This window comes from Eubalaena glacialis, chromosome 2, assembly GCF_028564815.1.
Source record: "Eubalaena glacialis isolate mEubGla1 chromosome 2, mEubGla1.1.hap2.+ XY, whole genome shotgun sequence".
In the NCBI taxonomy this organism is placed as follows: domain Eukaryota; kingdom Metazoa; phylum Chordata; class Mammalia; order Artiodactyla; family Balaenidae; genus Eubalaena; species Eubalaena glacialis.
The window spans coordinates 137,900,943-138,045,121 of NC_083717.1; positions in this window are offsets into that span (position 1 = coordinate 137,900,943).

The window sequence follows — 144,179 nt, forward strand, 5'->3', positions numbered from 1 at the left end:
TTCAAAAATGACTTTGTTTTGTTGAATCAGTCTCCTAATACTTCTTATTAACTGGCACATAGAAATTAAATGTTTTAAATAAATATCTTTATTTCTTATTCTAGATTGTTTATATGCCTTCAGGTTGTCCCCAGAATTGTGCAGGCATTTCTACGCTGTTGTCAAATCTTTGGTGGTGGGTGTTATTGCCAAATGTGATATCAATTTCATTCTTAATCATAATATTACTGTAAAGAAACTTCATTCTTTTAAAATATCTACCTTGGAACCTTTATTTTATTCCCATTAGATTCTTGTAATGTATCCCAATCAAGGATTTCTTGACAACCACTTGGAACTTTTCACTTAAAACTCAGGAATGAAAAAGGGCACTGAGCACATGCAATTTCATATCCTGTTGGATGGGAAGAGGGGGTGGTGACCATAGAGTAAAATGTCACTTATGGGTCTCTTGTGTCAAGAATTTCCTTGGCATGAAAGAAGCAGCTTACTATGTGGCAACGCTAGCCTTAACTTGATTCAAGCCTCCTCATGGAACCAGGAGAAATATATTATCCTATGCCTAGCATGTCTTTCTTTCAATACCATTCTACTAATGCATTTTTTCCAAATATTCCAAATCATCATAAACCAATAATAAGCATTTGTTTCAATGAACAACCTACAGTGCTCCATTCTTACTGTCTTTTGATGTTAGCATAAGAACATAGCAAAGGAGCAAGAATAAGTGTGGTATCAGAAGGACTTGGGCTTGAGTCCTGGCTTACCACTTACTAGCAAAGAAACTTTGGGTAAATTATAAACTAAGCCTATAAAAAAAGGTTTCAAAATTGTATTCATTTTGGAATTGCCTAGTTTAAAAATATATACTAATAATTAGTATGCATTCCAGGTCAAATAAATCTTAACCTCTGGAGTTGGAGTCTGGCCTCACAGAGCTCCCTTTATTTTCCTAACGTTCAGCAGGGGTTGAGAACTGTTGCCTCTAAGCCTCATTTTCTCCTTCTTTAAAATGGGTGTAACAATAGCACCAGTACTGTGGGTTATTTTAAGAATTAAGTGAAGAAAATGCATGTAAAGAACATAGCACTATGCCTGGAACATTATAAATAATTCATACCTCCCACTTCCTGGCTGAACTATAAACAGAATTAAAGAAAAGATTGTATCCTTCTTGTTCACTGTTTCATGTGTGGCACATAGAAAGGACTTTTTGTGATTTCAGTGAATCACCTGCACTGTCTTTGAAAAGGGGAGAGAGACATTGACATTGTAGTATTGACTTTTGCTCAGCCGCAAAGACTCTTATAAAAGAAACAACAACAACAAAAATTTTTTTGACTAGGCTCTTCTGTAGAATCATTTTTTCCGAAACAGTTAGTCCTAGTTATTCTCTCTTTCAGGCTGATACACTACCTCATCCTAACATATACTTGTGTCTGTCATCCATTGCACCTTTAGAGCTTTCTTTTTAATATTTTCCCCTCCTTTCCTTTCTCCCTCCCTCCCTCTTGCCCTTCTCATCTTCCCTTCCTTCTTTTCTTTTTCCCCTCCCCCCTTATTTCCTCTCCTCTCTCTCCCTTTCCACTCTCATTCCCTCACCCCACATCTCTATTTCTATCCCTATCATGGAAAATCTCTCTTAAAACGTTTAGCTCCAGGATAAATGGCTCATCTCTTGACCTTGCCTGGCAGCATTCTGTCTCCTCTGCTCACCTACCACAGGCAGTGATTGTGAATTTGTCTTCTGAGTAACGATACCCCCCTTCTGCGTACTTCATAACAATAATTGACTACTCAGCCTTGCAAATGACAAAAAAAATACAGACTGTAGCTCCAGCATCCGCATTGTTTTTCTCCCATAGAACCAATTTTAATACATTCATTAAATAATTTTTATGCATTCATTCCATAAATATATTTTGCTCATTATCATGTGTCAGGACTTTTATTGAATACTAAACAGAACAGACTATACCTGGCCTCAGAGAAGGGCACAAGCTTATGGAAAGTTCAACAAATAAGCAGATTATTATTGTATAGCATGATACGTGCTGCAGGGGAAATATTAAGTGCCCTTCTCATACACTAAGGCATGCACATGGCAAGGGTCTTCACTCAGTCCTGGCTACATGGGAGGCAGGGCCAGGGGTCATGCCATCTGAGTTGTGTTTTAAAGAAGGATGGTAGGTGTCAGCTTTGTGAGGAGTAAAGGGTAAGGGGGCCGAGATATGGCTAGGTATTCTAGAGTGTGAGGATACTGGTGAGAAATGAGGCTACAGAAGTTAGGGTAAGTCAGGTGTTAGGGAGCTTGGGCTTTATCCTTTCACAAGGTAACCCTTCAAAATTGCTTCAGTAATTTAGATAATGCATTAAGGAATATCCTTGAAAAATCAGAGCTCCCTGTCAGTGTGAGAGAAAGTAAGAAGGGCAGCTGAAAACATGCAAGGAAAAGGCAGAGAAATAGGTACAATATGATATTTTTTTTAAGCCAACCAAATAATCACACTTTAATATTAATTATAATTGTGAAAATTACTGAGTACCTACTACATGTCAGGTATTTTTCTAAGAGCTGTACACATAGTAACCACCATATACGGTAGATTCTATTACAGTTAACTGCTCAGATGTGGAGGCCATGCCACCTGAGGTCAAAGCTCCACTCCACCACTTACTTACTGTGTGACTTTGGACAAATCACTTGATACACATAAATACACTCATATATTTGATAGTTTTATGCGGCAGTTCAGGGTTTCTTCAACCCATACCTCCCTCTTTTTTTCAGTGGATTTTAATAAGATAGTGAAAAGAGGTAGTAACTAATAGCAAGAGAAATGGATGATCAAATCTGAGTGAAGTCAAACCCAATAGCTCCATCAAAGAAACAAATATCCAACAAAAAAATAGATGAAATGAATTGCCTGCAAACGGGAACTTTGGAATCTGTAACAGGTTAAGCAGTGGAATGGCATAGGATGGAGGGGATCTGAATAGGCAGATTCCCTGATGCCCTTTGGGGGAAGGGGGACTTCATTTGGATTGTAAAGCAACTTCATAGAAAATGCATGTGTCTCTTTGGAATCCCATTTTTATTGCTTTTCAACTGCTTGACCTTGGGCAGATGACTAAACCTCTCTTTGCCTCAGTTTCCTAGGTAAATAACAGGATTAAATTCACAAGATGCTGCGAAGATTAAATGAGTTAATAAATGTAAAATACTTAAGTAGTGCTGGCACACGATACACCGTATGCGTTTATTATTATTATTATTATAACGTCCTCTGGATTTCATATGTTGGCATGTTTGTTTAATAGTAGGTTGCATATAATTCTTATCTTAAGCTTTTAAAACTGGAGGGCCATAGGCAAGAGTTACTGTCTTGGCTTGCTGGCCTGTGCCTATTGTCTGCCTTGCTAGAATTAAAGTATACTTTTAATGAAGGTCAGGGAGAGCTTCTAAACTCTTTGTGAATAGTACTCAGGAGAGGGAGTCCACCAGAACAAGTAGCAATTGCAGTGGACATCCCTTCTCTGTGTAAGATGGTGGTCATTTCCAGCAGACCCACTTGCTGAGAATAACATCAAAAATGGATGTTTCCTGCACAGCACAGGAACTTAGGTTCATAGTGTTAGAAATGAGTCCCATGCCAAAATATTGGAGAAACACTGCTGATGGAAGATGATTCATGTATCCCTCTTATCTAATATGAAATGAATGGTTGTGGTTTTTGTTTTTTCCTGGGGAAGGAAAGATCTCTGAGTGATTATTAGTATGACATGGCAGAAAGTTCAGACTTTTTTCAGATGGTTGAGAGGTGTGCTTGGGAAGGAGAAATCTGGGCTGCACACTGAACACCCCTGGGGAAAGATGAAAGAATAAAACACCTTAGAGATTGAGATACACAGCTGGGTAATGCAGAGATAGATCCTTTAAGTTGGAACATAGGGTGAGAGCTGGGAAGGCTTTTGCACCTGCGCTTGACGGGTTGCTGAATTTAGAACAAGTTTTCTGCAGGATAGAAATTTCTGTGGAGGCATAAGTTTTTCAGCACCCAGCAGAGAAAGGATAAAAGAACTTGCGGTTTTAGGAGATTAGATTTTTTTCCCCAGTATTGTGGCCTGTACTGGAAATAAGTGACGTTAAAACCAAAGATCAAGCACATGCTTACCTGAGCAGCTTAGGGCCAGGGAAATGGTAGTCAACTTCAACTAACAAAAAGGCCTGATTTTATTCAAATTTCAGTGTAGGAGAAGAAAGTTAAGGAAAATCAACATAAAATACAACAAAATAAAAAATGAGATTGGGTGGCTGGGATGAGGTCTCTGACCCACGTTCTCATCTTCATGCATAGGGGAGAGTTAGACATTAAGTGTTGATTTGACACAATTGCAGCCCAGGTAAAGACAGTGGGGATTAGAAAATTACGAGTTTCAAACTGAGATAGAATTGGGTGAAGCTCTGTAAGACTCAGAATGTTACCACTGGTTTTGACTACTTTCTTCTGATATAGACAAAATGAGTGTGTACTCTGAGTCCATCCAACCAAGAAATCCCTTCTTATTGTTGAAAAAAAAAATGTGAACATCCACAGAGTGATGATGCTGGGAAATTAGCAAAAGCTCCAGACCAAAGCCACTGGAACGCTAGGGAATGTGGCTAAAACTGAGTTTGACCTGTGTCATAGAAGTTTCAGGCACTTTTAAGAGGCTGGTGAAGGCTCAGTAAAAATGTATGAGCAGAAATTATGGGATATTAATTCAAATTGGAACTGGACAATAAATAGACAGTTTCTATCACTTTTAGCCACAGGAGTGACATTTGATCTATGTCCCTGTACAAAGATTTACAAAGCTGCAGTTTTTTTATACTGACTACAAGCAGATTCCAATAATCTGGGGAATAGTGTGCTAAAACTTGATTTTGGCAGAAGGGACTGTGGAGGCGACCCAATAATCCCACTTCTGCAAATGTGTGTCAGAATTGAAAGGCATGATTGAGTTAACATTCTATTTGAGATCAACTAAAATTTGTTTTTCGTGCTGCATATAATCGTTGCCAATAGGATGGGTAATAATGTTTTTCCATATTTGCTAAAAGAGCCCTGTGAAAAACTCCAAGAAGCGCTCAAGTTTTCTGAGACATTTAAGGCATATTCGATTTTGATAATTCCAGAGCCCCTAAGTGTTTTAAAAAGGGTTGTTATAATATAGGAGCATTTTTCTGTCTTTATAAGTGAGACATGATCTGCTTAAAAAGGAAATTATGCTTAATAGTGTAAAAATAACCCAGAACTTTTGAGAGTGCTGTAGAATGATTGCTTTCCTTGAGATCAATTTTTCTAAAGAGAACATAATAAGGAACTTTTAATTAATGCCATTAGCTTGTAGCCTGGCAGGTATTATTGGTCACTGAATGTAGGAATACATAATAAATCTTGTAATATTGGAATGTATGTGGATAAAAGAACACTGAGAAAACAGATGAAGAGTGATCCATACAGTTTGAGATTTAAAGAGGAGGTATAACCAGATAGCCAGCATAGGAAAAGAGGCTCTCTTCAGGACCCCATACACATGTATAGAACTGAATGCAGAGTAAGCTTCTCAAAATTAAAATGCACAAAACTGAATTCTTGATATTACCTCCCAATATGGCTTCTCTCACATCTTCTTCATATCTGTAAATGGCAACTCTGTCCTATTTGCTCAGGACAAAACTTTAGATTGATTCTTCTTAGTTTTCTTTATCATCCCATTTCATTAGCAAAACTTATTGAATCTCTCTTCACAATTTACCCAGACTTAGACTTCCTGCCATCTATAATGCTCCCTGGTCCATGCCAGGACCATCTTATGCCTGACTTTTTTCAGTAACTTTCTGTATGGTCTCCCTTGTTCCATCCTTGTTCACAGTGGTATTCATTAGGATCTTTTGCTAATGTCACCTCTCTCACATTGGCCATTTAGTAGAAATTTACTTTTCTCCCCACTTAAACTCACATTTTGGTCATGTGACTTACTTGCCAGTGAAATGTATAAATATTGATATGTATCCTTTCTGGGCAATAGCCTTAAGAACCAGTGTGACTGATAGAGCTGCCATAATTCACTCACTAGGGTTCATACGACAAGCTCCACTCCACTTCAAATTCTGGGTAGATATGTAGGTAAGAGAAAGATAAATTTTGTTGCTTTAAGCCACTCAGACTTTCAGGTTGGCAACCAGATTAATGTTGCCTATCCTGACTGATAAAGAAAATTTTCCAGAAGGTACCAGAAACACAAGAACAAAACCCAAAAATATTTGGCATTAGTTATGGCCATGGGTAGAGGTGTCAAGGAAATATTATTAGACAGATGCTGATTTGTGCTATGTAGTGGTAAAATTCTAACCTGTGGTAACATGGAAAGTGAATATTGAACCCAGTGGGTTTGTAGCTTCTCACAAAAGAATAAGCAAACGACATTAGTAACTTGAGTTTCTTACTTTTGACTTCATTTTGACATGTTACAACAGGAAAGAGATAAAAGAATTGGTTGACTTACAAGAAGGAATGAAAGGGATTAAAGACAGTTCAGAAATATGGAGACTTGCAGAATAAAGACCCAACTGGTTTCCATTTCCATGCAGTAAAATAAAACTGTGAAGGCCTTTAAGAAAACAAATACTAATTAAAATCCAACATAGCAGTAGTAAAGGCCAAAACAAAAATGTGACCATCAGACACATTTTTAAATCTCTGAATGAGCTTATTCACCCAGTAAATCTTTTCAGTTGAACCAGAAGACCTAGAGAAAAATACTAGGAATGTGCTTCTCCCAGGGTATCTGTTAAGATTATACACACAATTAAGTCCAGAGAGAAGGGCACATCTGCAAAAGAATTGTGAGTGAGATGACTGGCACACAGAGCTGACTGACTGAAAATAAATAGGAATGAAATGACTATCTTTGAGAGAATTGCACTGTCAGAGAACTACCAGCCTGTGAAACTGTGACTATTAAAGACTTAGAATAGTTCCTGGGTCTCAAACCTTCTAAGGGTAGAGAAAACTTAGAAAGCTGCTCAGGTCTCAATGAAGGCACATTTTCTTATAACTTCTTCAGAAGTATCCAGTGAGGATAGTGTATAAAGGTCAGAGCCAAGGGCCCCTGAGAACTATAGGCTGGAGAACTACTCTCAGGGAGAAAGCCCTCACAATGGCTGTTCAATGGAAGTGTGGCATTTCCACGGTTCAGTGGCTTCTAGGTGCCCCTCTCCTCCCCTCCCTCCATCCTTCCCCTTCCTAAATAGGAATGTTTATTCCAGTCATTCCATTCCTCTTCTGTGAATCCAACAGGTATAGGGCAGCGAGGGTATATCACATTACTTTTTGTGTCTTTTTTTTTTTTGTATTTCTTAGGTCTGTAGACGAGAAGTGGCACATCTAGGTTTATATAGATATGCACATTAGATTTTGTGCTTTTTAATCTGATAATCATATTGGACAGGACTTTTGAGTTTTCCCTCTTAGGAAGAGAATGAGGGTATTTTGCATGTGGGGAAGGGAGTGAATAAAATATTTGTGACCAAAAGGGAAGAATGTTGGTGAGCCAAAGTATTCCAAGAAATCCGTTCTCTTGCTTTGAGCAAATTTTAGTGTTGGAATTCTTTGCTCAGTTGAATGTAGTCAGGGTTACGTGATTTGCATGGTTCAGTGAAATGTGAGCAGAAGTGATAGTGTCACTCAGGGGCAGAAGGTTAAAGAGCCAATGCACGTTTGTCATATCTCGTCTTTAAACTCTGGTTATGGAAGCAAGTCCATTGGTTTGGTTTTCTGAGTAACTGTAATGGTCTTTATCCCCTTTTTGACGAACAGTATATATTTAGAACAAATAATAGCTTTCTGGTTGTAAATCACTGAGGTTTACAGATGTTCATCACTGCAGCATGACTCAGCCTATCCTATTTACTATAAACCCAAATTCTACCCTCAAGGCAGAATTCAGAAAAATCATTTTAAAACATATCATACCATTCGAGTTCCAACTCTTTTGAGTTCCATGCTAGAATGTAGTCATGATCCACATTCTGCCCCCTTCACTTCCCACATCAAGTTCCATATGATACAGGGAAGGACCTCTTGGGTATTTATATGGATACTTTCACTTGAACACCCAAACTCTGTATTCAAACCCTATAAACCTCTTGGGTCTTAAAGGGACCCCTTGGCTATACCTTGGGCTTAGGGATACACATACATCCTTGGCATGAAAGATTCAGGGGAGAGGCCAGAACAGGTCCCTAGAAACAAGGTTTGGGTCATTTGTGCAAATAATTCTGAGACCTTCGGTATGCATGGTCTAGAAATGGGGAATGCATTCTTGGGGTGGATACATCCCTTGACCTTGCAACTCTTTTTCCTGTGGAGGTTGGGGGTGCAGAGTTGGTCAGAGGAAGTCCAAAATAAGACTTTCGATACAGAAAGGCCCAGACAGTGGCCTCTGTTGCTCAAGTCTAAGGGCAATATCATACTAGTAAGGTTGATATCTAGAGGCTCCTTCACAGGATGTATCAACAAGAGCTGGTGTTTTATAACCCCAAATCCCTACTGATCAGAGAGCTCAACGGGAGTATTCAGGGCTGTAGACAGTAGTGGAAAACAAAAATTGAAACTTCCAGAGGGTGGCACAAGCTTTAACTAAAGACAAGTAATTCTTTTTTAGGAGAAGTAGAACATTTAACTCATTAATGGAGTATTTTATGAAGTAATTTGGAGCCTCATAAATGTGCAGTTAAAGCAATTGGTGCACATTTAGAGAATATTCCATGCATAATGACTATGGATATTTGAATTTGAAATTGAAGCTGTCATTAACTAGGGTGTGGTTTTTCTGGTCCATGATGGCAGTACATGGCCAGAAAAGAGTGTTAGTTGTACAGGAACTATTCAGTGCAAAACAGTGCATACCATGGTTTTCTATCTACATACGATATAGATGTGCCTGTAAAACTCTGGAATTAATATGTTTCAATTTTTCTTCATTAAACCAGATATTCTGATGCTGGATAATTTACTGGTGTTAGAAAAAATCAAATCATTTCATTCTCTGTATGCCTGACATCCTCCAGAGTAGCTTGGCTGTTATGGGAAAATTGTTCTTTTTTAAAGATATAGTCTGACCCAGGAGGAGATGTTGATTACTGATTGCTACAGGAAACATTTAAAGATGCTTTAGACTATTCCCAGTCATACTCAAGGGATCCCCCAATGCAAACTATCCCAAAACTTTGTTAACCATACAAGGAATTCTTTTCTCAAAAAAAAAAAAAAAAAAAGAAAAAAGAAAAAGACAGTGAAATTATTGGTTTTCTTAGTCTAATTATTCTCAAATTTCGGACCTCAGGACCCCATTATACCCTTGAAAATTATTGAGGACTCCAAAGGGATTTGGTTGTGTGACTTATAACTTATATTTATTTATATTTACCATATGAAAAATTAAAATTGATAATTTAAAATATATATTTTAATATTTATTTAAATAACTAACACATATGCTAACAGATTCTTTTATAAAATATAACTATATTTTTTAAAAGTAGAAACTGGCATTGTTTTGCATTTTTTCTATTGGTTTTAATGTTTGGCTTAAGAAAAAATAGTTGGGTTTTCAGATTTGTTGTTGCATTCATTCTGCTGCATACTACATTATGTAGCCCCTGAAAAATGCCACTGTGAAAGCATGGAAGTGAAATAGCAAATAACCTCTTAGTATTTTTATAAAACATAGTTGTGATTTTGTGGCCCCATGAAGGGTTCTCCAAGAGTCTCAGAGCTCCCCAGACCACATTCAGAGAATCACTGTTCTAGTTTTTATGCATTTAATGCCTCTAAGACCCGCACTGTCCAATAAGGTGACTAAGAGCCATGTGTGGCTCTTTAAATGCAAATTGATTAAAATTAAATTGTTAAAAGTTCAGTTCTTTTTTCTGATTAGTCACCTTTCAAGTGTCCAGTAGCCACATGTGGTTAGTAACTACTCTGCTGGGCAGCACAAAGTTTGAACATTTCCACCATCACTGAAAGTTAAGTTGGATAGTACTGCTCAACTCTATTTTTCCTGTTTTTTCTTTTGTTTCTCTTTTTTTGTTCCCCACTTAGGAGGGAGTCTTAGCTGTTGATTGTCCTCACACTGGAATAAACAAGAATGCAGATGTAAAATTCTCATTGTTCCCTGCCCTGAGGAACAACATCTAAACAGATTATGGGCAGGCAATACTTGCTGCATAGTAGGAAATGCAATGTTCAGAAATGGTGTTAAGAGCTACCCAGTGTTGGGGACTGCTCCCCACCCTTGGATTGACCTAAACTAGGAGGCACCCATGTTTAGTGCTGTTCAAGTTACTGTACTTAGGTTTCTTGGCAGTTACACTAAAGAGTTGATACTGATTATAGACTTTCATAAGTGGAAAGTCAGGAAAATGATTGTCCATAAGATTGCCATTTTTTCCCCACATTGAAGTAAAAAACAGGCATTGGTTGTTTTCTCAGGAAAGGCTTAAAACATGAGCTCTTGCTAATATATTTGACACCGCTTCCCTTCTTTGGATGCCTTGCTTCTGAAACTCTGATAATTTAGTTGTACAAACGCATATTACTCTGCAAATGCTTCCAAAAATAATTTATGTTGGAAATATTTTCTTGTAATCTTATTTCTTTCATTATGTTGTACTGTCAGAAGGTACTGTGGTTGATTTTGTCTCTGGGTTCTCTGTATCTCTGTTAGACTGTAAAACCTGAGAGGGTAGGAACCTAGCACAGAGCTTGGCGCATAGCAGCCCCTCTGCCTGTTGCTTGACTGATAGACCTAGGCCTCTTAAGGCAATAGCTAAAGGCTGGCCCCACTGTTTCTGACTTGTGGGCTCATCATGCATTTTGGTTTTCTTGGCCCTCCTTTCTACATACGTAAATACTCAGTTCAGGACCTCTTGCTCACCCCTTCCCCACATGAATCTTAGATACTTTGAAAATTATTGAGGACCTGATAAGTAGTGATTTGGGATGTTTCAGAACATAAAGCTCTAACTTTTAGCTACATCCACTTGGGCAATTCACTTGCATTATCTGCACCTAATTCCTTCTCTTTACTTGGATCTAAATCCAGCTGGAAAATGTTATCATCTCTTAATCTCTTTTGCATTATTATATTTTTCATACCCCATAATAATTTCCAAGTTTATCACATTTGCTATTTTCACAGGAAAAAATCTTCAGACCTAAATAACTGTTTCTGATTAATTAGCATGCATTTATATTTATAATTTATTTTCATGATATGTATGGTGCTATTACATCTATTAATGAAGATGTGCCACATCACAACAATGTGTTTTGTTTTCAAAGACTCAATACCAGAAGTAGAAGTTATCTGGAAAGCAAGAAAATAGGTATCATCAATTTAGAAAGAGGTAGAAGAATGTTTAAAAATCACATTATTTTAAAAAGATCTTTGGGCTTCCCTGGAGGTGCAGTGGTTGAGAATCTGCCTGCCAATGCAGGGGACACAGGTTCGAGCCCTGGTCTGGGAAGATCCCACATGCCGCGGAGCAACTAGGCCCGTGAGCCACAACTACTGAGCCTGCGCGTCTGGAGCCTGTGCTCCGCAACAAGAGAGGCTGCAATAATGAGAGGCCCGCGCACCGCGATGAAGAGTGGCCCCCGCTTGCCACAACTAGAGAAAGCCCTCATACAGAAATGAAGACCCAACACAGCCAAAAAAAAAAAAAAAAAAAAAAAAGTCTTGCCTTTAGTTCAGAGGTTTGCAAACATTTATTAAAAAAAAAAAAAAAAGATCTTTGTCTAGAAGAGAAGAGGGCAAGTTTCCTACAGCTTGGCCAGGCAAAACAGAAAGGTGTGAAAGTCATGACAGGATCTGCATGACACACCTGTGTGAGGTAGACAGCATATGGAATATCCTGGCTGTTGAAGAGGTTGTAACTTAGGTCTTTCAGCAGCTGTGGCAGCCAGAATGGTCTTTCTGAAGCTCAGGCTAAGCTATTTCCTGGTGTGTGTCTTTTGGCTGGAAAATACCTTGGAATAACCCATTTTAATACCTTCCCATGGTTGACAGGAATGCTTTAAAGGATTCTATCAGACTTTCCACTCAGGGATGAAACATTTGAAGTGCACTGTCTTGTTTAGGTAATACATTGGCAGCAACTATTTTATTTAAAAGAAAAATCCACCAATTAACAAGTGAACATGACAGATAGAGTGACAGAATTTCTCTGTGTTCAAAAGAGGTAGCTAAAGAAAAGGAAACACTGGGTATCTGAAGAGGAAAAATCACCCCTGGGGAAGAACAAAAGAGCCCCCTGAGAATGCAAAAGGCTCACAAATAGGTCTGTCAGATTCTTTTAGACTTTGATGAAAGACACAGGGCTTGATATTAGGATGACTCTGGGCCAAAGCAATTCTTCACCTTAGATGAATTTTAAGCCCAACTAAAGAGAGAGATTACTACAAAAGGAAAAATGAGCCAAGATTTGGAGAAGATCAGTGCAATGAAGAGTAATTTTGCTTGCTCCATAATTTGCTTAGGGTAAGACTTGCCCATCTCCAAACCAGTTTGAAAACAACAAAAACCAGGCATTGAGACATTTTTGTATTGTACGTCTGTATAGGCATGCTATTGAATGCCAATACATCTTAGCAAGACCACCATGGATGTTCATGTATTTGTTTTCAGAAGATTTGTCCCAAAATTTTAATGCAATTTAACAAACATTTACTGTGTGCCTTCTGTGTACAGCAATATGGAGGTGCTATGGGCTAGGCAGTAATAAAAGACAAAGAACTTGCCTTCATAGTTGTAGTTAAGTAGGGCAGCTATGATATAGAGGCAATGTGCATGTATTTAAGTGGGCAACATTTTTATACCTAGAGCTGTACATTTTTATAATCAGTAGACTCCTAAACATACAATTCATGAAATATAAGTACTGTAAATTAATGATTTAGTCTCTCTTACCACCTTAATATTTCAGAAAACATACCATATTATTAAGCATTTTCTTGATGATTACCTACTTTTAATTAAAACAGTGGTGAAAAGAGTTATTGTTTTGGGTTTTAGGGATTTTTTTACACTTTTTCTGTGATGAATAGAGAAATTTTATAATAACATTGATTTCTTGAACACCCAACCTGTGGTAGGAACTTCCAAAATACCTCATTGATTCTTTTCTGCTAGTATTCACAACATTGTGTATTCTCTACCAACTTTTAATAGTACTCGCCTGAGTGAGTAATGGAATATGGCAAAAGTGAAAGAGTGTGACTTCTGAGGCATGGTCAAAATAGCCATTGTAGCTTTTGCCCTGCTCTCTCTTGGACCACTGGCTCTAGAGAAAGCCAGTTGCTATTTTGTGAAAATCCTCAGACAGTCCGCCAGAAAGGTCCACCTGGTAGTAACTAATGCCTCTTGAGGACAGCTGGCATCAACTTACCAGCCATTTTAGTGTGCTATCTTGGAAATGGATCCTCCAGCCCCAATCAAGCCTTCACATTAGTGGTCCAGGCTAATATCTTGACTATAACCTGTTAAAAACAAGACAACAGGCCCCAAATGGAGTCACTTATGCTTAAGCCCCATGTCATGAAACTGAGACTTAATTACAGTTTTGGGTGTCCCAGAAATAGAATCTTAAACCAGCCAATCAGGAATCACCTGATCAGCATTAGTTAGATCATCTGTCTGAAAGACCCCTGCAGTCCCCTAAAGGAAAGCAACCTTGCTCTAACCAACCTGATTTTTTGCAGGTATAACTTCCTGTGCCTGCTCCCTTCTGCCTATAAAAGTCTTTCATAGCTCCTTGGAGCTCCTTTCCATCTGCTAGATTGGATGCTGCCCAATTCAAAATGATTTTTTGCTCAAATAAAATCTTAAAATTTTCAATATGCCTCAGTTTATCTTTTGACAGTTCTGGGGTCAGAGGAGAGAACCACAGGCCTCCGATGACCCCCAGGAGCAGGGAGTAACCAGGTATAAGTACCTCGTGAACCCCTTGAGCTCATTGTTGTTTTTTTTACTGCCTCTGGAGGTTGTGAGTTAAATCCCTCTAGCATCCTAGTTTTTGCATTATGAGATTTCAGGCTTTATTTGAGCATTTCTTTATCTGGATGGGGTCTGGAAGTCAGCTAGAGTCAGACTGGGTCCAACATAGAAACTGGACTGTGTTTGGGGTTGGACTGGGTCCAACTTGGAAACCAGATTGGGACGGGAAAAGGACTAAGTCTAAAGTCAGACTGGGTTCGACTTAGAAACCAAACTGGGTCTGGGGTTGAACTGAATCCAATTTAGAAACTGGACAGGGTCCAGGGTTGGTCTGGGTCTGACTTAAACTGGACTGTATCTAGTGTGAAGCCTCAGGTGAAGAAAATTTTATAAAGGCTAAACAAGCAGGTTAACCATATCAAAGATAAACTTGAATTACAATGGCCACAATGAACAACTTTTAACCTAGATAAGCTTATGCATTTACAAGGTGCCCTAGAGAAAAAGGGGTCTAAGCCAGGCACATAGGGGGGAAATTATCGTTTCTTTCCTACAGTTTCTGGTGATCAGAATGAGACCTACTGGGACGCCCCATTCTCTCTGGAGCCTGCAAATGGGATCCTGGGAAAACTGGCAAAAGTGGGCAAAGGGTGAGAATTCTTACAAAAGTCAGTTTTCCAGACTTTGGTTTTCCAGACTTGGGTTTTCCAGATCTGTGGTTCCTGGCCTGAGAGGAAGGTAAAATTTTATGTTATCCTTTCTTTTCTGAAGTCAGAGTGGTTGGCAAAGAAACAAACAAAAACAAACAAAAAAACATTTATAAGGATTAGATCTTTGAATTGTGACTTGTGAATTTGCTTTTGGTGCCCACTGGTTGTCAATCCTTTCTCTCCCAGGGACAACAATTGCCTTCTTATTTGTGTTATTTTGTGTCCTGAGAACTTGGCTTGGCAACTGGCAGTTTGGGGGCCCCCAATATATAGGCAGACAGAAATGTAGATTGCACTCCATGTGCAGCTGAAGTCCTACTGGAGACTCAGCTCTCAGGAGAACTGTCCCAAGTCATTCTTTATTTTGATTATCTTTGGGATTGACTCTGGATCTTGGGAGGGTAGTATCCTATATATCCTTTTCAGGGACGACTCTTGCATCTAAATGTTGTTTAATACTGCCCGGAATATTTACTGTTTGTCCCAGCTGAAAACCTGACAAGATATTTGTAAGGTGTTTTTTGTTTTGTTTTGTTTTTCTTTTTCTTTTTCTTTTTAGTAGCTGTAGGGTCAGAAGTTGTCTAAATTGGAAGCTAGTATTTAGAACCTGACAGGAACATTTTTTAGGCCTTCTCCCCCAAGCTAAAATGAAACTATGTACCCAGAGGGAAAGAGAAACATTCTGAAGCCTTTGTGGAAGGATTTACTGAAACATTCCAATGATCCACAGCTCTAAATCTATAACATAGGAATCTTTTGATTTCTGTATTAGTTGAAGATCTTCTCCCTGATATGAAGATTCAAACTGAGGATAATGTAGCTGGATGAGTGTGTCAGCCTCTTGACATCATTCAGGTTGCCACCTAATTTTTTGTGGAATTAGAAACAACTGTACCTCTCTTACAAATGGAGTCTTTACAGGAACAGAAATGTGGCCCTAGAAACAATTCATAGCCCACCTATCCTTTTTTACTGATCCTCAAACATCCCCTATTCATCTCAAAAAGCTCCTTTCTATCTGGTAGATTGAATGCTCCCCAATTTGAATCAGTTTTTGCTCAAATGAACTCTAAAAATTGTTCATATTTTATCTTTTAACAAAACTTGTAAGAGAAACTGTGCCAGAACCGTGTAGCTAAGCAATTCCAGAATTCCCGTCCCAGAGAAACTGTATAATGAGAAAGGTTTATTGTTGTTTTAAGTGCCTAATTCGGGGGTAATTTTTATGCAGCAGTAGATAACTTTAACCATTCTTTTACATCCCAAAACCAAAGTAAGCTTTGATTTCTACCTCAAGTGAAACCCTGGTTGCTTTAGAATATCTGCTTTTTTCTCTATGCATTCAAATCAGTCGCCTCTAAACAGGCAGAAGTATGGTGCTACAAATATTCAGTCTTTTCCTTTGGCTCAGCAGTGGCAAATGGACCTTCTTGACAGCTATTTCAACCTTTTTAGTTGGCTAGCAAAAGTGTTACTGTCAACTGTAATATTTTTTCCCAAATACTACTTTCAAAGGGCTGATGGTTAAACTAACATTAATTCATTATAAAACTCATACACTTATCTCTTACATAGTTAAGCTTCTTAGACTCAATGAAATACATTTTCTTTTTATCCAGTCTTTGCTCAAAACATATGCATGATAAAATAATACATATCCTTGATTATTAAAAAATGAAAGTTTTGAAAGGGTATATCTGACCATAATAAAAACATCAAAAACAATTTAACGTTGACTTTAAACAAATAGGCTGCCAGGTATTCCTCCAGAAAAGATGGGTTTATTTGGGATCTGCAGAGAATTATAAGTTGAGGTCTGCAACCATGGTGAGCCACATGAGAGTTCCCCCATGGCAAGAGGAAAGAATACTTTTAATTTTTTTATTTTATTTTATTTTTGGCTGTGTTGAGTCTTCGTTTCTGTGCGAGGGCTTTCTCTAGTTGCGGCAAGTGGGGGCCACTCTTCATCGCGGTGCGCGGGCCTCTCACTATCGCAGCCTCTCTTGTTGTGGAGCACAGGCTCCAGACGCGCAGGCTCAGTAGTTGTGGCTCATGGGCCTGGTTGCTCCGCGGCATGTGGGATCTTCCCAGACCAGGGCTCGAACCCGTATCCCCTGCATTGGCAGGCAGACTCTCAACCACTGCGCCACCAAGGAAGCCCAAGAATACTTTCATAAAGAGGAAAAGGAAGTTGGGAGAGCTGTAGGAAACAAAGAGCCCATGGCTTTTCATTGGCTGTGTCCTTGTCAGGAAAGAAGAGGAGTCTTTCTTTTTCCTGTTGGTTTATGTGATAGTCACACCACGTGAGAGCTCTCCCTTCTGGTCTCCCAACTCTATTTAATTGAGGTTTCTGTTTATTAATTTTTTACATTAGCCACACATAAATGTACTTTTAATATGGCAGAATATATTGTGTTTGAAGAAAATATGTGAACATATTTTATTTTCAAAGGGTCTGTGCTGCCTTCTGTAGAGAATGTTTTCTGTATTCCAAATGTCATAATACAATTGAGATGAACCACAGCATTTTTATATTCTTATAAGTTTATCCTAATACAACCTTCCAAAGCTTGACTACTTCCAATCAAATCTCCTACTTTATGCAACATGTCTGTAAGCCAAAATAAAAATTTATATTCAACCTATAAATATATTAGTTCTTTCAAATTCAAATATTGGTCACTTACTATGTCTCATGTATAAAATATCTAATTAATTATTACTTTATAATCGTTGAAAACATTTTTTTGTATGTAGTTTTATCTTACTCATCTCTGTCGTGTGTTCCCAAAGGCTGAGGAGATTTTGAAATTTTACTCTCTACTCTGAGCTGATTTAAGTGCTTGGAAATGGCAAGGTATTTTTAATTTACATTATGCCTAATTAATTTTTAATATTTTCTTCCCCTCAAAATATTTTAGTAAATTCAGTACATTTTAATTGGTATAAACATCAGTTAACGATTTCAACAATAATAAAAGTACATTATATGAAGCAGTAGTAAAGATTTGACAAACAAAATTAAATAACTGCACAAATATATTTTACTAGTTTGTGGCTGCAAGTGCTAAGTCAAATAAAAAACTAAGGCAGTTACCTGCAGATTTTGCCAAGAAGCCCCCTTAGAATATTCATGTGTTGGAGATAGCATTACTTTTATATTCAAATTTTCCAGATGTTTGCCTAATACCTTCACTTTAGTTTGCATGTGTAGATATGGACTTATCCTTAATGTTGGATGGTAAAAACATAATTAACTTTCACTGAAGCTAATGAACTGAGAGTGTAATGCTCTATTATTCTCAAAAAAGTCCAGTTATGCACATTGTGCTCCAGACCAAAATATATATCTTGCAGTTCAAATTGCCATATGCTCAGAATTTTACCACAAGTGAGCACAGTAACACCAGCTGCTGTTGCCCTAAATAATGATATCATGTAACAAGAGAAGATTTCTTTTGAAAATAAATATATATCACTCTTTCAGATTAGAAACAAGGACATTTGAAAAAAAAATGACTACAGGAAGAAGTAAACTGTAAACATTTTATTAACACTGTTTCAATATGTATTCAATACTTATCTAAGTTTAGAAAAGCAGTGGCTCTCTGGCTTTTGTTTATTGGTTGGTTGCTGTAGCTTTCAAAAATTACTTTTACTTTCTTTAAATTTATTTTTAAAAAAATCTTTACTGGAGTATAATTGCTTCACAATGCTGTGTTAGTTTCTGCTTTATAACAAAGTGAATCAGCTATACATACACATACATCCCCATATCTCCTCCCTCTTTTGTCTCCCTCCCACCCTCCCTATCCCACCCCTCTAGGTGGTCACAAAGCACCGAGCTCATCTCCCTGTGCTATGCAGCTGCTTCCCACTAGCTATCTATTTTATATTTGGTAGTATATATAAGTCCACGCCACTCTCTCACTTCGTCCCAGCTTACCCTTCCCCCTCCCCGTGTCTTCAAGTACATTTTCTACATCTGTGTCTTTATTCCTGTCCTGCCCCTAGGTTCTTCAGAACCTTTTTTTTTTTTTTTTAGATTCCATATATATGTGTTAGCATACAGTATTTGTTCTTCTCTTTCTGACTTACTTCACTCTGTATGTCAGACTATAGGTCCATCCACCTCACTACAAATAACTCAGTTTTGTTTCTTTTTATGGCTGAGTAATATTCCATTGCATATATGTGCCACATCTTCTTTATCCATTCATCTATCGATGGACACTTAGGTTGCTTCCATGTCCTGGCGATTGTAAATAGAGCTGCAGTGAACATTTTGGTACATGACTCTTTTTGAATTATGGTTTTCTCAGGGTATATGCCCAGAGGTGGGATTGCTGGGTCATACAGTAGTTGTATTTTTCGTTTTTAAGGAACCTCCATACTGTTCTCCATAGTGGCTGTATCAATATACATTCCCACCAACAGTGCAAGAGTGTTCCCTTTTCTCCACACCCTCTCCAGCATATATTGTTTGTAGATTTTTTGATGATGGTCATTCTGACTGGTGTGAGGTGATACCTCGTGTAGTTTTGATTTGCATTTTTCTAATGATTAGTGATGTTGAACATTCCTTCATGTGTTTGTTGGCAATCTGTATATCTTCTTTGGAGAAATGTCTATTTAGGTCTTCTGCCCATTTTTGGATTGAGGTGTTTGTTTTTTTGATATTGAGCTGCATGAGCTGCTTGTAAATTTTGGAGATTAATCCTTTGTCAGTTGCTTCATTGGCAAATATTTTCTCCCATTCTGAGGGTTGTCTTTTCATCTTGTGTATGGTTTGCTTTGCTGTGCAAGAGCTTTTAAGATTCATTAGGTCCCATTGTTTACTTTTGTTTTTATTTCCATTTCTCTAGGAGGTGGGTCAAAAGGATCTTGCTGTGATTTATGTCATAGAGTGTTCTGCCTATGTTTTCCTCTAAGAGTTTTATAGTGTCTGGAATGACATTTAGGTCTTTGATCCATTTTGAGTTTATTTTAGTGTATGGTGTTAGGGAGTGCTCTAATTTGATTCTTTTACATGTAGCTGTCCAGTTTTTCCAGCACCACTCATTGAAGAGGCTGTCTTTTCTCCATTGTATATTATTGCCTCCTTTATCAAAAATAAGGTGACAATATGTGTGTTGGTATATCTCTGGGCTTTCTATCCGGTTCCACTGATCTATATTTCTGTTTTTGTGCCAGTACCATACTGTCTTGATTACTATAGCTTTGTACTATAGTCTGAAGTCTGGGAGCCTGATTCCTCCAGCTCCGTTTTTCGTTCTCAAGATTGCTCTGGCTATTCTGAGTCTTTTGTGTTTCCATACAAACTGTGACATTTTTTGTTCTAGTTCTGTGAAAAATGCCAGTGGTAGTTTGATAGGGATTGCATTGAATCTGTAGATTGATTTGGGTAGTATAGTCATTATCATAATGTTGATTCTTCCAATCCAAGAACATGGTATATCTCTCCATCTGTTTGTATCATGTTTAATTTGTTTCATCAGTGTCTTGTAGTTCTCTGCATACAGGTCTTTTGTCTCCTTAGGTAGGTTTATTCCTAGGTATTTTATTCTTTTTGTTGCAGTGGTAAATGGGAGTGTTTCCTTAACTGCTCTTTCAGATTTTTCATCATTAGTGTATAGGAATACCAGAGATTTCTGTGCATTAATTTTGTATCCTGCTACTTTACCAAATTCATTGATTAGCTCTAGTAGTTTTCTCATATCATCTTTAGGATTCTCTATGTATAGTATCATGTCATCTGTAAACACTGACAGCTTTACTTCTTCTTTTCCAATTTGGATTCCTTTTATTTCTTTTTCTTCTCTGATTGCTGTGGCTAAAACTTGCAAAACTATGTTGAATAATAGTGGTGAGAGTAGACAACCTTGTCTTGTTCCTGATCTTAGAGGAAATGGTTTCAGTTTTTCACCATTGAGAACAATGTTGGCTGGGAGTTTGTCATATATGGCCTTTATTATGTTCAGGTAAGTTCCCTCTATGCCTACTTTCTGCAGGGCTTTTATCATAAATGGGTATTGAATTTTGTCAAAAGCTTTTTCTGCATCTATTGAGATGATCATATGGTTTTTCTCCTTCAATTTGTTAATATGGTGTATCAAATTGATTGATTTGCATATATTGAAGAATCCTTGCATTCCTGAGATAAACCCCACTTGATCATGGTGTATGATCCTTTTAATGTGCTGTGGGATTCTGTTTGCTGGTATTTTATTGAGGATTTTTGCATCTAGGTTCATCAGTGATATTGGCCTGTAGTTTTCTTTCTTTGTGACATCTTTGTCTGGTTTTGGTATCAGGGTGATGGTGGCCTCATAGAATGAGTTGGGGAGTGTTCCTCCCTCTGCTATATTTTGGAAGAGTTTGAGAAGTATAGGTGTTAGCTCTTCTCTAAATGTTTGATAGAATTCGCCTGTGAAGCCATCTGGTCCTGGGCTTTTGTTTGTTTGAAGATTTTTAATTACAGTTTCAATTTCAGTGCTTTGGATTGGTCTGTTCTTATTTTGTATTTCTTCCTGGTTCTGTCTTAGAAGGTTGTGCTTTTCTAAGAATTTGTCCATTTGTTCCAGGTTGTCCATTTTATTGGCATATAGTTGCTTGTATTAATCTCTCATGACCTGTATTTCTGCAGTATCATTTGTTACTTCTCCTTTTCATTTCTAATTCTATTGATTTGAGTCTTCTCTCTTTTTTTCTTAATGAGTCTGGCTAATGGTTTATCAATTTTGTTTATTTTCTCTACGAACGAGCTTTTAGTTTTATTGATCTTTGCTATTGTTTTCTTCATTACTTTTTCATTTATTTCTGATCTTTATGATTTCTTTCCTTCTGCTAACTCTGGGTTTTTTTTGTTCTTCTTTGTGTAATTGCTTTAGGTGTAAGGTTAAGTTGTTTATTTGAGATGTTTGTTGTTTCTTGAGGTAGGATTGTATTGCTATAAACTTCCCTCTTAGAACTGCTTTTGCTGTATCCCATAGGTTTTGGGTCATCGTGTTTTCATTGTCATTTGTTTCTAGGTATTTTTTTATTTCCTCTTTGATTTCTTCAGTGATCTCTTGTTATTTAAGAGCATATTGTTTAGCCTCCATGTGTTTGTATTGTTACACTTCTTTTTCTGTAATTGATATCTAGTATCATAGCATTGTGGTTGGAAAAGGTACTTGATACAAATTCAGTTTTATTAAATTAACCAAGGATTGATTTGTGCCCCAAGATATGATCTATCCTGGAGAATGTTCCATGAGCACTTGAGAAGAAAGTGTATTCTGTTGTTTTTAGATGGAATGTCCTATGAATATCAGTTAAGTCCATCTTGTTTAATGTATCATTTAAAGCTTGTGTTTCCTTATTTATTTTCATTTTGGATGATCTGTCCATTGGTGAAAGTGAGGTGTTAAAGTCCCCTAGTGTTATTGTGTTACTGTCAATTTCCCCTTTTATGGCTGTTAGCACTTGTTTTATGTATAGGGGTGCTCCTATGTTGGGTGCATAAATATTTACAATTGTTATAACTTTTCTTGGATTGATCACTTGATCATTATGTAGTGTCCTTCTTTGTCTCTTTTAACAGTCTTTATTTTAAAGTCTATTTTGTCTGATATGAGAATTGCTACTCCAGTTTTCTTTTAATTTCCATGGAATATCTTCTTCCATCTCCACTTTCAGTCTGTATGTGTCCCTAGGTCTAAAGTGGTTCTCTTATAGACTGCATATATACAGGTCTTGTTTTTGTGTCCATTCAGTCAGTTTATATCTTTTGTTTGGAGCGCTTAATCCATTTACATTTAAGGTAATTATTGTTATGTACGTTCCTGTTACCATTTTCTTAATTGTTGTGGGTTTGTTACTGTAGGTCTTTTCCTTTTCTTGTGTTTCCTGCCTAGAGAAGTTCCTTTAGCATTTGTTGTAAAGCTGGTTTGGTGGTGCTGAATTCACTTAGCTTTTTCTTGTGTCTAAAGGTTTTAATTTCCCCGTTGAATCTGAATGAGATCCTTGGTGGGTAATCTTGGTTGTAGGTTTTTCCCTGTCATCACTTTAAATATGTCCTGCCACACCCTTCTGGCTTGCAGGGTTTTTGCTGAAAGATCAGCTGTTAACCTTATGGGGATTCCCTTGTATGTTATTTGTTGTTTTTCCCTTGCTGCTTTTAATATTTTTTATTTGTATTTAATTTTTGATAGTTTGATTAATATGTGTCTTGGAGTGTTTCTCCTTGGATTTATCCTATATGGGAATCTCTGTGCTTCCTGGACTTGACTAACTATTTCCTTTCCCATATTAGGGAAGTTTTTAACTTTAACTGCATTCCAACTGAGTTTAATGTTGTCCCAAAAGTCTCTGAGACTGTCCTCAACTCTTTTCATTCTTTTTTTCTTTATTCTGCTCTGCAGTAGTTATTTCTACTATTTTATCTTCCAGGTGACTTACCCGTTCTTCTGACTCAGTTATTCTGCTATTGATTTCTTCTAGAGAATTTTTAATTTCATTTATTGTGTTGTTCATTATTGTTTGTTTGCTCTTTAGTTCTTCTAGGTCCTTGTTAAATGTTTCTTGTATTTTCTCCATTTTATTTCCAAGATTTTGTATCATCTTTACTGTCATTACTCTGAATTCTTTTTCAGGTAGACTGCCTATTTCGTCTTCATTTTTTTGGTCTGTTGGGTTTTTACCTTGCTCCTTCATCTACTGTGTGTTTCTCTGTCTTCTCATTTTGCTGACCTTACTGTGTTTGGGGTCTCCTTTTCGCAGGCTGGAGGTTCGTAGTTTCTGTTGTTTTTGTTGTCTTCCCCCAATGGCTAAGGTTGGGCCAGTGGGTTTTTTAGGCTTCCTGGTGGAGGGGACTGGTGCCTGTGTTCTGGTGGATGAGGCTGGATCTTATGTTCCTGGTATGCAGGACCATGTCCGTTGGTGTGTTCTGTGGTGTCTGTGACCTTATTATTATTTTTAGACAGACTCTCTTCTACTGGGGGGTGTTGTGTTCCTGTCTTGCTAGTTGTTCCACATGTAAATGTATTTCTGATGTATTTGTGGGGAGGAAGGTGATCTCCACATCTTATTCGCCTGCCATCTTGCTACTTTTATTTTTAGTGAAATATATATTACATAATATATGTGTGTGTATGTGTGTATATAATACATATATGATTTAAAAATAATAGTAACACTGCTGACTGAAGTTACAGGTATATCCGTGGACTAGAAAAGAAATTGTTTCCAGTATATATGGAGATTTAGTATATGATAAAGTTAGCCACTCAAATCACAGGGAGAAAGATGGGCTTTGTAGTAAATGGTATGGGGCAACTGGATAACCATTTTGAATAAAAGGTAAATAAATTTCATGCTTCATGCTATGCACAAGAATAAATTCCAAACTTATTAGGGATCTAAATGTTAAAAAAATTAATCTGTACAGCTACTAGAAAACATGGATGAATGCTTTTTTATGTATGACTCAAATCTAAAGATTTTGATAATAAGTGATAAATTTAATGACATAAAAAATGCAGGGCAAAGCAACTATAACAACAAAACCATTATAAACAAAAGCAAAAGGTACCTGATAAACTGAGAGAAAATATTTACAACATATGGCACAGAAAGAAGACTAATATCACTAACATATAATATATAAAGAACTCTAAAAACTATGGAAAAAAGGATCAAAATTCACAGAGGAAAATGAGCAAAACACATGAAAATTCAATTCAATGAAATATATAAAAGTAACTGATGACATGACAAAATTTCCAAACTTGTTAACAGTTAGAGAAATACATATCAAACAATACTGAAATAACTTTTCTTGCCAAAAAAATAGTTGGAAATTTTAAAACTATGACCATACATTTTTGGAGGGAAATAGACTGTTTTATAAATTGCTTATTAGAATATGAAACAGCACAATCCTTCTGAAGGGAAATTTGACAATTGCTGAGAAAACTTACCTCTGACAGAACAATTCTGCTTGTAAGAATCCACCATGATAATACATCTCCGATAATCTGAAAAAAAAAAATTGCTCAATGAAACGTTATTTATTTCAACATTTTGAAGTATCTCAAATAATTGGAACAACCTAAATGCTCATATATTGGATAGTGTTTTAATAAACTATGACATATCTACAGAATGGATTACTATGCAACTGTAAAAAAGAATGAGGAAGATTTTTATTTATTGAAATGGAGTGATTTCCAGGATATGATGCTAAGTTGAAAAAAGTAAGGGTTTATATAGAATGTAACTTTTCTTATATTAAAAAAGGGATATAAATATTGAGCAGAAAGCTCATTTATTACAAATATAATAATGTAATACAAATATATATTATACACACTGAAGGAATTGGTGAAGAAAAGAATAAAGCTAAGAAATATTGAAAAGTAGTATTTTGATTGTAAACTGTAAGGCTAAAGACAAAAATAACTATAAAAATATTATGGTCTAGTTATTAAATTTATTTTTCATAGAGGTATGGGCTAGCAGTTCTAAAACTACTTTCTTTGTATATTAGGATTTAAGAAATATGTAAGCATAGATAATGAGAACCATGCTTCTACTGTTACAGAAAAAGTAACAAATAAGAAAATGGGGAGTCTGGAATGAACCCTGTGTGTTGGATTGTAATTGGAGATATTCATAGAAATGCAAGCTCAGTCAGTCTGTCTATCTATCTATCTATCTATCTATCTATCTATCTATCTATCTATCTATCTATAGGTGGATTGAGAGATAAATGTAGATGTGTATATGTGCATGTGTTAATATAATGTTCTGTCCACTGAGGGGGCCTAAAAGGTATGAAAACTCATTAGCAATAAACATGCATAGTGCCCAATGTTGTTCTCAAATAAAAGAAGCAGGAATCTGTAGAGAAAATACTTGACTCTAGAGCAGAGTCAGGAAATATAAGATGAGATTAAAATGTTTTATAGTGCCAGGAAGTAACTATGTTCCAAAAATGAAGGCATGTTTAAAGGACACAGGAGCCAATGTGAAGGAGCTACAAATGACCAAATCTAGGACAATTTTAGAAACAAAATAAATGATAGAGTTGAAATGGAACCCATATAATAAAGTAATTATAAGTCACATTGATATTAACAAGTTGAGTCAATCAACCAATAAATTGTGGAGTAGGGACAACTTTTCCCTACAATAAAATTCCAATTAATAAATGTAGAAATAATTAAAAATAGAAAACAATAATTAGGCAAACATCACAGTAATAACTGTAGCACACAAAATCCATTGTTGCATGATAAAACTAGTTGGCAAAAATATGATGAGAAACAAAACATTTATATAGTGTCATTGAAACTTCTCATGACTTAATTATTAAATGCAAAGAAAACAATAACTTTATAGGTAAATCTTGCAGACAGTACCTTAACCAAGTAATCAAATTTGACATTAGCAATAATAGAACATATCAGTATCGTGTATTTATGCACTGAGAAGGGTGCATTACCTCTAGAGTTCTTGCCAAAATGAACAGTCCCTATCTAATCACAAGAAAACATTATTCAAATCAAAACTGAGAGATATTTTACTAAATAACTGACCAGTCAAGGCCATGAAAGAAAAGGGAAGATTAAAAAACTTTTCTAAGGGAGGTACTACATATCTATCTACTCTCTAAATCTTAATGTTTTATTGCTATTTTATATCCTTGTTGGTTAATGCCTCATTTTTAACACATGATTACCACTTTTGTAGTTTCAAGAGAAAGTTGGGGCTCATAATTTAACGCTTTATCAAGGACATCTTAAAGTGAATCTAGTATTTAACATTTACTGCTGTATATAAAGGTGAAGAATACAATGGCTTCTAGAACAATTTGGTGTCAATGCCTTGATTTTTGCCAAGACATCCTCATCATTGCTTTTGCACTATCAATATAATACAATAAGAAAGGTACAAAAATGTGAGAAAATAGTAAGAGAGTTCTTTAAAATGGTCTCAAGTATCCCAGTATCCTCAGAAATTACTTTAAGAAAATCTGTTCTAAAGGATATATTTTCAGACAAAAATATTAAAATAACTTTTAGAGGATGTACTCAAAGAAAAATTAAGAAAGAAGATCTGACATGCAAGAATGAAAGCTGAGCAAATAATAATGATAGCAGTGTAAGTGAATAAAAATAAAGTTTAAGGTATTAAACAAATGAGAATACAATTCTGTTTTCCCTTAAAAAGGACTCCATTGTAATCTCTTTTCTACCCTCATAGCCATAGCCCTGACCTAGAATTTTATCCCATTTCACCTGGAGTATTATTGTGAGAGCCTCTTTCTTTGTTTTTCTTCCTTCTTTATTCAGTGATTCACCTCCTGATTATATGTTGCAATAATTTTTTTTTTATTTTCTACCCTCCATTTCATTTGCTATTACATTTGGAAACTCTTGTTAGAATTTCTACTGGAATTTTAGGCTCTGAGTTCCATGTTCTTTCCTTCTCTTTCATGCATCTATGTCTTTTCCTGATTGCTCTAACGTCTAGAAGTGTTCTTTGGCTTCCCTTTCCTACTCAAAAATTTGAACTAAACGTCAATAAAAACATCATCATTAAAGTTCATGGAATGATGCTAAAGCAATACTAAGAAGAAAATGTATAGCATTAAACACATATTAAGCAAGAAAAAAATAAGTTAAATTATTTAAACTTCTTCCTTTAGAATTAGACAAAGAAGACTAAAAGTAAACTCAAAATAAACCAAATGGAGGAAATAAAATGAAGGGAGCAAAAGTCAGGGAGAGAAGAAATGGACAAACAGAAAATTAGTAAAAGTAAAAGCTTTCTTTTAAAAGATTATTAAAATTAGTAAAATTCTAGCTAGACTAATCAAGAAAAAAGAAAAGATCAAAGTTATTATTAGGAATGAAAGGAGGATTTCATCATACATTCTTCATATAGTGAAAGAATAAGAGAATTCTTTGAACATAATAATGTTAATGAATTTCAGTATTAAGAGAATAATGAAAAAATTATATAAAATTTCCATATATATGTAGAAAATCACTTAATAAAATCAACATTCTTTTATGACTAAAATCTCTCAGTAAATTAAAAACAGAAGCTGATTAAGGACTTCTTCAAAAACCTGTAACTAAACAAATACTTAGTGGTAAAAAATTGAGTAATTTCTCTGTAAGATAGGAAATTAAGCAAGTATGATTTTTCTTTCCATTTCTATTCAACCTTCCTTGCAGTTAATGTCCTAATAATTTTAATAAGGCAAGAAAATAAAATAAAATGAATACATATTGAAAATGTATACATATTAAAACTTTGAGGACATGATCTTTAGCATAGAAAATCCTAATGAATCTACAAAACTACTTAGAACTAGTAAGTGAATTTAGCAATTTTGCATGATAAATATCAATACACAAAAAATCAAGTGCATTTCTATATATTATTGCACTGTGATAAATTCCTACTTATATATATATAATTGTACTAATGAGCAATTGAATTATGAAACTTAAAAATATTATTTACAATAGCATGAAATAGGAAAAAAATTTAGCACAATATGTACAAGACCTTTTGCAGAAAAATACAAAACATTGCTAAAGGAAATAAAGAATGTATCAATATATTGAGAGAAATACATTGATCATGGATTGGAAGACTAAATGTTACTAAGATGTTGGTTCTCCTTAAATTGATCCATAAATCAATTTTTTAATGGAAATTGACAAGGTGATCGTAAAGCATAGGTGGCAATGCAAGTAATGTCAAATAGCCAAAAAATTTTGGAAAAAGAACAAAGCTAGAGGTTTAAACCACATGATTTCAAGACTTACTATAAGGCTAAAATAATTAACACATTTGGCAGTACTATAAGTATAGACATATAGAATAATGGAACAGAAAAAAGAGTTCAGAAGCAGGTCTCCACATATATTCTCAATTGATTTTTGACAAAGTTACCAAAGGAATTAAATATGGAAAGGGTAGTCTCCTTAGAAATTGTGCCGGAATATCTGGATACCGATATGTGAAAAACAAGCCTCAGCTCATATTTCACACCATACATGAAAGTTAACTTAAAGTGGAATATACATTTAAACTTAAAGCCAACATCTAAATCTCATAAGAGATAATATATGCGACTTTATGAGAAGCAAAGATTTTATAAACAGGGCACCAAAAACACTAATTATAAAAAGAAAGTTACATTGTACTTTATCAAGCTGAAAAATGTTTTCTGTTTGAAAGATACCCTTAGTATGAAAAATGCATATGTATTTCACATTTCATATTTTCATACACTATACTTATATGATTAATATTCATTATACATTTAATATTCATTATATATTTAATATTCATTATATATTTAATACTATTTTTATATTTATATTCATTTTCTATTTAATATTTATTGTACACATCATATATATCAAAACATTTCTATTCAAATATAATAAGAATTCTTATAACTCAATAAGAAGACATATGATTCAATTAAAAATGGATAAAAGTTTGTACATACAATTCATAAAAAAGATATAAAAATGGACATTAAACACATAAAAGGTGAATAACCTCATTATTCTTTGGAGAAATGTAAATTAAAACTAAAATACGATACTTCTATACACTCATTAGATTCCCTAAAATTAAAAAGAACTGGTGATAGCAAGTGTTGGTAAGGCTATAGAGCAACTGGGACTCATACATATTTTCTAAAAATATTTTGGTAGTTACTTATATAATTTAATGTGAACTTACCATGACTCAACAATTCCACTCCTAAGAGAAATAAATATCTAAGACATATTAAAGTATTCATCAAGAAAATGTCTTGCAAAATAGGTTCTCTTCTTTCCTTGCTAGTGGCATTGGTTTTGTTTCCCATGCTGTGATTAATTGTTTTCATTTTTACATTTTGGAAGGAACATTCAACGTGTTCAATTAGTCATCTTGAACTAGAATTACTACTTGGTAACCATACTTTCATTAACTATATAACCTAAATGTTTTTACTTCAATTTATATTCTCCTCTGCATTATTTAAATGGCTATATGTCATCACATTTTATCAATGTACCTGCCATAATGACTTCACTAATACCTTTCCATCTTTCCTGTCATCAAATCCCTGATATAGAATGCACATTAAGCATTTTTAACATTAAATCCTGCAACTCTAGGAAATTCTGAGAAACCATTTTTTAACCATACATATGCATTTGCTTCATGTTATCTATCTGAACTTCATTCAGAGTCCTGAAATTTAGACAAATTGGTTCTAGATTATATACAGAATTCACTTTCTATTGCCGGAAATACTTGATATACTATGCTTGAAACAGGCATTAGTCTAAGCTATAATAAAAATTATTAAAACAAACATGGTCAATAAAGGAAATATCTGAATTCAATGCTTCAATGCATCTGCTTTGAAGTTCCACTTCATATGATGCTGGCTAATTTTCACCGCAACACTTTCTCATACTGACTTCCAAGAATATTAGAGTAACAATTGGAAAAACATATTTAAAGGATGATAAAGTCTTTTAAAAATCAACTTTAAGAGTAAGATGAACAAAAACTATAATGCAAGTAAAAAGTAAAATGAAGTTTTCTTGATTCATGAAACAGAGTTGAGACCATGACAGTCTTCCATATAAAAATCCTCAAAAGCTTATCACTTATGACTTTCATGACAAATTTTGATTATTTTTTCTGGGTTTTCATGAATCATAATAGACAAAATCTGGAACTTTAACTCTTTTCTTGCCAGTCAGTTTTTTAAAATTTGCTTTATTTCCAGTTGTTGTAAGCCAAATACAACAGTACAAAAATTAGTTGAAAATTTCAAGATAATGATGTTCCAATAACAGTCCTCTAAAGTAATACAAGACCTTGGATTCAGAAATGATAACCTTTGAAAGGTAAGTTATTTGAGAAAATTTAGAAATAACTTCACATGAAAACACCTCAGGTGTGTAAATTAGAATTAAAATGCTTTGTGTAGCCAAGGACTGATTGATGTCCAAATTAATCAACATTAGTATGACCTAAAAAACTTCAAAGCCTTCATCCAAACAGAGGCTGAAAAAGTTAAGTAGGTGTTTTGTCCTTAGGCCTTGTCTTTTTTCTCATTACTCTACCCATATGTGATTTTATCTAGTCTCATGACTTTAACTGTCACTCCTTTACAGATGACTTTCATCTCAGTCCCTAGGTAGAATCATTGGACCTATATTTCCAATTGCACAATTTGACAGCAACATTCTTTGTTCAAATAGTACTTCAGATCCAACAAACTTGTTCTTTCCCAAGTGTCTCTACATCAATCAACTGTTCTATTTTAATCATCCAGATTATGAAAAACAATTTAAGTTATCTTTCACTTCTCCAACTTCTTCACATTCACTCTATAAAAAATATTCTGTTTTCCTACATGATAGTTGCTGTACTCACACTTTTTCATCACTGTGGTCTTTGCCCCAACCCACTTCTACTTGGAATATATGTAATATCCTCTTAATTTGCCTGCCTTCTTTCTTCCCTCCCTCCTCCCTATTTCTGTATTTTGCCACTGATCTCTTTGTCACAACTAACCAGAGATTTTAGTCTTAAAACATAAGTGTTAAGATCTTTCTATCCTCAAAAACCTTTAATGTCTTCTCTATTAACGACCATGGTCATTTATCAGAAATGTTTACAAAACAGTATTTCTCACTACTCATGTGACCTTGGCTGTTTCCCATCAGAACCAGTCTCTTTCTTTAGCCACTTGAATCTAGTATGTATTACAGCCTTGACCCATCGGATAAGGTAGACTTGATGCTGCACTACTTCCTGGAAAGGCCCTTAACTGGCCTGTAATTTTATACTTTTTGAGTCTTGAAAGCAAGTTGCTTTGTAAAAAGTGTAAATTGCCATGCTTTGTGAAGCCCAAGGCATGTGAGGAGACCTTGGATGAAGGATACCATGAGAGAGAGAAAGACCATCAAGGCTCCAGACATCTGAGTGAAGAAGATACACTGGAACTGCAACCTGCAGCCTAAGCTGCTCCATCTGACCCCATGTTGATCAGATATGAACAAACAAGCCAATTCCTTCCCAAATTCCTGCCTCCTTAAATTGTGAACAGAACAAAATGGTTGTGTTGAATTTTGTTGTAGTTTATTTCACAGCAATAGCTAACCAAAACATAAGATTAAACCATAGCAAAGAATTTAAATATTTTAATATTTTTGCTATGATCTGGACCAATCATGATTTCCAGCCATGCTTCTCTACTGTACTGAACTTATCCCAATTGTGCACACAAATATTAGTGTACTTGTTATTTCTTCCTTCTACTATGAACTCACATACTATATATCCTTTAGAAAGGCTGTTACCTTGAACTAAAACTCTTTGTAGTGACAAGAACTCCAAAGCTTAATCATTCTTTAAGTTACAGCTAAAATTTATCACCAAGTTTGTGTAATGTTACTGGGTCCCTGTAGGTTATTTTCTTATATGGTTTTCTCTCCCTCCCCCATATTTGTTAGGTAGGCTAGGTTATGCAGAGGTAACAATAACATGCTAAATGTTAGTGGTTCAGAAAATAACTCACTCATACCGCAGCCCAGGGGACTGTTAGTGAGTGGATTTGCACCCCGGTGGTGGTGATTTAAGCTATCAGTTCTTTAATGTCCATCTAGCAGGCTCATTGTATCTAGTAGTTTTTAAATCTTTCACTGGATCTTCTGCATCTGTCCTGTAAATGAACAAAGAGAAAGCAACCAGAGGATTTCATGAGCAGTTTAGAAGCCATGTCAGTAGGTGTTGTACAGCACTTTTACCTACATCCCTGTGGTTATTTAGAATAAGTCACATAGTTTCATTTCAATGCAAGGTGAGCTGCAACTATGTAATAAGCAATTTATACATGTCCTCTTAAGGTGCTATGTAGGAATTTCTTGAGGAAAAATATGCCTTGGTAAAGAGTTGATGGGCCATAGCATATGCTTGTATTTAATTGGATCACGTAGGTCCAGATTGCTCTTCAGAATGGCTGCCCAGGGTCCATGAGCAGCAAATCATAATAATTCCTGTAGTTTTTCATCCTGCCAATATTAGACATTTCCCAGTGTTTTACTTTAACAAATCAAATAGGTATAAAATGATATGCCATTGTTAATTATTTAACAGTAATTAACTTGATAATAATTTTGAATTTATTTTCATATACTATTAGCTTTTTTAAAAAAGGAATCCGCTTCTGTACTTGCCTTTTTATAATGTCCTTTTTTTGCACAGTGAATGCTGTATTTCCCCTTTGATTGGCAATGTGTACAGTAATTTCTCCTATAATTGTCTCTCTATAATTTTGATAGTGGTGTTTTAATGGAACAGAAATAATTATGATCTGATGAAATTTGACTATTTTTAATGATGTGTATATTTGAGTTTGCTAAAAAATTTTGATCCAGTACTTTCTTGCATTTTTCTATAAACATTATAATTTTAAATGTGTCTATTTTTAATGATTTGTATATTTGAAAATTTATTTAAAAATTATCCAGATTCTAGATATTTCTTGCATTTTTCTATAAGCACTATAATTTTATCTTTCACATTAGGTCTTTGGTCAATCCACAGTTCACTCTGGAATGTGGTGTTAGATAGGGGTTTCATTTTATCTCCATGTAATGAGTCAGCTTTCCAAATGCAGTGCCTTGAGCAGTCTATACATTCATCATTGGATTGTTGGCTCATTTTAATCATATATTAAGGTTCATTCTTTCAGGTCTCTATTTGTCTAATTAGATAACTTTCTGTTTGTGCACCAATACTATACAATATTTATTATTATGGCTTTGTAGTATGTTTTAATGTGTGATAAAACAATTCCTCCTGTTACTCTTCTTTTTAAATTTTCTTAAGGTTAAGTTAGCTCTTTGTGGATCTTTATTTTTTAAAATAAATTTTATAATAAGTTTTTTTAAAATCCTTAAAAATATCAAACTGCAATATTGAATGGCATTGCATTCAGTGTAAGGCATATCTTGGGTACTTGGGCCTCTTTGTATTTTTTTCATGATCTTTCATGTCCTTTTAGAGTTTTAAGGTCTTTTAAGATCCCTATAACTGATATTATAAAAACCATTTTCTACTTGTTATTTATGGTATAAAGAGATACTATAAAATTATATTAGTTGATTTTATTTCTAACAACCCTGCAGAATTATTTTGTTGGTAATAAAAAAATTGTTGAACATAGATTTCTATAAAGATTTTCAAGTCATTTGTGAATTTAATGAGTCATTTTATTTTCCAATATTTAGATATTTATATATTTTCATCTGTAATATTGGTGCTCAGGGATAATGGTACTATGCTAAACAGTAGTGATGATTCTGGGCATCTTATATTTGCTATGCTTTTGTTTAGTAAATACTCTTAAGTTAACATTCCTTTCTATTTTTAATTTTTAAGACTTTTCATCATAAATATGTGTTGGAGCATATAAAATACTTTTTCCACTACTATTGAGGTAGTCATATGATTTTCACTTTTAACTTATTAATGTGGTAAATTATCATTAGATTTATTCTGAGGTTAAGATGTCCTTGCATTTTAAATGTAAAGGTACTTGATTCTAAAGTAATATTTTTTTAGAACACTGTTGGTTTTAGTCAGCTAATATTTAAATTTTTAATGTAATATTTTATTTATTTAATCAATAATTAAATAATATTAATTTAAATTTATTTATGATTTTTGAATTACAGTTCAAAGGTAAAATGGGTCTATAATGTTCTTTTCTTTGCATTGTACTTACCTGGTATTAGTATTACGATTATTCTAGCCTCATAAAATGAGCTTGGTTTCTTTAACTCTTTCTTCTATTTTCTCTATAATTTTAATTCTTATCAGAGTCCTTCAAAACAGGCATTATCATTCTCAATTTATAGTTGATAAAGTTGAGGATCAAAAGTATTATAATTTTCCCAAAGACCTGTGGTAGAGCCAAAATTACAAAGGTCTGTATGATCTGAAAGTCTAATGAGCTTTCCTGTAATTTCCTATAACTTGTAGATATTCAGTAAATATTTGTGGAAATATATTCAAAGTCAGAAAGAAGTTTTTGAAAGAAGACAGAAAAGAATTTTCAGATATCTAAGAAGGTAGGTCCAGAGAGTACCCAAGATAAGAAGGGGATTTATTGGGACTCCAGGAAACAACAAAAGATCAAGAACAGCAAAGGCTTAATTTTAGAAGAGTTGGCCCTGGTCAGGTGCCAGATTGTCCATGTCTGTATCCTGACTGTGTCACTTGCAGCCTGGCTGATGTTGATTTCTACATTAGTTTGAGCCATAGAAAATTGCTGATATTTGGATTTTTTAAATTTACAAAATAATATCATATGGCTCAACCTAACATTTAATCATTTGTTTTCCTCACTTTTCTCATCTGTACTAGTATATAAATAGCATGCATGTCCTACTTTTTTAAGGAGAATTAAAAAGCAATGCAGGTAGATTCTTAGAGCAATGCTTGAAGTAGAATAAGAACTTGAGGCATAGTAAAATAATGATCATTTCTTATTTGTAAAAGTGTATATCCAAAAATATCACTTTTGTGTTAAATTTTTGTGTGTCATATGGGATTATAATTTTCAGAAAATGATGTTGGATGGAGATAGTGTAGTGAATGTAATTCAACAATCAACATTCAGTTTCCAGGAAGGAATGAAATTTTCTTGCAAAATTCTGGGATTTGAAGATAGATCATATTTTAAAATTCCCACTTTTATATAGTGAGTTTTCCTACCCACAATGTGTATTGTTTTAATCATCTAACTCATCATTACTGGTCTAAAGAGACAAAGCATTAATTATAATTGTTCCACAGTGCCAGCTTTGCATACTATAAGACCATTTTTGTATTTTATAACTGAAAGTGTTTATTTTCTAATTTAGGAGATTAGTGTTTTGCAGTCAGGATGCAGGAATGACAAGGCAATCACAGTCCAAACACAATGAGGCGGCTGCAGAGATTTATAGCAAAGTCTGGCAAATACAGCAACAGGCAAAATCCCAGCGCTGGATATTTTGTTGACACTGTAGAACCAGATTATAATCACTATAATTAAGATAGGAGAAATGTCCTAGTCCCATCAAAATGTAGGATAAAGAGTATTTATCCTTAGCAACAACTGGAATCCAAATTCATACTCACCTGCATTGTACCTCTATGGAATAGAATGGTCGTGTACATAAATATTTTTCACAGATTATTTTCCTCAGCTTTACACAGAAACACTTTTTCTCTATTATGATTTATTCAACATTAGCTAACACAAACTTCTAATAAAAAATCAAACTTTCTTATAGACCTGTTTTGTTTTCTGATTTTTCAGAATCTACAAACCCCTGTTTTCAAAACCTATAAATTAATTTTAATATTTACATATGTATAATATCCATTCAGGATTTACTTTGGTCTAAGAATAAATGACAACCATAGAAGCACAAAGTTAGACTCAGAGCCTGATTCAGACATGCTTTAAGGTATAGAAATGTCCCTTGCCTCTTTTCAGAGAACTTACCCTTTCTGCCACTGAGAACAACTCAAGAAGTGGAGTATGTGGCCACTTGCATGGCGGTCTGCAAGACAGTTTTTTTCTGTTTGTTTGGTTTTTAATATTTATTTTATTTCTTTATTTATTTTTGGCTGCATCGGGTCTTAGTTTCGCGTGGGCTTCTCTCTAGTTGTGGCAGCGGGTTTTCTCTCTCTAGTTGTGGCGTGCGGGCTCCAGGGCGCGTAGGCTCTGTAGTTGCTGCACACAGGCTCTCTCGTTGAGGCGCGCGAGCTCAGTAGTTCTGGCACGCGGGCTTACTTGCCCCGCGGCATGTGGGATCTTAGTTCCCCGACTAGGGCTCGAACCCGTGTTCCCCGCACTGGAAGGCAGATTCTTTACCACTGGACCACCAGGGAAGTCCCTGCAAGACAGTTTTAAAACATTTTGCCAATTGGGCAAAAACAGTGTTTCAATGAAAGAAGTCCCCCCCTTCTGGATAAAACATTGTCTCCAGAAGACATCTGTTAAAATCAGAAATGAATTCTTTGGAAGGAAGACTGCACTGAACAGAAGGCATTGAGATGTTGGTTAAACTGACACACATCACCACGCAGATTGTGCGGATCCACAGGAGCAGAGATGAGGATACTACACAATGAAGTTTTTACCTGAATAATTTACCAGGCATTATAAGCTCAAAATGAAATTCTAAAGTATAGGATGGTCCCATTTGAAACATACAGAAAGGAGTTATCTAGGTTTGTTCAGAGGGGTTTTGTCCTGAGTTACATGCCTTCTCTTGGAACTCCTTCCTGGATGGACTATATGTCTTTGTTGGTAAGGTCAAATACAGGATAAAGCCATGTCTAAACACACAACACATTGAACTAGAGGTGGAAATGAGGAGAAGTGACCTCATTTGTATACCTTCTAGAGCATTAGATACTTTTCATTTCCAATAGCTAATTATTAAATATAATATTAATAGTATAATACCAGCAAGATAACCAATAAACATAACTATGATGCCTGCTTTCGCCTCTATTTTTTAAACATTGTTTGGAAAGTACAAGCCAACAGAATTAGAAGAAAAACAAAATAGAAGTTATGATCTTGTTTCTGCATGTTAGCAATCTACTGTATGACTGCTAACATAATAGAAATAGCAAATCTGTAGAATAATTATTTTTGTTGTGCAGACCATGTCTATACAGTCCTTGAGAATATACAAATACATCTTGAGACATACAAAATTGATCTCAGAGTTTTAACTCTCCAAATAGTCCAATTATTTCCATGAAAAATCATTAGATTAGTATCTAGATATTATTAAACCATTCTTCATTTGACCATATTGAAATGCAAATGAGGAACAAGATGCTGATCTTAAATTGTATAAAATTGTTAAGTAGTATTGTTCACACAATTCTAAATCAGTATAATCAGAATGAATGTGGCCATATTCCCTCACAGTAGCATCTTCAGAGGACAGAATTCATTTTTGGTAGTCCTATTAGCCAAAATAAAAACAAGTTCAAAAAATTTTCATTGCCTTACATTGAATGAGTACAGTTTCAGCTTATTCAATGATAAAACCATAACTGTTTAAATTATGGCATAGTGCACTGTAGAAAATATCTTGCTTTTAAATATGCATTTTGCTCACTATCAGTTGCTATCATTTCAAAGTTAAAGAAGACAAAAGGATAGTTATGTTTTCTATTAGAAATGTAAATAGAGATATTCAGTCAGAACATTGTCGTTATTTTTGTCCTCTCAAAAATAGAATGCAGTAATAGCTTGTTTTCAAAATGGAGAGATTAAAACACAAATCTGTATTTTTTCCTGGACAATTCAAAAGGAAATGAGCATCTTAATGAGTAACTTGGACAATACAAGTAATCTTTTTAAGCTGTGTCTACTAAGACAAGAGAGGTATTGCTAGTAATATGAGGACAAGATAAAATCATACTTTTTAACGCTATATATTTATTGAACATCTATTTTAGATCAGATTATCTTTACCTATCTATCCCAAGAGCATACTTGCAAATTTCTATTTTCTCCTTCCCTGTCTGTTTGCACTTTCTGTCTCTCTTTCCTTCCTTTACTCTCTTTCTCTTTGCAATATTAATATATAACAAGATGATATGAGAACTTTTGTAGAAATTTATTTTATTTTTATTTTTTTGGAGCAAAAGTTGTGTTATTTGGGTTGTTTTAGTTTACAAGGTATGGAAGAACACACTTTTTTGTTAAATTGAAGTATAGTTGATTTACAATATTGTGTTAGTTTCAGGTGTACAGCACAGTGAATCAGTTATACATATACATGTATCTACTCTTTGTTAGATTTTTTTCCCATACAGGTCATTACAGAGTATTGAATAGAGTTCCCTGTGCTATACAGTAGGTCCTTATTAGTTGTCTATCAATATTTTACATAAAGTAGTGTGTAGAAATTTATTTTCAATGCAATCTTTCAGCTATTATAAAAATAGGATAAATATTTCATTGATTTTTATCTGCTACTAGAAGGTTAGTACATATTCACATCTGTGAAACTATTGCCAGTGCCTATTTGGTCATTCACTCTATCATCTGCTAAATTTTTTAACCTATACAATATCTTTAACTTCCACATTAATTCTGTGGGGTACATCTTCTTAGTGCTATTTTATTATTTAAATAATGAAACAAAGCATCTTAGTGCCTAAGTTACTTGCTCAAGATTCCACAGTAAGGAAAGGCACAAGTAGAAGTATTACATATCTTCTGATTCCAGTTATGTTGTTGGCTTTCCCCTCTCCTCCCCAAATAGCAGATAGACTAATAATGACCTACGGGTTTAATTTTATCGTCTCTTCTTAGAATTTACCTAAGCAGAATTGGTATGATTGAAGTGTTTTGCTTTGTATAGCATTTGTATCCTGTGACATATGGTATATAGGTAGATATAAATATGCATGTAATTTACATTTGTAAATATAGATATATATGTGTTGTATATAACACCATTCATTTATTCTTCCTTTTATGATTATAACCCTCCGATCAAATTTTTATATTATCTTCAAATGCCAAAACCTCTTTGAAACTTTAATTTACTCAATTCCAAAGATCTCTCCATTATTTGATAACATTAATGATAATGATAATAACAAATATAAAAATTTAATGTTAATAGTATAGGATATTTATGGAGGCCTTATTAATGCCAGTCACCATTCCATGTGCTTCACAAGTAAAACCTCATTTGAACCACAAAACTCTATGGTGTAATTACTGCTACTATCTCACTGATAAGGAAACAAAGTCACAGGAAAGTTCATTAATTTGTTCAGAGTCACAGCTAATAGTTATGGCACTAGAACTCTAAACACACTCCTAACCAACAGTCTGTACATGTGCTTTGATAATACGTTACATTTATTTTACTTATAACATTTTGCCTTGCATTATAATATTTTGTGTAAGCTCTTCATTCTGCATAATTCTTGTATTTAATCTTTACTGAGTATTAATCTCATACCAGGAACTGCTTTAAGTGCCAAGAATACAGAAACGAGAAAGACAGAAAGGGTAAATGGAAGAGACAGAATTCCAGTAATTAAAACAACTAAATGGACAAAATGATTTAAAATACTGTTAACAGTTATAAGCACAACAAACATTTGTGTTAGAGAAGATGTCTTAAAGGGCCAAATTAGATTAAATGGTCACGGAAGGCCTCTCTAAACAGAAAACATCTGAGGTGAGATGAGCCCTGAGTGAAAGAAGTTGCCAGATTTCTGGCAAATATTAGAGGTCAGAGTGTTCCAGGGAGAGGGAACAGCAGAGTAAAATGACCCCAAGACTTTCCATGTGAGAGAAATAAAAAGAAGAGAATGTTACGAGATTCGAGATTAACTTAATTACGAGATTAATTCTGAGAAGAAGATTAATTCTTCTTCTGAGAAGAAGGCAAGACCAGATTATTGGTGCTCTTCAGGTCATAGGATGGTGATTGGATTTTATTTTAAATATAATACAAAATAATTGGCAAAATTAAGGCAAAGAAGTGACATAACCCAAATTGCTTCCCCTTTCCCCTTTTTTAAAAAGAACACTCTTACTGCTGTGTGGAGAATAAACTGTAAAACAGTGGAACTCATTAGAAAGCTATTGCAGATTTTTATATGAGTGCTGTGAATAGAGAAATGGATAGAGAGTGAAATAGATGAATGTACTTTGGAGATAGAAAAAAAAAAAAGTCGATAGTCTTTTAAAGCAGAAACAATTTATTATTCACTATTATATGCCCAACAGTGTCCTGAATGTAGTAGGCATTCTTTCATATTTTGATATATTGAGTGTACTTAAATAGTTCTAGCAGCTAAACTATTTCAAAGTTCTATTTTATGTGTAAAATTATAATAGCAATTTTAGAGGTAGCATGTTGATGTTTATTCATTGAGTTGCTTTGAAAATCTTTCTATAAAATTGAAATAACTCTTGCCTGTTTTTTCTCCATTATCTGCAAGGGAAATATATAGCAGTAAATTCATATATTATAAAAGAAGAAATGTCTCAGATTTCCATCTATTATCTACCTCTTATTTTAAGTAATTAGAAAAAGAAGACCGAGGAAATAATAAAAACTAGATACCAATCAAATGAAATTGAAAACAAGGAAACAAAAGAAAAAAATGAGTGGAATAAAAAATGTCTGGTTCTTTAAAAATATCAATAAAATTCATAACCTTTTAGCAAGACTGACAAAGAAAGAAAGGCAAGACACAAATGTGTACCAATATCAGGCATGAACATAGGATATCATTACAGACCCTGCAGACATGAAAAGATCAATGAGGGAATACGGAAAACAACTCTATACACAGAATTTTTCAATTTAGATGAAATAGACCAATTCCTCTAGAAGCACAAGCTATCAGTGATGTAAGCGACATAAAAAAAAATACTTTGAAGAGCACTAGAACTATTAAAGAAATTACAGTCATAATTAAAAACTCCTTAAAAAGAGCTCTCCAGGTTGAGATAGTTTCAGTGGGTAATTGTATGAAAATTTAAAGAATTAACATCAATTCTCCACAATCTCTTCCAGAAAATCCAAGAGAAGGGAACAATTTCCAACTTACTTTTATGAGGCCAGTATTATCCTGATATCAAAACCAGACAACAGCAGTACAAAAAAGAAAACTAAAGACCATTTTTCCTGAATAATCCATATGTAAAAACCCTCAACAAAATATTAACAAATTGAATTCAGTAATATTCTATTTTATATAGTATTATAAAAAAAGAACGATATACCACGACCAAATAGGGTTTATTCCAGGGATGAAAGACTGGTTCAATACTCAAAAATCAATGTAATCTACCATGTTAACAGGCTAAGGAAGAAAAATCATATGGTTATATCAGTCCATGTAGAAAAAGCATTTGATAAAATTCACCATCCGTTTGCTATAACAATTCTCAGAAATCCAGGAGTGTAGGGAAACATTCACAATTTGATAAAGAATATCTACAAAAAACCTCCTGAACTCTATTCTTGTCTCTCAGGACCACAAGACTTCCAACATTTTTGTTTTGCTCTCTTAAGGTTTTCTGTTTGGCTTCTTAGCTTTGTGTATCGGACAGTTTCAGAATTCAGTACAAATCTTGTTATGGAAAACCAGATGAGCATTGGGCTTAGGTGTTCTCTTCTCCTTTCCACCTCAATCTGGACACTTAAAGTCTCTCATTTTTGTCTCCTTAGCCCTGTGACACTGCCAAAGCTCTGCTGTTTTCTCTGCCTCTTAGTATAATCCCTCTTCCTGGGCTCATTGCCCAGATCCTCAGACTCTTGCCTCATGCCCAGAATTGGTGAATGCGAGGACAAAATACGTGGCTACAGATTTTTACTCACCTCTTCATGGTTTCCTCTTCTTTAGGATTCTGTCTTCCCAAATTCTGACAGCCTCAGAGGCACTCCCGTATAATCAGATTCACTTCTTTTTTTTTTTATCATATTCTGTTTTTCTAATTGTTGTCTAGTCCCCCTCCCCCCAATGCTCTCAATCTCTCTCTGTGTCCAACAACATTGTTAGAAGTCTTTTGGTACTGGGAGGACAAGAATAAAATTCAGTAAGATTTTTGTAGATATTCTTTATCAAATTGCAATAGTTCCCATACACGCCTAGATCTTTGGCTTGCTGCTGACTGCTTTATCTTAGCTGGAAGTGGAAGTCTTAAAGCAGAGGTTTCTGAAAAGGTAGAGGATCATCTAGAAGTGACATTGAGAAGTGAAGAAGACACTGATCCTATTATCAGATCCTGAAGAATGCAAAATGTTGGAGAATGAGTAGCCTCCAAGAGAGGGTCACAAAGGAAAGCTGAGTGTCAGTTTATGCAATGAGAAAGAAGGAACAGTGAGAAGTCATCCTAGAGAATTCTATAAAATGGAACCCCAACACAAAGGTAAAGCACATTTAAAGGACCTACTGTAAAGAAACAGAGAACTATACCCAATATCTTGTAATAACCTATACAGGAAAAGAATCTGAAAAAGAATCTGTCTATCTATCTATTGGTCTATCTATCTATCTAGCATCTACATAGAAAACAAACTTATGGTTACCAAAGGGGAAAGGGGAGGGGATAAATTAGGAGTTTGGGATGAACATATACAGACTACTATACATAAAATACATAACCAAGAAGGATCTACTGTATATAACACAGAGAACTATACTCAATATTGTGTAATAACCTATAAGGCAAAAGAATCTGAAAAAGAATATATATACATGTATAACTGAATCACTTTGCTGTACACCTGAAACTAACACAACTTTATAAATCAACTATACTTCAATTTAAAAAAAAGCAAAAAAAAAAGCAAAAAAAGCACACTTAACTGTTTCTGCCCCACTGCTTTGTTTCATTAGGCTTGCTGCTTCCATGGCTTTAGATTACCCTTAAATGCAGTTTATGCACTGGTCAATTAGACACAGTGGTTGGTTTTCTAGCTACGAATTAAATTATGTATTTCACAGTTTAGATCCAGTCATGTTCCCTATCAGAAGTTCTGAACACTCCTTATTCAAGAAAATTATGCTCAATGAAAAGAATTCATTGTTGAATTTGAAAAAAAAAGTCTAAGAACTATGTTGTTCATAGGTGAGAATGAATGACTTCCAATAGGGATTTTTGCACTTTTAAAGAATAGTCTCCATTACTAAAAATTAAGCCTACTTAAAACACGTATACATTTTAAAATAGTCTCAATAACACTACTGTTTTAAGAATTCAGGCTAATGCAAATACCAGTATTATATTTGTGTGATCTCTTTACTTGAAGACTGTAAAATGTATTCATTACATATGGATATATACTAATTTTCATATGTATTGAATACATGTTTTTGCTAATATAATGTACTACTTCAGATGTTTGTGTTTTTTAAAACTCTTTTCACACAATATACATCTTTTTTTATTTTTTATTTAATTTATTTTTTAATTTTTTGGCCGTGCCACCTGGCATATGGGATCTTAGTTCCCTGACCAGGGATGGAACCCGCACCCCCTGCAGTGGAAGTGCGAAGTATTAACCACTGGACCACCAGGGAAGTCCCCAGATGTTTGTGGTTTTAGGTTGGTAAAAGTACATTCCATTTCAGACTGGCTTACACAAATAGGAAATGTATTATTTTATACAACTTAAAATAAAATATGGTACAGTTATGTCATTAAAGTCCCAAGTTCCTTCCATTTGTCCATTTTAGCAACCTCAATAGAAGTTCCATACAAAGATGCCTCCCCCCGTGTTTACAATATTACTACCCCTCCCCCCAATCTAAGCATTTCATACTGAATCAGCACTGCTCAGAGGCAATCATTTCCAATGTATCCTTTTTAAGAATGAGTAAACCATTCCTTGGGACCTCCCTGGTGGTGCAGTGGTTAAGAATCCTCCTTCCAATGCAGGGGACACGGGTTCAATCCCTGCTCCAGGAAGATCCCACATGTTGTGGAGCAGCTAAGCCTGTGCACCACAACTACTGAGCCTGCGCTCTAGAGCCCGTGAGACACAACTACTGAGACCGCGAGCCACAACAACTGAAGCCCACCCCCCTAGAGCCTGTGCTCTGCAACGAGAGAAGCCACCGCAATGAGAAGCCCGCACACAGCAACGAAGGGTAGCTCCCACTTGCCGCAACTAGAGAAAGCCCACATGCAGCAACAAAGACCCAGTGCAGCCAAAAATAAATAAGTTAAAAAATATAAATTTATTTTAAAAAAAAAGAATGAGTAAACCTTTCCTAGAATTACACTAACATGTCACTGTACAGATTTTATTCCTCACTCCTAGCCAATCCAATCACTGACAGGTAAAATAGAACTCCATGAGTGCTTCAGATCAATCAGAAATCTCTCAGGAGGTTAGGGATGGAACTGGTCACTTGGCAGAAAATGTTCAAAGGCAGGGAGTGGAAAAGTGTGGCTATCCTAATAAAGCTAGATTTCTGTTAGGGAGGATGAAAACAAGGGAGTAGATAGATGTTGCTTAATTACATTATGCTCAGTAAATAACCATTGTTTTATATCATGTATTGTTCTAAATACTTTATATGCTATTTTTTTTTTACATTTTCTTTACAACACCCTATGATTTACAGCTACCTTATTATTTTATAGATTAGAAAAGAGGTAATATGTGGAAAATGCATTTTACAGGTAACGCTCTTTTGTCAAACCCTTTATAGTGAAACTGGGAAACTGATCTGTGCCTTCCCTCATATTACTGCTTCATTTTTTTCTTCACTCTTCTGTACACTTTTTGAAAAGAAATAGTCTTCATTCACAGAAGCTTTTCAGTATTACTCCTATTCCACAGTAGATGCTTGAACTTTTTTCTCATGATAATTTCTCAGCATTATTGGATAAAAGAAAGCTAGCTACAATCATTTGGGCTAGGATTTGTGGAAACGATTTTCTCATTTACCTCAGCTCTTCCCTGAAAACCTAAGTAGTTGGACTCAAATCAAAGAAATAAGGAAGGATAATTTACATTTTATAAACATTCTTTTTTTAAATAATTTAATGTGCTCTTAGCAGAACGCATTTTTCCTCAAACAGAAACTGGTTTTGGAAGATTATGATTTTATAATCTTCTCAGGTGTTTCTAACTTTAATGATTACATGAATTTGTAAGAAGTTGTATATATAGTTACTTTGTCCAAAAGAATCATTTTAAAACACAGTTGGGTACTTCATTTACAAAGTAAAAAGCAAATAATTTTGAGATGTCTGTAAACTATCCCCATTGTTTTATTCTGAAATCTCTAAATTTATTTCTTTTTTTTCCAGAAAAAAATTTATTTCCTGTCAAATCAGGGCAAAAGTTTTGTTGTAAAAATGACCTGATATTTTAGTTACAATTTTTTTTGTGTGATTAGAACTTTAAGATCTGCTCTCTCAGCAGCTTTCAAATATTCGATATAGTATTTTTAACTATAGTCACCATGCTATACATTACATCCCCATGACTTACTTATTTTTTAACTGTAAATTTATATCTTTTGACCCCCTTCACTCATTTCTCCCACTCCCCACCTTCCCACATCCGGCAATCACCAACCTGTTCTCTGTATCTATGAACTCAGTGTTTTGTTTTATTTTATTTTGTTTTAGAGTCCATATATAAGTGGGATCATAGGGTATTTTCCTTTCTATGCCTGGCTTATTTTACTTAGAATAATGCCCTCAAGTTTCATCCATGTTGTTATAAATGACAAAATTTCATTCTTTTTTTTATGGCCAAATAATATTCCGCTCTGTGTGTGTGTGTGTGTGTGTGTGTGTGTGTGCATGCAGGCATACCTCTGAGTTATTGCCGGTTCAGTTCCAAACCACTGCAATAAAGCGAATATCGCAACAAAGCAAATATCACAGTAAAGCGAATATCTCAATAAAGCAAATCACATGAATTTTTTGGTTTTCCAGTGCTTATAAAAGTTATGTTTACAATGTACTGTAGTCTATTAGCAGTGCGATAGCATTGTGTCTAAAAAACAATGTTCAGATCTTAATTAAAAAAATACTTCACTGCTAAAAAACGCTAACCATCGTCTGACACTGCAGTGTTGCTACAAATCTTCAATTTGTAAAAAATACATTATCTGTGAAGCACAATTTATTGCAGTTTAAAGTGTAATAAAACAAGCCGTGCCTGTACCACACTATTCATTCATCCATCGGTAGACACTAAAGTTGTTCCATATCTTAGCTATTATAAAAAGTGCTGCAATAAACATGGGGGACCACATATCTTTTTAAATTAGTGTTTTCATTTTCCTTGGATAAATAGTCAAAAGTGAAGTTGCTGGATCATATGGTAGTTCTATTTTTAATGATTTCAGCAACTTCCATCCTTTTTTCCACAGTGGCCGTCAAGTTATATTCCCACCAACAGTGCACAAGGATTCCCTTTTCTCCACATCCTCACCAACACTGTTATTTCTTGTCTTTTTGATGATAGCCATTCTGACAGGTGTGAGGTGATATCTCATTGTGGTTTTGATTTGCATTTCTCTGATGGTTAGTGATGTTGAGCATATTTTCATGTGCCTGTCAGCCGTCTGTATGTCTTCTTCAGAAAAAAAAAATATGTCTATTCAGTTACTCTGCCCATTTTTTAAATTGAATTGTTTAGTTTTTTGCTATTGAGTTGTATGAGTTCTTTGTATACTTTGGATATTAACCCCTTGTCAGCTGAATGATTGCAAATATTTTCTCCCACTCAGTAGTTTGCCTTTACATTTTGTTGATGGTTTCCTTTGCTGTGCAGAAGCTTTTTAGTTTGATATAGTCCCAACTTTCTTTTTTGTTGTTGTTGTTGTGTTTGTTTTTGGTGTCAAATCCAAAATATCATTTCCAAGACTGATGTTAATGAGCCTTCTACCTATGTTTTCTTCTGGAAATTTTATGGTATCAGGTCAAACTTATTTCTTAGTTGGTATGAACATGTTTGCTTTTTTTTGTTTTAGGTTTTTTTTTTTTCCTTTTTACTTACATCACCTATTTCCTATAAAGTTATATTTAGAAACATTTTTTTTTTTGGTTGTTCTCTCTTTCTTACTAGACTGTAAGATTAAGAAAGCCAGGAAACCTGTGAATCTTGATCATCAGGGTATCCCAAGCATAAGCACTTAACACAAGTAAGTGTGAAATAAATGTTTGCTAAAAGCTACAAAAATGTTGTCTTGTTGAACCACAAATACTTTGTATGCAGTGATGTACTTGCCAATTCTGTTATATCAGTTGCCCTTATTTCTTTGTGTCTTGAAATAACTTCATTTATTTTTATGTCTTAAAGTCATTTCTAAGAAGTTACATCATTGTTGGAAAAAATAAGTTTTAAAATATATTTTTATTTGAGATTTCATTTTCAAAGCTTTCTTATTGCTGGGAAAGTAAACCCACTTTTAGTCAAGTTTTGAAGAGATTTATTTAACTGATTTAGGCAGGACCCTTTCCACAAATGATCTAAAACAATGCATCTAGTCTGCCTTTGGGTGAGATTGTTGGAGTGTCTTCAAGTTGTTTGTTTATGTATGACGTGTGTGTGTGTGTGTGTGTGTGTAGTACAAGCAGGAAACATGTATAACCTTTCCATGTTGGTGCCAAGACAGATGGAGCGATCTTCCACCAAATACCTCCTGCACAACTACCTCACAGCTGGTGTACTTACTGTTATTTTTTTTAAAGTACCATGACTAAATTAGCTCTTTGAAATTTATATACATAAACTATATATATATATATATATATATATATATATATATATATATATATATATATATGTTGTATTTAAGATAAGAGGTAAGTTTTATTGACAACTCGTTTCAAAATTTGAATCTATGGCAAATGATTAATATTCTACTTTTATTAGTATTCAGTTTGATAGCAAGTAACTCAATTAAATTTATTTAATGAAAAAGAAATGAATACATTCTGTGACAGATATCAACTCCAAATAATCTATCAAGGCCTGGCATCATATAATAGTCAGTGTATCCAAACTGGCAGTAAAGCATTTTGGACGGAAACAAAATCAGTACCTTCATATTATCCTGAAATTGCCTGAACTCCTACTGTCTGCAGTAGCTAACACCTCTTGGCTGAAGGTGTTGGGAATGTAAAAATTGGTCACTGAATGGGTGTATATGCAGAAATGTTATGTGCAGTGAAGAAGAAAAGGGATTTGTGAGAAATAATTGTTACATAATAGTAAAAATACTTTTTATACAAACATTTAAAACTATATTTCCCATTAGAAATAGAGAAAAAGGGGGTGGGATGAATTGGGAGATTGAGATTGACATATACACACTACTATGTATAAAATAGATAACTAATGAGAACCTACTGTACAGCACAGGGAACTCTACTCAGTGCTCTGTGGTGACCTAAATGGGAAGGAAATCCAAAAAAGAGGGGATATATGTATACATATAGCTGATTCACTTCACTGTACAGCAGAAACTAACACAACATTGTAAAGTAACTATACTCCAATAAAAATTAATTTAAAAAAAAGAAAATAAACAGGCCATTTCATACTGATTTAAAAAAAGAGAAAAAATGTGATGATGCCACTCACAATAAAAGAGTCTCTCAAATTTCTTCAGACCTTGTTACTCTAACTGAGATGGAGTGTGTGCCTCTGGGGTGTGGAGGTGACATACTGTTAGAGATGTGGCCGTGTTGAAGGAGTGCTTGTTGGTGTGATTAGGTACAGCACTCACACTCCAGGAAAACATGAAAATTCCCAAAGAGAGCAGACCTCAGGGGTAGAAAATCCTTACAAAATCAAACTCATAGATATTGTTGCCTTCTTAATCTTATTACTTAACCTGGATGATTTTGTGTTATTCATTTGCAAAGGATGATAAAAATATTTCACCAAGATATCTTAAATGAATGCTAAATCATTGCCATCATATATAATTATTTCTAGACTCAAAATAACGAGTCTTTTTGCTTACAATTGACACTGCCTACCTGTTACTGAAAAATAGACAAATAGCTGTTCAAATTCTGGCACACTGATACTTGTTTAAACTGTTTTATTTTCAAAGCCTATCTTAAATTTAGACATAGAATCCTGTACCATATTTGTGATGTATAAGGCCATTACATCATTGATTAAAAAGAAAAATAATTATACTATGTTGTATCATTCAGTAAAGACATATTGGTGAAGAGAAGCACTGAGCTCCAAGGGCTCTGTGTGTCAGAACTGAAGCATTTCATCATTTTCCTTATAATTTATAAAACTAACTTCATTCTACTTCTCAAGGATGGAGCTGATCAGCTGGTCCTATAGTTTTGTAATTGACCTGCTTGATTAATTTGAAATTCAACTAATTTTATTATAATGAGAATCTGCTGCTTCAGGAGGAAGCCACATAAATCATTTAAATCTTGTTGAATCTGGGTATTTAATTAATTTCATTCTTCATCAGAATTCAAGTTTCAGGGATGCTAATGCAGATGTTCCTTACCAGTTCTTCAATAATCTTATGAAAGGTAGCCTTTCAAATGCCAGCCTATGAGAAGGACTGAGAATAGGGCTTGGCTAGTTTTTTCACACTCTGTGCTGAAGCACATAACTTCATACTTCCTGAAAGAAAACTAAGACCAAGCGATTGAGCCAGAAATTACATATTTCATCTGGTCTGTTCAAGCTGGGACTAATCACCTGTAAGGATACAAAGTTTTTTTTTCTTAGAATTCCCAGTGGCTAAAGAGAGGGAGATAGGCAAAACAAAAAAAACCTATGGTATTAACATTTATCTCAATTAATTATATACAAATGATATTGTTTAGTTTATACTATTTTACTGCGTTATTTTCATAATATATTCTTTTATATTATTATTTTACATATGTTTGAAATTTTTACTTATTACGTTACTTAAATTCATTCATATGTTTTTTTACCCATCACGTTTATTAAGCCTTATTCTAGACCAGTGGTTCTTAAATTTCAGCAAGCATGAAAATAACTTGGAGGGCTTGAGACAGCACACACTGATTACTAATCTTCCCTAGAGGTTCTGATTTAGTAGACCCGGGGTGGCACCCACAAATTCGCATTTATAACAAGTTCCAGGTGATATTAATGTTGCTGGTCAAGACAGCCACTGGTCTAGGCATGGCGGGTGTAGCAGTGATCAAAAAAATAGTCCTTGTCCTCATGGATATTATGTTTCTTTGGGAGATATAGACACCAGATAACTAAACAAACAAGGAAGATACTGATGGTCATTGCTGTGGTCTGAATATTTGTGTCCCCCTCAAATTCACATGTTCAAATCCTAATACCCAATGTGATGCTATCAATAGATGGGCCCTTTGAGAGGTATGTCTTGAGGGCTCTGCCCTCATCAATAAGATTAACACCCTTATAAGAGAGGCCTGAGTGGGCTCCCTTGCCTCTTCTGTGAGAAATCTGTGACCGACCAGAAGTGGGCTCTCGCCCGACCATGCTTGCACCCTGATCTCAGACTTCCAGTCTCCAGAACTGTAATACATTTCTGTTCTTTATAAACTACTCAGTTTGTGGTATTTTGTTATAAGAGCCAAAACAGTAAGAAGTCATGAATATTGTGGAAGAAACCATGGTCATAGAAATTAAGCGGAGTGGTAGTTAAAGATTCTATTAATCAGCGCGTCCAGAGAGTCTCTCTGACCAGGTAGTGGTCATCTTGAGGCCTGAAAGCTAAGAAGCCAGCCATGGTGTAGGCCAGGCATGTTAAAAACTGTACAAAGAGGTTTGACATGATTTTGACTCGGGACCTAATCCTGGCTCTGTCATGCATTAGTTGTGTGACCTTGAGTATAATTTCCCTTTTCCACATCTGCAAAAGGAGTGAAAATACCTAGCACATAGAATTTTCATGAGGGTCTAATGGTCTATTCTAGTGTCTGCCAGGATACTCAATACATCTTTCCCCTGCTCCTACTATATATAACATGTCATGGATATATTCATACCGATTATTAAAATTTCAAATGTGTAGAATTTGGTGATGATTTTAAATTTAAATTCTGTATCATCTGTTACCCTGGTCAGGAAGAAACACAACTTGGGTCCATTTTGGCTAGCTTGTATTATCATTATTTTACCTTTGTCACAGTAATAACTTCAAATTTGGTTACAGTTTTTGAACTAAACTCACAGAAAATAACTTACATGGGAGCTTGTGTATAAATTAAGCAGACTATACTTCTAATACAATGTCTACCAATTTATAGGTGTTGATATAAGTGTGTTTTCCTCCACAATAAAATGCTATACAAAATTTAATGATCTGGAAAAAATCCTTAATTAATAATACTAAGAAACTCAGAACCCCTACTCAATGTCCATTAATCTTTTCATGCCCAGATATTTGCTGCCATTCTAGAATACAATTTTCTATTAGTCCTGATAAACCTTTATCATTGACTTTTGAGTAGATGCACAGCACTGAACTAGGCCTTATGTGAGATATAATACAAATCTGGGTAAAACAGGATAACTTTGTTCCAGGAGCTTACAGTTTAGTTGGGGTTGACTAAAGCAATTGTGCTGATAGTTGGATTAAAGAGCAGAATATGAAACCCTCTTTAAGAGAGATAAAAACAAATATCTATCAGAATGAAAAGGAGGGTTATCCATAGGCAGCAATGGACAAAAGGCAGAAAAACAGCTTCCTGAAAGAAATTACATATTAGCTGCAGCTGCAGGATAGGTAGGGTCAGTTACAGAAGGAGTGGGTAATCATCCCATTAAGGAATTCCACTGCAAGATTAAAAGGTTGAAATGAATAGGGTATGACCAGTGAATACTAAGTACATGAGGTCTAATAGTGGAAATAAGATTGCAAAGTGAATTGTAGCTGTGTAGAGCAGTGAATGTTTGGTTGTGGAGTTCACTCAAAGGAACACACAATGGGGTAGTCATTGAAGTTTTGTCAGCAGGTGGATAACATTTTTCAATGACAATAGTTTTCAGCTGGTGTTAATTGTAATAAGAGCTGTATGGAGAAGGAAAGAGAGTCTCTTCAACTTCCAATTAGTTGCCAGTGAGAGTTTAAATGTGACCCTTAGTAGTGCTGAGCCTTTTTTAGCTAATTAATAATTAGCAAAATAGTCAACAGTGAGGCAGGTGAGCTCATGAGTATTATGAAAAATTTTATTTCAGCGTGAAACTTTCTGTTGTATGTGTTTTGCAATGAATCAACAACCTAAATAAGACTCACGATGCCATACTTTGATTAAATGCCAGTACTACATCTTGCTAATTATTTCAGTATAGAGTTCATTAAGCAATAATACATTGAACTGATGTCTTCAGAATGCAGTTATATCTTTCTGAGTTCTAAGAATAATGAGATTGTCTCTTAAGTATATGTGGATTTTTTGGAACTGGAGTTCATTAAAACAAATGCTTTTCCAAAATAATAAATGACTTTTGAAATTAGAGTTCAATTTGCTTTAGAAATCCATGCATGAGAGTATTTTTAAAGGTGATAAATATGTTGAGTTTGAGATATAAGATACATACATGGGACATAAAACAAAAAAGTAAAAAACCTAAACGTGGCAAAGGGTAAGTGAATACAGAGGTCATTTGTTGCATGTGGTCATGTTATACTTCTTAACAAAGCTTTAAGTGTTTTTTAAATAGAATCCAGAATTTAGGATTATAAGATGAGACTTATCTCACTGAAATAACTAAATTCATTCTTTGGAATGAAATTGTAGATTATAGGAACATCATATAAAATAATAAGTATATATACATAAAAAACATGTCTGAGTGAGGTTTAACAAGTATCAACTTATTCATTACAATACTGATGAAAATTTTATGATACATGAGTGAATAGTTATGTCCTCATGATGAGTCTTTATCATTGTCTGCTGGTTTTGTAGTGTTTGATATGCTTTTTATTTTCTGTTAGTCCATGTTTCTTATTGATCTTTGCAATACATTCATTTACTGGTCATTTCACTTAAAATATATTGATCAAGAGTATTCCTTTGAAGAAGTACTTCAAAGATCACCTGGTAACAACTAATTTTTGATATTAATGTTTATATTTCTAAGCCTAACTTTCTCATCTTTAAAAATTTTTAAATGTCATGCAAATATACACACATGCTTTCAAAAATGAATCATACATTCCGTGTTTAGGTATATTCATTTTTCCCTATATCTATTTCCACCTCTCTCCTTACTGTTTTGCCATATCAGCAATCCATTTACCTTAGCAACTCACCTCCAGATACACCTCTATGAACCATGTTAATGTAATATGCATACTACCCTATTAACTCCATATTTATATAAATATATATAATTGGTATTATATATGACATACATTATATATATACAACACTTATACACAAATGTATGCATACACACACACATAGGTTTTTAGCCATTAATCTACCAAACTTAAATTATATGTTTCTACATCTTATTTTTCTCAACAAAGACTCATGAAAACTCTATCAAGTCAACTTGAGTATTAAACTCACTTTTCTTAATGGCTGCAGAATATTCTGTGGTGTGGGCCTACCAAGATATATTCATATGTTCCCTTATTAATATTTACTTCTAGGTTTATCCTCCAAGGATAGCAATGTGTATGAATACATTTGTTAAATATTTACAAAGTGATTTTACTTCCACGGGATAGAATTGAAGGGATGTCGTTATTTGCTGACTACACTGCTTTTGCATGTTGTTTCATAGGTTTAATTGGCCATTTGTGCTAATCTATGAATTGCTTGTCTATAACTTTTGTCCATTCTCTATTGGACTGGTTTTGTTTTATTTTTAATTTGAAAATTTTCTTTGCAAATTGTGGCTATTAATACCTCAGCTATCTCCTGAGTAAAAGTCAAATTTAATGTTTCTTAATTTAGCTTATGGGGTTGATGTCAGAAAATCTTTAATATTTATGATGCCAGAAGTTTTATTTCTTTTATAACTTGAGGTCTGAAGTCTAATGACAATCATGTTCTCTTTTCCTAGGACATACAGATATGTAGATGTTCATATTTTCTATTTTTACCTTTCCCTTTAAAACCTACATGGAATTTATTTTGTAAATAGTAAATATGGGGATAGGTATGATGAGTGCAGTTCTATATTGGGTTGTTACAGTAGGCCTCCTTGAGAAAGTGACATTTAGATAAACCTTAGAGGAGGTGAGGGAGCAAGCCATGTTCATAACTGGAAAAAAGGTAACACAAGGAAACAGTTGGTAAATGGCCATAAGGTGAGAAACTATGAGAGGTATCCCAGTGAAGCTTAAACAGAGTGAATAGAAGATGAAATCAGGAGGTTAATGAAGGAAAAGAAGGCCACATCATCTAAGATCATTAAAGCATATTGGGTTCCATGTCTCGGTTATGGGAAGAACGATATGATTAGTGAGATTATAGTAGAAAACTTCCTAATATGGGAAAGGAAATAGTCAATCAAGTCCAGGGAGCACTGAGAGTCTCATACAGGATAAATCCAAAGAGAAACATGCCAAGACACATATTAATCAAATTATCAAAAATTAAATGCAAAGAAAAAATATCAAAAGCAGCAAGGGAAAAGTAACAAATAACATACAAGGGAATCCCCATCAGGTTACCAGCTGATCTTTCAGCAGAAACTCTGCAAGCCAGAAGGGTGTGGCAGGACATATTTAAAGTGATGAAAGTGAAAAATCTACAACCAAGATTACTCTACCCAACAAGGATCTCATTCAGATTTGATGGAGAAGTTAAAAACTTTACAGACAAGCAAAAGCTAAGAGAATTCAGCACCACCAAACCAGCTTTACAACAAATGCTAAAGGAACTTCTCTAGGCAGGAAACACAAGAGAAGGAAAATACCTACAATAACAAACCCACAACAATTAAGAAAATGGTAAAAGGAACATACATATCGATAATTCCCTTATATGTAAATAGATTAAATGCTCCAACTAAAAGACATAGACTGGCTGAATGGATACAAAAAAAAGACCCGTATATATGCAGTCTACAAGAGACCCACTTCAGACCTAGGGACACATACAGACTGAAAGTGAGGGGATGGAAAAAGATATTCCATACAAATGGAAATCAAAAGAAAGCTGGAGTAGCAATTCTCATATCAGACAAAATAGACTTTAAAATAAAGAATATTACAAGGGACAAACAAGGACACTACATAATGATCAAGGGATCAATCCAGGAAAAAGATATAACAATTGTAAATATTTATGCACTCAACATAGGAACACCTCAATACATAAGGCAACTGCTAACAGCCATAAAAGGGGAAATCAACAGTAACACAATCATAGTAGGGGACTTTAACACCCCACTTTCACCAATGGACAGATCATCCAAAATGAAAATAAAGAAACACAAGCTTTAAATGACACATTAAACAAGATGGACATAACTGATATTTATTGGACATTCCATCCAAAAACAACAGAATACACTTTCTTCTCAAGTGCTTATGGAACATTCTCCAGGAGAGATCATATCTTGGGTCACAAATCAAGCCTTGGTAAATTTAAGAAAATTAAAATCGTATCAAGTATCTTTTCCGACCACAATCCTATGTGACTAGATATCAATTACAGGAAAAAATCTGTAAAAAAATACAAACACATGGAGGCTAAACAATACACTACTTACTAACCAAAAGATCACTGAGGAAATCAAAAAATACCTAGAAACAAATGACAATGAAAATACGATGACCCAAAACCTATTGGATACAGCAAAAGCAGTTCTAAGAGGGAAGTTTATAACAACACACACCTACCTAAAGAAGCAAGAAACATCTCAAATAAACAACCTAACTTTACACCTGAAACAATTAGAGAAAGAAGAACAAAAAACCCCAAAGTTAACAGAAGGAAAGAAATCATAATGGTCAGATCAGAAATAAATGAAAAAGACATGAAAGAAACAATAGCAAAGATCAATAAAAGTAAAAGCTGGTTCTTTGAGAAGATAAACAAAATTGACAAACCATTAGCCAGACTCATCAAGAAAAAAAGAGAGAAGACTCAAATCAATAGAATTAGAAATGAAAAAGGAGGAGTAACAACTGACACAGCAGAAATACAAAGGATCATGAGAGATTATCACAAGCAACTATGCCAATAAAATGGACAACCTGGAAGAAATGGACAAATTGTTAGAAAAGCATAACCTTCCAAAACTGAACCAGGAAGAAATAGAAAATATAAACAGACCAGTCACAAGCACTGAAATTGAAACTGATTAAAAATCTTCCCACAAACAAAAGGCCAGGACCATATGGCTTCACAGGTGAATTCTATCAAACATTTAGAGAAGAGCTAACACCTATACTTGTCAAAATCTTCCAAAATATAGCAGAGAGAGGAACATCCCAAATTCATTCTATGAGGCCACCATCACCCTGATACCAAAACCAGACAAAGTTGTCACAAAGAAAGAAAACTACAGGCCAATATCACTGATGAACATAGATGCAAAATTCCTCAACAAAATACTAGCAAACAGAATCCAACAGCACATTAAAAGGATCATACACCATGATCAAGTGGGGTTTATCCCAGGAATGCAAGGATTCTTCAATATACGCAAAACAATCAATGTGATAAACCATATTAACAAATTGAAGGCTAAAAACCATATGATAATCTCAATAGATGCAGAAAAAGCTTTCAATGAAATTCAACACCCATTTATGACAAAAACCTTCCAGAAAGTAGGAATAGAGGGAACTTACCTCAACACAATAAAGGCCATATATGACAAACCCACAGCCAACATCATTCTCATGGTGAAAAACTGAAACCATCTCCTCTAAAATCAGGAACACGACAAGCTTGTCCACTCTCACCACTATTATTCAACATAGTTTTGGAAGTGTTAGCCAAAACAATCAGAGAAGGATAAGAAATAAAAGGAATCCAAATTGGAAAAGAAGAAGCAAAGCTGTCACTATTTGCAGATGACATGATACTATACACAGAGAATCCTAAAGATGCTACCAGACAACTACTGGAGCTAAACAATGAATTTGGTAAAGTAGCAGGATACAAAATTAATGCACAGAAATCTCTTGCATTCCTATACACTAATGATGAAAAATCTGAAAGAGAAATTAAGGAAACACTCCCATTTACCATTGCAACAAAAAGAATAAAATTTCTAGGAATAAACCTACCTAAGGAGACAGAAGACCTGTATGCAGAAAACCATAAGATACTGATGAAAGAAATAAAAGATGATACAAACATATGGAGAGATATACCATGTTTTTGGATTGGAAGAATCATCATTGTGAAAACGACTATACTACCCAAAGCAATCTACAGATTCAATGCAATCCCTGTCAAAATACAAATGGCATTTTTCACAGAAGTAGAACAAAAAATTTCACAATTTGTATGGAAACACAAAATACCCCAAATAGCCAAAGCAATCTTGAGAAAGAAAAGCGGAGCTGGAGGAATCAGGCGCCCTTTCTTCTGACTATACTACAAAGCTACAGTAATCAAAACAGTATGGTACTGGCACAAAAACAGAAATATAGATCAGTGGAACAGGATAGAAAGCCTAGAGATAAACCCATGCATATATGGTCACCTTATCTTTGATAAAGGAGGCAAGAATATACAATGGAGAAAAGACAGCCTCTTCAATAAGTGGTGCTGGGAAAACTGGACAGCTACATGTAAAAGAATGAAATTAGAACACTCCCTAACACCATCCACAAAAATAAACTCAAATGGATTAAAGACCTAAGTGTAAAGCCAGACACTATAAAACTCTTAGAGGAAAACATAGGCAGAACACTCTATGACAGAAATCACAGCAAGTTCCTTTTGGACCCACCTCCTAGAGAAATGGAAATAAAGACAAAAATAAACAAATGGGACCTAATGAAACTTAAAAGCTTTTGCACAGCAAAGGAAACCACACACAATATGAAAAGACAACCCTCAGAATGGGAGAAAATATTTGCAAATGAAGCAACTGACAAAAGATTTATCTCCAAAATTTACAAGCAGTTCATGCAGCTCAATATCAAAAAAAAAAAAAAAACAATCCAATTCAAAGATAGGCAGAAGACCTAAATAGACGTTTTTCCAAAGAAAATACACAGATTGTCAAGAAACACATGAAAGGATGCTCAACATCACTAATCATTAGAGAAATGCAAATCAAAACTACAATGAGGTATCACCTCACACGAGTCAGAATGGCCATCATCAAAAAATCTACAAACAATAAATGCTGGGTAGGGTGTGGAGAGAAAGGAACCCTCTTGCACTGTTGGTGGGAATGTAAATTGATACAGCCACTATGGAGAACAGTATGCAGGTTCTTTAAAAAACTAAAAATAGGACTACCATATGACCCAGCAATCCCACTACTGGGCATATACCCTGAGAAACCATAATTCAAAAAGAGTCATGTACCACAATGTTCATTGCAGCTGTATTTACAATAGCCAGGACATGGAAGCAACCTAAGTGTCCATCTACAGATAAATGGATAAAGAAGATGTGGCACATTTTTACAATGGAATCTTACTCAGCCATAAAAAGAAACGAAATTGAGTTATTTGTAGTGAGGTGGATGGACCTAGAATCTGTCATACAGAGTGAAATAAGTCAGAAAGAGAAAAACAAATACCATATGCTAACACATGTATATGGAATCTAAAAAAAAAAAAAGTTTCTGAAGAACCTAGGGTCAGGACAGGAATAAAGACACAGATGTAGGGAATGACTTGAGGACACGGGGATGGGGAAGGGTAAGCTGGAAGGAAGTGATAGAGTGGCATGGACATATATACACTACCAAATGTAAAATAGCTAGTGGGAAGCAGCCGCATAGCACAGGGAGATCAGCTCGGTGCTTTGTGACCACCTAGAGGGGTGGGTTAGTGAGAGCGGGAGGAAGAAGCAAGAGGGAGGGGATATGGCGATATATGTATATGTATAGCTGATTTACTTTGTTATACAGCAGAAACTAGCACACCATTGTAAAACAATTATACTCCAATAAAGATGTTAAAACACTTGTTTAACCATAACTGTGGAAAATACATCATAAACAATTTTAAAAGAACACTTACGCATGTTCACTTTGTAGCTTATAATTTTGTAGTGTTGAAGTAAGGTACTTATATTATAAATTTAGTATTCTAGTTTTCTATGCAAGATTTTTTTGCTCAATTTTTGGCATCTAATTCATTAAACTGGAATATATTTTTCTATCTGATGGAAGATGAAAGTGTTCAGTTTCCCAATGTTTTTACTATTCTTTGGCCCTTATCAAGCGATGAAAGTGGCTTCATAAGGTGTGTTGACACATGACAAACTGACCCTCACTGTTGTTTTAATTTCTTAAAGCTATTTGGGGGCTAAGATCTCTAAGGTCATTTAACCCAATTCTAAGAAACTCAATTGCAATTCAAATGGAAATTTTACTAACTTTGTATACTAAAAGGATAAAATGAAAATTTTATATTTAGACTTTTCATCCAAGAACATGATCTACCTTTCCATTTGTTCAGATAATGTGTTGCATCTCTTAATATCATTCTTCATATAGGTCCTATATCTTCTTTGTTAAATTAATGTCCAAGTGTTTTAACTTTTGGTTGTTATTTTAATTGAATGTTTTCCTTTGCCATAGTTAGTATTTTTTGTTAAAATAGTGAAGAACAGAAAATTTTTAATACTTATCTTGGAGCCAGATACTTTATCAAATTATCTTATTAATTTTAAGGTTATCATAGTGTCTTCTCACTTAAGATATTTGCTTTTTATTTTTAAATTAAGTGTATTCAATTTCTATTTGTATTTTACGTAGAATTTTTCTTAGTATGGGTCTTGAGTTTTATCACATGGTCTGTTGATATTGTGTGTGGCAAAAATATTCCTTTTTAAAATAAACTAAAAACTGACAGCTGGACAGAATTGCTTTTGAAGATTTGAGAAATATAGCTATTAGTCAAACATCTAAATAGTGGCAAATTTCTTTTAAACGACCCAAATGAAAAGCAATGTGTGTTGCTGTCAAAGACACACACAGCTGCGTGATTATGATGGAGTTTGAGGAGGAAACAACCACAGCAAACAAGTGCAGAGTCAATACTTCAGTTTTGCTGGCCATCATGAGAAATATACACTTCAGAGGGCAAATCATATTTTGCAGTCATGAATAAGTGTAAGGGTTTTCAGTCCAGTTATTTCTGGTTGCAAAATGAAGAAGAACAAGAAGAGAGATGATTTGTGCAAAATTTTTAAGAATCTTACTTGGATTTAAAATGCAAAGTTATAGGCAGTGTAAGCAAAAATCCTATTTCAGGTGTGTGTGTGTGTGTGTGTGAGTGTGTGTGTGAGAGAGAGAGAGACAGAGAGATTATATCTATAACTCTGAAAAATTCTTTCAAAATGAAGCAAAGAGCCCAGAGAATTAGATTCACCCCCAAGTGATGTTCAGAGTCAAGGTTGTTTTACTTGTATTAGAAAGCAGTTTACCCCATGCCGTTTTTGAGAAGGTGTCCTTTCAAAGGCTCAGTGATATAGTCCTGAGCAGCAATGGCAGGAGGTAGAATTGATTTTCTGTCTTCAGTTTGGCAGACGTGACTACTGAAACTGCATGAAACTAAACGGTCAAGGATTATATGATCCAAAGGACCAAGTGGTGTCTTTTTTACCTTCCTAAGGTAGTAGGATGTATGAGTTTTTTCAGTTTGGTATTTGGAGATGAAAATTTGAAGTATGGGCAGAGTCTACTTATTGCAATATAAAAGATTTAATTTTATAAATTGTCAGATGAGTATCATTTGTATATTTAACATTAAAAGAATGATCTATACTTGTTTCAATTGTTTTTCATTCAGAAAATATCTTCCAAGAGAAATCTTTATCATGTTTTGTTAAAACGTTCACTATTTCAGAATTGGAACCAATAGGCACTACCACATTGCAATACCTTTTAAAATTCATTTACTCATACAGTACTAATAGAGAACCTCACTATGCCAAGTGCAGTCCAGATCCTTGGGCTATGTCAAGGAACCAGATCAGAATTCTTGCCCTTAAGAAGCTTACTATGTCTCCTCAGTTACAATGTAAAATATTAAACAATACACTTGATAGTATTTTGCAAAATAAGTGCTAAAAAGACCAGGGAAATGGTATGGGAGAGTAGGTGCAATGTTACATATGATGATTAAAATGATAGTATTTAAGCAAAGACTTGAAGGAGGTGAGGGAATTAGCTTCTGGATATCAGGGAGCAGAGTGGTACAAGCAGAGTCAGTAAGTACAAAGGCCTGAAGACGGGAACACGCTTGGCAGGTCCCAGGAAATGTAAGATAAGCCATTATGGCTGGAACACAGAACCCTTAAGAGAGTAGTAGGAAATGCTATCAGATGGAAAGGAAGGAAAGATCAGGGCCTTGAAGTGGCTCTTATTCTGACTGAATTACGGAGTAAGTGTGAGTTGTATGCAGAGGAGTATCCTAATCTGATATACATTTTTTTAAAGGATCACTATAGCTGTTCTCTTGAAGATAGACTACAATGGGGACCAGAGTTGTGAGAAGCATTGGGATTAATGGGTACATTTTGAATATAGAGTCCCCAATATTTTCTGATAGAAAGGGTACAAAGTGTGAGATAGAGACTCCAAGGTTGACTCAGATTTGGCCTCAGCAAGTGAAAGAATGAATTTGCCAATAACTGAGATGAGAAAGACTGTAGGTGGCTCAGGTCTGGGGGAGCAAATGAGGAATTCAGTTTTATACAAGCTTTTGACATTTACTGTTTTCAACTGGAAGTGTTTTTATATCTATATGTATATAATCATATGTATATATTACATGTGTATTCACTATTTATATATTTAACATACTTGTATATGTAACATAGTTTTCCCTCAAGGAACAACTATGTAGGTACAGAGATAAATTTGGAAACTGTAAGCAAAATAGAGTGTAAATAAATAATTAGTATCTAGAATGGTGATAATAGTTCAATATAAATGCTATGAACTACTCTAATTTTTATGTAACCTTGGTCATAGTATCCAAATTCCCTGATACTCATCTACTTCATTTGTAAAGCTGCCATGATAATACTTGTTCTCTTTGGTTTAATTCCAAAAATGAACATGTTAAAATATCCAGGCTGATATCAGCAGATAATTCTAAATGAAAAAGAATTGAAAATAGAATAAAATTAACATTCAATTTTTCACAATTAAACTCACAGATAACTAGAGTCTTAAATTTTATTACAGGAAAAATATTACTATACAATTTTACTGTCAGTTAATCAGCCATATTACTGTGAACAGTACAGCGATGGCACATACAGCTTAAAACAGGATGGATTCAAGGAAAAGTTTCCTATACCTTCCGGCTCTCCTGCTGGTCCAGGATTAGAACCATAATCTGAGATGTATTATCAGTGATGTTGATCACAGCAATCTGTATTGCAATTGTCAAGTAGCCTGTGAATTTCCTGTGAGAAGTGACAGTTACTTTTAACTGAATTTGTTGACCGTCTTTGGCTTATGATCTGAGTTCTGTAAATGCTTGCTGAATAAAATAATAGAGGTATTATTCTGTCCCCCTGCGAGCTCACATTTGAACTAGGACAGCATTTAAAATTAAAGATCAAATGTAAATATAAATGTTTTGCAATAGAAATGGGTGTCCATAAAAGAGTTTCTCTACAAAGCTTACAAAAATCACCATTGTGTTCACTATTATTTATCTTAAACACAAATTCTAAAACAGTAAGGTATAAAAATAAGTAATGCATTCAGATTATCATTCAGTAAGTAAAAGTGCATATCTAGAAACCAATAAAATGTGAAACTGTCAAAATTAAGGCATCTGGTAAAGTGGCTAGATATAAGCCAAACTGTAGACATCAAAAGCTCTTTTTTACAGTAATATTCAATTTGGAGTTTATTTTATAGTCTTTATTTTGGACAACAAATTATTTCACTTGACTAACTGTAACGTACATAGTTTAATATGAAATATAAGTTCAAGAAAATGTTGATCCTACATTTGTAATTATACAATGATTATGTCCTCTAAGTTACTGAATTTGAGTTGCAACTTAGATATAATCTTTCATGGTGGATAAAATGAAAATGGAAATATGATCACTTGGAGATTTCTTGTGTGCAAGAGATAACAAAATAAACCCCAAGCAAAACACAGCCCACACCTAACAAGCACACAATTACAGTGCCAGAAGAGCAAAACTTCCTTAGCAATGAGAGAGCAAGACAAATTCCAATAGCACATGCAGGGAAAGTTTGCATGAGTTTATTTCTTATAGTCTACCTCACTTAAAAAAATGCAAAAAATCAAATCAGTGGAAACAAACAATGAGAAGGCTACAAATCTACCTTGTAATTACAAAACTTTCTGATGGTCTCATTTGATCCAATAATAAAATCTAGCATATAAATAAAACCTTTCTAACATTTCTCTACAAATTTTCTTTACAATGATTATTTCCTCTTTCTATAACTTTTAAAATGGCATAGGTTATATTTTAAGATGAGCAATAAAAAATTGAAATTTATGAAAAAATACCTTCACAGTATCAAAAAGTGCTATCAATTCATTCATTCAAATATTAGTTACCCTCAATGTGTATTACATTTTACTGGGCATTGAAAATAAACTATAGAATGGAGAAGATCTTGCTTCAGAGCTTACCATATTTTGCTTGGTGTTGGGAGTTGGGTGCATTGAAAAGCAAGTAGGCAATTAGTATAACGGATGTTAATTGCTATGATGGTAGAAGTATAGTGTGCATCCAGAGAACTTAGGCAGTACCACTTAATGGAATGGAATTAATAACACAGTGTATTCATTTCCTATTGAGCCTGTGATAAATTGTCACAAGTTTGGTGGCTTGAAACAACTTACTCTCTTTCTGCTCTGGAGTTAATAAGTCTGAAACAGGCTTCCAGGCCTGCCTGCCTGGCTTGAGGGGTGAATCTGTATCATTCGTTTTCTAGCATCTAGAGGCTGCTTATATTCCTTGACTCATGGCCCCTTCCTCTGTGTCTGTCGTTCTCTGTAGTTACATCTTTCTCTTTATTATTAGGACCTTTGTGATTACATTGGGTATACCTGGACAGTCAATGATATTCTCCTCATCTCAATATTTTTTTAACTTAATTATGTCTCTTTTACCATGTGAAGCAACACATTCACAGGTTCTAGGAATTGACATCTTTGGGAGTCATTCTTGCCCACCCAGGAATGAACCTATTTTATATATAAGTTTAATTAAAAATTGTGTTTATTTTATGTTTAACAAGAAAAAGTATTATTCAATAAATGATTCTGTGATAGTTGAATATCTGTTTGGAAAGAAATTGACCATTTAGGTGTTCACCTCACAAATTAATATCAGAAGGAATTCCATGTTGGAATTTTCTGTCTCCAGTGGATTCCACTGAAATAGACCATAATGGGAATGACTCCCCCTAGAGTTTTATAGTATCACCTTACACAACTGACCACCGCAGCACTTTCTTAGGGTAGCAGTGGAAATTACAAAATTCTTCAGAGAAGGAATTGGCAATACATATCAAGATCATTCAATTATGCATACTCTGCTGGTAAATTAACTTTGTTTTTAAGCACATAGTATACTTTTCTTCATAAGAAACCCTTTATGTACAATAATAACCAACCTAATGTCACATTTAGTGGAGGAGTTTACAAACAGTCAAAAACTTCCAACAGTCAAAAACGTCCAACACTAGTGGCTTAAGTACTGAAATATTTTACACCTATTTGATGTAATATTAAAGTTATTAAAATTATCTTAAAACAAGTTTTTTATTGATAACAGAAAATATTTAAATGATAAGGATAGAAACTTCATATATTGGAGACTGTTTAATTGTAGTTATCTCCCATACATACTTATTTCCTTTGTCTACCAGTACCCCACCAAAATGCAATAAAAATATATTAATTTACTACGACAAAGAAAATGGTGGAATTGATAAGCATGCAATACAATTTCAATAAATGGAAGACAGAAAGGAAGTAGAAGTGTGACTAATTCAGAAGGGAATGCAACTCAAGGGTATGACTTTTGAACTTTCTTGTTTCTTTGCATGCTTTCATTCTTTATTTAAAATCTCCAGTGGAACTTTCAATTCCCAAGTTTATGACAAAAAAATTTAGGAAAGGGAGGAGGGAGTTGTAATATCTGACCTCCTGTGAGTTCTACAGTAGGATGCATGGCTCTGCCATACCTAACACCAATCTGAGGCAGCCAAAGAAAACAGAACTACAATCTACGTGTCAAGCAATTTTCTATTTTCTCCCTTGGCTACTATCTTTGCTTACCCAAGGATGCACTTCTGCTTGTTAGAGTCTGATAATTTAACTCTTAAAAGAAATTGTTATTTTTCATTTTTTTAAACATCTTTATTGGAGTATAATTGCTTTACAATGGTGTGTTAGTTTCTGCTTTATAACAAAGTGAATCAACTATACATATAAATATATCTCCTCCCTCTTGCGTCTCCCTCCCACCCTCCTTATCCCATCCCTCTAGATGGTCACAAAGCACCGAGCTGATCTCCCTGTGCTATGCGGTTGCTTCCCACTAGCTATATATTTTACGTTTGGTAGTGTATATATGTCCATGCCACTCTCTCACTTTGTCCCAGCTTACCCTTCCCCCTCCCCGTATCATCAAGTCCATTCTCTAGTAGGTCTGTGTCTTTATTCCCATCTTGCCCATAGGTTCTTCATGACCATTTTTTTTTTTTTTTTTAGATTTCATATATATGTGTTAGCATACAGTATTTGTTTTTCTCTTTCTGATTTACTTCACTCTGTATGACAGACTCTAGGTCCATCCACCTCACTACAAATAACTCAATTTCGTTTCTTTTAATGGCTGAGTAAGATTCCATTCTATATATGTGCCACATCTTCTTCATCCATTCATCTGTTGATGGACACTTAGGTTGCTTCCATGTCCTGGCTATTGTAAATAGAGCTGCAATGAACATTTTGGTACGTGACTCTTTTTGAATTATGGTTTTCTCAGGGTATACACCCAGTAGTGGGATTGCTGGGTCGTCTGGTAGTTCTATTTTTAGTTTTTTAAAGAACCTCCATACTGTTCTCCATAGTGGCTGTATCAATTTACATTCCCACCAACAGTGCAAAGTGTTCCCTTTTCTCCACACCCTACCCAGCATTTATTGTTTGTAGATTTTTTGATGATGGCCATTCTGACCTGTGTGAGATGATATCTCATTGTAGTTTTGATTTGCATTTCTCTAATGATTAATGATGTTGAGTATTCCTTCATGTGTTTGTTGGCAATCTGTATATCTTCTTTGGAGAAATGTCTATTTAGGTCTTCTGCCCATTTGTAGATTGGGTTGTTTGTTTTTTTGATATTGAGCTGCACGAGCTCCTTGTAAATTTTGGAGATAAATCTTTTGTCAGTTGCTTCATTTGCAAATATTTTCTCCCATTCTGAGGGTTGTCTTTTCGTCTTGTTTATTGTTTCCTTTGCTGTGCAAAAGCTTTTAAGTTTCATTAGGTCCCATTTGTTTATTTGTGTTTTTATTTACATTTCTCTAGGAGGTGGATCCAAAAGGAACTTGCTGTGATTTCTGTCATAGAGTGTTCTGCCTATGTTTTCCTCTAAGAGTTTGATAGTGTCTGGCCTTACATTTAGATCTTTAATCCATTTTGAGTTTATTTTTGTGTATGGTGTTAGGGAGTGTTCTAATTTAATTCTTTTACATGTAGATGTCCAGTTTTCCCAGCACCACATACTGAAGAGACTGTCTTTTCTCCATTGTATATTCTTGCCTCCTTTATCAAAGATAAGGTGACCATATGTGCGTGGGTTTATCTCAGGGCTTTCTATCCTGTTCCATTGAACTATATTTCTGTTTTTGTGCCAGTACCATACTGTCTTGATTACTGTAGCTTTGTAGTATACTCTGAAGTCAGGGAACCTGATTCCTCGAACTCCGTTTTTCTTTCTCAAAATTGCTTTGGCTCTTTGGGGTCTTTGGTATTTCCATACAAATTATGAAATTTTTTGTTCTAGTTCTGTGAAAAATGCCAGTGGTAGTTTGATAGGGATTGCATTGAATCTGTAGATTGCTTTGGGTAGTATAGTCATTTTCAGTGTTGATTCTTCCAATCCAAGAACATGGTATATCTTTCCATCTATTTTTATCATCTTTAATTTATTTCATCAGTGTCTTATAGTATTTCTGCATACAGGTCTTTTGTCTCCTAAGGTAGGTTTATTACTAGATATTTTATTCTTTTTGTTGCAGTGGTAAATGGGAGTGTTTTCTTAATTTCACTTTCAGATTTTTCATCATTAGTGTATAGGAATGCAAGAGATTTCTGTGCATTAATTTTGTATCCTGCTACTTTACCAAATTCACTGATTAGCTCTAGTAGTTTTCTGGTAGTTTTCTGATTTGGATTCCTTTTATTTCTTTTTCTCCTCTGATTGCTATGGCTAAAACTTCCAAAACTATGTTGAATAATAGTGGTGAGAGTGGGCAACCTTGTCTTGTTCCTAATCTTAGTGGAAATGGTTTCAGTTTTTCACCATTGAGGATGATGTTGGCTCTGGGTTTGTCATACATAGCTTTTATTATGTTGAGGAAAGTTCCCTCTATGCCTACTTTCTGGAGGGTTTTTGTCATAAATTGGTGTTGAATTTTGTCAAAAGCTTTCTCTGCATCTATTGAGATGATCGTATGGTTATTATCCTTCAATTTTTAATATGGTGTATCACATTAATTGATTTGCGTATATTGAAGAATCCTTGCAATCCTGGGATAAACCCCACTTCATCATGGTGTATGATCCTTTTAATGTGCTGTTGGATTCTGTTTGCTAGTATTTTGCTGAGGATTTTTGCCTCTATATTCATCAGTGATATTGGCCTGTAGTTTTCCTTCTTTGTGACATCTTTGTCTGGTTTTGGTATCAGGGTGATGGTGGCCTCGTAGAATGAGTTTGGGGGTGTTCCTCCCTCTGCTACATTTTGGAAGAGTTTGAGAAGGATAGGTGTTAGCTCTTCTCTAAATGTTTGATGGAATTCGCATGTGAAGCCATCTGGTCCTGGGCTTTGGTTTGTTGGAAGATTTTTAATTACACTTTCAATTTCAGTGCTTGTGATTGGTCTGTTTATATTTTCTATTTCTTCCTGGTTCAGTCTCGGCAGGTTGTGCTTTTCTAAGATTGTGTCCATTTCTTCCAGGTTGTCCATTTTATTGGCATATAGTTGCTTGTAGTAATCTCTCATGAACCTTTGTTTTTCTGCAGTGTCAGTTGTTACTTCTCCTTTTTCATTTCTAATTCTATTGATTTGAGTCTTCTCCCTTTTTTTCTTGATGAGCCTGGCTAATGGTTTATCAATTTTGTTTATCAAAGAACCAGTTTTTAGTTTTATTGATCTTTGCTATCGTTTCCTTCATTTCTTTTTCATTTATTTCTGATCTGATCTTCATGATTTCTTTCCTTCTGCTAACGTTGGGGTGTTTTTGTTCTTCTTTCTCTAATTGCTTTAGGTGTAAGGTTAGGTTGTTTATTTGAGATGTTTCTTGTTTCTTAAGGTAGGATTGTATTGCTATAAACTTCCCTCTTAGAACACTTTTGCTGCATCCCATAGGTTTTGGGTCGTTGTGTTTTCATTGTCATTTGTTTCTAGGTATTTTTTGATTTCCTCTTTGACTTCTTCAGTGATCTCTCGGTTATTTAATAGTGTATTGTTTAGCCTCCATGTGTTTGTATTTTTTACAGATTTTTTTTCCTGGAATTGATATCTAGTCTCATAACGTGGTCAGAAAAGATACTTGATACGATTTCAATTTTCTTAAATTTACCAAGGCTTGATTTGTGACCCAAGATATTACCTATCCTGGAGAATGTTGCATGAGCACTTGAGAAGAATGTGTATTCTGTTGTTTTTGGATGGAAAGTCCTATAAATATCAATTAAGTCCATCTTGTTTAATATATCATTTAAAGCTTGTGTTTCCTTATTTATTTTCATTTTGGATGATCTGTCCATTGGTGAAAGTGAGGTGTTAAAGTCCCCTAGTATGATTGTGTTACTGTCGATTTCCCCTTTTATGGCTGTTAGTATTTGCCTTATGTATTTAGGTGCTCCTAAGTTGGGTTCATAAATATTTACAATTGTTATATCTTCTTCTTGGATTGATCCCTTAATCATTATGTAGTGTCCTTCTTTGTCTCTTGTAATAGTCTTTGTTTTAAAGTCTATTTTGTCTGATATGAGAAATGGTACTCCAGCTTTCTTTTGATTTCCATTTGCATGGAATATCTTTCTCCATCCCCTTACTTTCAGTCTGTATGTGTCCCTAAGTCTGAGGTGGGTCTCTTTTAGACAGCATATATGTGGGTCTTGTTTTTGTATCCATTCAGCCAGTCTTTGTCTTTTGGTTGGAGCATTTAATGCATTTACATTTAAGACAATTATCAATATGTATGTTCCTTTTACCATTTTCTTAATTGTTTTGGGTTTGTTTTGTAAGTCTTTTCTTTCTCTTGTGTTTCCTGCTAAATGTGTTTAGCATTTGTTGTAAAGCTGGTTTGGTGGTGCTGAATTCTCTTAGTTTTTCCTTGTCTGTAAGGGTTTTAAGTCTCCTTCAAATCTGAATGAGATCCCTGCTGGGTATAGTAATCTTGGTTGTAGGTTTTTCTCCTTCATCACTATAAATATGTCCTGCCACTCCCTTCTGGCTTGCAGAGTTTCTTCTGAAAGATCAGCTGTTAACCTTATGGGGATTCCCTTGTGTGTTATTTGTTGGTTTTCCCTTGTTGCTTTTAATATATTTTCTTTGTATTTAGTTTTTGGTAGTTTGATTAATATGTGTCTTGGCATGTTTCTCCTTGGATTTATCCTGTATGGTACTCTCTGTGCTTCCGGGACTTGATTAACTATTTCCTTTCCCGTATTAGAGAAATTTTCAACTATAATCTCTTCAAATATTTTCTCAGTCCCATTTCTTTATCTCTTCTTCTTCTGGGACCCCTATAATTCGAATGTTGGTGAGTTTAATGTTGTCCCAAAGGTCTCTGAGATTGTCCTCAATTCTTTTCATTCTTTTTTCTTTATTCTGCTGTGCAGTAGTTATTTCCAGTATTTTATCTTCCAGGTCACTTATCCTTTTTTCTGCCTTGGTTATTCTGCTATTGACCCCTTCTAGAGAATTTTTAATTTCATTTATTGTGTTTTTCATCACTCTTTGTTTGCTCTTTAGTTCTTCTAGGTCCTTGTTAAATGTCTCTTGTATTTTCTCCATTCTGTTTCCTAGATTTTCCATCATCTTTACTATCATTAGTCTGAATTCTTTTTTTAAATGCTTTTTTATCGTTTGTGTTGTATGCATTATGTTTTGTGGCCCTGTGAATTTTTAATATTCTATGTTTCCAAAATTTTAAATTATATAGCTTATATATAAGTCTTCACAGAATTCCTATTAGAAATAATGCAATTTGGTGAATACTGTTAACTATATAGGCCAGGTACACTTTACCCTCTGAATGTTTACCTGTAAAACATAGAATTTATTGGATATCTATTGGCAGGAGTATAATACAACTTCAGGAAATAGGTATTAAATATTCTGTGTATTAGGAACATTCCTATGTTTATTTGATATTATCACAGAAAAGCAATACTTTATATTTTTATTCAGTAAGTTATGTTCTAAACATAATGTTGATAACTCACCATTTAGTGAAATCCTCTGAATAAAATTAGCGAGAGTGGGCATCTTTGTCTTGTTTCTGAACTTAGAGGAAATACTTTCAGCTTTTCACTCTTAAGTATGTTTTAGCAGTGGGCTTGTCATACATGGCCTTCATTATGTTGAGAGATGTTCCCTCTATACACATTTTGAGAGTTTTTTCATAAGTAGATGTTAAATTTTGCCAAGTGCGTTTTCTGCATCTATGGTAATGATTTTATTTTTTATTTTGTTGATGTAATATATCACATTGATTTGTGGATGTTGAACCATCCTTCCATCCGTGGATAAATCCAACTTGATTGTGGTGTATGATCCTTTTAACGTAGTGTTGGATTCAATTTGCTAATGTTTTGTTGAGGACTTTTGCATCTATATTCATCACATTTGTTGACCTAGAATTTTCTTTATGATGTCCTCATCTGGTTTTGGTATCAGGCTAATTCTAACCTCATAGTATAAGTGTGGAAATGTTCCCTCTTCTATTTTTTGAAAGCGTTTGAGAAGAATTGGTGTTCTTTTTTAAATGCTGGGTACAATTCACCAGTGAAGACATCTGGTCCTGTACTTTTTTTTGTTGAGAGGTTTTTGATTACTGATTACCTTATTTTCTTAAAAATGTAGTGCTACAAGTCTATAAGCTATTTTCAGCAACCCACATTATATAATAATCCTGTAAGTCCAGAAAAATGCAGACTGCTGCTCAGTAGCACAAGCCAGGACCATACAGATGGATGTGTGAGATTGACAAAGTTGTGAAGGAGGCTGAAGTAGCATCAAAGAGTATATTGTTAAAAAATCAATAGTACAAAACTAAAACAAATATTGTACAGCAATATCACAAGGGAATAATCCCACTGTGGATCACAGAATTTTGACATTTACTTTATGCTTTCTCTAGTGACGTTTTAGAACATTTTATTTCAATTAGTATTTAATATTTTCTTTTGAATTTTGGCATGTCACTTGCTATTTTCTTGACTTAACACAGAGACAGAAGTAACCAAGACAGAAGCCAGTCTTTATAACCTAATCTTGAAAATAAACATATATCACTTCCATTGTATGCAGCTGATCACATGGACAAATCCTGGTACAGTGTGAGGAGGAACTACAGGAGAGTGTGAATGCCAGAAAAGGGAAAATTTGGGGGGGCATTTTGGAATCTGGCTATTAACTACTAAAACCACTTAGTACAGATTCACTGTAAAAGTCAAATATGGTTATTGTTATTACTACATAAAAAATGTATGGCTTTATATTCTTTGGCCAGATCATTTAAGTGAGGGACAGAGGTTAAGTTTCACTTGTGGTCACAAAGTTAATAAGTGTTAACTAATGATATAGTTTAGCATTTTCAATTCAAAGCTCATGATTTTGCTACTGAACCCAAACACAAAAAACAAACTTTCTCCAGTTTGTGTCTGAATATGTACGTACTTATGTATATACATGTCTAATATTGAGCTCCTGATCTCCCTGATCCAAACCTATTCATCCACCTATCTGTTCTAAATTAATGGCAATTTCATATTTACTTTCTTGAGCCAAAACTTGGAGTCAGTCTTTCTCTTACACCCCGTATACCATCTGTAAACACTTCTGAGTTGGACTTTCCAATCGCTTCTCTTTACCTCTTTCATTGGTCTAAACTCCTCGTGGTCCAATATACCATCACTTCACTCAGGTCACTGCAGTAGCTCACTTCAGTGTGTTCTCTGTGCACTAGCCCAAAAGACTGTTAAATGTTAAATCGTCCCATTTCCTGACTAACATATTTCCTATGACTTCACATCATTCCCAGTTAAAGCAAAGACTCCTCAAGGCCCTACACATAAATTTTACATTTCTGATGACTCTCTTATGTTTCTTATTCATTGTATCTCCTATTTCTGTCCATTCAGGCCAGGCTTACCTCACTTGTTTGGACTCCTGTCAATTTATCAAACACTCAGGGCCTTTTTACTTGCCTTTCCCTCTGCCTGGTATTCCCTTATCTGAAATTCATTCCTTCCATCAGATTTTTATTCAAATACAAATTCTCAGTGATACCTCCCCCAACCACCCTGTTTATATTGCTTACCCTTTCCCTCCCCAGAACTCTTTCCATCTTCCCTACTGTACCTTTTCCTCAATAATTATCAGCCTCCAGTCCATTATACTATCTGTCCATTTTTTCTGTAGTCTCCTAATCATAACTTGTCTACACTTGAACATAAACTCTATGAGACCAGGATTTTTATGTTTTGAGTTTTATGTTTTATGTTTTGAAGCAGTTAAGAATTTCTTGGTATTCTTATTAGAAATGATACCAATGTCAGTAATCTTATTGTTACTTTGGTAGACATTCTGGAAGGGAGGAGTGAAGCAAAACAAATACACCTGACTCAATTTATTGCATGGGGTCGCAGTAAACTTTAATCATTTGAGCGTGCTTCATTCTACATCAAAGAATTTCTGAGATACAGCAGTGAAAACTAGTCAGTAGAGGTCTATCACTTCTATTTTTTTAAGCTAGTTACCTATCCCATGGTATTTTATTTTATATATATATATGTATATATATATATATATATATATATATATATATTTTGTTGTTGTTGCCTTCTCCTTTATTTTTTTTCCACATCTTTATTGGAGTATAATTGCTTCACAATGTTGTGTCAGATTCTGCTGTACAACAAAGTGAAACAGCCATATGTATACATATATCCCCATATCCCCTCCCTCTTGAGCCTCCCTCCCACCCTCCCTATCCCATCCCTCTAGGTCATCACAAAGCATCAAGCTGATCACCCTGTTCTATGCAGCAGCTTCCCACCAGCCATTCATTTTACATTTGGTAGTGTATGTAAGTCAATGCTACTCTCAACTTCATCCCAGCTTCCTCTTCCCTCCAGTGTCCTCAAGTCCATTCTCTACGTCTGTGTCTTTATTCCTGCCCTGCCACTAGGTTCATCAGTATGGCTTTTTTAGTTTCTATATATGTGTATTAGAATAAGGTATTTGTTTTTCTCTTTCTGACTTACTTCACTCTGTATAGCAGACTCTAGGTCCATCCACCTCACTACAAATAACTCAATTTTGTTCCTTTTTATGGCTGAGTAATATTCCGTTGTATATATGTGCCACATCTTCTTTATCCATTCATCTGTTGATGGACATTTAGGTTGCTTCCATGTCTTGGCAATTGTAAATAGTGCTGCAGTGAACACTGTGGCACATGTATCTTTTTGAATTATGGTTTTCTCAGGGTATATGCCCAGAAGTGGGATTGCTGGGAAGTATGGTAGTTCTATTTTTAGTTTTTTAAGGAACCTCCATACTGTTCTCCATAGTGGCTGTATCAATTTACATTCCCACCAACAGTGCAAGAGTGTTCCCTTTTCTCCACACCCTCTCCAGCATTTATGGTTTCTAGATTTTTTGATGATGGCCGTTCTGACCAGTGTGAGGTGATACCGCATTGTGGTTTTGATTTGCATTTCTCTAATGATTAGTGATGTTGAGCATCTTTTTATGTATTTGTTGGCCATCTGTATGTCTTCTTTGCAGAAGTGCCTATTTAGGTCCTCCACCCATTTTTGGATTGGGTTGTTTGTTTTTTTGATATTGAGCTGCATGAGCTGCTTGTATATTTTGGAGATTAATCCTTTGTCAGTTGCTTTGTTTGCAAATATTTTCTCTCATTCTGAGGGTTGTCTTTTTGTCTTGTTTATGGTTTCCTTTGCTGTGCAAAACTTTTAAGTTTCATTAGGTACGATTTGTTTATTTTTGTTTTTATTTCCTTTTCTCTAGGAGGTGGGTCCAAAAGGATCTTGCTGTGATTTATGTCATAGAATCTTCTGCCTATGTTTTCCTCTAAAATAATAAAATACCTAGGAATAAGCCTACCTAAGGAGGCAAAAGACCTGTACTCAGAAAACTATAATACACTGATGAAAGAAATCAAAGATGACATAAACAGATGGACAGATATACCATGCTCCTGGATTGGAAGAACCAATATTGTAAAAATGACTATATTACCCAAAGGAATCTACAGGTTCAGTTCAATCCTTATCAAATTACCAATGGCATTTTTCACAGAACTAGAACAAGAAATTTTACAATTTGTATGGAAACACAAAAGACCCCAAATAGCCAGAGCAATCTTGAGAAAGAAAAATGGAGCTGGAGGAATCAGGCTCCCTGACTTCAGATTATACTACAAAGCTACAGTAATCAAGACAGTATGGTACTGGTACAAAAACAGAAATACAGATCAATGGAACAGGATAGAAAGCCCAGAGTAAACCCACGCACATATGGTCACCTTATCTTTGACAAAGGAGGCAAGAATATAATTCAGTAAGTGTTGTTGGTAACACTGGACAGCTACATGTAAAAGAATGAAATTAGAACACTCCCTAACACCATACACAAAAATAAACTGAAAATGGATTAAAGACCTAAATGTAAGGCCAGACACTGTATTATATTTTAATATATTTTATCTCCTAGTAATGTACCAATGTTAATTTCCTTTTTAAAAAAAGTTTATTGTGGAAACACAGCATGAGATCTACCCTCTTAAAATTTTTCAAGTGTACAATGTGTTATTGTTGACTATAGGTACAGTGTTGAACAGCAGATCTCTAGAGCTGATTCATCTTGCTTGACTAAAACTTGTTCATTGATTAATAACTCCTCCTTTCCCCCTCCCCCCATTCTAGATACCTCATATAATAGGAACCATGGAGAATTTGTCTTACTGTAACTGGCTTATTTCACTTAGCATAATGTACCGTAGTATTTTTTTTAACTTTTTATTTCATATTGGAGTATAGTTGATTAACAATGTTGTGTTAGTTTCAGGTGTACAGCAAAGTGATTCAGTTATACATACACATGTATCTATTCTTTTTCAAATTCTTTTCCTGTTTAGGTTGTTACATAATATTGAGCAGAGTTCCCTGTGCTATACAGTAGGTCCTTGTTGGTTATCCATTTTAAATACAGCAGTGAAGGGTGGGGGGTGGGAGGCATAGTTACGGAGTTTGGGATTGACATTATATCACTTCTATTTTAAGGCAAAAAGAAACATTTCTATTTTGAAGTTGAAAAACTATGGTAGGAAAAAAAAGATGAATGCAACATGTTATGGCCACATCTGAAAAGTTGATACATTACCACCAACATTGAAAATCCTAAAATCATTCCCACTGGACTTCAGTTATTGACTCCAACAACATTAATGTACTGTCTGCAATCATTATGGTGGTTAAAAAAAATAAAAATAAATCTAGTATCAACTGTCAAAAGAAATTTCAAAGCAGATTGGATTCCTGAGATGATAAAAACAAGGAGTCAATGATTCTATTGATTTTTTTTGGGGGGGGGAGGGAGGAAAGGAAGGATGAAAGAATAAAAGAATGAAGGCACTAATTAAATAGATTAATAATACATTGAAAAACTATTTAAATTCTACTTTTTAGATTCAATATCTGATACTGAAATCATAAATAAATACGAAATGGACAGGTGCCCACACTTCTTAACACCATGGTTATTTACTCTTAAAACAAATCAGGTAATTGATGATGAAATTAAATTCATCTTATAATCACTTATTGGTTAATTGAGACTCTTCATCCCTTGCTAGAAATGTTTCAGGGAAAGAGAAAGGAGGAAATATTGTAGAAAGGCAATTTTTGGAATACCTGCTATGTTTCATGTTCTTATAGATAATAACATACTTAAAAAGCCATATTTGAGGGGTTTTGTGCTATCAGTTTTAATGATGAAATGGGGTTGAAATCATTTATGTAAACTGCCTAAATCTAGTAAGTAGCAGTTAGAATTTGATAAATTATGTTGAATTCCCAAAACTATTTTCTACCCATACTGCTTTATCTTCCACGTTAAGATTAAAAAGAAGCAGGAATGATGTGACTAATAAAAGATGAATTTCCAAACTATATAAGCAGCTTAAACAGCTGAATATCAAAACCCAACAACCCAATCTAAAATGGACAGAAGACCTAAGTAGATATTTCTCCAAAGAAGATATACAGATGGCCAAAAGGCACATGAAAAGATGCTCAGCTTCGTAATTATTAGGGAAATGCAAATCAAAACTACAATGAGGTGTCACCTAACACAGGTCAGAATGGCCAACATCAAAAAGTACAAATAATAAATGCTGGAGAGGGTGTGGAGTAAAGGGAACCCTCCTACACTGTTGGTGGGGATGTAAATTGGTAAAACCACTATGGAGAACAGTAAAGAGGTTCCCTAAAAAACTAAAAATAGTTGCCATATGATGCAGCAATTTCACTCCTGTGGCATATTCCCAGAGAAAACTAATTAGAAAAGAAGATACTTGTACCCCAATGTTCATAGCAGCACTATTTACAATAGCCAAGACATGGAAGCATCCTAAATGTCCATTGACAGATGGATAAAGATGTGATATATATACACATTGGAATATTATTCAGCCATAAGAAAGAACGAAATAATGCCATTTGCAGCAACATGGATGGACCTAGATATTATCATACTAAGTGAAGTAAGTCAGAGAAAGACAAATATCATATGATATGGCTTATATGTGGAGTCTTTAAAAATAATGCAAATGAACTTATTTACAAAACAGAAATAGACTCGCAAACATAGAAAATAAACTGTGGTTACCAAAGACGAAAAGGGGGGGAGGTGTAGGGATAAATTAGGAGTTTGGGGTTAACAGGTACACACTACTTCATATAAAATAGACAAAACCAAGGACCTACTGTATAGCACAGGGAACTATATTCAATATGTTGTAATAATCTGTAATGGAAAAGAATCTGAAAAAAATATATAACTGAACCACTTTGCTGTACCTCTGAAACATTGTAAATCAACTACATTTCAGTTAAAAAATAAAAACAAAAAAAGAAGCAGGAATTGCATATTTGATTATTTCTACTGTTTGTATCCACATCAATCTGTAGATTGGGTGAAATGCATGAAACCAAAATTCATAATTTCTGTAAGAAAAAAGTAGGAATTCATTTTTCACTTTCATTTTCCCAAAATATTTACAGTGGAGTCTAGTATATGCTATATATTAAATATCTAAATAGATGTAAATCGTAATCATATGCTTAATGAATCCATAATTATCAACCAAGACATTAAATATAATCATGTAAAATTGAATAAAACAATGCATGAATGTTAAAGGCTTTTCTCAGTTATATGAGACCTATAATCTTAACACATGTGACTTCTGTGAATTTAACACTTTATTCAAGGGTGAAATATGCATTGAAAAAAGCAAACTTGAAATTTAAATGAGGTAAAGATCTTGTTCTTCCCATTTTATTAAAACTCCTGAGAGAAACAACAAAAATAATAACCTAAATTTTAATCCTTTTATGTATAAGAAAATATGAGACAATAAATGGGTTAAAGTTATATAACAAAGTACTCTTTCAAATCAATATGAAAATCAAAAATAAAAGATAATTGGGGGGAAATTGAGTAAATATAAGTAAATTCAACCTCAAATCATTGTCACTGAAATTTAAAACTGAAATGTTCAAATATTGAATTTTTAAATTCTAATAATTAGTAAGTGAAAAAAATACAGTGAGAAAGAACTTCTCATTTCATGTTGGTGTAAGAAAAGTCAGGTACTTCCAGGAAGGATATTTAACATGTATATCACTTGTCTCCTTTGTGTTTAATTCTTTTGCCTGGATAATTTGACTTCTACAAACGTATCTTTAATCTTCAGTGTGAATAATCTCGAAGTCTAATCTTGAATGTAAACAAATCCTTTTGTACAAGATTTTCATTAGTGTTAATGTTAGAAGGGGAACATGGCTTATTAAACCTCAATATGTAGAAATATAAGGCATGGTTACAAAGAATTATTGTGGCAGGCTTAAAAAAATAAGTAAGCCAGATACAAAATGTTGTATGACTTTATATTAAAAGTTATGCCTAGAAAATAGCTAGATTAAATATGTTAACATTATTTTAGCCATCATGACATTTTTGGGGGTCAGGTTATCCTTATTTTCCTTTTATATTGTATATGTTCAACATAGGACAAATTATTTTTATAATCAAAAGTCTATCTAAAAGTGATTTTATAATCTTGTCCTCACTCTTCTTTCAGCAAGCATGCCTTCATATTTTTCTTCTGTTAATTGGGAGTAGGTAGGAAACCTCAAGTATCTTTTAATCTTCCTTGCTGCTCATCCCCAGTATTCAGTCAGTTACCAACACAGTTTGAATCAAGCTCAAATATCTCTTTAATCTATGTTCCCTGCTTTCTTTTTTTTTTGCTGTTATGTATATATATTTTAATTAATTAATTAATTAATATATTTTTGGCTGCGTTGGATCTTCACTGCTGCACGTGAGCTTTCTCTAGTTGTGGTGAGTGGGGGCTACTCTTCGTTGCAGTGCGTGGGCTTCTCATTGCGGTGGCTTCTCTTGTTGCGGAGCACGGGCTCTAGGTGCACAGGCTTCAGTAGTTGTGGCACATGGGCTCAGTACTTGTGGCTCGTGGGCTTTAGAGCGCAGGCTCAGTAGTTGTGATGGACGGGCTTAGTTGCTCTGCAGCATGTGGGATCTTCCTGGGCCAGGGATCGAACCCGTGTCCCCTGCATTGGCAGGCGGATTCTTAACCACTGCGCCACCAGGGAAGTCCCCTATGTTCCCTACTTTCTATTCCCACTGCCATTGCTTTGGTTCAGTGCATTCAGTTTTTCATGGGAATGTTAAAATAACCTCCAACTGGTTTCCTTGGTTACAATCCAGCTCCACCTCCTGCTTTTCCCTCAATTCCTCTTCCAAGCTTCTGCCAGAAGGATATTTCTACAACACAATCTTGGTCATGCCATTGTCCTGACTTTAAAAACTGATAACTTTCCATATTTTGACTCGATTAAACACTTTACCATGTCATTCAAACTTTCAACAATCGGGCTTCAGTTTACCTCTACTGATTTCTTCTAAGCCTAACCTCAGCACACATACACACGTATGCATGCACACAGAAGCACACATCATAGACCTTATAGAGGGTCCAGCTATACTAATTGCCATTTTCAAACACTCCATGCACTCTCATTTGTATGCATTTGTTTTTTCTTGACGCGTTCTTCTAAGTCTTGCAAAAATCTTATTCTTCAAAGCACAGTTTAAAAATTGCCTATTCTATAGTACACAAAAATATTAAGCACATTTTTCAATGCTCCCAGAGTATTTTCTATACAGCTATTTTACACTGCATAATAAACTAACTGCTCTTTGCTCATCCTTACCACTGATGGCTAGCTATACAATTAGTACCTAGGAGGAAGAGACTTTATCTTATTCATCTTTGTATCTTCATGTCCTGAACAGTATATAACATATAGTAGATGTTCAACAGTTTGAGTGAAATCTGAAAAAACACAACAATTTGTGAGTCCACTCTGAATAAACTAGTGCCATTAGGCAACAACTCATTTATAAAAATTCTATGATAAATTCTTTATTTGAACTGAATATTGCCATACATGTTATATAGATTGCGTTTTAAAATTTTATCTATTTTATTACTTATTGCTCTTACTCTCATTCATTACTTGACACCCTGCAATCTGCCTTTTAGTCCCACAATTTGATGGACAATACTCTCCTTAAGGTGTCCATTCACATTGCCAAATCCAGTGATCCCACTTACCTCATTTTGACTAATTTCTATTATTTTTTGGCCATTTTTTCCTTACATGAACATGCTTCAGCATTTGTGTCTCTTAAGCACTTCCTTAATTTTGAAACTGTACCTCCCTTTGGGGATTCCCTACCCCTCACATACTGGCATTTTTCTAACACTCTGGCCATTAATTCTCTGCTTGCTTTGAGGATTCCACTTTTCCTTTCAGTCCTTAAAATATTGGTTATCACTTGAGCTTCTATTTTGTGTACTCATTATCCCTTGTCTTCAATGTAGCCCCCTTCTAATTAGTCTTCAGTATTGCAGGTCAACAATTTTTTATAAAATATAAACTTGGCAGAGAACTGAACCAATTGACAAACTCTAATGGTAACCATAAATTTGTTTATGTAAACACTTTTCTTATGAAATGTGTTACAACAAAAGAAGATAGGTAAGTGATAAACAGTAGGTACATCAGCACTTAAGATTTAACCCAGTAGTCACAGTTTAGGAATTACATTAATCACAATACATAGTGCATTGCCCCCAACACTTCTGATCCCTTTCTTCACTTTTTTCCTTTGACTCGACAGCATCTAAAATGCTCTGGATTTTACCCTTTCCTTTTTTCATCTTTTTTTGTTTATCTCCTACAACTATAATTTCCATGAAGGCAGGAATCTTTTTCTGTTCTCATCTATTTTATTCACTGTCATACCTAAGATTCTAGAGTGGTTCCTGGCACATGATAGGTATTCAATTCACCTCTTTTGAACAAGTAAATGTATGAATGTAACACCTTATACCTCAATTCTTGAAACTATGAAGCTTTATTGGTCTCCCTGTGCCTTAGCCGCTTCACAATATTTCACAAAATTGAATTAACCCAGAGCAGAATTTTGTACTGCTATTAAGGAATACAGTCTCTAGGGAAATTCATTAAAGCTGAGGCTCTGCTCTCTCATTTCACTTTCCTCATTCCTTAAGGAAATCATGAGCCCCACTAGCCTAGATCTGATGTTGCCTGGTACTGCTCCTCTATTTTCATTTCTTCCACTACCCTGGGTATTCAAGTCAGTACTGCATGTCTCTCTCTCAGCCTGGCTGGACTCAAAGATAATGAAATCCTCAGTCCCTGCCCTAACAGTGTTACTATTTTGGGGGTGTGAAAGGGCAAATCGTATTTCCTTTGATAATAATAACTGGTCAGGGAAGTTCAAGGAGGTAGCATAAACAATCAAAGGGGGTTAGGTTTTTGGGTGATGAAATGGCAGAGAATGACAGAAATAAACTTACCTTTTAGTCATTTTCTTGATTCATATAATTGAATACTATAGCAATTTAAATTTAAGACTTTATATGTTGAAAAAATAATGAAACATACAAACACATCTAAAAGATAACAAATGGTCTGATATTTATAACATTGCCTTAAGTAGGAAACAACAGTAAAAGGTGTTCTCAACAGCAGTAAATGAGACACAGAAACAGGGAAAAATCTCACTCTTACATTACTCAGGAAACATTAGAAAGACAAACACAAACACCAGAATGGAGGTAAAAATCGACTACTATACCAATGACTGGAACTTTTGAAAGAAGAGTACAAACGACAAAGAATTCCATCCACTATAGGACTACAAGGTGAACTATTTTAAACACTCAATCATGATAGTAAAATTCAGATGCCAGCTAAGATACTCTTCCTCAGTGTCCAAATAAATCACCTTAAATCATATTGTGTGTTGATGGGTGTCTGGAGATCTTCCAGTCATGCTGGAGATTGTATAGGGAGGACAGAGAAGGGTGAAGATTTCTTTGAGTCAATTCTAGGTTTAAATGTCTGCTTCTATAAAATTGAATCACTGAGTGCATCACTTAATCCCCCAGCTGTGTACCATTCTGCTGCTGATAGCTCCAGAGGAGACATGAATCTTGCCTTTAATTTCCCTTGGCAAACATAACTCATCCAAGGTGTTTGTGTCTTTGTGTGTGTGTGTGTGTGTGCATGGCAGAATTTTCTTGAGTTTTGGGGCACTGTGGATTTATCCATTATTAGATTGCTTGACTTTCTTTCTTCTTGTAAATACTCCCTTCACGTATTTCCTTCCTCTATAATTTTCTGAATACTTATCCCTCTGAAGATCCCTGAAACTAAATTCTACATCTTCATTTCACAATTTAACTTTCTACTCCTACACACTATGGCTGCTCACTTCTGTGTATCCTTGAACTCATCAGTGGGCTATACTAATATTCATCAATCACAAGATACAATAACTATTAAAGATTTTGAAATATCCCACTCTCCATTCACCAATATGCCAGAGAGAAGGTGAATAAATACAGATTTTTATATCATCAATCTTAATAATTACAACGTTCCCCATACATGGCAGAAGTAACTACATATGTTAAACTTCGTTTTTTTTAACATCTTTATTGGAGTATAATTGCTTTACAATGGTGTGTGAGTTTCTGCTTTATAACAAAGTGAATCAGCTATACATATACATATATCCCCATATCTTCTCCCTCTTGCCTCTCCCTCCCACCCTCCCAAACTCACCCCTCTAGGTGGTCACAAAGAACCAAGCTGATCTCCATGTGCTATGTGGCTGCTTCCCACTAGCTATCTATTTTATATTTGATAGTATATATAAGTCCATGCCGCTCTCTCACTTTGTAGCAGCTTACCCTTCCCCCTCCCTGTGTCCTCAAATGCATTCTCTACATCTGCGTCTTTACTCCTGTCCTGCCTGTAGGTCCTTCAGAACCATTTTTTTTTTTTTTTTTTTTTTTTTTAAGATTCCATATATATGTGTTAGCACACGGTATTTGTTTTTCTCTTTCTGACTTACTTCACTCTGTATGACAGACTCTAGGTCCATCCACCTCACTACAAATAACTCAATTTCATTTCTTTTAATGGCTGAGTAATATGACATTGTATATATGTGCCACATCTTCTTTATCCATTCATATGTCAGTGGACAATTAGGTTGCTTCCATGTCCCAGCTATTGTGAATAGAGCTACAATGAACACTGTGGTCCATGACTCTTTTTGAATTATGGTTTTCTCAGGGTATATGCCCAGAAGTGGGATTGCTGAGAAGTATGGTAGTTCTATTTTTAGTTTTTTAAGGAACCCTCATACTGTTCTCCATAGTGGCTGTATCAATTTACATTCCCACCAACAGTGCAAGAGTGTTCCCTTTTCTCCACGCCCTTTCCAGGATTTATTGTTTCTAGATTTTTTGATGATGCCCATTCCGACCAGTGTGAAGTGATACCTCATTGCAGTTTTGATTTGCATTTCTCTAATGATTAGTGATGTTGAGCATCCTTGAATGTGTTTGTTGGCAATCTGTATATCTTCTTTGCAGAAATGTATATTTAGGTCTTCTTCTGCCCATTTTTGGATTGGGTTGTTTGTTTTTTTGATATTGAGTTGCATGAGCTGCTTGTAAATTTTGGAGGTTAACCCTTTGTCAGTTGCTTCATTTGTAAATATATTCTCCCATTCTCAGGGTTGTCTTCTTGTCTTGTTTATGGTTTCCTTTGCTGTGCAAAAGCTTTTAAGTTTCATTAGGTCCCATTTGTTTATTTTTGTTTTTATTTCCATTTCTCTAGGAGGTGGGTCCAAAAGGATCTTGCTGTGATTTATGTGATTGGGTGTTCTGACTATGTTTTCCTCTAAGAGTTTTATAGTATCTAACCTTACATTTAGGTCTTTAATCCATTTTGAGTTTGTTTTTGTGTATGGTATTAGGGAGTGTTCTAAATTCATTCTTTTACAAGTAGCTGTCCAGTTTTCCTAGCACCACTTACTGAAGAGGCTGTCTTTTCTGCATTGTATATCTTGCCTCCTTTATCAAAGATAAGGTGACCATATGTACATGGGTTTATCTCTGGGCTTTCTATCCTGTTCCATTGATCTATATTTCTGTTTTTGTGCCAGTACCATAATGTCTTGATTACTGTAGCTTTGTAGTATAGTCTGAAATCCGGGAGACTGATTCCTCCAGCTCCGTTTTTCTTTCTCAGTATTGCTTTGGCTATTTGGGGTCTTTTGTGTTCCATACAAATTGTGGAATTCTTTGTTCTAGTTCTGAGAAAGATGCCAATGGTAGGCTGATAGGGATTGCACTGAATCTGTAGATTGCTTTGGGTACTATAGTCATTTTCACAATGTTGATTCTTCTAATCCAAGAACATGGTATATCTCTCCATCTATTTGTATCATCTTTAATTTGTTTCATCAGTGTCTTATTGTTCTCTGCATACAGGTCTTTTGTCTCCTTAGGTAGGTTTATTCCTAGGTATTTTATTGTTTTTGTTGCACTGGCAAATTGGAGTGTTTCCTTAATTTCTCTTTCAGATTTTTCACCATTAGTGTATAGGAATACAAGAGGTTTTCATGCATTAATTTTGTATCCTAATACTTTACCAAATTCGTTGATTAGCTCTAGTAGTTTTCTGGTAGCATCTTTAGGATTCTCTATGTGTAGTATCATGTCATCTGCAAACAGTGACAGTTTTAGTTTTTCTTTTCCAATTTGGATTCCTTTTATTTCTTTTCCTTCTCTGATTGCTGTGGCTAAAACTTCCAAAACTCTGTTGAATAATAGTGGTGAGAGTGGACAACCTTGTCTTGTTCCTGATGTTAGAGGAAATGGTTTCAGTTTTTTACCATTGAGAATGATGGTGGCTGTGGGTTTGTCATATATGGCCTTTATTATGTTGAGGTAAGTTCCCTCTATGCCTACTTTATGGAAGGTTTTTATCATAAATAGATGTTGACTTTTGTAGAAAGCTTTTTCTGCATCTATTGAGATGATCATATGGTTTTTCTCCTCCAATTTGTTAATATGGTGTATCACATTAATTGATTTGCATATATTGAAGAATCCTTGCATTCCTGGGATAAACCCCATTTCATCATGGTGTATGATCCTTTTAATGTGCTGGATTAATGTGTTGGATTCTGTTTGCTAGTATTTTGTTGAGGATTTTTGCATCTATGTTCATCAGTGATATTGGCCTGTAGTTTTCTTTCTTTGTGACATCTTTGTCTGGTTTTGGTATCAGGGTGATGGCGGCTTTGTAGAATGAGTTTAGGAGTGTTCCTCCCTCTGCTATACTTTGGAACAGTTTGGGAAGGATAGGTGTTAGCTCTTCTCTAAATGTTTGATAGAATTCGCCTGTGAAGCCCTCTGGTCCTGGGCTTTGGTTTGTTGGAAGATTTTTAATCACAGTCTCAATTTCAGTGCTTGTGATTGGTCTGTTTATATTTTCTATTTCTTTCTGGTTCAGTCTCGGAAGGTTGTGCTTTTCTAAGAATTTGTCCACTTCTTCCAGGTTGTCCATTTTATTGGCATATAGTTGCTTGTAGTAACCTCTCATGACCCTCTGTATTTCTGCAGTGTCAGTTGTTACTTCTCCTTTTTCATTTCTAATTCTGTTGATTTGACTCTTCTCCCTTTTTTTCGCGATGACTCTGGCTAATGGTTTAACAATTTTGTTTATCTTCTCAAAGAACCAGTTTTTAGTTTTATTGATCTTTTCTATTGTTTCCTTCATTTCTTTTTCATTTATTTCTGATCTGTTCTTTATGATTTCTTTCCTTTTGCTAACTTTGGGGTTGTTTTGTTCTTCTTTCTCTAATTGCTTTAGGTGTAATGTTAAATTGTTTATTTGAGGTGTTTCTTGTTTCTTGAGGTAGGATTGTATTGCTATAAACTTCCTTCTTAGAACTGCTTTTGCTGCAGCCCATAGGTTTTGGGTCATCGTGTTTTCATTGTCATTTGTTTCTAGGTATTTTTTGATATCCTGTTTGATTTCTTCAGTGATCTCTCAGTTATTTAGTAGTATATTGTTTAGCCTCCATGTGTTTGTATTTGTTACACTTTTTTTCCTGTAATTGATATCTAGTCTCATAGCACTGTGGTCGGAAAAGATACTTGATACGATTTCAATTTTCTTAAATTTACCAAGGTTTGATATTTGACCCAAGATATGATCTATCCTGGAGAATGTTCCATGAGCACTTGAGAAGAAAGTGTATTCTGTTGTTTTTGGATGAAATGTCCTATAAATATCAGTTAAGTCCATCTTGTTTAGTGTATCATTTAAAGCCTGTGTTTCCTTATTTATTTTCATTTTGGATGATCTGTCCATTGGTGAAAGTGAGGTGTTAAAATCCCGTATTATAGTTGTGTTACTGTCGATTTCTCATTTTATGGCTGTTAGCAGTTGCCTTATATATTGAGGTGTTCCTATGTTGGGTGCATAAATATTTACAATTATACAATTATATCTTCTTCTTGGATTGATCCCTTGATCATTATGTAGTGTCCTTGTTTGTCTCTTGTAATAGTCTTTGTTTTAATGTCTATTTGGTCTGATATGAGAATTGCTACTCCAGCTTTCTTTTGATTTCCATTTTCATGGAATATCTTTTTCCATCCCCTCACTTTCAGTCTGTATGTGTCCCTAAGTCTGAAGTGGTCTCTTGTAGACAGCATATATATGGGTCTTGTTTTTGTGTCCATTCAGCCAATCTATGTCTTTTGGTTGGAGCATTTACTCCATTTACATTTAAGGTAACTTTTGATATGTATGTTCCTACTACGATTTTCTTAATTGTTTTGGGATTTTTATTGTAGGTCTTTTCTTTCTCTTGTGTTTCCTGCCTAGAGAAGTTCCTTTAGCATTTGTTGTAAAGCTGGTTTTGTGGTGCTGAATTCTCTTAGCTTTTGTTGTCTGTAAATGTTTTGATTTCTCTGTCGAATCTGAATGACATCCTTGCTGGGTAGAGTAATCTTAGTTGTAGGTTTTTCCCTTTCATCACTTTAAATATGTCCTTCCACCCCCTTCTGGCTTGCAGAAATTCTGCTGAAAGTTCAGCTGTTAACCTTATGGGGATTCCCTTGTATGTTATTTGTTGTTTTTCCCTTGCTGCTTTAATGTTTTTTCTTTGTATTTAATTTTGATACTTTGATTAATATTTGTCTTGGCATGTTTCTCCTTGGATTTTCCTATATGGGACTTTCTGCGCTTCCTGGACTTGATTGACTTTTTCCTTTCCCATATTAAGGAAGGTTTCAACTATAATTGCTTCAAATATTTCCTCACTCCCTTTCTTTTTCTCTTCCTCTTCTGGGACCCCTATTATTTGAATGTTGGTGTGTTTAATGTTGTCCCAGAGGTCTCTGAGACTGTCCTCAATTCTTTTCATTCTTTTTTTTTTTATTCTGCTGTGCAGTATTTATTTCCACTATTTTATTTTCTAGGTCACTTATCCGTTCTTCTGCCTCAGTTATTCTGCTATTGATTCCTTCTAGAGAATTTTTTATTTCATTTATTGTGTTGTTCATCATTGTTTGTTTGCTCTTTAGTTCTTCCATGTCCTTGTTAAATGTTTCTTGTATTTTCTCCATTTTATTTCCAAGATTTTGCGATCATCTTTACTATCATTACTCTGAATTTTTTTTTCAGGTAGACTGCCTATTTCTTCTTCATTTGTTTGGTCTGGTGCGTTTTTATCTTGCTCCTTCATGTGCTGTGTGTTTCTCTGTCTTCTCATTTTGCTTAACTTACTGTGTTTGGGGTCTCCTTTTCGCAGGTTGCAGTTTCGTACTTCCTGTTGCTTTTGGTGTCTGCCCCCAGTGGCTAAGGTTGGTTCAGTGGGTTTTGCACGCTTCCAGGTGGAGGGGACTGGTGCCTGTGTTCTGGTGGATGATGCTGGATCTTGTCTTTCTGGTGGGCAGGACTGCATCCAGTGGTGTGTTTTGGGGTGTCTGTGACCTTATTATGATTTTAGGCACCTCTCTTCTAATGGGTGGGGTTGTGTTTCTGTCTTGCTAGTTGTTTGGCATAGGGTGTCCAGCACTGTGTCTTGCTGGTCATTTAGTGGAGCTGGCTCTTAGCGTTTAGATGGAGATCTCTGGGAGAGCTTTTTCCGTTTGATAGTACATGGAGCCAGGAGGTCTCTACTGGACCCATGTTCTGAACTCGGCTCTCACACCTCAGATGACGAGGCCTGACACCCGGCTCGAGCACCAAGACCCTGTCAGTCACATGGCTCAGAGAAAAAGGGAGAAAAAAGAAAGAAAGAAAAAATAAATAAAATTATTAAAATAAAAAAATAAAAAATAATTATTAAAAATAAAAAAATTAAAAGTCAGTAAATAAAAGAGAAAAAGAAAGAAAAAAAAGAGAGAAGGAACGAAGAGAGCAACCAAACCAAAAAACAAATCCACCAGTGATAACAAGTGCTAAAAACTGTACTAAAAAAAAAAAAAATGGACAGACAGAACCCTAGGACAAATGGTAAAAGCAAAACTATACAGACAAAATCACACAAAGAAGCATACACATACACACTCACAAAAGGAGAAAAAGGAAAAAATATATATATATATATATTTAAAAAAAAGGAGGACGAGAGCAACCCAATCAATAAACAAATCTACCAATGATAATAAACTCTAAATACTAAACTAAGATAAACATAAATCCAGGAACAAATTAGATGCAGAAAGCAAACCCCAAATCTACAGTTGCTCCCAATGTCCACTGCCTCAATTTTGGTGTGATTCATTGTCTATTCATGTATTCCAGAGATGCAGGATACATCAAGTTGATTGTAGAGATTTAATCCGCTGCTCCTGAGGCTGTTGGGAAAAATTTCCCTTTCTCTTCTTTGTTCGCACAGCTCCTGGGGTTCAGCTTTGGATTTGGCCTCGCCTCTGCGTGTAGGTCGCCTGAGGGCGTTTGTTCTTCGCTCAGACAGGACGGGTTTAAACTAGCAGCTGATTAGGGAGCTCTGGCTCACTCAGGCTGTGGGGAGGGTGGGGTACAGAAAGAGGGGCGAGCCTGCGGCGGCAGAGGCAGGCATAATGTTGCAGCAGCCTGAGGTGCACTGTGTGTTCTCCCGGGGAAGTTTTCCCTGGATCACGGGACCCTGGCAGTGGCGAGCTGCACAGGCTCCCGGGAGGGGAGGTGTGGATAGTGACCTGTGCTTGCACACAGGATTCTTGGTGGCTGCAGTAGCAGCCTTAGCGTTTCATGCCCATCTCTGATGTCCTCATTGATAGCTGTGGCTCGTTCCCATCTCTGGATCCATCTCTGGATCTCATTTAGGCAGTGCTCTGAATCCCCTCTCCTTGCGCACCCCGAAACAATGGTCCCTTGCTTCTTAGGCAGGTCCAGACTTTTTCCCGGATTCCCTCCCGGCTAGCTGTGGCGCACTAGCTCCCTTCAGGCTGTGTTCACTCAGCCAACCCCAGTCCTCTCCCTGGGATCTGACCTCCGAAGCCCAAGCCTCAGCTCCCAGCCCCCACCCGTCTCAGCGGGTGAGCAGACAAGCCTCTCGGGCTGGTGAGTGCTGGCCGGCACCGATCCTCTGTGTGGGAATCTTTCTGCTTTGCTCTCTGCACCCCTGTTGCTGCTCTCTCCTCTGTGTCTCCGAATCTTCCTCCCTGCCACCCCCCATCTCCGCCAGTGAAGGGGCTTCCTAGTGTGTGGAAACTTTTCCTCCTTCACAGCTCCCTCCCACTGGTGCAGGTCCCATCCCTATTCTTTTGTCTCTGTTTTTTCTTTTTTCTTTTGCCCTACCCAGGTATGTGGGGAGTTTCTTGCCTTTTGGGAGGTCTGAGGTCTTCTGCCAGCGTTCAGTAGGTGTTCTGTAGGAGTTGTTCCACATGTAGTTGTATTTCTGATGTATTTGTTTGGAGGAAGTTGATCTCCATGTCTTACTCCTCCACCATCTTGAAGGTCTCTATATGTTTAGCTCTTGATTAACACTTTCCTTTTTTATAGCAGGCCTTATATTTGACAGATACAGCCCTATTAGTAATGATGACTAGAGCAATTATCAGGCACCTCCTTTGGGCCAGCCACTGCTAAGTACACTATATTCATAAGTACGACTGCTATGAGCATTTTGCAGATATGAAAATCTTGCTGATTAAGAAATGTGGAGATGATCATTTTTTTGAGATTTCTGATCACACAGTGTTTTAAAACAAAACCCTTAATATTCTTAATCTTGTTGTTTTAGCCATGTTCACTGTACACTGAGCATTTAATTGCTAAAACTCTAGATTTGCGGACATCTCTCATTCAGTAAAGATGAAGTTTAACTCTGTCTCTGCTCAGTCTGGGTAAAAGATGGAAGTAGAATTTAACTCATTTTTTTCCTTTCTGAAAATATCACCATGTATTTCTGTTCTACCTACTGTTCTCTTGTGTTATTCCTGGGCCTCCAGGTCTTTAAATCGTTAGGCTATAGGCTTAAGGTAAGAAGAGCTATGATTTAGAACAGTGCTGTGAGAGAAGAAAAATAAAGAAAAACTGTCATTGAACCAGTAAATAGTCTGCAAGACATTCAACCAAAGGTCAATCAATATTTTATTTTTTGACCTGTTTAAGTCACAAGAGCTCAAGATTCATGGTCCTTAATATACATTAGCTCTCACCTGTTTCCTTTATCCTCCAGTGATGTTCATTTTGCTTGCTATAGTCTCAGTCTAGGATCATGTATAGTTCTTGCTAATTAAAAAAAAAAAAAAAAAGCAAGCTTGCTAAACATGGAAGGTGTTAGCAAACTGACAGAGTCATTTTTCTTTTCTTGACTGCAGTTTCATATTTTACTCCTTTTGCAAGCAGCATTACTTCAACTATTTTTGGTCCTGCAGTTCATTGATACATAGTAATCAACATTGATCCGAACACAGCTTATTTTTCTTTTTTTTTACTTTTACCCAGACTTACCCAATTTGAACATTTTCTATGCTGTCTACATTAAAGAACTTTATTTGATTTTATACATATGTGCTTAAAATTATTAGGTAAAGTCCGTTTATATTTTTATTTTCATTTTTAATATTTCATATATCTTGATAGATTAAAAAGAATATGAGAATTCCAGGCACAAAAATGAGGCCCTGGGTCAGGTTTACCACTGTATAGCTGTGTTTCTATGGGCAAGCCATTTCCTGACTCAGTCAATTTCCATTTCTAAAATGTGATTAATTATAACTCCATCAAAAGTTTATTCTGACCAATGGGATAAAAAAAGTGAAAATGCTTTTTTACAGATAGTAAAGTGCCTAGTAAATATTACATTTTTAAAGTTTTACATTTACATTTTATAGAATATCATGTATATTTTATAGTTATTTAACTTTTAAAATAAGAATATGTGCAAATTCCACAAAAGTTCAAAATATAGATCACTCTGAAGCATATGTCCAAGGCTATGTTACTATTTAATATGTAACTTAAAAACCTGTCTATAATTTCATATTCTTCTTTTTTTGATCATTTACAATTGCATCTCTGACTTTAATTATCATGTTTTTGCTCCCATTAGGCAAGAAAATAGCTTATGACTTACTACCATAGATACTCAGTTGAAACTTATATGTAGCTTATTTATTTCAATTTTGAGACAGTCATTTACCGAGAGGGAAACAAAGGTGGTATAATTTGCATCTGCTCCTTTAGGTGAATTGGAAGGCTTCAGAATTTACAAGAAAAGCAGCAATACTGAAAAAGATTTCTAAATCTATCCCATTTAGTGGCTTATGATTCAAGGTGCTCAGATACTTACAGCTGGATCTGTGTATGTCTGGCAAAGGGGCTGACTTCCTTTCAGGGGACTTGGCCATCAACACTGTTCTGATTCTACTAAGAAATAGGCACCTGATCCATCATCTTTCTGACCTCTTCACCAAGAGCAGGCTTTGACTGTCACTGTTTCTCCTAGTTCTTGGCATCTAATTTTATCTCATAACTTAATTCTGGATTTCATTGCAACGATCCAGGGTTTTAAATCTTGCCATCCTAGGCAACTAATGGCAGTCTCCTTTTGATTTGGGTGCTAAGAATAAGATAAAACTTAAAATCCAATAAAAGTTCATTTTCTGGTTTTATCATTATCTAAAGTGCTTGTACTAAAGAGAGAGGTGTTTCAAAAATGATTTGGATATTATCAAATTACCAGATATGAAAAAAGGAGAATGGATCAGAAAGGAGATAAGACAAGCTAACCCATTTAATATGTATCTCCCACTCTTCAAGGAAAATAGTTATCAGACAAAAGGAAATTTTATTAGCATTTTTGGTTTAAAAAATAGTTTTATTTTTGCCTTCTATTTTAGCAGCAAATTCTTTTTTCACAATATATCTTACATGTAAACTTTATAAACACAAATTCTTTGTTTACAATATAAAGTGGTGAGAGTTGGAACCCTGAAGCTCAATCCATCTTTCTGAGATGCTCCAAAGACCATGTAGGTATCAAAGAAAAACAGTTTGAAAATCAATGAGTTAGGAAAATACCTAGGAGTTAAGATACATAAGTCATGCCCTCATAGTACTGAAAGTACTTAAAGCCAAAGGATTAACTGTGAAACCAACCAAATGATATCCATGAACCAATCAGGCTGAAATGGTGACTAGAGCAGTGTCTGGCACTTGGGAAGTGCTCTACAAATGACTAGTGAAGGCCAACTGCTAGGAATTGACACACACTGGTATTCAGTATCAAATGAAAGCAGATATTTTGTTAACATGCTTTATGCAGAGATTTACAAGACTTTATCTTAGGATATTTATAAGGAGTGCATAATTCCATAGGGAAAAAATTATTAATTTTCTTATTTTAAACTATTTTTAAATACATAGATTCCTAGGAAGCTGCAAAGACAGGACAGAGAGGTCCCTTGTACCGTATCCACTAATGGTTACAGCCTATGTAAATACAGAACAATGTAAATACTAGTAAATTTGGTACAGTGTATATATAGTTCTGTGTTTGTGTATATATATAAATGCCGTTTTATCATGTAGTGATTTGTGTAACCACCACAGCAATCAAGATACAGAACAATTTCACGATCACAAAGATCTACTGGTATCAACATTTTACGAGTTTGTGTAAAGTGTTGAAATGTTGTATCCCTTTGATTCTCTTCACCCTGCACTTCCAATAATATAATGGTTTTTGCTTTGACCATCAAACATAATTTAAAAAAATAGAGTGAAAATTCATTGTATTTACCCTTATATTTGCTATTCCCATTTTTCTTCTGACCTGACATTCCAAGACTCCTTATTTTATCATGTGCTTTCTGCTTAAAGAACTTCATTTAGCCATTCTTTTAGAGTTGTTTGATGACAAATGAAGTTTTCCTTCATTTGAGAATGTCTTTATTTGACCTTCACTCCTCAAGGATAACTTTTTTAGGTATGAAATTCAAGGTTGCTGCAACTTTTCTTTCAGCACTTAAAATGCTGTGAAACTTCTATCTGACTTCCATAGTTCATGATGTAAAATCCACTGCAACTCAAAAAATTTTCCCCTTGGTAAATTGTTGCTTCTATCCGGCTGCTTTCAAGAATTTGGTTTGTCTCTAGTTTTCTGAAGTTTGATTATAATGTCTTGACACGGATTCCTTCAGGTTTATCCTGTTAGTGTTGGCTCAGCATTTTGAATATGTACATTTATGTCACTTGCAAAATTTAGACAATTTTATGCATTGTTTCTTTGAATGCTTGTGCAGTAATACCTTCTTTCTCCTCTCCTTCTGGGTCTCTGATGACATGAATGGTGGATCTTTTATTTTTCAGCAGGTTTCTGAGGGTGTTTTTTTAATGCAATCTATTTCTGTTCAGTAATTTCTATTGTTCCGTCTTCAAGACCACTCATTCTTTATGTCTTTAAACAATGTCTCTTCACCAGTTTTAACACTCACTTTTAGAATTTTACTAGTTTTAAATCTACTATTGGTTGTTTTTATTGTTCTAATATACTGCTATTTTTACCTGCCTTTAGATAATACCACCCGACTCCCTGTTATGTAAAATGAGGAAATAATCACCCCTCAACTTCAACTTTCTTCTGTCCATTTTTTATGCCTTCTCACTGCTCTTGGCTGTACCTTCCTTTTATATTATCAAGGTTCATAATATTTTAAATCTTGTACATTGCATGCTTTCTTTTTTATTATAAGTATTTCAATGTATTTTTATTGAGGTGTAGTTGACATATATTAGTTTCAGGATATGACATATGATTTGATATTTAAATATATTGCAAAATGATCACCAAAATAAATATAGTTAAAATCTGTCACTATATATACTTACAATTTTTTTCTTGTCATAACTTTTAAAATATACTCCTAGCAACTTTCAAATATACAATTCAGTGTTATTAACTATAGTCACCATGTTGTACATTACATGCTCATGCATGCTCATGACATATTTTATAACTGGAATTTTTTACGTTTTGACGTCTTTGACCCATTTTTCCATCCCCCACCCCCACCTCTGGGAACCACCATTCTATTCCCTGTATTTATGAGCTTAGTTTCTTGCTTTCTGTTTTTTAATATTTCACATAAAAGTGAGATCATACAATACTTGTCTTTCTGTCTGACTTATTTTATTTAATTAATAGTGCCTTTGAGGTCCATCCATGTTGTCACAAATGTCAAGATTTCATTCTTTTTTATGGCTGAATAATACTCCATTCGTACGTACATAAATACCACATATATATGCCAAATATATATACCATATATATAAATACCACCATATATATATCACAATTTCTTTATCCATTCATCCATTGATGGAAACTTAGGTTGTTTCCATATCTTGACTACTGTAAATAATGCTGTGATTAACATGAGGACGGCACATATCTTTTTGAGTTAGTGTTTTCATTTTTTTTTACAAATATCTAGAAGTAGAATTGCTGGATCATACAGTAGTTCTAATATAACTTTTTGAGGAACCTCCATACTGTTTTCCATAGTGGCTACACCAGTTTACATTCCCACCAACAGTGCACATGTTCCATTTTTTCTACATCCTCACCAACACTTTTTATTTCTTGTCTTTTTGATGATAACCATTCTGACAGGTGAGAGGTGGTATCTCATTGTGTTTTCTTTTTAATAAATTTACTTATTTATTTATTTATTTATTTTTGTCTGTGTTGGGTCTTTGTTGCAGCGCATGGGCTTTCTCTAGTTGCGGCAAGAGGGGACCACTCTTCGTTGCAGTGTGTGGGCTTCTCATTGTGGTGGCTTATCTTTGTTGCGGAGCACAGGCTCTAGGTGTGTGGGCTTCACTTGTGGCATGCGGGCTCAGTAGTTGTGGCTCGCGGGCTCTAGAGCGCAGGCTCAGTAGCTGTGGTGCATGGGCTTAGTTGCTCCACGGCATGTGAGATCTTCCCAGAGAGGGCTCGAACCCATGTCCCCTGCACTGGCAGGCAGATTCTTAACCACTGCGCCACCAGGGAAGTCCCTCATTGTGGTTTTGATTTGCATTTCCCTGATTAGTGATGTTGAACACTTTTTCCATGTACCTGTTGGTCCTCTGTATGAATTCTTTGAAAAAATGTCTATTCAGATCTTCTGCTCATTTTTAAAATGAGAGTGGTTATTTTTATTATTTAGTTTTATAAGATATTGATATATTTTGGATATTAGCCCCTTATCAGATATACGATTAGCAAATATTTTTCTCCCATTTGGTAGGTTTTCTTTTCATTTTCTTAATTATTTCCTTTGCTGTGAAGGTGTAGTCCTACTTGTTTATTTTTGCTTTTGTTGCTTTTGCTTTTGGTGTCAAATTCAGAAAAACTATCACCACAACCTATGTCGAAGAGCTTACTATGTTTTCTCCTAGGAGTTTTATGGTTTCAGATCTTACATTTAAGTATTTAATCCATTTTGAGTTAATTTTTGTGCATGGTGTAAGATAGTGACCCAGTTTCTTTCTTTTCTGTATGGCTATCCAGTTATCCCAACACCATTTACTGAGGAGATTCTTTAATCCATTGTATATTCTTGGCTCCTTTTTAAAAAATAAACCGTATAAGAATAGGCTTATTTCTGGGCTCTCTATTCTGTTTCCTTGATCTGTGTGTCTATTTTTATGCCAATACCATACTGTTTTAATTACTGTGGCTTTGTAATACAGTCTAAAAACAAGGCGCATGATACCGCCAGCTTTATTCTTCTTTTTCAAGATTGCTTTGGCTATTTGGGGTCTTTTATAATTCTATACAAATTTTAGGATTGTTTGTTCTATTTGTCAAAAATGCCACTGAGATTAATAAACATTGCACTGAATCTGTAGATTCCTTGGGGTAGTGTGGGTAGTTTAACAAGATTAATTCTTCCAATTCATGAGCACAGAATATTTCCATTTATTTTTCTCTTTAACTTCTTTCATTAATGTCTTGAAGTTTTCAACATACAGATCTTTCACCAGCTTGATTAAATTTATTCCAAGGTATTTTCTGTTTGATACAATTGTAAATGGGATTATTATCTTAATTTCTGTTTCTGATAGTTCATTGTTACTGTATATAAATGCAACAGATTTCTGCATATTGATTTTTGTATGATGCAGCTTTAGTGAATTTGATTATAACAGTCTTTTTAATAGAATCTTTAGAGTTTTCTATGTATATAATGCCATCTAGAAACAATGACAACTTTGCTTCTTCCTTTTCAACTTGGATGTCTTTCTTCTCTTTTCTGATTTCTGTGGCTAGAACTTCCAATAATATGTCAAATAAAAGTGGCAAGAGCAGGCATCCTTGTTTTGTTCCTCATCTTAGACAAGGATGCCTTAACTTTCAGCTTTTCAACACTGAGTATGATGTTAGCTGTGGGCTTGTCATTTGACCTTTTACAGTATGAGGTACATCCCCTCTATATTCACTTTATTGACTGTTTTTATTACAAATGAATATTGAATTTTGTCGAACTTTTTCTAAATCTATTGCAATGATCATATTGTTTTTATCTTTAATTTTGCTAATATAGTATATCACATTGATCTACGGATATTGAACCATCCTCGTATCACTGGGAGAAATCCCACTTGATCATGGTGTATGATTCTTTTAATGTATTGTTGAATTTATTATGCTAATATTGTGATGATTTTTGGATCTATGCTCCTCAGGAATATTGGGCTGTAACTTTTCTTGTGACATCCTTGTCTGGTTTTGGTATCAGGGTAATGCTGTCCTCTTAAAATGAGTTTGGAAGAGTTCCATACTCTTCTATTTTTTGGAAGAGTTTGAGAAGAATTGGTATTGATTCTTTAAATCTTTGATAGAATTCACCAGTGAAGCCATCTTGATCTTGGACTTATGTATGTTGGTAGGTTTTTGATTACTGATTCAATCTCCTTACTACTAAATGGTCTGTTCAGATCTATTTCATCATCATTCAGTCTCAATAGGTGATGTGTTTCTAGGAATCTTCCCATTTTGTGTAGGTTGTCCAATTTGTTGGCATATAGCTGTTCATAATAGTCTCTTATGATACTTTATTTTTGTCTGGTATCAATTGTAACACCTCCTTTCACTTATAATTTTGAGTCCTGTCTATCTCTTTTTGTTGGTGAGTTTAGCTAAAGGTCTGTCACTTCTGTTTATCTTTTCAAAGAACCAGCTCTTAGTTTCCTTTATCTTTTTTATTTTTTTGTCTCTGTTGCATATATTTCTTCTCTGATATATGTTATTTCCTTTCTTCCAGTAACTTTAGTCTTTGTTCTTCCAGCTCACTGGAGTGTGAAGTTAGGTTGGCTTAGACTTTACTTGCTTATTGAGGTAGACATTTATCAGTATAAACTTCCCTCTTGGAACTGTTTCTGCTCCATCCCACAAATTTTCTTTTGTTATATTTCCATTTTCATTTGTCTCAAGGTTTTGGTTTCTTCTGTGACCCATTTTTTTTTTTTCAGTAGCACATTGTTTAATCTCCAGATATTTGTAAATTTTCCAGTTTTCTTTATGTAATTTCTACTTTCATACCATTGTTTTCAGAAAAGATGATGATATAATTTCAGTCCTCTTAAATTAAGATTTGTTTTGTAGCCTAATATGTGATCTATCTTGAAAAATGTTCCGGCAATTGAAGAAAGTGTATTATGTTGCTTTTGATTGGAATGTTCTGTAAATATGTTAGATCCATCTGTTCTGACATATCTGTTAAGGCCAATATTTCCTACTGACCTTGGGTCTGGATGATCTATCCATTGATGTAAGAGGGATATTAAAGTCCCCTACTACTATTGTATTGCTGTCTACTCCTCCTTTTAGGCCTGTTAATATTTGCTTGATATATTTACATGCTCCTATGTTGGGTGCATAAATACTTAGAAAGTTTATATCTTATTGGATTGACCCTTTTGTCATGAGATGCCCGTGTTTGTCTCTTATTACAGTCTTTGGCTTTAAGTCAATTTTGTCTAATATAAGTATGATGATCCCAACTTTTTTGATTTCCATTTGCATGCAATATATTTTTCCATCCTTTCATTTTCAGTCTATGTGTGTCCCTAAAGCTTATGTGATTTTCTGATAGGCAGCATATAGTTGGGTCTTGTTTTTTTTGTTGTTATTGTTGTTGTTGTTTTTTTAATACATTCAGCCACTCTGTCTTTTGATTGGAGAATTTAGTCCATTCATGTTTAAAGTGAGTGTTATTAGGTATGTGTTTATTACCATTTGTTAATTGTTTTCTGTATGGTTTTGTAATTCCTTTTTCTTCTTTCCTTGCTCTCTTCCTTTGTGGTTTGATGACTTTATTCAATGGTATGTTTGTATTCCTTTTTCTCTCTTTTGTGTATTTAGAATAGTTTTTTGCTTTGTGGTTACCATGAGGCTTCCATAGAATATCTTATATTTATAATGGTCTATTTTAAGTTGATAACAGCTTACATTTGATCTCATTGTAAAGATAAACATGATTACTCTCCTTCCTCACATTTTGTTTTTGATGTCACATTTTACATTGTTTAATCTTGTGTATCACTTAACTGATTATTGTAGTTATAGTTCTTTTCACTACTTTTGTCTTTTTACCTTTATACTAGCTTTATAAGTGATTAATCCACTACCTTTACTATATATTTACATTTACCAGCAGGATTTAGTCTTTCATATGTGTACTTGTTATTAATTACTGCCTTTTTCTTTTCATCTTATAGATGTCCCTTTTACATTTTTGTAAAGCTGGTTTAGTGGTAATGAACTCCTTTAGCTTTTACTTGTATGGAAAACTCTTTATTTCTCCACTTCTGAGTTATATCATTGCCAAGTAAAGAATTCTTGGTGGTTGTTTTCTTTCAGTGCTTTGAATATATCATGCCACTGCCTTATGGCCTGCAAGGGTTTTGCTGAGAAATCTGCTCATAGTCTTCTGGAGATTCCCTTGTGTGTAACAAGTTGTTTTTCTCTTGCTGATTTTAATATTCTCTCCTTGTCTTTGTAATTAAAACATCAAAAGTTAATGTCTTGGTGTGGTTCTCTTTGAGTTCCTCTTATTTGGATGTCTGTTTCCTTGCCCAGTTTAGGGAAGTTTTCAGCCATGATTTCTTCAGATAAGATTTCTGCCCCTTTATCTCTCTCCCCTCCTTCTACATAGTCCCTTAAGCTACTTTTTTTTTCTGCTTTGATTGGGTGAGTTTCACTGCTCTTTGGATTGACTGATCCTTTCCTCTGTTTCATCTTGTGTGCTGTTGAGCCCCTCTAGTATATTTTTCAGTTAAATTATTGTATTCTGTACCTCTGTGACGTCTATCTAGTACTTTCTTATGTTTTCTATATCTTTGTTAAAGTTCTCACTGTGTTCATCCATTTTCCTTCCCCATTTGATGAGCACCATCTTGACCATTACTTTTTATTCTTTATCAGGTAAATTATTTTTGTTTCATAACACTCTTTTTTCCCTGAGGTTAATCTTGTGTAATTAGGAACATATATTCTTCTGTTTCTTTATTTAGTTCAACACTCTGTGTTGGTGTCTATACTGTAGATGAAACAGCCATCTCTTCCAGTTTTGAAGGAATGACCTCATGTAGGAGGTGAACCTTGTCTTCAACCCTTCCTCAGCTCTTGGTTTTCTCTCAAACCTTAGTGCTAGTCCAAGCAGCCTATTATATTTGTAATAGCTCCCAATAGTTGAGATTATGCCAAGACCAGTAATTTGTCCCAAAGGGGAGGATCTCAGCACCTAGATTCAAGATGACTGGAAACCAGACCTTTAGACATCAGCTTTTAAAAGTATGCAGATGCATACTGTTGGACAATAAGCATAAGCCCTGCTGTCTGCCAGAGCCAGGTGATCTAGAAGTATCCCCTGACAGTAGAAGGAAAAATCAGGTTGCCAGACAAGGGTGTGAGCTCCTTTCTGGGTGACACCCATTATTTTAGCCCCAAGAGACCAGGAACACAAGCTTCCAGCCAGGATTCAAGAAGTGTCACCTAGGCAGAAGCAGCAAAAATTGGGGCACCAGACATGTGTAAAAGCTCCCTTCCAGGAGATACTGGTGCTCTGGAGTACGGCAAAGGGAAAGTGCAAATATAGGGCCTGCAAGTCTCTATCCCTGGAGAGTGTTTCAGCAGGCTCCTAGATGTGCGTGCTCCTCAGGCTGACACTTTAACATAAGCAGTTCAACTTCCTTCAGTTAGAGTCTGGGCACAACCAGCTGCGTCTGGTGAGCTGTGTGAGCAAGCCTTTTAGAGTGGTTTTTCAGATTACTACAGTCTTGTGCATCTTGGACAGGAGCCCCCTTGGTTTTTCAAGTTATATTTTTAGAAGTTCATCTCTCAACTGTATGTTTTAAAAGTTGGAATATCCAATGTTGGGTTCAAATCCTCAGCTTCTCAGGGAGGGGCTCTGGGTTTGAGTTCCCTCCCAGTTGTGGGTCACTGTACTGGGGGTGAGGTTTATGGTGAGATTTTGTCCCAGACTCTCCAGTCAGCTTTGATGGGTTTTTATTCTTTGCCTGATGTGTAGTCATCACTCAGCCAGGCTTTAGTTTAAGAGGAAAATTTTCCATATGTAGCTGTAGATTGAGTGTGTCCATGGGAGGACGTGAGTCCAGGATTTTTCTACACTGCCATCTTGAACCGGAACCCTCTGGAATTTATATTTCTCTGTGTCCTAAACAATGCCCAGCCAAAATTTTAACATAAAGTGGCTTAAATTTCCAAACAGTAACAAATCCTCAGTGGAGTTATCTCACATACAGGCTTTAAAGAAACCCACAGATAGAAGTTTAAGGAAGATAAGGTTCACAGTAAAACAAACAAAAACCATATGGGAATATAAACCACCTTGACAGAGTCCAGAGAAATAACCAACTGCAAAATCATGCACAAGAGATTGCATTTCTATTATTGTATAATACTATAGAATTCACTTGTAAATGTATTTCTTAGTTTAATAAAATAAAATGAGTTTAAATATAAAATGGCAACTCAAATAGCCAAGCATATTGGAAAAAGAACCAATTTCCAGAACTAAAAATATAATTAGAAAATAACCTCAATGGCAGATTATGATAGTCAAACTGCAGAACATCAAAAGTAAAAAGATCTTTAAAACAGTCAAAAAGAAATGACTAATTTTCACTCTTCGTAGGCAAACAATTGATTTCTCAATGGCAATGATAGAAACAAAGTCATATTCACCATTCAACTAGAGGGGAAAAAAAGTGTAAAGTTAGAACTATATACCAAGGAAGCTATTTTAATATTGTAGTCAGAATAAGGCTATTTTTAGATTAACTGAATAAATTCTCCATACAGGATCTTCTAAATAATGTTAGGAAGAAATATTATTGCATGTGGAGTTTCTTTGATGCAAGGAAAAAAATAGCAAAGTTTTAGCAATTACATGGCCAATCCAAATATTGACTTTATAAGATCATAATATAATCATGTTCAATTGATGGCTTTGTAAACAAAAAAAAAAAAAAAGAAGAAGAAAGAACGAACTAGAATATTGGACAGTTTGAGCTTATACAGCCCACATGCCTAGAAAAATAACTTTCATTGTTGAAAGAATGAAGGGAGCCATTAAAGAAACCAAGTCATTCTAATGTGTTTGAAGAGTTCAGGAGAATGATATATTGATTAAGGCTAACAAACTAATAAAGAAGTCTTTATTGCAAGAATCTGAACAGTCCAAAGTTAGGTTTTTTGTAGAAGGTCTGCATATTATAGACCTGATACTTCAACTTTCTAGCCTTCCCATTGGCGTCTGAAATTGTCTTGCTTTCCTGATATGCTTCAGCTCTTCCCTCTTTTGCCTCCCTCATCTCTCCTTTTATGATACTCTAGAGCATGTCTTTGTAATATTGCCTGTCCCTTTGGAATTATACTTGAAAAGCTGTTTGTGCTGAGAACAACACTTATTGCAGTTTTTTTTTTTTAACATCTTTATTGGAGTATAATTGCTTTACAATGGTGTGTTAGTTTCTGCTTTATAACAAAGTGAATCAGTTATACATATACATATGTTCCCATATCTCTTCCCTCTTGCATCTCCCTCCCTCCCACCCTCCCTATCCCACCCCTCTAGGTGGTCACAAAGCACCGAGCTGATCTCCCTGTGCTATTCGGCTGCTTCCCACTAGCTCTCTATTTTACGTTTGGTAATGTATATACGTCCATGCCACTCTCTCGCTTTGTTCCAGTTTACCCTTCCCCCTCCCCATATCCTCAAGTCCATTCTCTAGTAGGTCTGTGTCTTTATTCCCATCTTGCCCCTAGGTTCTTCATGACCTTTTTTTTTTTTTTTCCTTAGATTCCATATATATGTGTTGGCATACGGTATTTGTTTTTCTCTTTCTGACTTACTTCACTCTGTATGACAGACTCTAGGTCCATCCACCTCATTACAAATAACTCAATTTCGTTTCTTTTTAGGGCTGAGCAATATTCCATTGTATATATGTGCCACATCTTCTTTATCCATTCATCTGTTGATGGACACTTAGGTTGCTTCCATGTCCTGGCTATTGTAAATAGAGCTGCAATGAACCTTGTGGTACATGACTCTTTTTGAATTATGGTTTTCTCAGGGTATATGCCCAGTAGTGGGATTGCTGGGTCGTATGGTAGTTCTATTTTTAGTTTTTTAAGGAACCTCCATACTGTTCTCCATAGTGGCTGTATCAATTTACATTCCCACCAACAGTGCAAGAGTGTTCCCTTTTCTCCACACCCTCTCCAGCATTTAATGTTTGTAGATTTTTTGATGATGGCCATTCTGACTGGTGTGAGATGATATCTCATTGTAGTTTTCATTTGCATTTCTCTAATGATTAATGATGTTGAGCATTCTTTCATGTGTTTGTTGGCAATCTGTGTATCTTCTTTGGAGAAATGTCTATTTAGGTCTTCTGCCCATTTTTGGATTGGGTTGATTGTTTTTTTTTGATATTGAGCTGCATGAGCTGCTTGTAAATTTTGGAGATTAACCCTTTGTCAGTTGCTTCATTTGCAAATATTTTCTCCCATTCTGAGGGTTGTCTTTTGGTCTTGTTTATGGTTTCCTTTGCTGTGCAAAAGCTTTTAAGTTTCATTAGGTCCCATTTGTTTATTTGTGTTTTTATTTCCATTTCTCTAGGACCTGGGTCAAAAAGGATCTTGCTGTGACTTATGTCATACAGTGTTCTGCCTATGTTTTCCTCTAAGAGTTTGATAGTGTCTGGCCTTACATTTAGGTCTTTAATCCATTTTGAGTTTTTTTGTGTGTATGGTGTTAGGGAGTGTTCTAACTTCATACTTTTACATGTACCTCTCCAGTTTTCCCAGCACCACTTATTGAAGAGGCTGTCTTTTCTCCACTGTATATTCTTGCCTCCTTTATCAAAGATAAGGTGACCATATGTGCATGGTTTATCTCTGGGTTTTCTATCCTGTTCCATTGATCTATATTTCTGTTTTTGTGCCAGTACCATACTGCCTTGATTACTGTAGCTTTGTAGTATAGTCTGAAGTCATGGAGCCTGATTCCTCCAGCTCCATTTTTCGTTCTCAAGATTGCTTTGGCTATTCGGGGTCTTTTGTGTTTCCATACAAATTGTGAAATTTTTTGTTTTAGTTATTGCAGTTTTGATTGAGTGTATCTCAAGATATTTTTTTACAAGCAGTGAAGTGTTTTTAATAGTAGGGTTTGTGTATAAGGGAAAGTTAAAATAGTTTTCTCACCATTCTATATAAATATTTGGTCATGTATCATCTAACATTACAGGGGGGAAATGTGGTAAAATGGAAAAACACAAAATCAGAAGAATTTATTTCTAATTTCTCTACTAATTTGCTCTGTGATGTTCTCAATTCACCTAACCTCTCTGGAAATAATACTTGTTCTTCTACCTTGAGGACAAAAAGAGATAATAGATATTAAATTGCTCTGAAACAGTTCAAAGTGCTATTATTACAAAGAACAGGTCACTTATCAAAGAAAAAAACACAGCTAAATCCTGCAGTCACTTGACTTATTTTTTCTCATGCCCTAGGGAATTATTCAATCAGATGTTGAGCTATCCACTTTAGAATCCTTTGAGCCCTAAAATGATCAATACTTGATTTGCTTCTCTTTCTATTTGTCCCATGTAGCTTTGATATGTGTACAAGGTTAAGAGGAAAAAATCAGAGTTTGGATGTGTTTTCTACATAAGGTCTGATGTTAACTACAATGTATCTGTGGAACATTCAATACAGAACATTCTAATTACTTATATATATTGTTTTGATTTGGAAAGGATTATTCAGGTATACTGAAGAACTTTTTTTCTTGAAAGTGTTTATAAAGTAACCCAGACTAAATGTGTAGAGTCTTATGAAAGCAAATAAATGGACAACACTCTATATGAATGTTTTTCCTTTATACAACTATATTTGAAAATATCATTCTTTTGCTTCAACAGTGTTGAATTTCCTACTTTGATTTTCACTTATCAAGACATGCAAGTCATTCCCAAAACTTTTAATTTCTTATTTTGTGCTTTAGCTACCTATTTACCCAGACCAAATAAATTATTTTACATATCCTGGAATACATAGCTTTTTCTAAGAATAATTATTTGGTCATTGAGCTCTTTAAAATACTTATTTTAAGGTTCTACTTCTGACAGTGGCAGACAATGTGGTTTTAACCAACTCTCCCCACTGAGAGCAGCTAGGAAAGTTGGAGGAAATTAATTTTTTTTAATTTTTCTTAAAGGTGTTGAAGAACTACTATTATGGAGACAAGGTATAAGAAAAAAGGAAAGAACTCTGGCATTTAGTGTTACTTTTAGTTCAAGGCTTTTTTCAGTTCCAAATTCATGGCTGAGAAGTAGAAAACCTGAGTATTTTTAAGGATTCAAGCACTGGGGGCAGTATTTGGAGTTGAAGGCCTGCCAAGGAGGAGCAGCCATGGTTAACCACTAGGCTTAATGTGTGCTGTCATTGTTAATCTCTACTCTTCCACTTGCCCAAAAATATGAAGATAACTTCATCTAAAACCTCAAATTATCTCTACATTTAAAAAATATACAATGGCTGGTACTCAATAAAAATCAGGCATACAAAGAAACATGAATTTCAGTTGTAAAATCTAGAGAAATTTAGGATAAAAATGCTTAAAATGATCAAAGAAATAAAAGACATAATTGAGAATTTAAGTCAAGAACTAAAAACTATTGAAAAGAACCAAATGGAAATTCTAGAACTGAAAGCTACAATAATTGAAATTTAAATTCAATGAATAGATTAATTAACAGAAAACTAACCATAGCTGAAAAGCAAGTAAGTACTGTGTGAGACATATCAGAAGAAAATATCGAGAGAAAAAGGATAAATTATACAAAAAATTGTGCAAAAGACATATGGGGTACAGTGTAAGTCTAACATGTATGTACTTAAGGTCTTAGAAGAGGAGAAAGAGAATATGGTAAGGAAAAAATTTAAACAATTAAATATCAAGTCAAAGAATCAATAAATGCCACAGATCCTCAAGATAAATAAAACTAAAACCACATAATGGCATATAACACTTAGGAAAACCAAAGAGTAAAAATCTCAAAGCAGGCAAAACAAAATTATGTATTCTGAAGGTATAGAAATGAGACTGGACTGAGGCCTTAAGCAACAGAGATCAGAACAGAATAGTTTGATATAAAGTGCTGAAAGAAAATAATTGACAATTTAGGATTATATAACCCATTAATATATCCTTAAAGAAACTAAGTGATTAAAATACCAAGAGCTCAAAGGCTGTGTTGACAGATATTAGGCATTATGAAGAGTAAACTAGTGAGTTAAAGATCAGAATAGAAGCAATCTAGATTCAAATGGATGAAAAGTATTTAAAAATGTAAGAAATGCATGGAATTCTATTAGTTATCAGTTATCTGGTACAGTAAATTACCACAAAGTTGCGTTTAAACATTTATTATCTTTCAGTTGCTAGGAGTCAAGAGTGTGAACATCACCTCACTGGGTTCTCTGCTTAGGGTTTCACAAGGTTGCACTCAAGGCATTAGCCAAGCTGTGTTTTTTCTATAAAGCTTGGATCCTCTTCCAAGCTCATGTGGTCACTGGCAAAATCCAGTTCCTCTTTGCTATAGGACTGAAGTTGTATTTCTTGCTGAATGTTGGCTAGAGACTGCTCTCAGGTTCTAGAGATCTTCTGCCAATTCCTTACCACGTGGCCCTCTCCCAGCAGGCCCCTTCCTCACAATATGGCAGTTTAATTTTTCAAGGCCAGCAGAAGAATCTCTTGCTCTCGTCCCATAAGGTGAAGCGTTACATAATGTAACATCATAATGGGAGTGACTATTCCATCACCTTTGCCATATTCTCTTGTCTAGAAGGAAGTCAATTTCCACTTCCATTCAAGAGGAAGGAATTACACAAAGATGTGGATAAAAGGAAGTGAGAATCACAGGGCCATCCTAGAAGTCTGTTTAACACAGGAATAGTAGAAAAGCCTGAAACAGGTGTAATTGGAATCTGAATAGGAGAGACTGTATAGCAAGGATGTAGATTAAGAATGTTTTGCAACCATTGGAAAGAATATTGTTACAGACACTTTGAAACACTGTCTGGGAAGATCAATTAAAGCTGAACATTCGGATATCATATAATCCAGAAGTTCCTATATGATCACCAAAATAGGTAAAAGAATGTCCAAAATGCAGTTTGTAATATACCTCTTTTTATGGACTGAATTGTGTTTCCTTCAAAGAGCTGTGTTGAAGTCCTCATCCATAGAATGACTGTATTTGGAAACAGAACCTTTACAGAGGTAATTAAGGTTAAATGGGGTCATAAAGATAGTGCCATAATGTGATATGGCTGCTGTTCTTACAAGAAAAGGAAGAGACATAGGGGAGTATACACAGAGAAAAGGACATGTGAGGTCACACCTAGAGGATGGCCATCTGTAACCCAAAGAGAGAGGTCTCAGGAGAAACCAAACCTGCGAGAACTTTGATCTTAGATTTCTAGCCCCCAGAACTGTGAGAAACACATATCTGTTGTTTAGCCACCGAGCCTCCATTTTGTTATGGCAGCCCTATCAAACTAATACAATATGCAAACTGAAAACTGGCCAATGTCCATCAGCAGTAGAATAAATAAATAGAACTATAATCATACAATGAAATACTATATAGCAATGAGGAATAATGATCCATAACTACATACACAATATGAGTGAATATACAAAGGTAGTTTAGAGCCAAAGAAGTCAGTTGTGATACATTTTGTGTATGATATATTAGTTTGCCTTTGTTGAACTTCATAAAAATGGTGTGAGAAATTAGCACACTGATTACTTTTAAGGATAGTAGCAACTGGAAAAAAGCATGATGTAAGGCTTCTGGGATGTTGGCAATGTTGTTTTTTAACCTGAGTGCTGTATGCAAGGAAGTATCTAGTAAATTAAAATTAATCAAAATGTATATCTATGAGATATTATGTTTTTCTTTGTACAAATTATCTTGATTTTACCCTTTTAAAACTTAAGTATAAAGTTATTTTTGGACAAATGAAACAACTGTTATCCCCAACCAATCCTCACTAAAGGAAATAATGAAGAGTATTCTTCAGCTGGAAAGAAAGATCCCTGATGGAAGCTCAGAAGTACATTAAAGAATAAAAAAGTTGAATGTATTGGAAAATGTAAAAATTATTACACTGATAAAAAGGAAACAGTGTGTGATTATTTTATAAAATGTATTAAAGGACAAATCTAGTATGTAAATCAGGAGGCGTACACATGAACTTAAAGTATTCTAAGTTACTTGCATTTGATTGGAAGTAAAACACTGATTATATTAGACTTTTATAAATTAAAGCTGCAAATAGCAAAATCTAGAGAAACCATTGAAGGAATAGTAAATGTGTTAATATCAAACTAAGATAAGGGAAGATACACTAAAAGAAATATTCAATCCAACATAAGACAAGAAAGGAGAAAACCAGAAATGCAGGCCAGGAGGAACAAATAAAAACAACAAGCTAGATATAAAGCATAATGCACTTAGAACTACATTAAGAATAAAATGCTAAACATTCTAATTAAGACAGATTGTCAGAATAGGTAAAACACATGTGCAAGTGTATAGGCATGCACATATACAAAATGGGCCACTATCTAGAGACATATGTTAAATATGAAGATTCAGAAAAGATTGAAGTATAAAGGTGAAAGGAAACTAATGACAATAATCCAAAAGAATGTTGCTATCGCTGTACCAATATCACACAAAGTAGGTTTTTAAAGAAAGGAACATCATCATAAATAGACAGGTAATGATAGTTGTTTTTATTCGCCTAATAACATGGTCTCAAAATACATAAGATTTATATAACAACAGTAAGGAACTTTAGCAAATCTCTCTCTGCCAAGAGAGTGACTGCCAAGCATACAAAGAGTAAACTTGGTAAGAATATAGATTTGAACAGCCCAATTTGAAAAATTGACATAATGTACACACAATAAATACCATCCAGCAACTGACTAAAAATGGTCAAGAGTTCTGAATGCATGTGTAGTAAGTGAGGTTTACTAAATGAGTTGATTTCATATGCTGATTCACCAAAGTCATTACTAATTTAAAAAACTTCATTTAAAATTACAAAATATATTTAAAAGGACAATTCCAGGTGTTGGTGGTGAGATGGATGATACAGAATTATACACTGCCAGGGGGATTGTAAATTGGTACAACCATTTGGAAACTGCATTCCCTTGGGAGCCTACTATGATGTGGCCATTTGTGTGCAGGAAGTCTATTCAGGATTGCTCTCAGTATCAACATTTGTGAAGAAGCAAAAGAAACAGGTACAGGCAGGGGAAGAGTTGAACTGCAATCTGTTTGCAACAAAAACCTCCACTTCACCCTATGTGGAGCTCTGGATGTGCACCGGCCTTTCAGAGTTGTCCAGAATTTGAGCTCTATTGCCAGGATTTTATAACCACATGTGATCTAATCACTGGATGCAGGCTGCTGATGAAAAGTAGACCTGACCTCACAGGAGGCAGCTCATGTCGATGTATGGTGAGTTTCCAAGAGCTCATCTGATAACTGTTCATTGTCAATTCTTCCAGCAATAGGCAGAATGAACGCTTCAGTCTTTGGAAGAGGGGATCTGGGCAGCAGACCACAGCAACCACTGTAATACCCAGTAGACATCTGTGTACATGTGCACCAAAGACATATAAGAATGTTCATAGCAGTATTATTTATACTTAACAAATTTACAATGAACCCAAATGTTCATCAACTGTTAAGTGGATAAATTGCCACGTGTTCATACTAAACAGTATTTAGCAATGAAAATCAATAAACTAGAGCTAACTCAACTGCATGAATAAATTTCACATGTAATACTGAGCCAAAGAAGTCAGAAATAGTAGGAAACACACTATGTGATTCCATGTAGGTAAAGTTCAAGAAAAGTAAAACAGTAGCGTCTTCTAGGGTTCTGGTAACATTCTATAAATTCACCGAGTGCTGCTTACTAGAGCCTTTTCACATTATAATTCATTGAACTGTACTCTTATGATCTGTACATACTTCAGGTTATGTACATTTTTATTGACAAACATTTATAATACAAAATATTTTACACTTGTCTCTGGTCGTTAAAATGCAGACACATACATACAACTTCTAATATTAAAACTAGATGAATTTGACTGTCTGTACCTTTGTGCTATTTTTCCTCTATGTATTACCTTTAAAAATTAACCTTGCATGTTAAAATGTTTTCTGAACTTAAACTTTTCCTTTTAATTATTTTCTCTTATTATTAGTGCCATACTTCCCAGAGTGAATAGCCTGATCCCCTGTATATAACTATTATTCACTCTTTCATTTCAGGAATGTTTATAGCTTACATATCTGGGGAAATTAATGCATATATTTCCATTGTCTTCATGGACTTTCAGATCTAGTAGGAAACCTATGATTTGTAAAGATATTAAAAGAACATGAAACTGTGCTACATACAGGTATATTTTTTATCTTAAATTCTTCCTACTGAATAACACTTTTCCTCTTAAAAAATTGCTAAAACACCTCAAGTTTAGAAAAAAAAAATCTGACTGAAAACAGCTCATATATAGTCTTTCAAAACTGTCTTTTTTCTTCACATTCCAAAATGCCTTTCATAGGTTGAAATTCAATCATCATCTAGACACCTGAGCGATACTTCTCTGGCTATAATTCAGTAGATTAGGAAGAAATCTGGGTGGGGAAACATGTTTGCAAATATTTTAGTTTTGTAGATTTTGGCACTGATTCACATTTTAATTCAAGTATTTATTGATTGCCTACTATGTGCCATAGAATGTGTTATGGGAGTATCACTGAGACAATAGACAGATTTTTGCCCTTAGGTAACTTACATTCTAGCAAGGGAGACAGAAAAGCCACCACTGTAATAAATTGTTCAGTATATTGGATAAGTGGTATGGAGAAAAAGATAAAAGAAGTAGCATAAGGGGAATTTGTATCAGTAGTATTAGGGGAAAAGAATGCAATTTTAATAGTGTTCAGGGTAGGCCTCATGAAGAAGGAGGCATTTGAACATTTCTTGAATGTTAAGAATTAGTGTTGTAAGTATATAGAGGAAGAGCATTCCAGGCAGAGAGAAGAGTTGGTGAAAAACCCCTGAGTTCCAAATGTGCCAGACAAGTTTGAAGAATATTAGGGGGTTCAATAGGACTGGAGCAGAGTGAATGTGGGGAAAATAAATACAATCAGAAAGGTTGGATGTGGGGATAGCTTATATGAACTTTCTAAGCCACTATAAACTTTGGTTTTTGCAGTGAGATTTTTGGGAGAAGAGTGACATTATGACTTTTTTACTGAAAGGATGACCCTGACCGCTGTGTGTTGTGACTAGACTGCAGGGGCCAAGGGTAAAAGCAGGGAAATTCGTTGGAAGGTTATCATAGTAATCCAGTGTAAAGATGATTATGGTTTAAGACAGAGTGTTAGCTCTGAATGTAGAAGAAAGTCGGTGGAATTTGGATACATTTTGAAAATAGAGGCAGAAGAAAAATCTCACAGATTATAGTGTGAGAAATTAAAGGCAACAGAGAAAAAAAAATAGTTGCCATCAACTGAGATGTAAAGGCTTGGGTGTGGAAGCCTGGGGAGAAGATTCTGTCTTGAGCATGTCACATTAAAAATGTCTCTTAAGCATCCAAGTGAGAAGGTACTTTAGGCAACCAGATAAGGTTACTGATTGCTACATGAATAACACCCTATATCATGCTGGCTTAAAACAGTCTTTTGATTATTTTTCATAATTCTGAGGAATGACTGATCAGCCGTATGATTTTTGGACTGTCATGTTTTGAGTTTCTCCTAAGGATATAGGCAAATGATGATTGGGGGTGGTATGTCCAATATGGCTTTACCCAAATGTCTAGTATTTTGGTATGGGTGGCTGGAAATCTGGGACACTGTGTCCAGGTGTGCTTCTCTCTATGTGGCTTTCTCATGTGGTCTCTCTACTTAGTCTCTTCAGCATAGTAGCTGGACCACTTGATTGATGGTTTAAGGCTCCAAAAGCACAGAAGCAGAACTGGCCAGGCCTTCATAAGGCTCAGGACTTGAACTAGCACCACCTACTACTTCTGCATTTATTGGATTAAGCATATTGCACAACCCCACCCAAACTCCATGTGGCAGGGGTCTCCAAAGGCATGAATAATGGGGGTGTGATTCACTGGGGACCACTTTGGTGACCAATCTGACCACAAGCACGTCAGATCTGAGAGGTCTGTTAGGCCTCCAAATGTAGATGTGAAGTAGACACTGCGATTGATATACGAGTTGAAACTTTAGTAGTGTAGTCTGGTTTCGAGATACCAATTCTAGAGTTTTTGTCATGTCGAATAGATGAAATCACCAAGAAAGTGATTTACAGGAGAATCAAGGAATAGAAATGTTTCCATTATGTTTTTATAAAATTTTAGTAAACTTGAGGCATTTCACACTAGATAGAAAGTAGGTAGATTGACAGGTGTGTGTGACCGGGGAGAGAGCATGTGTATGTATTAGTTACATGACAATCCTGTGCTCATTGTATTACCTTGTCTTGTGAGTTTGTTGTACTACTTAGCTGACGTAATTAGAAATGAAAAACAAAGTGGTGTGTAACCTAGTTGAATGTACAGTGTGGCCTTGGGGTAAACTAAATAGAAAAAAATACTGTGCTCTGATCCATTTTTAAGGTCTCTGAAAAAAACATTAAGATATTGTCAAAACATCTTGAGAGGCTAAATTTTTCACCTCCTTAGCCTCAGCTGGATACAAAGGCTCAGAGGAAGTGGCCTCAGGAAGGTTCAGTCAAGATATTTCTCTCTCTACTGCGTTCCCTCCCCCCACCTGTTCCATCCCACACTCTGCAAGTAATACAGCAACAACCCTGGTTGAATCAGACCTGTTACCCATTCTAGTTCCAACTTCCCATACCTTCTCAACCCCACTCTTTCTGAAAGATTTAGTAAAGTCCAGGAACGTGTATTGAGCTAAGGGATAAACTCTCCCTTGCATTTGATACTTAGGAAATTAGATTGGTCATTATCACTGTTTTCCCAAAGGTAGGTGTGGCAGTGGGAGGAGAGCAGGGCCTCTCCTGCTTGTGAGAAGATGCTTTTGGCAACGCTTCTCCTACCCTCCCCCTACCTCCTCAGAACATCAAACAAGGGCCAGCCTGGCTAAAGAGTGCCTGGAACAGATATGTCAGCTCTGCTTTTGCTTTCCTTTCCTTTGCTATGAAAATACTAAGATAGGCAGAGCCACAGTTTTGATATGGGCCTAGTGTATGCAGGTAAAACCAGTCTCTTAATCTACGCAGTGCTTTAAACATTTGCCAAAATTAGGCTGGGCCTAAGCCGGTGGGGGTCGTGGGTGGGAGAGCTTTAAGCCCCTGAGGTATACCTGACTCATCAGTAAACTGGGCCAGAGTTGAGGGCAAAGCCATTTTAGTAAGAGAGCATTCATTTGCGTGGTGTTCCTTCTTCCTGTCTCCTTGAGGAAACTAGTTTAAATGGTAGGTGTTTGTTTAAGAGTTAAGATACTAGACAATCTGGATAGTCCAAAGAATACGATCCTAGTATTCTTGACAGCTGCCTCAGACTATGTTCACTGTAGAGAGTTCTTTATGAGTAGAACCAAATCATTTAAATTTCACCTTCTCTCTGTGCATTGTAAACACAGGGTAAACAGACTAGTTGCTTTTCCTATGTTCCTGTCAAAGCTACACTGAGCAACTTTGCTGGTTGCTTGTGAAGCTTGCTATGCACCACTGAGTTGAGAAGAATTGGGCTCAAGGGAAGTGCGTGCTGATTGGGTGGAATTCCCTTTGTACTTCATAATCCTTACAGACTTACAACAAACTTTGCCCCTTAGAAGTCATCTGTACCTGCCTCTTTCTTACCATGCTAGTTTTTTTCCCCTTCAGCTGTAGGCACAGTATTTGTTTCATAGAATGCTTTGTTTGTTTACTCATCCTTCAATGAGGAGAGATCACCCCAAAACAGTGTTTGCCAGTAGAGAGTGTGTGTGTGTGTGTGTGTGTGTGTGTGTGTGTGTGTGTGTGTGTGCGCGCGCGCGCGTGCACGTGCGCATGAGCGCACATGTGCTCTTGTGTGTTGCTCTCCTGGTTCTGATTGCCAACCACTCATGTGTATTTGAAATACAAATTGATATGCACAGCTCCAGTTCAAATTTTCAATCCTGTTACTGAAATCTATCTTCAGTAAAGATTGATGTAAAGATTTTTCTCTACATCCATACACAATGAGTTCCTTCCCAGAATGCAATAGACCCACCTCTGTTAGCTGTTAGAATTTTCCCATCCAGGGACTTCCCTGGTGGCTCAATGGTTAAGAATCCGCCTGCCGATGCAGGGGGCATTGGTTCGAGCCCTGGTTGGGGAAGATCCCACATGCCACGGAGCAACTAAGCCCGCGAGCCACGACTACTGAAGACCTCGTGCCTAGAGCCCATGCTCTGCAACGAGAGAAGCCACCGCAATGAGAAGCCCGCACACGCATCGAAGAGCAGCCCCCGCTAGCCGCAACTAGAGAAAGCCCGAGCGCAGCAATGAAGACCCAATGCAGCCTAAATCAATAAATCTATTTTTTAAAAAAATTCCCCATCCAGTTTTTGCTTCTGAAGTTTAAGGAATATTTGGAGGTGGGACTTCTGGAGGAAGTTAGGGAACAGTGGATGAGAATAGTATGCATATAACCTCACATTAAACTAAATTCATAATATATGTAAAACTGCTAATTTTCTTGTGGATTGTTGATCACAAAGCTTAATAGTATTCAAGTAGTTGGGGAATGGAATGGGAGGACTAAATGTATTTTTACCTTCTTAGGGTGAAATGAAGCATAATACCAGTCATTTTCATAAACTCTGCTACAGTTTAGACATTGGTTATAAGTAAAAGGTTTTAGTTTGTGTCATTTAAAAACTTTTATGTCTTCATACAAATTTCTCTCGAAATTTGGAAAATGTTCTGTCCAGGGCTGCTATTCCAACTGTTTGAATTACAACTAGATTCTTGGAATCCTTCTTTAGTCATTTTGGATTTAATTCCTATCCTTCACCCTGATTTATATCATGTCATAATTTGACCTGCTTTATGTTTAGAGCTTCTTATAATTCTCTTCTCTGAAAAAAAATCTAATGTCCCATCTATGACTAGAGAACAAATAATTACAATCTCAATGCCAGGTATATACAGCATTGAGCCAATATATTCCATTCTTATGGACACATCTATCAATACACTTTCTAGTTTCAAGCTCATAATTCCCCTGTGGACTCTGTAGGAGAATAAACCTCTCAGGCAGGTGTTAGACCACTAGCTAGCAGAGGTAAATGCATGACTAAGTAGTTCTTTCATTTCACTAAAAATTGAGAACTAAGGCTTTGCCTTGATGTTATTCTTTTCCTACTACTTGATCCTTCATTTTCTGGATATGACCAAAGAAGAGGTAGAATGGAAGAAAAGAAATGAAATTTAATATCTGGGAACCAAAGTAAAGAATATAGCAAACCAGACTGGAACTGAGAAATGAGGCCTAGGGGTTAAAACACCTGAGAACTATGTGGGTTCCTGATTGCAATATCCCCAACTAGTCTATATTTTCTGAAATTCTCTAGTTTCCACCCTCCAAATGAAAGCACATCTTTCCTTACAACACCTTCTCCAGAAAACTCCTGAATCTCTATGCTCAGATCCATGCATTTTATAGCAACTTGCTGGTTTCAACCTGGAGTATCTCTAATTTATGCATATTGATTCCTAATTCTTATTCCTGCTATCCATGTACCTAAAGTAAAATAAACCTTTATAGAACCTAGAAAATGTCAGATAAACCTCATTTCCTCAGGTTCAAGGTGATTATAAATGGCACATTAGGTGTTGATTTTTCATAATTCTTTTTGTTATGAATCTATTATGAGCCCCATGGTATAAGCTGACAGACCGGTTCACAGTCTCTTCCTTATAACAAAAAGGCACACAATATAAAGCATACTTAGAATTTTATTTTGTCATCTACTTTCTCCTTCCTGAGTTTCTCCTACTAAATTCTCCATTTTCCTTATTACCTTTCAATGCCACCCACTGTGGACTAATACAGAAGTAAAACATCAGGTTTAGTCCATCCTAAACACTTGTTTTTGATCTAGCATGCGCTTGCACCTCATTGGCCGAGACGGTGTTATCTAAAGCTTAGCCCTGGGAAGCAGCTGCTCATATCCTTATTCTTCATTGTACCTGTCATCTTTTCCCGATATGACATCAAAACTCTTCCAGAATTTACTCTCTTGGGGTCCACATTTGTCAGAAGGAAAGAAATAAGTCAGGTCTCTGTAACTTATAGATAGAAATCTAAGACCTAAGCCTTTACAGTTAATTTCTTGCTTCTGCAATACATCTCTTATACTCTTGATCACCTAGGGTCCTGTGAGCTGATCTCGCTTCATTTGGCCCTAGGTGGACTTGAATCGTTGCAGATTTGGCAGTTTCCTTTTAAATGTGATTTTAAGGATCCTTGGAAAACTCTAATCAGAGATGTCTGCCACTTCTCAGTAAAATAATCAAACACTCCACCATTCTAGGGTAAAGATATGACCTATATTAAAATAAAAGCCAGGCATCACTAACTTGCATATTCCTGAGAATAAATGTATCATATCCTTTCTGAACAAAATGGTAAAGAGTGAATTGAGACCGCATAGCCTGTATAGAGAAGATTGCTGAAAAAGTTGTAGAAGACACATGTAATCAATTTTTATCATTTTGCCTAAATTCAGCACTGGTTAGGCCATATGATAACACCAGATTTTCAGTCACAAAAGGTATTAGGGGAACAGGTTAGATATGAAGGCTTTCTATAACTGAAGTTTTCCTCAGAGTTCTAATCATTTTTACTCAAACATTCTGGGAATTTCATCTCTTTGCAAGAAAATTTCTGCAACTAAAATCATGTGTTTTTTTGCTACCCCAAAATAACTTCTTTATGTGCTATATTAATTTCTTATTGCTGCTGTAACAAATGACCAAACTTAGTGGCTTAAAAAACACATATTTATTATCTTACATTTCTGGAGACCAGAAGTCCAAAATGAATCTTATGATGCTAAAAGCAAAGTATTGGAGGGCTGGTTCCCTCTGGAGGGTGGCAGGAAAATCTGTTTCCTTGTCTTTTCTAGCTTCTGGAAATACCTGCGTTTTTTTTTTTTGTTTTTTTTTTTTTTTTTTTTTTTGCTTATGATCCCTTTCTTGAATCACATTCCTCTTCCTCTTCTGTAGTCAAAATCACCCTCTGCCTTTGTCTTGTAAGGACATTCTTGATTACATTTAGGGCCCATTTAGATAATACAGAACAATCTCCCCGTCTCCAGATCCTGAATTGAATCATACCTGCAAAGTCCGTGTCTGCCATGTAAAGTAACATTCAGAGGTTCCAGGAAGTAGGACCTTGATATCTTTGGGGGACATTATTCAGGCTACCATATATGCTATTAGTAATTATGTTTTAAAATTTGTATTTCAATAGTAACTATATTAGCAAATGTTTATTAGGTGTTAGTCTGGAGATATTACCACTCAAGTGTATTTATTTGGTTAAATATTAGCTGAGCTGGAAAAATTATCATGCATTCATATGCAAACTCCACAGATCTTACATCATCATGTAGATTTGATTGTATTTAAAATTTTCAGTACATAAGAGAAAGCTTTCAGGAAGAAAAACTTACCCAACCCAAAATTTGATTTGAGTTGCTATAGATGAATGTTATTATTTTTATCATCTTGAAATTTTAAAAAGCTAGATGTTTTCTAGTCTCTTTTGCATTTGTATGGAAATATACCCAAAATGTAAATACAAAAAAAATAGTTTATATATGTGCTAGAGAACAAATTGAAAGGACAATACCTTTTCAGAATGACAATCTCATAAAACCGGTTGAGAAGCCTTCATGAAAAATAAAGAAATATTTAATTTGGGTCCTCCAAAGGTCATCTTTGTGCATTTGTAGGTTATTGATATTTGCTTTGAGGTTTCAGAAGGTTGGAAAAATACTTGAAAGGAAGAATTTTGACAGTCAATGTATCTTTTAGTGCTTTTGAGAAAGGAATGGAATCAGTAGCCACCTTGGTGAATGGCACTGCAGGAAGTCTATTTCTATTATAGCAAATGTTAAACTACACTTTAAAAAAAGAAGTAAAAATCTAGGTCTCCTAAGGAACAGCTACTTATGCTTTTGAAACAGTAACCAAAGTAGGTCCCAGCTAGTATAAACTCTCTATAGCCATCGATGTCTTGGAAAAGTAGATAGAAGGAAACTGTTTAAGGTAAGATCACTGCTGCTGTTGGAAAAGGAAGCAGAGAAATTTGGTAAAGGTAAATTCAGATATCAGTTTAACCTGGAATTCCAAGGTAACCACAGGCAATGTGTGATTCCCAGTTCAGCAGGTATGCTTAGGGTTAGATTAACACTTCTATACTGATATAGCTACCCTGATAATCTAATACAGAAATGGGCTGGGAATAATGGTCTCTATTTCTAGATGGACTCAGGACATGTTTGTGTGGAATCTGGAATTTCAAAAAAAATTAAAGCCAAAAATATATTTGTATTCATAAGCAGAGAAGATTATATATGTTATTTTTATCAATATGTTGATGGATTAGAGGAAGAAAAATCCCCAAGGGAAGGCGGTGTTTATACTGGCAGGTTTTAGGAAGCAGTATTATTGGCTATAGTAGATCTGGTCATCATCCTTAAACATTTCCTTGCACACTGATCGAACTTCTAACTTTGAGCACAAACTTTGATTTGCCTGAGAATTTTCTCTCCACTCCAGAGCTTTCTCCCCAAGCTTAGTCAGCCCAGAGTGCAGAGAATTAGTGATGCCTGGAGCAGCTTTCAAGCAACTGCCCCTCAGTGGCATAGCCTGAATCCTGTGTTCTACACAGGCTCTCAGAATTTCTCTATTGGACTGAGCTCCATGCCCATAGAGGTAACTTGTTTGTTAATCCATTCCTTACTAGCTGCCTTCCTCTCCCTTCCCTGTCTCATTTCCTGGCTCCTACCCTGGGTGTTTCCAGGGACCACTTCCCAAATAAACTACTTGCATTTGGATATTTGTCACAGGGTCACCTTCTGGGGGAACCCAAGCTAAGATAATTGTTATTGAAACTGAAGGTAGGAAGCAGATTCTCAGGATGGAATTCTGGAATGGCATCACTTCACTCCCTAGCCAGAAGGCTGTAAGAACACCACAGTGTGATAAGCCCTGGCATGATGTTCTACCAGAATTAAAATGCTGACACTTGTGGCTACTAGTAAATGAGGTGCACTAGCTTATTCAGTATGTCTGGCATTTGAGGGAGAAGATGACAATGGTGAATATTAGGACTGAACTATTTTGGTTGTTAAATGTCACTGAAGCCTGGATGGAAGGAATTGACAACGTAGGGCATGGTGTAAAAGCCAGAAGGCCTTGATGACCATGTTGAAAGAAAATTTCTTCCCTTGTATCAGAGGACAGATGGAGCTGGAAGCCACAATCAGCCTCTCACTTAAGGTTGTGTCTCCCATCCCTTATATTTTGGTCCCCCTGAACCAGGGTCCTAGATGCTGGATCAGAAGTGTTGCCTCTATTATGTAGCACAGCAAGGATCTCATTAATTTTAATTGTCTTTTGCCTAATCTTTTTGGATACATTGTGGCAGTAGATAAGCAGAAAAAGGAGTTGTCACATAAACCCTCCAAAGTCCTTTTTTTTTTTTCAAGAAATTGTGCTTAGCCACTACCTTGAATAATCAATGACAGGATAGAGTAAAGGTAATGTAGGGCATGAGTGGAACTAAATGCTGCACGTGCCTTTATTATTTTCGTATACACTGGCCTGTCTTCCAAATGTCAGCCCCTGCAATTGGTTTGCCTCAGGGCTTTTTTTGACCTGGGAGCCTAATCCATAAACCACAGGTCAGGCCACAAGGGGATATTTACACTACTGTCCCTTCACCCATGAGCTACCCTCAACAAAAGACTTGTACAAGTTGGTAGATAAATATCATAGCACCTATCAATCCCCCTTAGGTGGGAAAATTCTGACATACATGTTCTCTATCTTGATTTCTAGAATTTGAGTGGAACTGAGAATCAGTTGCCCATGATGGTAACCAGCTTGGTAATTTTAATGGGCAAATATGGGATTCATTACTACAATACATTGGTTTCCTATTGCTTCTGTAACAGATTACCATGAATGTAGTGGCTTGAAACAACACAAATATGTTATCTTACAGTTCTGGACATCTGAAGTCTGATACGGATTTTGTGGAGCTAACTTCAAGGTGCCAAAGGGGTTACCTTGCCAATATAGGCTCTAGGAAAAAATCCATTCCCTTGCTTTTTCTAGTTTCTAGAGACTGCCTGTATTCCTTGGCTCATGGCACTTTCTAACAATCACTCCAACCTCTTTTACTTTTTATGTCAGGTTTTATAAGCGGAACTCAGCTTATTAAAAACAATTACATCATTATGAGGATCAGTATTTTTTTAACTTATTAGATTTGTCTTCCAGTACTGCTTTTGGCTCTCATTTTATGGTTATTTGGCAAAAGATCCAGTTTTTCACTTTAAATAAAATCAGTGAGTTTATACTGCCCTTGTTTGAGCCATCACTCTTTTGACAGATCGTTTAAATAATGTATATACACTTGAGAAATTAAGGTAAATTTGTTCCACACTAGTGGCTTTGTTGGCATTATATGTTAAATAACCCAGTGGCTGGGTGGAGAGTTATAAAATTGTCTGGAACCCCTTAAAGCAAAAGAAAAGTATGGCTTCTTAACATATGTAGCCAAGATGAAATAGGACTTTTAAATTTCAGAAGTAATCCTCTAAATTTATGGATTCTACCTCTTATTTATCAAGTGGTAGGGACATGTAAAGATGTGCATACTTGCTGTTCAGGTAACCTACATTTCTTTCTATAATTATAGTAAGAGTAAAAGTTCTCTCTGAGGATGACAACTCAAAGCTGTTGGTGTGGCAGCATCACGATAGACAGCACCAACTGTTCTGCTTTGGATAAGATGAAGTTGAGTCTTTTGTCATCAGTTATTGTGTGGGAATAAATATGAAGATCTATATGCATTAGAAAACTTTGTATGACTTTCCATTTCCATTACTTTCCCACATTCTAAAGTTCACCTGTAAAGTTGGCAGTATGTGGAATTTTACTGCCATAACTCATAACCAATGGAAGAACAGACCTGGGCCTAAGTATGTCTGTCCATTGTGTACTATTACCATGAGCATTAGGTATGAGAATTGGAGATTGGGGAGCTCATGTATGGAGCAGAGGCTTAAAGTTGGAAGAAAAGTGATGAAACAGGAGGGAACAATTCACTCTAGGGGTATCACTTCTTCCTGTGGTTGAGGAACCTGGTTGAGGCAATCATGGTGACTGGAGTGAGAATTGGGGCCTATCCTTTCAGAGAAAATCACTTTAATCCTCTGGTTCTTAGTCCCTTCATCCATAAATGATGAATTTGTACCATATACTTGGTCATTTTTCTCTCAGTTCTAGGAATGCATTTTCCCTTGTAAGGGCAAACACAAATAAAGAGGCATAATTCTTCCTGTTAAGAATAAGGAAAAAGACCTTCCTTCCATTTTCTTAGAGCATTTACTTTAGAAAACTTCTAAGTTCTTTCCTAGTTTTTAGAAATGTATGAAAATCTTTTTAGAAGCTAAATAGGTCTCTGGCTAGTTCTAGGACTCAGAAGTGTCTTTCTCAGCGGCCTGGGAACCAGTTTTTTGAAATCATCAAGGCTGTTCACACCCCGATCTCCCCTACCTCCAAGTCTCTACGGGAGGATAGGAGCCTAACTTTTGTAGCCCCCTTGCTCCAAGTGAAAAACTACTTTTTGTCATAAAGATATGAAAAGTTTTTTGTCTTTTTTCCCTTTGGTTGAAGCCAATTAACACAGATGGTCACCTCAATTACCAAGGGAATTTGGGATGAACTGTGTGAGAACTGGTGCTGTGAAATTCTTACTTGAGGACTAGTTTTGTATCTTGAACATACATGTAATGAGTAGTGTCTGTTTGGATCTATAAAAGGGTATGCAGGACTCCCGAGCAGAGCAAGGCTTTCTGTCTTTGCAATCTTTTAGTGGATTGCCTGTGCTGGGCATCACATTCAGGTTTTAATGCTTATTCAATAGCAAAACATCTTTTTCTTTTACCTTTGTGGAATTTTCAGGGTCATAAGATTTTGTTTTTAACTATATTTCCCCAACAACCTGGATATATCCTCTAATCATTAAAAAAAATATGACCAAATTACACTGCCTTTTGTAAAGAATTTTGAAAGTTGTCATGTAAAATATATAAAGAATCATATATTTAGACTTTCTTAAAATTCATTTTATTCAAGTATAGTTGATCTACAGTGTTGTGTTAATTTCTGCTGTACAGCAAAGTGACTCAGTTATACATATATATATATTCGTTTTCATATTCTTTTCCATTATGGTTTATCACAGGATATTGAACACAGTTCCCTGTGCCATACAGTAGGACCTTGTTGTTTAGCCATTCTGTATATAATTGTTTGCATCTGCTAATCCTAAACTCCCAATCCATCCCTCCTCCACTCCCTCTCCCCTTTGGCAACCACAAGTCTGTTCTCTACATCTGTGTCTGTTTCATAGATAAGTTCATTTTTGTCTTATTTTAGATTCCACATATAAGTAATATCATATGGTATTTATCTTTCTCTGTCTGACTTACTTCCTTAGTATGGTAATCTCTAGGTCCATCCATGTTGCTGCAATATCCTTTAAATATTGAACTCAGAACAAAAGAGTCAAAACTCACAACATTTACCAGAATCTTCGGTGTTGCCTTCTCGCTTCCCAGGAGAGGAGTCTAGGTCCTCAGTTCTGCTCTTGGTCCCACTCTTACAGCCCAAAGCTCATTTTACAAGGTAGAAACAATACATGTAAATTGTTCTCTGAAAAGTGAATCATTTGTTTCTTAATCCTTTCTTCTTGGTCCATGTAATATAGACCCTCAGTTTGCAATGTCACATTTAGAGGGAAGAAGCATTTACAATGTTTTATATATTAACACCACGATTATTTTTATTTCATGATTGGCTTAAATTTTCATCATTTTGTATTGTGTAACTGCCCTTCTCATACAGATTATGAGGGAAGCAAAGTTTAGAAGACAAGGGATAGTCCAAGACTAAGCAATTTTTAAAATGAAGAACTCCTGAGTAACATTTTTAGTCATGAAAACTCCGTTTTGAAAATAACTCCATAGCACAAGAGGTAATTATGAATATGGCAGTCAACTAATTATCTCAACTTGTCAAATGTAACAAACGTAGAAAAAGAGGCAATACCATTAAATTTTAAGTTTGTTAGGAGCACTTCATAATGAGGTATTATTTCTGAAACCCTTTGAAGTGATTTTAAATTTTTGATATTTTCCAGAAGATGAGGGATATTGTCCAGGAAAATCATTTTTATAGTCATGTGTGAAATGATGATTTATTAATCATACCTGAAATAACATAATCCCCTCATAGTTTGGGTCACCTGAACGGATACCTTGGTTTCTGCTGAATAAATCTGTGAGAACCACAGATGCTACAGTTACTTTAGCTGTGTTTCTTCAGTTCAGTTTGCTTTTTAAATCCACAGAATGCTTTCAGCTGGTAGCGGCAACCATACTCTCTCTGTAATTAGAATGTTATTAGCCTTAAAAGGCAGATCTGGAGGGAACTTGTTTTCTCCCGTAACTTCAGGCACACCGGCCCTGACAAATTTCCTCTGAGGTTTTTCTCCAGAGACTTAGAATCTGTGTCTTTTTAAAGAGTTAAATTAGTCACAGGGCACCAACAGCAGTGGCATTGCAAGATTTTTGCTAATTCTCCGTCTTTAACTAATTGCCCCACTTAAATGGCAGCCAACTTTTAAAAAAATCAATAGTTGCTTTGCTCAGATGTTGGTTGAATTGTAAAAAATCCGCTCGGTAGAACACTTTGCCATTTGACAAAGGATAATATTCTTTTAACCACTTTTAAAAAAACTCTAATTGTACAGTCTGCCAAGTCCTGTGTTGCTTGATCTCCAACTAATATTATATTTAATCTTCTGTAATCAGTTTAATGTTGAAAGAAACAAAACAGCTGCCTTGCAGGATTTCTAACTGCCAAGTATGCATGTCTCACCGTCAATAACACATTATTTGCTTTGAATGGAAGTGAAACTCAAGACAACTGATGCCTCAGCTGCTGAGGAAGCAGAGGAAGCATCAGGTGATAGGAACTAGCTTGCTCAGTAAAATTGCTGCACGCCGAAGTGTCCAACCATCAGGAACTCACTGAAAATCCTGCTTCAGTGGACTGAGCATTGTTGTTTAGTGACTCATTTCAGATGAAACAGAATTTCTAAAAGACAATGGCTTGTGGATTTTCACAAGCTCACATTTTCATTGTACTAGCTGTCTAATCCTATAACGCTGATTGGTATCTCAGAGGTAGTTTAAAAACATGTCTGCAAATTCTTTGACCTTCCTTCCATCAAAAGGCATGAACAATGTCCCTTCCCCTTAAAACTGGGTGAACCCTTTTTGATAACCTCAGCAAACAGAATACAGTGGAAGTGATGCAGTGTGCCTTCCAAGAGCAGGTGAGATAAGGTCATGAATGAAGAGTCTGCTGGTCCATCTTGGGACACTTGCTCTGGGATCCTTTGGCTACCACATGGGAAGTCCAGCTACCCTGAAGCTGCAAGGAGTGGTAAGACCATCCAGAGATAAGAGAGGTGCTAGAGAGGCCCCAGAAGTACAGTTGTTTCTTGGTATCCACGGATTGGTTCCAGCAGCCCCTGTGGATACCAAAATCTATGGATATTTAAGTCCCTTACATGAAATGGTGGATATACAGGGCCCACTGTACTTGCTGCCAGCTCTTTGATCTTCCCAGATCAGGTGCTGGAAATGAGTGGGAAAGTTTTCAACATCTCCCCAACTCCAGCCACCTTTGGATGGCAATTGTATGAGCCATCCTGAGTGAGAAGTGCCTAGCTGAGCCCTGTCACCCACAGACTCAGGAACAAAACAAATGATTGTTACTGTTTTAAGCCATTGAGAAGAGATATATAACAAGAGATACCTGGGAATGTTTCATTATAGTACACTTTTCAGATTTATAGGCTAAAAATAGTTGCCTAAACACATTTATTTCTCTTTCAGGGGTTCTGTCACATTACATGAAAACATTTCCCCACATGATTTCTCTGACTCTATTTATTTTATTTAGCTTCAGATATTATGTTAAGTCCAAACTGAATCATAAATTCAACATAACATAAGTTATGATATAAAAGGTTCTTAAACTGATAAGTATAAAACAGGTAAAATGCAATTTGGCAGGTGTTTTGTTGATCTTTTTCTCCCATGTTGAATGTGAGATATGCTAAAACTTCACTCTTTTCCTTAGAAAACATATGGATTTTTATGAATTTTAATAGCTTTTTTTTTTTTTAATGTAGCTAATACTCTCCATGATGTTAGAAGAATAGGGACTTGTTCACACTTAGACTTATTCTTTCCACAGATTAGATGTATTATTATATTAATCTCTTAAAGTTCCTAAGATTTGAAAGATATTTTATAAACATTAGGGGAACAGATAAGAGGGCTCTGAAATATTTGTTTTTATAAAAAATTATTTAAGAAAGGAAATCACCTAAGACCATTACAGCAATTTTGATAAATCATTGTAAACATTATCACCTTAACACACCCACGTTCATTTTTGTAGACTATCTTCTTATATGCACACGTGTGAATTTTTAAGTATTACTCTACAATTTATATTTTAGAAAATAGAAATATACATTACCAAATATAATTATGTATTTTTTCAGCTTGGACTACTATTCAAAGTAACATCCTAAGAAAGACTAAGTAGGAGGTCTCCTTGCTTCCCAGAGTGAAGTAAACACATGACCTTCATAGAGCAGGAGTTTTAAGTCCTTGGAATCTGTATTTGTAGCCTTTTTCCTAAATCCATGTTTGTCTTCCCCCATTTCTTCCTTTAGAACAATTTTAGCTCATACATCTCAATGAGGTTAAAAATACCAATTGATGATAATTAATAATCACCAAATGCCAGGCACTGTGATAGAACCCCCTCTTAAAACTATCTTTGGAGGGAAACATTTTTTCTTATACTATTTCTACATATCAGGCAACCAGAACTCAGAGTTTCAGTGATATATTTGAGGTTTCTCTACTGTTAAGTTATAGAGTGGCTATTTGATACAACCTCTGACATCAGAATGCAGATTATTAACTCTTAGTTTACTATACTTCACAAAATATAAGCAGACTTTATAGAATTAAGTTAGAATGAGTAAATGGATATTTTAAGAAGGTATGTATTTTTAATGAATACCTCTTAAAAATAATTATCTAACATTGCCTATGTTGATCTTGTTAACACAATCGAATTACATTAGATGGGAAAATCAGTTGACTCATTATCTAAATGTCAATAGATTAAAACCCAAGGTTTAGCAATGTTGTAATATGGACATTTCTGTTCAAATGAATTCTAGTATAATTAAAGGATCTTTCTTATGAAAACATAACAAAATTTGTAAACAATTAAATCATGAAGGAGAGTTATTGAATTAAAATTGGAGAATATTCTAATCATTGTTCCTCTTAGAAGACATGATAGACTTATGATACATTACATAAAGTAAATGGAAAATATTTCCTACATGTTGGTGTTTGGGGAAAATTTGTATTTTTGATGTTTCTTTTATATAAAATAAAATGCCATTAACTACAAAGCAGTAAGAACAAGATGCAACTTACTGTAATCTTTGGGTTAAGTCCCATTCCATTTCCTCACTTTACTAATTGAGAATATGTGATTAATCTATCATAAGAACACACTGAATTTAAAACATCTCATGGTCTGTTTCATTCTGCTGTAAGACTCTATCATGTTAGGAAGCTATAAGTGTGATCAGTTTACTTATCAATAACTCTGTGCTCTTTATCCTTTCACCTGTCTAGGTAGGATGTAAAGATGGTTAAAGATTGTTTACTCTCAACAAGTTAATTGTAAACTCAAACTATGTTGCTTTCTCTGCCAGAATGGTAAATACTGAGTAGTTCATGAATGATTAAGGAAGGTCCAGTGATCTTTTGAAAGAAGATAGAACAGCAAAAATCTATGTTTATTTTCACTTATTCACAGCAACATGAAGCATGAATTTGAAACAAAAAAATCAGACCTTGAACTTGAGAACCTGGTAGGTGGTAAAAAGGAAACATATAATTGACCTTATACAGAAACAATTTTGCCTTAGAAGTATTTTAAATTCATTCCAGGATTTTTTTCACTTTGATTCATTTATAGTGTTTTTGTGAGGGTTGATCATACTGGATAATGACCTTGATGGTTTTAAAATTCCTTATATATAAAAATTGACCACTGTGACCCTTACTATCAACTTAATTGGCAAGAACCACTGAAAGATGGCATTAGTGCTGCTTTACCACACTATATTAAATATGGTGTGCTCTTCTCCAAAATATCATGTTTAAATGATCCCTTTTTATCCATTGCAGACTGTAAATGTGTTATTGGTAACAGTATATTAATTTCAAAGCCACTGAAGTCAACAAGAACTATAGAAGAACAGCTTTAGGGGTGACAGCCCAGGTTGCTGGAATAAGCAATCTGAATACCCAGGGCACTAAGTAGATTGGTTTTCTATTACAGCAATAGGCAGTATTCATCTCCCAGGTTTTCCTTTGGGAACAATAACTTGACACATGACTCCACAACATCAATTGTACCTTCTCCAGATAAGTTTCTGATGGGTAAGAGGAATTCCTACTCTTGCTTAGATTTCAGGCCTTCTGATAAAGATATTTTTTATTTGCAGATTGTTGCCCAATTTGTTGAAATTTCAGAAATTTGTTACCCAATTTCTGTAAATAGGAGCAAAACATACACAATGGATAAAATAGATATGCAAAAGTACTGAATTGTGACAGGGCAGAAAGTCTCTAGAAGGAAATAGAAAAATAGAAGGACGATTTAACTCCAGACGAAAGGAAGCAGGAGTATGTGCAACTAGGTAATGGAGAGAGAAAGAAATTTTTTAAAAGTGAATTAAATCAGAAAAAATTTGCGTCTATCAGATTCATGTCATCTGGCCATTGGGTCAAAGTAAATGAGAACAATGACTTTGTCATATCTAAGAACTGTCAAGTGAGCATTTTCAGCATCAATCTAAGAACTCTATCCGTATCAACAGAGGACAAGGGGCTTAGGGAAAATTCTTAGTTAAAAATTCTTAGTTAAAAGTCTAACAACTGCTAAACTCTGAGACAGAGGAGACCCTCACTTTGCAATACTGCTGTCTGTACTGTGCCAACCTCTGTGCAATCTGCATTCACTGATTTTCTACACTTTTGATAGAAAAAGACATTATCTAGTTTGAATAGTTGACAGAATGAATAATGTACTAAAATTGAGATGCTAAAGGAGTATGTTTGTATGAATTACCTGGGGAGCTTGATAATATTTCAGATTTCCAGGCTTTACCCCCAGAATTCTGATCAATGGGTCTGGAGGGGTGTATTGGGTAACTCTTAGGACCCAGTTCACTTATCCTCTTAATTCCACATCAAGAACTGTGAAGGGACTGATATCTTACCTTACTTGCAAGCTAACAAACCCACCTGCCACAGTTTCATGGATATTGGCATAAGGGACAAGATTCCTGGGTCAGAGACTAAGAACTTTGTTATTCTAGGCACAGAAAGCAGTGTAATCATCGGCATATCTTCAGCAGTTCCCTTTGCCCCCAAGTCCCACTGCCTGATGCATTTGGGCTCAGATATTCATCTGCACATGCACTGGGCTGTGTTATAGGAGAGGGGTGATAAGTTCAGGGTATCTTTATCTTATCAAAACTGGAGCTCTTTATCAAAACCAAACTCTGGGAAGTTTCTTTCTAAAGAGTCCTCTGACTCCAGTCACTTATTTTTGACCAGAATCTCTTGAAAGCATGAAAACTGATACATACATTCATTTTAAATTAGAAGTAAGTAAGCATGATTTTGAGCACCGTCCCCTAGGCCTTGTGCTTTTTGCCATCAAGGCAAACCTAAGTACATACCTTTAACTCATAGTCGTGGTTATTTTTGTAACCGTCTATCACAAAAATATCCCCTTACTCCTGCTTTTGATTTTCTTTGCTCATGTGACATCTTTTTTCATCATGATCACTCTATCCAGCAGTGGAAACAAAAACAAGAAAAAGTACATGACTAGAGAATGTATTTTTATTCATTTACAAACTACATGAGAAACCTCATTTCTGCTTTTGTCACATTTCATTTTTGACCAGAGAAGCTCCACCAAGCTAGAATTGGCTCTGGTTCACATGGCCATTTCTTTAAAAAAACAAAGACAATATCTAGCAGTACAAGCTTGCTACTATTAATGATACTCTAGATTTTATTTTTCTTATCCATATTTCTGTTCATATAGCTTTTCTACCTAAAATTCCCTAAATAATTACATCCACATATTCTCCGGTACACTTCACCAATGCCATGCTCCCTGTAAAAATCTTCCATTTTTCAAGATAAATTATTTTACCCTATACCCCTCTCCTGAGGCCTTGGTTTACCTTTCTATGTCACTTAGCACATCTACCTTGGGTAACTGAACATATGCCTGTCCTTTCTCTGCAACAGCTAGAGCTCCAGGGTCATAGATCATGTATTATTCATGGTGTGTTCTTCCTAACGCCAAGCATGGTTTACTTCCTTGTGTCATCTAGTCTTTGAAGATCACCTAAATAGCCAACCCAGCATCCTGGCACTCTCCATTCAGTTACCAAAATTATTGTGAGATAATCTCTCACTACCTGTCTATATATTATCTCTATTTTCTGGCACACTTACCTAACTCCAGTGACAGAGACTCTCTATTTACTCTCAAACAAAACAACAGCAAAAAAAAACACCTCATAACTTTCAAAACCATCTACCTAACATGACTCACATCCCTATATGCAATTAATGCATTTATTGTAAATTATTTGTATCAATCTACTAAACAATTCTTAAAATGACTTCTACTTATAGAATCACTGATTCCAAAAATTATCTGTTGTATTCTTCTGACTTTAGTTAGGTAATATGTCATTAACAGCCCTTTATGAACAGTGAAGAATCAAATACCTAATGATTAAAAATTAACAGAATTAGGTGAGGAGGTAACTAGTACCGGAATTGGTTAACTTTGGGGGCAGTGCATAATGTTATTTATACTTCAAGATAAAAAATTGTATTAATTACAAATCATTCTCCACTTGGTATCTTTTTATTGGTTCAGACTTTTTATTCTCTACAGTATCCAAGTTAGTGTTATCCATATATTTGTTTATTTTGTTAAGGAAAATATGTTCATGCTACACAAGTCATTTCTGGCACACTATTTTCTTCAGTAGTTCTTTTCTTTTTTTTTTTTTTTACTAAGAACTAGTTTCATTAGATTCCTTGAAAAATGAACTGTGGACCGTCAGAAAAGTTATGTATCTATATGGAGTTCCCAGTAATTATTCCCACATTAGAGGAACATAAATCAAATTTAACATCAGCTTAATTTTCTTGCATTTGACTTGTCTAGTAAATATTTTTCTGTGTTCTCCTCAAATTTTCTCCACAGTAAATCTACACCAAAAATGCTTTGTATTTTTTTTATATTTTTGTACTTTTATGTATTTTATATTCTTTTTTTCTTTTTTGTATTCTTACAGTGACAAGAAAATTCTAGATCAAAATAATTTATATTTTTGGAAGAAAGACAATCATTTCCTTGGAAGTAAGGGGCTCCAATTTTAGTCTTATTTTCAATTCTATGTGTATAAACAAAATCAAATATTTTCACAGCTCATGAAGACCTGGGGAAAGTTTTATTTTGAGGGATTAAAATTTAAGTCTAAACATTTTATCAAGGAGACTAAGTCTTCAATTTTAAAAGTAGTGGTGCAAAAACAAATACAAAGCAAAAATGAAATAAGATCATAATTATTTTCAAACTCTTTTTTAAGGAAAGAGTTCTGCCTGACATGGTAAGTGGACTTTTAGGTGACAGGGAAATTGGCAAATATTGTTATCTGGTAAAAATTAGAATTCTAGCATGTAGATGGTTACCGATACTGACAAATATTGATTTGAAATATACAGACAAGGATAAAATTAGACCACAACTATGTCTTGAAGCAAACAGAAATAGTGTAGCTGATCCTTGTATTAGGAATTTTGTCCTAAAAATCCATGTCTCTAGAGCTTATTAATTATCAGGTAACTATAGAGAACAAACTCAAATATAATTCAAAGGGTGGTATACTGCAATCGGTATATTTTCCAAAGTCAGGCATCAAAACATTTATGAAAATGATTTTCAGTTACCAATGTATTTTTGAATTAGTATTAGCTGCCTACTTTTCTACATGTGACTGAAAATTTTTTCTCTAGAATAACACAATGTGCAGCAAATAATATCAATTTAAATAAGTATTGAGAATTCAGTCTCTGTGTTCATGGAGAGAATCAGTACAGTATGGAAGCTCAAAGATGATGATTGATGACAAATTCAGACATTTTGCTATAACATGATTCTGGGTTAAATGCCTATAGGCAGTGGTTTGGACAATAAAGAGAAATAATTGTTAATTTGAAAACATTTTACACTAGGTCATTAATAATGATGAGTTCAATGTCATTTTTAAAGATATCTTATTTTTGAAATCATGGTAAACGCAATCAGCATATGCTTTCAAACATAATCTCTTCCTCTTTCTATCTCTTTCTGTTGTAGATTTCATTATAACCACCTACAAAAAAGGTTCAGGCAATATTGAAATCTATGCCTTTTAGTACAACTTCTCTCTATTTGCCTCATTGACCTTCCATGTATTGCATATCTAATCTCACTTAAAAGCATTCTAACACTTTTTGCTTATATAACTATTGCCTTTCCCCTCTCTCATTATTTTTCATTGCTATTTAATTTTACTGCTGTATTATTTTGATGTTCCTCTGAAATGAAATTTAGAATGAAAAACTTCTGAGAATCTCAGTACTGTGATAACTAAGCAGATACTCTCTGTCACATGTATGACTATTTTGGTATTTATGCGTAATGTAGGTGATGAAAAGCTGTTAGCAAATTTTATGCTCATTTTCCCATAACAGGGTGTTGATTTCTAATCACTTTTTGTAGCTTCTCTTCATTTTTTATCCAATACTGTTGAAAAATATAAACTCTGCAATATAAGAAAATAAGGCATAGTTTCCTAACACTGGACATGGTGCATATTTTTCAGAGGGAAAGCTTTAATTCAGCTGATATTTTACAGTATGTATCATCTGAATTGTAAACATCTCTCACATAAATATATAACTGCCTAATAAGGTGAGACAGCTTCCACTGGTGTATCCAGGGAAACTCTTCCTCCTTCTTCCCTACCAAGGTCATCAAGATGGTCCCTTTGAAACAACTGCTGACACAAGAGATGACTCTTCCTGCCTTCAGCTTTTTGTTCTTCTTTCTCTTTTTCTGATCTGGCAATTGCTGCTGCTGCTTGCTGAAGCAATTCAGTCTGCCTCTCCCTATTTCTCCACCTCCTCCTTCCAGACTTTAATTACTACACAGTTAAAACATGGGATGATGGTGATATTGCTGGAAAAAGACTTGAAGTTGCTACTATGTCTCTCTAGAATATCAAATTTTAATTATGTTCTTCATATACAAGTATGTGTCTTTTACAAGTTCACAAAACTTTACTAATAATAAATAGCAAAGATACTGTTTTTTTTACAAACATTACATATCTGAGAGACTCAAGGTCATCCCTAATTCAGCACCTCCCTCACTTGTTTTCCAATATGCTCTTTGAGTAGATGGAAGTAGTTTGTGTGCTATGAACAGAATGTAAGTCTGAGGTACTCTAAACTTTGTGTAGTGAACATGAATATTTCTGATGGTAAGAAATCCTTTCTTTTGGAGAACAACTACTGCCCTCCCACACCTATTCCATGATAACTTTAGACCATGTGGTTTTGTTAGAGCATCTTCCATATCCCTATCTTTAACATAATCCACTCCTGGTCCTGTGAGCCCATGTAAGCTCATGGCACATGATCCAAGCCTAATTATCAGGATTTCCCACTCTGCCACAGTGATAATCTCAGGGATAGGTGGGGAAACTTATGTGAACTTGTCAGAGTCTTCCCCAGGACTTTGACAGAGCTATAAAGATTGTTTAAAGTAGGCCAGTCTGAAAATGTGACTTGCAGAGAAGGTGAAGCCAACAACTGGGAGGAGAGAGTGGGTGACCCCGGTCCCAGGTTCTTTGAGCGCATCTCTTCCTTCTGTCCTTCCAGCCTGAGCATGGTGGTCAAGGCTCACTGCAGTAGCTATTCAGTCCCTTTCTTCCCTGAAACCGGTTTGATTTCTCAGGCTCTTCCATCACCTGAGTAATACCTAGTCTTTTTGTTTTAAATACTAAAAAGTTTTTCTTTTCTTATTTTCCTGTTTGGACACTAACAGATACACTTTTTGGATCTTATTATTATTTTTTTTTTTGGAAACTATATCTTTTTCTCTAAATAAAGCTTACAAAGAAATCTAAAAGATAGAACAAATGTAGAGCCATTAATAGATCTGTTTCAGTGACATAATTTTAATAAAACTGATTCGATTTCTTTCTAGTTCTCTGCCTTCCCAAATCCCTAGAGCACTACTTAATACAACTAAAAATACACTGCTATATTCTTTTCAGTTGAGAATATCTAGATACATTATTAACATATAGATGTCCTGTTTGAGTCGTATGTGTTCTTTGTGTGTTTTGGATGTTAACCCATTACTGGATATATCATTTGTGATTAAAAAATGGGCAGAGGAGAGGAATAGACATTTTTCCAAAGACGACATACAGGTGGCCCACTGGCACAGGAAAAGACGCTCAACATCACTAATCATCAGGAAAATACAAATCAAAACTGTGAGATATCACCTCATGCCTGTTAGAATGGCTATTATCAAAAAGGTGGGATCAGCCATTAAAAAAAAATGAAATTGAGTTATTTGTAGTGAGGTGGATGGACCTGGAGTCTGTCATACAGAGTGAAGTAAGTCAGAAAGAGAAAAACAAATACCGTATGCTAACACATATATATGGAATCTAAAAAAAAAAAAAAATGGTTATGAAGAACCTAGGGGCAGGACAGGAATAAAGATGCAGACGTAGAGAATGGACTTGAGGACACGGGGAGGGGGAAGGGTAATCTGGGACGAAGTGAGACAGTGGACTTATATATACTAACAAATGTAAAATAGATAGCTAGTGGGAAGCAGCCACATAGCACAGGGAGATCAGCTCGGGGCTTTCTGACCACCTAGAGGGGTGGGATAGGGAGGGCGGGAGGGAGACGTAAGAGGGAGGAGATATGGGGATATATGTATATGTATAGCTGATTCACTTTGTTATACAGCAGAAACTAACACACCATTGTAAAGCAATTATACTCCAATAGAGATGTTAATAAAATAAATCCTGTAGAAAAAAGGCAAAAAATAACAAGTTTTGACAAGAATGTGAAGAAAAGGGAACCCTCCTGCACTATTGGTGGGAATGCAAGATGATGCAGCCACTATAGAAAACAGTATGAAGATGCCTCAAATTAAGACTAGAACTACCCTATGATCCAGCTATCGCAGTTCTGGGTATTTATCCAAAGAAAACAAAAACTCTAATTCAAAAAGACACATGCACCCTTATGTTCATCACGGTATTATTTACAATAGCCAAGATATGCAAACAACCTACATGCCCACCAAGGGATGGTTGGATGAAGATGTGATGTATATATACAATGGAATACTATTCAGCCATGAAAATGAAATCTTGCCATTTGTAACAACATGGATGTAACCTGAGGGTAACATGCTAAGTGAAATAAGACTGAGAAAGAGAAATACCATATGATTTCTCTTATATGTGGAATATAAAGACAACAACAACAACAAACCAAACAGAAACAAACATGTAGATATAGAGAACAGAATAGTGGTTACCAGAGGGGAAGGGCTGTGGTGGGAGAGGGTGAAAGGGGTGTGGTGACAAATGGAAACTAAACTCTTGGTGATGAGCATGCCTTAGGGTACACAGAAGTAGAAATATAATGTTATACACATGAAGTTTGTCATAATCCAATGTTACCTCAATAAATATAAATCTAAAATAAAGTTAAAAATTTTTAAAGTAAAAAATATACATGTAGATGTCTTATAACAAAAATAGAAAAACCTTAGAAATATTCTGGATATACTTCATCATATAGAGGATGAAGAAGTCCCTATTTCATTATGATAAACATCTTTGAATACACTTCTCTCATATCTACTAATCGCTCTAGAAGTTTAGTCCAACCTTAAATTTATAATTTGATTACACATCTTTTCCTAATACTGTCCTTTACTGGAGACTTTGCCTTTTCTGTGTCTTTCCAACTTTTAAGAATTTTCAATTCTGAGACCTATTTATGGACAATTCTACCACTCACCTTCCAAAACCCATTCCTGTTTTACTGCCACTGTATACCTCTCTCTCTGTCTTTCTCTCTCTTTCATCTCACACACAAACATGCAGACATATTTCAGCATTGCATGTGAATAAACTGTAAAACTTTTAGATGATTCAGTTTTGTCCTTGTTCTGAACTCTTACCAGCTAATTCTGACCATAATGGAACCTGACCTATAAGGATCAAATCCACATCTCTATACTCCGCACCAAGTTGTAAATGTGGTATTTTAAAGGCTTATATCAGAGGAAGTACATTATAGGATGGAAAGATTGAATCAGGTAATATATGTAAAGACAATATTAAGTAGGAAATGCTGAAACAATTACACAGGATTAAGAGATTGCTCCAAGCAACAATTTGCAATATCAAGCATCCTTTCTAGTCTAGACCTGCCAGGGGCAGCCCGCATCCCTCCACAGTAAATCATCTTCCTTGAGGAGACACAGTAATTCACTCAACAATTATTTATTTAACAGCTGTTCTTTTCCCGGTCAATGTATCAAGAACTTGGGAGCACGGAGATGGCACGTAGGGAACATATGTTTAAGTACCTTGTGTTTTCACGTAAATACAGGAATATAAATGACTGCAATGTGAAGTAATATAGCTACAGTGAAAGACTGGATAAGGTACTGATGAAGTGAAGACAATTTGGATGTAAGATTGCATGAGGAGGCCGTGCAGAGTAGCATTCAAGTTCAGATTCTCAAGTAACTCCGTGTGACTGATGCAAAGAGGGAAGAGTGTGGTTGGAACTGAGGCCCTGACATGGGCATCCAGCCAGTTTCCCAAAGATACATGAATTATTTTTATTAAAAAAGTGGCAGGCACATTGCATTAATCAATACACAGTACATGGTTTATATAAATGGACAGAGATGGTGTGTTCTAGTGTAGTGACAGAGGCCCTGGGAACAGACAGAGTCAGGGTCATTCACCTTTATAAACCTTCATTTTGAATATACTTACAGTTCTCATTGATATTGCAAGGTACATCAGGGACAATGTGTGTTAAGCACTTAGCAAAGTATTTGTCACATTAGAGGCACCAGAGAAGTGGAGGTTATTTGCAATAGCCTGAGTATTAATGAAAGCAGTGGTGGTGGCTGTGTTGGCAGAGTGATAATAGATGGTCCCTTGGAATTACTTCATTAGCCAAACCATGTCATCATTCTATGCCTGCCTGATACTAGAAGGAAAACTAAACTTAGGAAATTCAAAATATGTTTTTTCTGGTGCCTGGAAAATTAAAGAATGATAATAAATATTTCCCCACAGTAGAAAGTGAGCGTAATTTTTAAAAGGCATGCAAAAGTCCTAGTTCTCTTTACTTTGTACATCTGGGACTTAATTTTAAAGTCCATCATAACCTATTGCTGTGGCAGGGTCAAATTTGCCCTTCTACACCCATCCCTAGCCATATGTAGACGGTGAGTGTCTTCTACTGATTAAGATAAATGTAAATAATGCCCTTTACTTAAGCTGTCCAGACCTATTTTTTTCAAACAAGGACACAGAGACTGAGATAGCTGGGCCTTGAGTTCTGGATTTAGTGAAATGCGGTTACTCTTGAGACTAAGGAATGGCTCTAACTAAAAGTTTAGGCACTGCCTCTTAGAGGAAGAAGCAGTTTTTTCAGGAATCAAAAGTCTCCTCGATAATTCTTGGAGCAAAAAAACAGAACTGCAAACACAGCTCTGATGTAGCTCTGATGTAGCAAGGGATCATTTCTTCTCTGGTCCTTGGTGAAATTTAGCAAACAGGAACTCTTGAGAAACATCTATTTCATCCATTTACACAAAACAAATTTACAGTTGGGCCTACCCTAGGGTTGTCCTTATATGAAGAGCCAGTAGAAGTGGCTAAAAATTGTAGACAGTACCCCTCATCCTGACTCTTTAGTAGTAAAATATTATCTGCAAGTTTTATCAGTAATTAATCAGGAATATTTGAATTGCAGTTCACTGTTATGTACCTTAATTTTACTTCAAAGTACCTTATTTAAAGGGACTTACGTCAATTTTATGAGCTGTATTTCTTTTTTCCATAGGGGATTTTTGAACTATATATCTTGAGATATTTTATATAGGTGTATAAATGATCAGTAAAACAAACTGATCTTAATCATATTCTTTGTATTTTAAAAAGTTTCTATTATTGAATCCAACCTTAAATTTGAGTATTTAGACAAGAGAGTATTTAATGATATGGGGAAATGTCCATAATCATTTTGCTCAAAATACACTGTTAAATTTTTTTTAAAAGGCTGAAAGTAGTTTCCAAAATGTAAGTCAACTTTTATTGTATTTTTTTAAAATTAATTTTAGTCTAAAATAAGTATATCAAATGTATGTATTTAAGGAAAAATGATAAATCTAGTATGTACCAATTTTCTTAGGTTTAATTATACAAATTTAGATACATACATTCTCTCTCCCTCTCTCTGGTTTTTGTGTGTGAAGATTATTTCTGCTGTAAAAATGAGAGACATTAGGGCAATGGCAATGTTTACTTATTGGTCCAAATTGCTTTGTGGTAGTTAAGGCAGCCAGGCAATGAACAAGAAATTCATCTGAAAGGAATATTTTCATTCATTGAGTCTCTTTTCTGGATTTCAGATAATTGCCCCATACCATCCAACATTAAACAGTAACAATAATATCAATATTTAATGACTTAAAGCTTTTATCACATGATGAATTCCATTTCTGACTACTGCTTGGAATAATTCTACAGTTTAGTTCTCCAAAGACATTTTCATGGGAAATTACCTGTTTTGTTGATTACCGAACACACTTTTCACGGTATCCTTCACTAGTTTGAGGAAACAGTAGTGGTGGTGAAGGGACGGATGTTGGAGTATATTTTATCGTCAGTAACTTTAGAGAAATCATGCAAATACAACGAGGAGAAACAGTGGAAAAATGTCTTAGAAACATCTAAAAAGTGATCATTATTGATTATATTTCTAGGCTTAACATGTTAAAAATGGGACTTTAAACATAGAAATCAGGAAGAATTAGTGAAAAGATGTTATCCATCATAATGAAATTGCAAGATACTGGAAATAGTGCAATAGAGTTTGATAGAAAGTAGTGATAAATGTCATGGAACTGTGTCACTGAAGGGGTTGTGGAGCAAACATTTTAGAGAAATTTAGAGTTCTGTGACTAAATTCTTCACTAAATTGCAAACCAAATTGTCTTGGCTAAGTGAACTATAGTGTGCATTTACAGCAAAATTGTATGTAGCCATTAGACAAGATAGTATTTAAAGATATGGGGAATTGTCCATAAACATTTTGTGTAAAATACATTGTTAAATTTTAAAAAGTTGAAAATAGTGTCTAAAATGTAAGTTCTTTTTAAAATGCAGATGCATTCGTAAGGAAAAGTCTATAGAAATAATTCAAAATATTAGCATTTATTAACAGGATGTCTTATTGATTGGTAGAATAATAGATTATTATATTTTTACTTCTGTTTATTTTCTAAGTTGTCTACAGTAAATACATATTGCTTTGGAAATAAATCAGTGTTTTAAATGTTTGTATTTAAAATAGTCCTCTCACGTTTTAAACACATGCATGTAACTGGAACATGACTTTCTTTATCTATGCATCCTAACACAATGCTTACTGCTTACCATATAAGAGGATTCCTTAATATTTGTTGAAAAAATTGAAATATATTTGGAAATGGAGCTGCTATTTTTTCTGAAAAGGAGTACGTAATTGGAGAATGTGAGACACAATTACCAGCCTAATGGTTCCTGGAATGCTCTCTTACTTGGGCGTACACACAATGGCTTTATTTTTGATTAACTGGAGATATTGAATTTGAATCCTGACCTTAGTGAGGTTAATTTTCAAAATTATTAATGTCATTGGGTATGTTCTGCTACTTACTGTTTCTTGATTTCTGGGTTTCAGTTCATTATCTTCACCTCCAAGTTAGACAAGGATCCCATAAAAGAGTTCAACTTAGAATTCCAACCTAGTATAACACAAATATAGAAGAGATTTCCATGACGATGGAATTGGTTATTTTGTGTAGTTTGGCAATGAAAGCTGTTGGTTAAGAGATTCCCATTTTATATGCATTCCTGTATTGCCAATTAGATACTCTTCTGATTTTTCAGTTTCTACTTTATTATGCATCTTTGATATCCCCTTCAGAGCCTCCTCACTTTCTTCTACTTTTCAAAGTTGTGTTATTTTTACATACAATCTCTTTTACTGTGATTCTTCCTTTTGTGTCAGTATTTTCAGCCTTTCTCAGCCGTTGGTGCAGCAAATGTGATCAATCTCAGTGGCCCATTCTCCTTGTTCTGGGGCATTCTTTCTCTTGTGTTTAAGCTCTCTTTTCTATGGTGTTTTGCTGCTGTCACTACTTAATTGAAAGTAAGAGTTTAATTCACTAAACGCCAGCTGGCATGATTGTATATGATTGTAGAGATAAAATATGTCTCTAGCTCCTTTCTTCATTCTTTCCTTCTCTTTTTCAGACCACAAATACTAAATTGCAGTTGTTAGAGGCCCAAACTCTGAAGCCAACCTGCCTGTGTTTAAATCCAAACTCTGCCTCTAGTTAACTGTGTGAACTTGGACAAATTCCTTAACTTCTCTGAGTCTCAATTTCCTCATATGTAAAATGAGAAAGATTCCAGTACTCATGGTAGGCAAAATAATGGCCCTCTGGAGATACCCATGTCCACAAGTATGCTACATTACATAGCAAATGGGATTTTGAAGATATGGTTGAGAATCTTGAGATGGAGAGAGGATCCTTAAAAGTGAAATAGGCAAAGAGTCAGAATAGGAGATGTGACGAGAGCAGAGAGCCAGCGTGATTCAGCAGATGATAAAGACAGGACTGGCCACTGATGGCTTTGAAGATGGAGGAATTGCGGTATAAACCAAAAATGTGGGTGTCTTCTAGAAGCTGGGAAAGACAAGAAAACAGATACTCCTCTCAAGCCTCTGGGAGGAACACAATGATTTAGCCCAGTGAGACTAACCCATTTTAAGAATTATAAAATAATTTATGTTCTTTTAAGCTACCATGTTTATGATGATTTGTTATAGCAGCAAAAGGATATAGTAGGGCTTCTAGGAGAATTTTGTAATATTTGTAAAGCAATTAGGACACTATCTTATAATAATCACTGTATATACTTTTGAAAAATATGTAAATATGTACCTAAGGAAAGAAGTATTGAATGCCTTCTAGAAACACTTAGCATGCAGTTAGATAGAAAACATATGTAAAGAATTGTCCCTATTCTTCAGATGTAATACACCTTAAAGGAGACTACTTAAACACATACTTTAAAGATACTTATATTAGAGCTGCTGAGGGCTTTGACCGGGTAATAATGAAGCAACAGGGCTATGAAATAAGTGCTCTGTGTAGTTGCTTTAATGATGTACTCTAGTACTCGGATATAATGCTGTGAACGTAATGCTCGCCTCTGAATGTCTAAATTCTGAGGAAAAAAAAGCCTTCGCTAAAACTGCTTTCAGTTCAGATGACAGAACTTCAGTTCAGAAACACCCAATTTATTGACAGTTTCAGGGGAAAAAAACCCCAAAAGTATTAGCATACACAGGGGTGCTTGTAGAGCAGAAGACCTTGACCTGTGCAAGGGAATCAGAAACTGCACTTTCGAAACCCAGATAAACACCGATCCTCTCAGAAGATTCTTCATCGGGAACCCGATGCAGCTGGCCCACTTAAGACTGACTTTTCTGATGTTTTTCTTCAGTGAAGAGGTTGCAGCTGTCGGTATAATGGCAGCAGCTGGCGTCCAGGCTGGCACTCGGAGAGCAGTGCTCTGAGACTCCCTGTCTGCTACTTGGGCTGATTCAGTACTTTGGTGACTCCAATTACTGGACCTCTGCAGCATCAAACCACATGCCTGACTCTTGGGAGAGAAGCTGTTCTCTTCCCTGACCTACTTGAATGACAGTCCAGAAACATAGTCATGAAATATATCTCGTGCTAAGAGAGAGATGAAAAGTATTTCCACCCCTCCCCTATGGAATAGGACAAATTTAAACGCTGGAGGTGGGGCTGTATTCTCTTTTGAAAGATGATCAAGGGGATTATCCCTATTCTATCAGTACAACGCATGGTCTTTTCCAGGCCATCAATAATTTGGGGTAACTGGAAAACCTGTGGGATGGTCATCATATGTTTTGTAGAAATATCGATCTATATACTATTAGTACAGTTCGATTTTCAGGTAATAAAAGAGAGACATCTGCAGTTCTCCAGTATTGAAACTAAAGAAAACTAAGAAAAAAAAAAAAACAAAAAAAAAACTTCTATTTTAAAGAAAACCTTTGTGTATCACTAACTTAGGTCCTTAATGTACACTGAACACTGTGTTCTACATGCAGTCCTTTAAACCTCATAATTCTCTGATATATATGTTGATTCAATCACGTACTTCATAGATGAAAACAAGATATACAAGATAAGTAGTTCAGTATACAGAGTCCAGATTTGTCTGACTCCAAATCCTGTGCTTGTAGCAACTCAATGCTTCTGCCTTCGACAGCACTTTCTGGGGACTGTATGATGACCCACAAAATATAGGGAAAATTTTTCAAATATGTAGCAAACACACACACACATGTATAATCCTATGAGTCTGGCATTTCAGATTTTCTCTGTGACCTTATCTGTTACATCCCTGGATATTGAACTTGACTGTACACAGCTGCTTTACTAAATATTAAAAACCCACAGGAAGCACAGAGAAGCTTGCACCACAGAGAGCCTGGCAGTGCCTTTACCAGAAGGCCATAGCACTAAATCAATGTAAGTGAAATGTACTTTCATCCCAAAGTGCTCCAATCCTAGAAGTCACCTGAAAGATGCAGCACATTTATCTTCCAGACAAGATTCCTGGTGGGTTACTCCTCAGTTCTCCAAATCGGTCTGATTTTCTTCCACCAGGGGGTGCCAGAGCAACAACAACAGTACTGCAATTCCTAATGAAAAATTTTCTCCTAATTATGACTCATTTATAGAGATAGGGTGGTGGCACCTATTGGAACAATTCCTGATAAACCAAAGCTTCACAAGAGTCCACGGTATTAATTTTAATTTAAGGAAGGATAAGATCATTTATGTATACAGAGAACTCTGAAACCTTATTTTATCTATTTATTAGAATATTCCTCCTGCCAAAAATACATGAGCTGTTACCAAGAGGTAATTTATTTTGTTTTCTGCCTACTACTTTTCTTTTTAATGGAAATGGGTCTTAGAAGAAAAGCAGAAAGACCTGCTAAAAAGATGAGACAAGTAGTAAAAATTAGCTACTTAACAATAGAAATAGTGGCATTTGGGTAAAGAAAGCACTTTTTTTTTAACTTGAAAACTTCTTGCAACTCCACAAAGTAAATATTACCTCTAGTATTATTGCTACAAAATCTTTAAAAAGTGCAAGTTCCCATTCCAAGTATCTCATTGCATCCCTCAGAATAATCACTAAGATTTTTTGTATGTTTTTATTCCCATGCTTGTGTATATGTATGTGTACCATGTGTCATATATATTATACAATATACATGGCATATATACTTTAACAATGGACTCATAGTGTGTGTGTATAATTGTCAGTTTCCTTTTTTTATTCACTTCATATA